Source organism: Anoplopoma fimbria, chromosome 8 (genome assembly GCF_027596085.1).
Source record: "Anoplopoma fimbria isolate UVic2021 breed Golden Eagle Sablefish chromosome 8, Afim_UVic_2022, whole genome shotgun sequence".
Classification (NCBI taxonomy): domain Eukaryota; kingdom Metazoa; phylum Chordata; class Actinopteri; order Perciformes; family Anoplopomatidae; genus Anoplopoma; species Anoplopoma fimbria.
This window is the reverse complement of record NC_072456.1, coordinates 486,815-630,663: the sequence shown is the minus strand read 5'-3', so window position 1 is coordinate 630,663 and position 143,849 is coordinate 486,815. Positions and strand designations below refer to the sequence as shown.

The window sequence follows — 143,849 nt, the reverse complement described above, 5'->3', positions numbered from 1 at the left end:
TGCTTCAAATATGCCCACAGAAAATGAGACTAAAATGACAGAAATGTGAGACCCTCAAGTTATTTTTGTTGGTAAATTGTAACCAAAAAAAAAAAAAAAAAAAAAAAAAAAAAAAAAGCTATGATGTTATATTTTAAAACTGTTTGGACCTTACAAAAAAACATCATTTGAAATGTTCAAGTTCATGTTCCATGTAATGTCAATGTTATATAAGACAAAAAATAGGTATGATGTTGTCATATGATGTTGATATTTTAACAACTGTTTGGACCCGATGTCCATTGAAATGGACAAAAAAAAAAATTAAAGAGTTATGATAAAAAAAAAAAAAAATTTGATTCTCATTTCTGGTTGCATTAAGGATGGGAAAAAGTCATTATTATATTTTTCACAACCTTGGAACATAATTGGGGTCTGAAGGGGTTAATGTGAAATAGAGAGACGTCTCCATGCGGAGCGTCACCCCGACTGGACACCCAGCAACAATTATGTAAGTACAACTCCTGTTAACACCAGAACACTAGAGTTTATGAAACAAAGTCACTGAAAGAGTCTTGTTTTTATCAGCTCATGTCAGATGGAAAGTCTAACGTGTTTGTTTTTGTGTAGGGAAAGAGAAAGAGGGACAGGAGTAATGCCGCCAAAATGGCTGAAGGTAAGACAATATTTCTGAGGATCACAGCTTGTTTTCATGTGAAATGGGATGAAAACTCCAAGACAGGATCATATTGGACTTTGATAGATCATAGATAGTCAAAATACATAGAATAAGAAGCTTTTACCAAGTTCTACCAAGTCTTAGAGGATTGATCAGTGTTTCTGTTTGTTTGTTCTGCAGCTTCTACATCTGAAGAAGTCACCCAGAATGCCAAGAAGCTGTGTGTGACCTCAGTGAACCCAGACATGGTGGAGGATCCTCCCACACACAAATATGTGACAGAGATGTCCACCTCAGAGAACGGTGTGATGGAGACTGTCCAGTTACAGCGTCCACACACAGAGAGTTTAGCCACTGTGGACATCAGCAGCTTAAATCTCCTGCTCGATGACTATGAGTCCTTCTGCTTGGACTCGACAACAACAGCGTCCACAGCGATGGACTCTTCCACTGCACCGGCTATAACAACAGAGTCCCACGAATTGGATGTGGAAAAGTCGATCCTCTGAAAACAAGTGAAATGGAGACTGTAAGAGCTATTTATTAGTTGTTAGTATTTAGTTATTTTATGCAAGTAATATTGTTTAATTATTCTAGATTTTGCTTATTAAGGTTAGATTTTTTATATATTCAGATAGCTTTTTCTATTGAAAGTCATTCGTTTAGTTTAATAATATTTTTGTTGTTGTTTAGTATACTTAGTTTTTTGGTTTTGTAATTTGTTTGTAATTGGGTAACACTGTGGGCACCTGTGGTTATATATAGGAGTAGGCAGGTATAGGACCAGCATGTACCGGGGTGGGCCTATGGTTTATTACCAGCGCAGGAGAGTCAGAGACAGGATTTCCTTTGTTCTTTTGATTGTTTGCTTGTTTTGTTTTACCAAATAAATCATGAGAAACACAGAATTCTGTATGGACAATAAACTCTTTTGCCTGCGTAAACCACAAACCCATGGTGCGTCACTAGCCCTTTGATTTAAGTTTGTTTTTGGATTTTTCGGACAATTGGCCACCACAAAGACCAGTCCAGTTACAGCGTCCATATACAGAGAGTTTAGCCACTGTGGACATCAGCAGCTTTAATCACCTGCTTGATGACTGAGTCTTTCTGCTTGGACTCTACAGCAACAGCGTCTGCACCGGCTCAAACAACAGAGTCATACGGCTTGGCGGAGGTTGGAGAAGTCGATCCACTGACGATGAATGTGACCGACATGATGAACCTGCTGGATGACGATGAGTCCCTATGGCAGGACTCTACAACAGAGTCAACAGCGATGGAGTCCACCGCAGCACCAACGGAGATGGATAACTCGGAATTGGCCAGAGCAGTGGAAGCCCTGATAACGGTGCTGATGAAACTTCCTACCTTTGAGTCCCAGTCTGAGCCCTACTCTACCATGGACCTCTATGATGACGAGGATTATACAGATGAGTTCACATGTTGAGGGTCAGGTAAACACAACGTATCGACCCCGACTTAATCAAAACTAGAAAATTGTGTACATTTGAAAAAATAATAATAACAACGTACTAAATCTACCCCATTACAATTGATCTAAAATCTAAATAAAATTTAAAAAATTACTTTAGTTTACTTTCATTTATTTGCTTTTTTGTACATATAACATCTAATACCCGTCTGTCTGTCCTTGGAGAGGGATCCCTCCTCTGTTGTCTCCCGGAGGTTTCTTCCATTTTTCTCCCCGTTAAAGGGGTTTTGGGAGATTTTCGTCATCCGAATCGTCCAAGAACAGAGAGTGTCATATGATGTACAGACTGTAGACTTTTATTTAAAAAAAAAAAAAAAAAAAAAAAAAAAAAAAAGATTTATGGATTCAAAGAAAATATATGATTTGTGATATTTGGCTATATAGATCAAATTAAATTGAACTTGACCTCGCATTCAAATTGACATGATATGAACATTTGACTCTTTATTAAACAGATATTGCTTAATAAATTAGAAATAATGATAAGATTACTGCTACTAATAAAAATCTTTTGAAATATTCTAAAAACTAATTTTGGTTTGATTTTTCAGTTTACATAATTGGTTTAGCGTGTTAACATGCCAAGATTCCCTTATTAGCACTTAACACAAAGTACAGCTGATGGGGATGTCATTTATTTGGCAGGTATTTGGTCATAAACCAAAGTATTAGAAAAAATCTAATTTTGACTTGACGGTTGCTTTAAAATGAAAAGTTGGGAGATGAAGGTTTAACTCTTCATCCTCTGGGCTCACAGTAGACAGATAAAAATATTTTCAATAAAGAGCTGAAATATTAGGTGTAATGAAGCAGCAGGTTTGATTAAGCTAAAGAGCCTTAAATAATATCCAGAGGTTGCATTTATGTACCAGTGTTTCCAGTAGTTTGCTTCTTAGCTTTGTGAAGAACTCACACCCACTGATGTTAAGCCAGTTCTTGAAAAAACTTTAATTTGGCTTTTCGTTGTGCTCTGTGATGACTCACATAATCAGGCAAGACATTAGAGTGTTCGTTAAAGCATGTTCGTCATAACACTAGCATACCGTTAGCCTTATGCTAGTGTTATGCTAATAAATATAGATTTGTTGACAATGACATTGCTGGTTAGCTAGCTAGTGTTGTTGTTAAACAAACTGTTAAACTACATTTACTGTTTCTCAACCATACCTAATTATTAACTAGCCAAACCCGCTAGCATACCGTTAGCTTTATGCCAGTGTTATACTAATAAAGATTTCGTGAAAATATAGATTTGGGGACAATGACATGGCTTGTTAGCTAGCTAATGTTGTTTAAACTGTCATCATAGTTTCATGGTTTTCAGTCACGTAACCTGCACGGCGTCCTGGAGGGCAAAACAATGAGTCAACATGGCGGCTAGCGCTGGATTCTCCATAGAGACGCAGCACAGACCGGTCAATTTTCCTCCAGTTTCAATCCATGAATGTTTGAAATACCTCTCAACTAAAGAAAAACAAAGATATCAGACCAAAACTGTATGTTTTGGACACTTTCGATCTATAAACAGCACCTGTTGCTGTATTTCAGTCACTAAAATCCTCATATCCAAAGCTCAACTTCAGCGATGTTAACTTCTATCTTGTGGATAATATCTCACCTTGCTGTCCCCAGTATGAAAGCTTACAATAGTGTTTACAATCCTATTCTAGCAACCACATGATACCACTGAACCAACTGAAGGCAAGGCCTGTTACTGTGGGAAGCATGTCCTGCATAATGATGACGGACTGGAGTGTAAATCGGGAATCGGATAAAAAGTTAATTCACAAAGGTTCTTTAAGCTTGACACCACACATTTAAAAATATAAAGCTGGAAATGCAGCGACTGTAGGCGGGAAATAGCTTAACAAAAGAGTGATAAAGGAAAAAAACGGCACACTGTATATGTATGAAGAGGTTTATTCAACACAGGACGCATACTTTCTGACATATACAGTGGGGGAAATAATTATTTGATCCCTTGCTGATTTTGTAAGTTTGCCCACTGACAAATACTTATTTCACTCAATCAAATGCAAATCAATTTATAACTTTTATATAATGTGATTTTCTGGATTCTTTTTTTTATATTCTGTCTCTCACTGTTAAAATAAACCTACCATAACAATTATAGATCGTTCATTTCTTTGTCAGTGGGCAAACTTACAAAATCGGCAAGGGATCAAATAATTATTTCCCCCACTGTATACATGCATATTTTCAGCAGATATGATAGCTGATAATTACCTGCTACTCATGGCGAATACTGATAAGATAAACGATAATTTTACATTCTTGCATTTTTAAAATAAGTGGACATAACCTGTGGCTTATGCACACCTCCGGGTAGGAAACGCTCAGATTTAGTGAACAAAGATGGATGGTTTAATATTCCAAGGCTCAAACTGAATCAAATCTACCTGACAACATTGTCGATTATTTTCTTGATTAATCGATGACTTGTTTGGTCTATAACATGTAAGAAAAGGTGAAAAATGTCGATGTTCTTCTCTCTTTTCCTCTTCCTCAAGGCTGGTGTGTGTGAGGAGACGGATGGAACCCAGTTGGGGGACAACGGGTCATCAGATTGGCACCTGTAATGATAGAAGAAAAACATCAGTTAAATGTGTGATAGAATTTCTGAAAACTTAATGAAGAAAAAAACTCTCTCCATTAATTCAACCGCTGATAACTCTTCAGACTGCAATTTTACCTCTACTATTACCTGTATAATATTACAAACTAAATTCCCAAAAAGTTGAGTTGCTGTGTAAAACTATTTTTACAACGTAACAAAGTTTATCAGTCCGAGCATTAGCTCAACATTGTCTCTGTACTCTAGTCAGTTGAAAATAGGAGCTAAAGAAATTTGCAAATCATTGCTTTGTGAGTTTATTTCCGTCTAACAGAGAACCCCAACTCTCTAGCTAACGTTAACTAACAGTTAGTGTAGCTCAAGGCCACTGGAGTTAGTTGCCTCAGTCCACGACAGCAAACCTTGTCAGAACAATTACGTAAAGACGTGACTTATTGCTAAAAATACAACACTTAACATACTCTGTGTTTACTTGAGCTTACCTATGATAAAGTGTTCGCTGAAAATACGTGTATACTTTGACAGCTGCCATTTTTCGACGGAGAACAGCCAACTATGAATTGACTAGCTAAACTTGCACGTATAACGTTAGCTTTTTGCCGATGTTATGCTAATCAATATTTCGAGACATTTACATTTGGGGACAATGACATGGGTGGTTAGCTAGCTAGTCTTGTTGTTTAATTGAAATGAAATTGAAATTATTTTTTCACCCAAATATTGGGTACCATTGACATGCAGTAAAAAATATTATAATCTTACTAGAATAACCTGAGCTTTATGCCAGTGTTATGCTAAACCACAAATCTAAAACTCATCTATTTAAATCTGCTTTCAACCTGTCATGCTAGTTATGTATGTCTTTTTTCTTGTTGTTGTTTTGTATATTTCTATTATAATGTCATCTCTCTGCCTTGTTTACATTACTTATTTTATTGTTTCCGTCTTTACCATGTAAAGTGCCTTTGAGTACCTTTTAAAGTGCTATAGTAATAATATGTATGCTATTCTTGTTAAACATACTGTCAAATTATATTTACTGTTTCTAGACCATACCCAATTATTGGCTAACTAATCTTGCTAGCAAAACGTTAGCTTTATGCCAGTGTTATGCTAATCAAGATTTTGTGAAAATATAGATTTAGGGACAATGACAAGGCTGGTTAGGTAGCTAGTCTTGTTGTTAAACATACTGTCACATTATATATACGCTCTCAACCGTATGCAATGTTATTGACTCTGATTCTTGCTAGCATTATGTTAGCTTTCTGGCTCGTAGCTGAGCAAAAGGGTTCAATGAGCTGAGCAGAAGGTCTTTCCTATTTACTGGAGCCCTGAACAAAGTTTCCATTGCAAAAGAACCTCATGGGAGGATAATAATGGGTCAAGGTATTAGCGAAACCCTTAGGGTTATCAGGGACTGGAGTGAATGGCTTGTGAAAAACTTTTGGTTGCAAACGCATAAAAAAAATATAATGCAAACTCAGTTTTCATTTTGGCACATGGGTACAGCATGTGTGTATTTTGATTTAGACGTCTGAGGCCCTCCTACTTACTGCAAAAAAATGACTGAGCCTGTACGTAAAAAGCCCTGCGATAGTCTGGCGACCTGTCCAGGGTGTACCCTGCCTTCGCCCAGTGACAGCTGAGATCGGCTCCAGCACCCCTCTACCCTTAACAGGATAAGCGGTTACGGACAATGAAAGAATTAATGAATGTATGTGAAAAACACTTTCAGTCATTAGTGTTAACACAGTGTTTCCTATGGTAAGAAAAGAAGAAGAAATATCTACCAACCAATTCATGTTAAAGTCTTAAGTCATCAGTTAAGTGAGCGTCTGCATGCTCTTGTTCTAAACCTAACTAAGTGTTTTTTTGCCTGAATCTAACTTTCTGCGAAGACGGAACTTTTCTTTTTTAAGATATTTTGCACAAAACAAGTGGAAGCTGACTCGCTATCCCTGACACGTCCAAAACTAACGCTAGAGGGATAACTAGAGCGTCATAGTTTGAAGTTTATGAGCACTTACCAAGCATTGGTATTTGGTAATGTGAGTGTGAGAATGTGAACAAGTTTGTGAGTAAGCTATTTATACATCAGGCACCAAAAATTAAAGATAACAACGACAATGTCCAAAGATTCATTCAAAAACTCACTATAGGACTATGCCTCATTTACTACCCCCTTACCAAGCTTGTAGTTTGTTTGTTTGTTTTTAATTAAAATTTTTATGGCTGAAAACTAAATTCCTGTGTGAAAAGCTTTTATAAAGTTCATGAAATCCCTGCAGCTTCTGAGAAGTGCTGCGCCAGACGCTTTGTTTACCTTTATTAAATCACCTGAAAACGACACCAGGCTGTTACATCTCGATATTCTCCTTTCTTACAAAGTGTTCCGGTAACCAGCTCATCACAACCTCCTTTACAACTTTCTTGACCAAAAAGTTGCATCTTTTATCCTTGAAACACATTTCAATGTGCTGTAGTGTAACAATAATTACAGAACTATGTGACCATGGAGGACATGAAATACAGTGGGTACGGAAAGTATTCAGACCCCTTTAAATTTTTCACCCTTTGTTTCATTGCAGCCATTTGCTAAAATCGAAAAAGTTCTTTTTTTTTCGCATTAATGTACACTCAGCAACCCATCTTGACAGGAAAAAACAGAAATGTAGAAATTTTTGCAAATTTATTAAAAAAGAAAAACTGAAATATCACATGGTCATAAGTATTCTGGTGTCCTGCAGCACGGGGGCCCCACAAGGAACCGTTCTGGCTCCATTCCTCTTCTCCATCTACACATCAGACTTCACATACAACTCTGCTAACTGCCACCTGCAAAAGTTATCTGATGACTCTGCAATCGTCGGCCTCATCTCCGCCGATGACGACAGGGAATACAGAGAACTGAACCAGGACTTCATAGGATGGTGCCAGCAGAACCGCCTCCAGATCAACTCTGGTAAAACCAAAGAGCTGGTGGTGGACTTCCGCCGGGGTAAACACTGTCCTCCGGAACCAGTGAACATCCAGGGAATGGACATTGAGATTGTGAAATCTTACAAGTACCTGGGTGTTCACTTAAACAACAAACTGGACTGGACTGATCGCACTTTATAAAAAGGGTCAGAGCAGACTGTATCTGCTGAGGAGACTGAGGTCCTTTGGAGTGCAGGGAGACCTCCTGAGGACCTTCTTTGACTCTGTGGTGGCATCAGCCATTTTTTATGCAGTGGTCTGCTGGAGCAGCAGCATCTCGACAGCCGACAGGAAGAGAATAAATAAACTTGTCAAGAAAACCAGCAGTGTGCTGGGGTGTCCACTGGATACGGTGGAGGTGGTGGGAGACAGGAGGATGATGGCCAAGCTGTCATCCCTGATGAACAACACCTCCCACCCCATGCAGGACGCCCTGGCAGCTCTGTGCAGCTCCTTCACCACCGGCTGCTTCACCCCCGGTGGTGAAGGAGAGGTACTGCAGGTCCTTCCTTCCTGCTGCTGTCAGGCTGCACAACCAGCTCTGCTCCCAGCAGACCACATGACACTAATACACTAATACACTAATACACTGTGCAATACAATATTTATAATAGTTTCTGTCTGTATATATATTTTTACTGTGGATCTATACTGTTTTTTTTACTGTTTTTATTGCTCATTTGCTTATTTATAATACTTATTTTGATCTTGTGTTTTTTATTTTATTTTTATTTACTATGTCTCTTGTTTTGCACTATCCTCTTTGCTGCTGTAATCCTGTAAATTTCCCCGCTGTGGGACTAATAAAGGATTATCTTATTTTATCTTACTCCTTTTTGCAACCAGAGGAGTTGCCCCCTGCTGGCTGTTAGTAAGAATGAAAGTTACAGGCATTCCGCATTGGCTCCACTTTTCAGACCCTAACGTTGCTGCCTGCTCTAGCAATTTAACAAAATGCCTTACCATTCCCCATATCTGGAAGATCCAAGCCTATCTAACTTGAAATTAAACTGACCCTTGAAGGTTTCAAAAGATATCCTTCATGAGCTTTTGAACAAGTGCTGCTGCAGGAAATTACAACTCATGAGACGCATCTTCAGGCAGTTTTGACTGAGTGACTTATGTATCCGCACATATCCCTTGCTCAGTTAGGAAGACCCTGTTGTCAAACCTGTGATTAGACTGCATGCTTCACAGAGGTGTTCCAGCAAAATACTGTATGAAGTGCATTTCAGTCCCACTCAAGTTCGAACAAGCAGCAAGTAGTTGGCAGCCTTTTGACTTTGGTTGGCAGCGGTTAGGATTGCCTCTGCACTTGTGTATGTGTTTGGTCTTGTGGAGGCACATTGGTATGCCCCATACAGGGACTGTGTGGGTTGTGTTTACCCTGCACAACGGGACAGAATGTGCTGATGCAGCTCTGACAGTAGGAGTGACGGACCCAGCCCTAACCTGAGGCGACTTCCGGGGCTCAGAGGAGAGATTTTTGCCTTAACTCTCTGTCAAGCTGCCACACGGGACTCGGAGTGGTCACAAACTCCAGTCAATCACACCTAACACTTACTAAAACAGCAACAATGTAAGAGAGTGGTGCAGGGATGATGTATTTTTGTCTGGCCTCTAACCCAAATCCCATTCAAAAACCCCCCTTGACCTCGAGAGGAGGCAAACCGGAAAGGCAGGTCATTCCTGCAGCACTCTAATGCCAGATCAATTATGCCAACCGACAAGAAGAGTGTGTATCACAGTACGCGCACTATATTAGGTCCAAATAATTCTGCAGTTTTTGTTCCTGCAGTGCCTGCAATTAGATTACGTTATATTTGGGCAGAACCGGGCTAACTGTTGCTCCTAGTTTCCACTTTTCATGCTTAGCTATCTGGCTGTTGGCTGTATAGCCATATATTCTCCAGGTCGAGCGAGGTAACAATCTACTCAGTTCTCTACTATAAAAGAGAGTTCCTGTATGGCTGAAACATGACTCAAATGTGCTTGATGACAAATCAGATTGAGTTGCCTTAATGTTTAAGTTCAAACCCCAGTAAAAGTAATACATTCTACCCCGAACACTGCTGAGTCAATGGTGACTTGTCATTTCACTTATAGTACCACACGTACATAATAACATCATTTTCCTTTTGTAAATAATGAATAATACTTATACCTATATGTCTACAATAAACGTAAAACATGACATTGTTGTGATGTTGTTGTAATAGCTGCATGCACAGATTGTTAATAGATGCAGCATAAAGGAACTTAATGGAAATATTAAAACGATTGCACTTGAGAGTTTTTCTTTTGCAAGTTGGCTCTCAGATTGTTTTTTCCATCGAACCCTGTTACATGAAGTTACTTAATGTGTTTGGGGCGGGGTTGTTCAGACTGCAGCTGTGTCGGGATGCGACTGAACACGTCTCTCCTCAACGCGGATGTGTCTCCGCACTATAAAACACAGCCAGTCAGCCGGTGCAGAAACCTGGACGTGCAGACGGACAGCAGTGTCAACCCTTTCTCACCCTGTCTTCTGTCCTCACCAGGTAATGCCAATTGTTCATTATCTGCACGTTTTTGCTAAATGCTATTGAATGCAATAAAAAAAACTCTCTGTAGATATTCAGATGGATATTTATGAAGTAATAGACCAAATGCTTTGATCAACTTTTGAGAAATTCGCGTCTATTATTCATAGCAACAAGTGTTACAAGTGTTCTGTCCATCCTGGAGAAGGATCCCTCCTCTGTCGTTCTCCCAGAGGTTTCTTCCTTTTTTCTCCCTGTTAAAGGGGTTTTTAGGGGAGTTTTTCCTGTGAATGTGAGGGAAGGACAGAGGGATGTAAGGACAGAGGGTGTAAGGACAGAGGATGTGAGGGTCTAAGGACAGAGGATGTGAGGGTCTAAGGACAGAGGATGTGAGGGTCTAAGGACAGAGGATGTGAGGGTCTAAGGACAGAGGATGTGAGGGTCTAAGGACAGAGGATGTAACATGTGCACAGATTGTAAAGCCCTCTGAGGCAAATTTGTAATTTGTGATTCTGGGCTATACAAAATAAATAAAAATAAACTGAAACACGTGAACTCTTTCTGCATCAAAGTAAGCAAAACAGTTGATGCCTCACAGAGATACATTTTGACAGTGCTGTAATAAATACTCAAAATGGTGTTTTTCCTCTGGTGCATGATTCATATTCTTTGCCTATATCAATTTTCTCCTAATGTTCCAACACTCGCTGTACAGAAGAGGGTTTATGTTTTAGCCTTTGGCTTTTGGTTGTGGCTTTTCCATGCCTGGAAAAATACCAACATTGCTTTTGCAGTTTGACAATAAGTTCAGAGGAAACTCCCTTCATGGAGCATCAGGTGATTTTGTTTTCCCCACTTTATACCAACCCACTTCTATTAATTGCACAGCACCTGTATTACAGGTTAAGCAGCAAATGATGCACAGTGAATACAGTATGGATCTTTTGTTCGGAGATGAAGAGGATTTTTAATGGAAATTAAGTAACATAATGTACTGTTGATTGACTTTTGGATGCTTTGTGATGTGCACAATTAATTTCCCTGAAAACATTAATGCTTTTTCAGGGGATGATGTAAAAAAAAAAAAAGGTGGGGACAATGCTTGTATGAAAACATGACGAGAACAGCAAACTACAAATCTGTATGAAACTAGGGCTGAAACGATCCATTATTTTAATTTACTGATTAATTGTTTAGTATAATAAAATCTGTCATTGTTGTGGCCTGATGGGCTACTTGTTCATGAAAATGTATTTTACCTCAGTCCCAGAGCACTATGGCGTTACACAAGGAGTTCACCACTGCGGGGAAGAAGCCCGGCCTGCAGGTGTGGCGGATTGAGAAAATGGACTTGGCACCAGTCCCTTCTAACCTCCATGGAGACTTCTACGTTGGAGACTCCTACATAGTGCTAAACACCACCTCTGCTCCGTCTTACAATGTTCACTCCTGGTTTGGTAATGGACTTAGATTCTCTGCCGACACGCCAAAACAATCTCTTGCTTATTAAGTGAATTAACCCCAGCTAATTTTTCTGTCTGTGCTCTTTTTCATTTTTTACTTTCATTCATTGTTTTTTCTGTTATGTTTTATCTGTTAAACCGCAGGCGAAGAGTCTTCCCAGGATGAGAGAGGGTGTGCTGCCATCTTTATGACCCAACTGGACGCCTTCCTCGGTGGAGCACCAATACAATTCACTGAGTTTCAAAACGAAGAGTCCCTCACCTTCCTGAGCTACTTCAAGTCTGGCATGAAATACAAGGTGAAACATGATTTACATAGTTATGTTGTTTTCATGGTAAATCTATTTAAAGACATATTTTCCCGGAAACCCCCCCCCCCAAAAAAAAACTGTGACCTCTTCCTTCAGGAATTTTTTAAGATAAATTCACTTCTTTGTACCAGACTACAAAAACAAATAAAACCAATGGAATGACCTAAGCCTAAAGGGGTTGTTTAAATGTTCCAAGTTTATATTGGAGGTGGAGCTCGTCACAGTGCTATTCTGGGAAATGTTTTGGTTGCTTATCCGCTATAGGTTTCCATGGGGAGTTTGAGCTGGCAAACAAGGCAAGCAGAAACATGTTTTCTGATGCCACAACACAAGAAGCAGAAGTAGGAAAACCAACTATAGCCAGTGCTTTATTTTAGTATTAGGGATGGCGAAAGTATAGGTTTGAATAACAATAAGCCAGATATCTTTAAAGGAATAACTTGATATCTTATATCAATTTTCAAATCGACATACCATGCAGCTGCAGTTTGATGTCATAGTACTGATGCTTTATTCTTCCTGACTTTACTCCTGTCAAAGGCAGGTGGAGTAGCCTCAGGCTTCCGGCACGTGGACATCAACGATTCTAAAGGTATCCAAATCTTGTTGAGAGTTAAAGGGCGTCGGGCAATCAGAGCCACAGAGATGCCTTTCATCTGGGCTAGCTTCAACAAAGGAGACTGCTTCATCATCGACCTGGGAATGGTGATCTAAAAGACATACTAAATAGCCAAATGTTTTAGACTGAAATAGTGCAGGCTTCAAGTGCTAACTTTCTTCTTTACCTCCCAGGTCATCTACCACTGGTCTGGCAGCGAATCCAATTTCTTTGAGCGCCTGAAAACCACTGAGCTGGCCATTGCAATCCGGGACAACGAGCGAAAAGGTCGTGCTGATCTAGAAATGATTGATGAAGGCTCCGAGCCAGAAGATGTCATTAAAGTGAGCTTTTATTTCAATTTTTTCAATTTAAAAAGCTTTATTCAGGAAAGTCTGGCTTTGGCAGCGAGAAAGGATTTGAACACAATGTTGCAATCTGTGTGCGTGTGTTTATTTATAGGTGCTTGGACCCAAGCCCGACCTCCCTCCAGGAAGCTCTGATAGTGATCTACACACCGATAAGCAGAACAAGAACCTGGCATCTCTCTATTTGGTAAATATGCGCAAATGTTACGCTTCGAAGGAATGACTGTGGATAAATGTTGCAGTATATTTAATATTCACATGATAAATGTAGATGTTTTGATCATCTCTCTACTTTCTAGATTTCCGATGCTGCCGGCTCCATGACGAGCACTTTGGTGGCGGATAAAAACCCATTTAAACAAGACATGCTCTCCAACAGTGAATGCTACATCTTGGACAATGGAGGAAACAACAAGATATTTGTCTGGAAAGGTATAACACCACGACATATGTCCATTTCGGCAACCTCTTCTTATTTGGATCCTTCTGTTTTGTGTGTCTATCAATGCTTAGTTCGCTCATAGCAATAAGTTTTTAGTCAGCGCTCAGTGCTGGGAAAACATGACACATCCATATTTTTGACAAAAGCTTGTAGTCTCTAACCACTGTACCAAACCCCAAAATATAGGCAGCGATGCAAATACAGATGAGCGCAATGCAGCACTGGATGCTGCAAACAAGTTCATCAAAGACAAGAATTACTCCCGAAATACCCAGGTAATGTGGTTAGGTAGTGAAAGTCTGCTACCGGAACTTCGTCCTCCCCATCTTGTCGTCCTGTTTATGAATATGCCTGCTCCTCTGTCCGCTTCTGACATGAACAGATCCAGATATTGCCAGGGGGGGGTGAGACCACCCTGTTCAAGCAGTTCTTCTTCAACTGGTTGGACAAGGAGGAGACCACTGGCCCGAGCGAGGCCTACACCATCGGTCGCATCGCCAAGGTGAAGCAGATTCCTTTCGACGCCACCAAACTCCACAGCGACGAAGGCATGGTTGCCCAGCACGGCATGGTGGATGATGGCTCCGGGAAAGTCAAGGTGTGGTAACTTGCCTGACTACATCCGTGCTAGATATTCATTGCTCCAGAAATTATCGTGTAGATGTGACAATGGTCGGTGTCTTTAGATCTGGCGTGTGGAAGGAGGGGATAAAGTACCTGTGGACCCATCCACCTATGGACAGTTCTATGGAGGCGACTGCTACCTGGTGCTGTACTCCTACAACACGGGAGGCAGAGAGAAGCATATCATCTACACCTGGTGAGTGCAAACCTTTGAGCATGGCCGGATCTACCTGTTAGGGGGGACTGGGGCAAAACAAAATAATTGTTGGGACTCTACAAGCCCCCCTTTATTTAGGTATATGGACCATGTGAGCACATTATTAACTAAAACAAGGTTAAAATGCAGGAAGCATCTAAGATGATATTTTATTCTGGTAGTAAGATCTATTTGTGCACCTAACAATTCAGCATAATCTGCTTTTTCAAAAGATAGTGTATGTTGTGCCAGATGTGGATTTTCAGGAATGTGTAAAGAGATTTAAAATCCTTTTTTACAAAGGTGGGCGGCGGTGGTTCGATACCCGGCCTCGGCAGTTGATGTGTTCTTGGGCAAGACACTTAACCCCAAGTTGCTCCCGAAGGCTTGCCATCGGTTGCATGAATGTTAGTTAGAGTCTGATGGTGGCACCTTGATGGTAGCCTGTCATCAGTGTGTGAATGGGTGAATGATATGTAACATACTACTGATTGTAAGTCGCTTTGGATAAAAGCGTCTGCTAAATGACTGTAATGTAATGTAATGTATTACAAATTCCCTTTTTTTGGTGACCAACCTTTATTTGGTGTTTGACAACATTCACACAGAACACCAGAGTCATATATGCATACAATTGACTGGCATATAAATGCAAGAGGATATGTAATAAAGTGAGAATGAAAATAGACTAGGAGAGACTACACCCGTTTATGTATGGACATTTTTCCATACATAAACAGTTAGTCTGTCTTTATAAATCATTCATTTAGATTAAACTAAACTGATTTCCTGGGGCAGTTTGCTGCCTTGCTCTTCAGACTTTTGTCAATATCACCATTGATTTTGCTGGAAGCGTGAATGAGTTATGAATAAATGATGGCTTTGCTCTCTTCAGGCAAGGGACTAAGTGCACAAAGGATGAACTGGCTGCTTCAGCTTTTCTCACCGTCCAATTGGACGACTCCATGGGTGGAGCAGCTACCCAGGTGAGATATTGACTGTGAAAACAATCTGTGGTATAATAACTTAGATTTTTCTTTGAAGGAATAGTTCTTGGGAAATACACTGACTTGCCCAGAGTTGATGAGAATATCAATACCACTCACATAAATGTACCTCAAATAAGTAGTTAAGTGTTAATGAGTGAGATTTAGAAGTACTGGTAGGTGAATTACTCCCAGTTTTTATGCTAAGCTAAGCTAAGCTAATCAGCTGCCTGCTCTAGCTTCATATTGAGCGGATGGACATAAGAATGGTATCGATTTTCTCATCTAACAGCAATTAACAAACTATTCCTTTAATGACTTACTCAAGAAGATAGTGTGAACGAGTCCTATAGGCCTTCATCAAACTTGTTGGCTAAGCGACTGCTGTTTCTCGGCAGATTCGTGTCACTCAGAGCCAAGAACCCCCTCATCTTGTGAGCGTGTTTAAAGCCAACCCTTTGGTGGTCCACCTGGGCGGGACGTCCCGCGAGTCTGGGGAGAGCAAGCCCGGCAGCACACGACTCTTCCATATCCGCCGGAGCTCAACCAAAGCCACACGGGCTGTTGAGGTCAGCTACATTTTAACACATTGACTGCGCCTCAGCTGAAGCTTCATAATGAACGATTCACACAATTCTCTCCCTCTCTTTGTGTCTTGCGGAACGCAGGTGGCGCCCACTGCCTCCTCTCTCAACACCAACGACGTGTTTGTGCTAAAGTCGCCCGATTCCCTGTTCGTGTGGAAGGGGAAGGGAGCGACTCCGGAAGAGGAGGATGCAGCCAAGTATGTCGCCGGCCTGCTTGGAGGAACTGCCACTGAGGTGGAGGAGACCAAGGAGCCAGGTGAGCAAGTGCTGGAGGGAAAAAAAGGAAGGCTTTGATCACTGCAGTGTAAAATATTTATAGAAAACCATTGTTTTCTCTCCGTTGTCAGCTCATTTCTGGAAAGCACTGGGTGGGAAGAAGGACTACCAGACCTCCTTGGCCCTGCAGAAGACAGTCAAGCCTCCAAGACTGTTTGGCTGTTCAAACAAGACTGGTAGGCTGATAGTGAGTATCTTAGGTTTTCATCCATTTAAATTAATTATTGGTTATTTATTTTATTTTGATGCATTTCTAACTGTTTTTAATACAGCCATTTTATAACAAGCCCTTTTCTATATTAAGGCAGAGGAGGTGCCCGGCGAGTTCACACAGATGGATCTGGCACCTGATGATGTCATGATTCTGGACACCTGGAATCATGTACGCTAATTTTCACTTTAAATGAAACGATTCAGTGTCAACCCTCACAGATCAAAAAAAATGTTATTGCTACTGTATCCCTAAACCCCTTTGAATATTTCTCCCGCCAGATCTTCGTTTGGGTTGGAAATGATGCCAATGAGACTGAGAAAACTGGATCGCTCAAGATTGGTAAGACAAAGCTTTTAAAGATGAGGAGAAGTGACATAAGAGAATTGGTTCAACAAATGCATCCTTGTTCTCCTTTCAGCCGAACAATATGTGAATTCAGACCCCTCTGGGCGTCGCGGAGTCCCCATCTGCACCATTAAACAGGGGAACGAGCCACTCACCTTCACCGGCTGGTTCCATGCCTGGGACCCCAAGATGTGGGAGAAAGATCTTTTGCTCTGCCTGCAAGAACGTATCGCAAAGCATTAGTGGAAACAGCAAGAAACCTGCTAAAATCCATTACTTATCGTGTGTCGTTGGACTTCAAACAATAATCAACCCGTAGATATCGTGAGCTTGGCATTTCTAAATTCTATGTGGGCAGCAATGCATTAAAGACTAGATTACAGATTACATTTTGATGTATTCAGCACCAATAAATTTGCAGGGAACGGGTCTGGAATTTTCTTTGCAGCTTTGTTTTCATTCTGTCCTATGCATTGAATTAAAAATTGTTAATAATCCAGTGGAACATGGTGCATTTCCAGCCCAGCGTGGCCTTAAGGACATTTTGCAAATTTAGATCGTCATGGATGAGATTCTGATCATCGTTTGTGTATTTCTGTTTGCAACGAAAGAAATTTTTATGTAAGTCTTTTTACAGCGTAGCTTGCAAAGACAAATATAGATGGGGGAATTCTGAATTTGAATAAACATAACTGATTGTCTTTTCTGAATGGATTTCTTTATTCAAACAAGACCCTGTGATTTTTCTGTCAAATATTTTAAATCAAGTCACTGCAGTTCCCCGCAGCAATAAACTTGTTATCATGAGCCTAAATCCTCACTGGGCACCAGCACCATGTGTAGGCCGTAATCTTCAGACCATCTGCACAAGGCTTCTGCTGAGTTGCAGACCTGTGGATTAAGGAGCGGGCATTAAAAGTGCCTCCTCGTCCCCCGCCACCTCCCTCTCTTTTGTTCCCCTTCGTTCTCCCCTGCTGGAGTTGCTGGAGCTGCTGGACAAACACTAACCGGGCACAATGACCCAGAAGGTGGTTCTCATCACAGGCTGCTCCTCTGGGATCGGCCTCGCCTTGGCTGTACGCATCGCAAAGGACGAGAAGAAGAGGTTCATGGGTAAAATTGACTCATTTATATGATCTGTGATGCCACTTTGGGGTAAATTAGAAAATATGTTTTTAATTTGTGATGGTGCACGGCCCTTGTTGTTAATGTTCAAAGCCAACCTAGGCGCCTGACGTCTCTAATTCTGCATCCATTAGTATATAAATTCACAGCTTTAAACTCATTTTGCTTGTTGCAGTCTATGCCACCATGAGGAACCTGAATAAGGGTGATGCACTGGTCGAGGCGGCAGGTCGCACCCTGGGTAGGACTTTGGAGATCAAACAGTTGGACGTATGTGACGAGGACTCCATCAAAGCCTGTGTGGACAGCCTGCCAGAGCGCAGGGTGGACATTCTAAGTAAGCCAACACCATTTGGTTCAATTTAGTCAGAAAAACTAGAGTGGCAGCTTCTCACGAGATTTAGTTTTGCTACTAGTTTTCCAATTCACACATTGTACTGTATAGGCTTTGATAACATTTCTTGCCATGCCTGACTTCCTCTCACAGTAAGCAATGCTGGGATGGGTCTGATTGGGCCTATCGAGTGTCAGTCCATCGATGAGATGAAGACCGTCATGGACACCAACTTCTTTGGGCTTGTGCGCCTACTGAAGGAAATCTTACCTGACATGAAGAGGAGGAAAAAAGGCCACATCGTGGCCATAAGCAGCGTCATGGGCATTCAGGGTGAGGACGGTCACATATTGTGTTTTTTTTGGTGAAAAATCACCGTCCTAACAGTGTCTCACTCTGTTTTTCAGGGATTTTATTCAACGACGTCTACGCAGCATCCAAGTTTGCAGTGGAAGGCTTTTGTGAAAGCTTAGCAGTGCAAGCCCTGAGATTTAATCTCAAGTAAGATGATTCTTTTAGGCCGCTTCTGCAGAACAAATGGTCCACGCACTGCTTGCTTTGCTCTTTTTATTCTGCACAGCTTTCTCAGTGAGATTCAAATTGTACTCACACTATAAGAAAAACTTAATTCCCCTTCAGAGCCCACATGTAAATGCCTGCGAACTGACACTTATCTGTGTCGAAACATCCGCACACTCATAGTGCAAAACCAGACCCACCATTGTCCTACCATTGAGAGGAACATATGCCAGGCAAAGAATGTTGTGGCAAGAAAAACAATCGCACCACAGCACACCCTGTTCTGGGGCAACTGCTAACACAGCATCATTCAGTTACCACATTTTAAAGGGAATAGCTCTGCAGGATGGTTTCCAATAAATACAGTATATTAAAAGTATCTTAGTAGCATTTGGTTACCTTTTAACTTAGCATGCTGCTCCCGTGCTTCCCATTAGGGGAGATATGATGATGTTTGTACTTCCTTCTGTCCTCAGTATCAGCCTGATAGAGCCAGGTCCAGTGATAACAGAGTTTGAGCGTAAAGTCTTTGAGGAGGGCATGAAGACTGATCTCAGCAATGCTGACAAAGTGACTGCTGATATGTTCACCAACATCTACTTAAAGAACTACAATCAAATCTTTGAAACCCTTGGGCAGACTGCTGAAGATGTAGCAGAGGTATAGTATCTTTCGTCCTCAGAAAATCTTCACCTCATCACTTTAACACAACTGAGATGAGTTACTGTGCATTTTCTATTCCTCTGGTTCATTTTTGTTATCCTCCTATAGCATACTTTCAAGATCATGACCATGGAGAACCCCCCTTTCCGTCATCAGACAAACACGCTTTACACCCCTATGACCACGCTCAAATATGCTGACCCCGAAGGCGACCTCCAAATTGACACGTTTTACAAAATGGTGTTTGAACACGACAAGGTCTTCAACGCCAGTCTGAACTTCCTCAAACTTCTGCGCTGGAGAAGCCGCAAGAGCTTCACTTTGGAAAAGGACAAGAGCAACTAGAGTGTCATGTTGTCTTTAACTAGATACATTCATCCATGTGTGGGTTGACTGTAATTTTCCTTTATTTCCTTCCAAATGTATTTTTAGCTGTGTGAAATACTGAATCAGTGATTATTGTGAACAAATAAAAATACGCTATAAATAATAATAATAAAGAAAAGTTATACATGTGTCTGTGAGCTCCTGCTGCAGGTTTCAAACCATACCCTGGCATATTTAACCGACGAGCATAACTCTCTCAACTCGTTAAGCCTCCAAGCCCTTTATTACGCAACATGTAAGTAGTAAGCAAAACCTTGAAGGGCAGAGACAAAGTCAGTGCACCAGATGAAGCATTTTGTTGGTTACTCTGCCTTGTTGAGAGGTGATGTTTACATTTAAAGACATTCTGAACATTCAGAAGCCATCTTTTTTTCATAGATATGCATCATTTTGTGAATCAGCTGAGTTGGTGACATATTTTGTGACACTGGATTATGTAAAATGTTTACATGTGGCCTAAACTGGGATTCAGCTGTTTGCATCACATGGACTTCTACTGAGAAGCATTTCGTAAAGATATTCAAGAGTTCTTGGTATGTAGGCAGAGAGGAGACGAGAATAGAGTAGAGTAGAAAATGTGTAGCGTTAATTCTCCAAGTGAACAATAGATGGCGGTATACACATTATTATATTCCTTTATTGATCCCCATGGGGGAAATTCAAGTGTTGCAGCAGCTCAACTACACAGACACAGACAATAAATACACATACTATACAACTACACAGACAATAAATACACATACTATACAACTACACAGACATAATACAACTACAGACATACATATACAACTACACAGACAATAAATACACATACTATACAACTACACAGACAATAAATACATACACAGACAATAAATATACAACTACACAGACAATAAATACACATACTATACAACTACACAGACAATAAATACATACTATACAATACTATACAACTACACAGACAATAAATACACATACTATACAACTAAATAAAGATAGATCTGAGTGGATATTATAGTAATAGGGAACATAAGTATAAAGAAAACATTGTCTGCAGTTGCTGTGCATGGAAGTCGAATCTAATGAGAGAATAGCTGATTGTTTGAATGCAGGACATTTATAAAAGTGATGACACAAATACGGAAAATAGTATTTGAGAGTGTAGAGACAGTGCTCACTAGGAATACAGTTTAATACAGTTTAATACAGTTTATAAGGACGTCTGGACTGGAAAACACTCCACAGAGATGGACACTGGGGGAGACTAAACCCCGACGGTGGCAGTAATCAACCGAAGAAGAAGAAGAAGAAGAAGAAGAACACCGCATCCGGCTCTTTGTTCGACGTCATTTCCGGATACATTTAAGCTAATGCTACCCAGAACACAAAATCGCAAATGAACTGCTTACAGCTGTGATATGTTTGACATGTGAGGCTCAGTCAGTCATCGCAGGGAAGAGTGTCTCTCAGTGCTGTGACTTCATTCTGTCGTCTCTACCTGACAGCCTCTCAGTCACACATGCTCATTGTTAGCCTAGCGTTAGCCTAGCTTTAGCTTTAGCCATGCTCTCACTCCGCTCTCACTGGTCTTCTGGTTTGCGGCTTGCTTGTGACAGGGACCGCAGCTACTAGCTAGCTTGGTAGCTAGCTAGCTTGGACACCCCCAGTATTAACGTTTTTGTCTTCTTATTTGTTCGTTTTTTTGGACATTGCGTCTTTACAGGAACCGCACAGCGTTTGTTAGCTCAGTTAGCAAGCTAGCCAACCGGCTTATTGTGAGGAAACGTCTTTTTCTCTCGATGACATTTAAGTCTGTGTGGACGTTGCCTTGAGCCGGGCAGTAACCTCCCTCCACCGACGTGGGCTCGTCATCGTCTGCCAGCCCGTTTACACCACCCGGATCCTTCGTTTCTGTGGTCGTTCCTCTTCCACGATGGCTTCTTCCTCTGGAAACGACGACGACCTCACCATCCCCAGAGCAGCCATCAACAAGATGATTAAAGAAACCCTCCCCAACGTACGAGTGGCCAACGACGCCAGGGAGCTTGTGGTTAACTGTTGCACAGAGTTCATACACCTCATATCCTCTGAAGCCAATGAAATATGCAACAAGTCGGACAAGAAGACCATATCTCCTGAGCATGTCATCAATGGTGAGTCAGGGTCCAGCTAATGCATTGAGGTGTACAGGAGCCATGCATGTGTAATTCTTTCACTTTCGCCTCTTGTTCTCACAACACAGCTCTGGAGAGCCTTGGTTTCGCATCATACATCACGGAGGTGAAGGACGTCCTGCAGGAGTGTAAGACTGTAGCTCTGAAGAGGAGGAAGGCCAGCTCTCGACTGGAGAACCTGGGCATCCCAGAGGAGGAGCTCCTCAGGCAACAACAGGAGTTGTTTGCAAAGGTATGGTCCTGTATAGTTCTAACACATCTACAAGTCTCTGTGTATTGATGCTGTGTGTGAGCACCTCCATTTTACTGTGCATCTGATGTGGGGCTCGGGGCTAGAAATCAGTGCGTGATTGCAATATGATTCCCACAATAACAGTGGGATCGCAATACAGGTATGAGATATTGTACGGTTGCAATCCGTGTATGTGTTTGTGTGTGTGTGAGAGAGTAAAGAGGAAAAACAGAGTGGTTTAAACACTTTTTCTGCATAATTGACCCAGATTCACAATTTGGAAGAAAGCGACTAATATATTAGATTACACATTACAGTCTTGTGTCAAAAAGTCAAAATATAAGTCAAACAACGGTGTAGTTTAAGCAAGTATAAGTATTTAAACTGTCGTCTAAAATGTGAACATGATTTGTGAGATAAGTGGAATATCTGTTTACTGAATTAAGACATGCTTTCATATTTATCGGATTCATGGAGCAGCATGAAAACTTTCAAAGTTAATAAGCCGACTCTATTTTTCTTCATATTTTTGCACACGCTCTGGAGTAGTTCCCCTCTATTTCACTGCACATGTGGAGAAATATCACTGTGACAAAGAAATCCTTGAATCTCGTTTGTGATATAAATGTATCACAACCATAAAGTGGCAGAAGATAATGCTGTTAAAACATCTGCTGTTAGTGAGGATACACCACTGTCTCAGTGTTACTATTGGAACATGTTGAAATATTGTGGTAGCCATGTACAGTGGCTCTGGAGATAGATATGTAGGGGTCATTTAAGGGCGACGTGGGGTCAAAGCAAAGGTGATGAGTTTTGCTTGTTTTTTATCTGCGTTTTAAAAATACACAACTAAATCTACTTTTGCAAGACGCATCCATTTAATTGACTTGCAGCGGTTCTTTGGTTCTAAATGTATCAGTCTAATCTAAGACATCTAATGCATTATAATTCAGCCTCGGTATGGAATGCAAAAGCCTTAATGTGATCATTTTTCTAATTTCTTACTGTATTTGAATCAATATTCTGTCATATTTAAGTTGCTCAGCTGCAATTTTACACTAGATATCACCTTCACGTTACTTTGTAACCGCCTAATAAGCTCTCAATTTGTGTCATGACTCTGTTTTGGTTTGACTGTGTTCCTGCAGGCGCGGCAGCAGCAGGCGGAGCTCGCCCAGCAAGAGTGGCTACAGATGCAGCAGGCTGCCCAACAGGCACAGATGGCGGCAGCATCTGCCAGCGCCGCCCAACAGGCCGGTTCCTCTCAGGATGAAGATGAAGAGGAAGACATGTGATCACATGACGCCACTCCGCTCGTCCGAATCCCCTCCTGGGACAGCGCTGGCACACAAATTCCTCAGTGCTGTCATCGGCAGAGACATGAGGCGTGTTTGACCGCCGGTATAAATCAGTGTAACATGGATAATGCACATTGGAATGGACACTGAAGATAAAGATGACGAGGGATTCCAAGATAGCCTCACGTTCAGACACCAGAACCTGAAAATGATTTGGAATGAGAGGCTGCAAAGTTATTGATCAGCATCATCTTCCCTCCCCCCTTCCCCCCTCAAATGCTTCTGTTTAATTATGTCTTGATATTACGTTGTGAGTAATTTGTAGATTTCTGGATGTGTTGTGGACACTGCGGGCAGACACTGCCTCGAATATGTCAGTGAATTTTGGTGATATTGCAACAAGTGTTCGCACCTTCGGGTACTGCACCAGATAGCTTACTTATGTTATCCGTTGTACTAGATCCCTTCTGGTGGTTTAGGAGAACTGCTTTAGAATAATTTCAGAGCAGTCGATTTCTCCTTTCTTGTGGTTTGATGGTCACTTTTACAGAAAGGGTTTTCTTTATCCCCTCTTGATGTATTTGTTCAACAGAGGATAATTTGAGGGGTTGTGAATATAGGACTTATTTTGTTATGTAGAGAAATAAAAGGACATTTTGGTTAATTTTAGCTCAATCAGCTTTATGTTGCATTTCCTTTCTACCTTGAACCACCCGCAGTATTGCAAATTAGCTACACGTTTCAGAAACTGTATATTTTTGTCTCATAGAACCAAAGACAGAGGACAGACTAACAGCCCAGAGTTAGTGTTTTTTTTAAAGGTGTAGGTGCTGGGGTGATTCTCGTCACTGACTCCGGGTCAGTATAAATAATGTTAAGGATTATTAACCTTCGACTTTGTAAGACGCTTTGATATCCAGGCTGAATTTGTTATTTCCCCTTTCTTCGGGTGCAGTATCAAACATTTGCATTGTGACTGTGGTCGGTCCACAGTGTAAAGACAAGTAACCTAGTTGTGATACACATTCACTCGCCTATGCTACGAAGTTGTATTCTTTAAGCAATAAAGGAATCATATTTTATAGACAACTGTTATGTCTTTCTGTTATGTCTTTAGAAAACCAACTTGGTTTTATTGTTCTCTGTCTAAGCACATGACTGTTACTCCCCCGCCCCCCTCTGCACTCCCTCAGAGATGATTTGTGTCCCCTGGGAGAGACAGATGTGTGTGAGCAGGTAGACGAGCAGCAGTGGAGCACTTAGCCTATTGGGAACTCAGGCTGGCGTGCCACTTTTCCAAATCCTCTTAAAAATGTCAGGTGCAATCATGGAGAACATGAGCACTAAGAAATTGCTGCTCTTGGGTTTTTTTATTCTTGTTTTCCAAGTTATTTCCATCATGGTTGGAGCACTAATCGGTAAGTAGTCAGATTATTTACATGGTTATATAATAGTATTACTAGAAAGTAACCTGCATGTGTTTGCGTTCAGAGTGCACCAAAAAATCTATTTGTTTTAACCGTCTTCCCCCTAAGTGGCTAAACAAAAATAAAGAAGAAAAAGCTTTATTCTGTCTGTACTCCATAGGCGGTTAACTCAAACCACATGTCTCTGACAGAGTATCCCCCTTTTTGCCATAGCTCCCAGTCCCACCAGTGCCATTGGCTACTTTGCTACCAAATGCATTAATCGCCACAGGGCACGCGGCTGGCTGGTGCCGTGGGGATCGAACCGGTGCCAGCAGATCCACAGTTTTGACGAGCCTCTGGCAAAAACGCTGGATGCCAACGACATTGTTTTCGCCGTGCACGTACCTCTTCCCAACACGGAGATGAGTCCCTGGTTTCAGTACATGCTGGCTGTTCTACAGTTTGAAATCGCTTTCAAGATGATCAATCAGATTGGTAAGAGGAGTGTGTTAGTCATACTTTTAAATAATATACCGTCCGAGCTCCTCAGCTCTTGTGGATATTTAATTAACTAAATGTTGTCTGTGCAGAGGATGATGTTCTCATCACTATTGACGCTGGCCTGGCATACAGGGATGATTTGACATCTGAGTGGACCACAAAGTTTCACTCGGTGGAGCAAAGGCCGCTCAGGTGCATATTTGCAGTCCCTAAGGTAAACCTGCATGACTGCGTTTAAAACATTCAAAATAAATTATAATATCTCTGCTTGGTAACCTGTAACAGTCCCTGCTATTGCAGACGTATGAAAACGAAGGTCGCTTTTATCACTGTGACCCCATCCCATTCATGGAACTGGGAAGTGTGGCCCACAAGTATTTTTTGATTAACCTCCGCCTGCCAGTGAATGACACAGTGAACGTTGGTATTGGAGAAATCAAAGACATCCATATAGTGGTGAGCTTAATTCTTATAATTTACCTTCCATTATACGTTTTGATTGAATTCAAGTCTCAAAGCGAGCATGTGTTTTATTCAAACATTTAATGTCCCTCTTCTCTAAGGGCATCCACCAGAATGGAGGCTTCACTAAAGTCTGGATAAGCATGAAGACCGTGTTCAGTCCCTGGATATTTGGGACAACAGTTTGGTACTGGCACAGGATCAGCCTCATGGCAAGACCTCCAGTCCTTTTGGAAAAGTATGAATACATATTACCCCCAAAAAATAATCTAAATGTCATTTAAAAAAAAAAAAAAGATTTCGTTATTTCATGTCACAATTTGTAAAGCTAGTTATTTGCTAGTTAGCTAGTTGGCAGTTAGTTAGCCTGTTTGGTGGATGGGGGCATGTGATTGGCTGAAAGATGGATGGGCGGGAATTAGCAAAAAATTAAGTGAAAATATGAGAAGTAAGATTATGAAATGAAATGGGACATGTAATAAAAATGTCACTGGGAAAAATACCCTTATTAAATGTTTTATGGTAAAAAAAAAAAAATATGCTCCATTAAAACAGGATACAAAATGTCATAAAAAAACTTTTATATTTTATATTTTATTTCATAATGAGTTCAGTTGATTTAAGTTGATATTGAACACTTTGGGGCTCCATACTGACTTCAGATACAGAAAATATCTTTTTTTTTTTTTTTTTTTAAAGGTAGAGTGACATTATACAAACAGCTCTAGAGCTCTTAAGCTGAAACACTGAGTGCAACCCAGGCTCTTTAGTCACTCAGTGCTTACTTAGAAACACATGTTAACCCGTCATACTTTCAAGAGGTGCTTCAGGGTGGTAAATGAAAAGTGCTTGATCTTAAGTGCATGTTTGGCCTGGTAAAACCGGGTCAATACTCTGCCTGCAGCAGAATGCCGGCCCATTTTAGCATGCATCTGTCTTGTCCAGGGTGATTTTTGCTCTGGGCATCTCCATGACGATCCTGAACGTGCCTGTGGAGTGGCTCTCCCTGGGCTTTGAGTGGACGTGGATACTGCTGTTGGAAGATGCTCAACAGGGCGTCTTCTACTCCACACTCTTCTGTTTCTGGATCATCTTCTGTGGCGAACACCTCATGGTTAGCACCTTCTCGTTCATCCTTGCTGTACTTTTCACCACGCTTTCATTCCAGTTGGGCAAAATTTCTTTCAACAACAAATCTTTTAGGACCAAAGTCAGAGGAATCGTCTCTCAGCATACTGGTGGCAGGTTGGGCTGGTGATGTTTGGCTCATCTCTTCTCCTCGTATTTGACCTGAGTGACAGGTAGAGACATGACTGCTTTTGATGAGGTTTTATTGTTATATGGTTACAACTTTATTTAAATATTAATGTGCTTTATTTCTTAATAAAGGGGGGTTCATTTGACCAACCCTTTCTACAGTGTCTGGGCATCAGAGATTGGGATGAAGCTGGCGGTATCCTTCAGATACTAATGCTGCATCAAAAGAACACGCTTTAAATGTGGGTCTCTTTGTGTCACCCAGGCCTTTGTTTTTTCCTTGACGGTCACCACAGTTTACCTTTATTATCGTGGCAGGGGTCTCTGTTTGTCTGTACTTCCTCTCCCTGTGTGGCATGGTGCGTTGTGTTTTCAGTAACATTGGCGGGAAAATACAGCAACTTCCTGCAATGCCAAAGGCTAAGAGAATGCGTTATAAGGTTTGATTTGTTTGATTTGTTACATTTAATATCTGAATCACAATAGATGAAACAATATTCTGGCTGTTTCTTTTTCCACTCTTGTTGGTTTTGGCAGGGTATAATCTTTAGGTTCAAGATTTTAATGCTGGTAACTCTAGTGTGTGCCGCCATGACGGTCATCTTCTTCATCTTAAATCAAGTAAGTGATACCCCTCTAATGATCAACATGGAGGGCTATAATTAAGTTATTATTTACTATTGTGACATGCATTATCTGTTTACAATTATTCCAAATGTCTTTGATGTTTCACCAGTTAAGTGAAAGTCACTGGCACTGGGGAGACTACACCTTCCAAGTCCACAGTGCTTTTCTCACAGGGATCTATGGCATGTGGAACCTGTATGTGTTCACCATCATCTTCCTCTATGCGCCCTCCCACAAGCAGGGCAGAAGAAAGTCAGGAGGTCAGTAACATTTTAACTTCATAGTTAGAATGATACGGAAGCCCCTGCCAAGTGAGGAAATAATTGGTGATCTATTTTAATGTCTTATCGAAATTGTTCTCTGTCCTGTGTTTATGACTCAATAACAGGATACTTTTCTTAGTGTTTATTGTTGTTATACTCATTTTGCTGACACAGAACTGAAGTGCATCACTACCCTGTGCTATTAAAAGGTCCAAAATTGTCTTTATTTTAAGAAAGACATGACAGTAATAATACATTACTTGCACATAGATAATATATGAACTTTGTGTTTATAGTGCATGGAGAAATTTAAAACTCACCTGGAAGAAAACATGAATGATTAAATCCTACTTTAAAACATGGGGCAGTGTTGCACTTCAACCTATTGTGGCCAAAATGAGTATTACAACAACACACACACACATTTATTTATATATATAAAAAAAAGAGAATGAAACAAGAAATGTACTTGGTAAACATATAAAATGTTCAAATGTTTGTCTAAGAATATGTTCACTATTGACAGATGTGCTGGAGAAGCCAGAAAGCCAAGAGACCCAGCTGACATGTGGAGAGCAGGGACCGACAGAGACCTACAGGACCACTGGGAAGGTGGCTGAGGAATAACTGCCAGAAAACCTTTTGTTTTGTTATTTCATTAAACTGATGATGCTTCTGAAAAGTTTATAACTACATTATCAACACTGCAGACTGTCTAGAATATTGTAACTTTCAAGTAGCAGTGAAATATATATGATTCAAAACGTAGTTTATATGGAAAATGTAACTTATAAGAAGATACTATATGTTGAAGTTGTAATACACAAGTCTAGATTAGAGGAGCAATTTCCACAGGGCCCAAGAAGCCCAACATTTACTAGGTAGAAATGTAACTTTGTTCATAGTAACTTTGTTTACAGGGTTCATAGGGCCTCAAACTGCACCTGTGTCCCTGGGCCCCCTAAATCGGACTATGCTAATACAGCTTTCTATATTATAATGCAGTTTTTTTCTCAAGATTAGGGGGAAAAAAGTGCATGAGATATTACTGCAGTTACTACAGTAAAATCAACGATGATGCATCAGCATGAAAACTCTAATAATGTTAGTTACAGGGGAAATATGCACAAGCACTCCTTTTACTGCTGTTACCCAAAGTACACAAAGCTGATACTACTTCTGTATTTGTACTTGTAGGATTTTGAATGCAGGACTTTTACTTGTAACAGAGTATTTCCGTGTTGTTGTATTGCTACTTCTATTGTAAGTAAATGACCTAAATTCTTCATCCACCAATGAATGGAGAAAATAATCAGCAGATTAATGGATGACGAAATCAATAGTCAGTTGCAGCCTTTAGTGTAGGCCTATCATACAGTGTTTGAGTATTTCCTACCACATGACCACATCATACAGACTCCACATTACATGCTGACTATCACATCAATTTAAAATGCATGTCATACACACACGCATGTCAAAACAACTGCTTCAACTACATCTAAACTAAAATGTAAAGTGGCCATATTCATAGAAGGTGATGTAGCCCATATGAGCCCTGTGTGTGGACAATTTAACATTTTACACAAACTGCTTGTTTTTCAACTAGGATTATTAGTTATTAACATCACGTGTTATCCAAATATTCTCACGTGAATTTGTATAAAATGAAGTTAATGTAGGACTATGTACATTACGAGCTGGAGGCCAGGAGTACCAGCAGAGGACGCTGTTGTTCTCCTCCAAACAGGAGAGGAACCAGAGTCCAGCCCATCACTCAGCAGCAGGTGTCTCCTGTCTCCTGTCTCCTGTCTCTGTGATCAACGGGGCTCGATGGTTATTTTCTGCTTCGTGAAACCTGTTACTCGACACATCTAGAGGTCTTTTTGTTTTTCAATGAAAGGAGATCCACTCGAATTATTTCATGGCTCGACTTTGAAAACTAAAAACACGAAAACACCGAGAGGCCAGGTGAGTATCAGCACGGAGATGTATATTATATTATTATATTATTATATTATTATATTATTATATTCCTTTATTAAATACCATACTATACAATGGAAATTCAATGTATGCAGCAGCTCAACTATACAACTACACAGACAATAAATACACATACTATACAACTACACAGACAATAAATACACATACTATAAACTACACAGACAATAAATACACATACTATACAACTACACAGACAATAAATACACATACTATACAACTACACAGACAATAAATACACATACTATACAACTACACAGACAATAAATACACATACTATACAACTACACAGACAATAAATACACATACTATAATAATACAATACACAGACAATAAATACTATACAACTACACAGACAATAAATACACATACTATACAACTACACAGACAATAAATACACATACTATACAACTACACAGACAATAAATACACATACTATACAACTACACAGACATACTATACAACTACACAGACAATAAATACACATACTATACAACTACACAGACAATAAATACACATACTATACAACTACACAGACAATAAATACAACTACACAGACAATAAATACATACTATACAACTACACAGACAATAAATACACAACTATACAACTACACAGACAATAAATACACATACTATACAACTACACAGACAATAAATACACATACTATACAACTACACAGACAATAAATACACATACTATACAACAAAATAAAGATAATAGACAGTAATGCTGTTGTTAAAAAATACCTGTAATCTGTCACCTCCAGTCGATGACCAGAAACAAAAGCGTATGTACACAAGGAGGATGTAATGTATTTTATAAAGATTCATATCTTGTCTGTGTGAGTTGCTATCCAATAGTTACGGTATTTCAGATTTAAATATAGAGCAAGTTGTATTCTGTACATTCATTTATTGGTAAACGTGTTTAATGCAGCATAATTGACAGGTGGGCATATACAAGACGAGGGAAGTTGCTTCATAAAAGTATATTTCCGAAGAATCATTGAATATTAGGGAGATTTACAAATAGCATATCTTACTAGATAAATGATGACATATGTCTCAAAAAATATGGAAAACCTACCCGGTGTTATGTTGCTTTACAGCTTATTAATTATATTATTAATATATCAGAAGGGAATCAGACGTTTAAGGTCATACGTGGAAACACTACCATCCTTTGTCTCATGAGAAAGTAAATTGAGCATTTGGAGGTTTTGATCATATACTTTATAGAGAATGATAGTTCCCCGAAATTGAAGCCAAAACATCTCCATCGCCCCCTTGAGGCTGACTGCAGCACATGTCATAAGCCCCGCCCCCTCCATGTCAATTGATGGACCAAACTAGAAAGTAAAAGTGCATTCAAATACAATTTTCCAAAATATGATTTTTCTCATTTTAGGTAGTTCTTATCGTATGCCAAGTTTATTTTCTGATAAAGGAGGTTTTAGTTATTTATTTCATGTAGTTGACATCGTTATTGACGGTCCTCTGGAGCTTTATGTCTCAGGGGTTAACTTTAACTTTCCATAACCGTCACAAGTCTGTATAGCATGTGTCACTTTGACCATACTTGTATTTATAGATATATTATGGTAAGTTGTGTCTTTCAAGCCAAACAGCTAGAGTGGTTGCTAACGTGGCTAGGTGGCTGTCACGCTTACAAGCTGTGGCCATACTCGGCTGCTGATTGGCTACACCTGATTCTTAGCCTTGGCTGCTAAACTTTGGTCTAAAGTTTCAGGGACATGAGCTTGATTAATGTTTATTTTGACAGCAGTGCTGCGTTTGGCTTAAGAGGTGTCTTTCACATTAAAACTTGCAGTTTCTCAGATAGTTGTTGTTAGCTGGTTTGTCTTGCAACCGTAGGTCGGAACCGAGGTCACCCTATGTTTACTTCCGCTAACAAAAACTAGCATAGCAAGATCCACAACAGGGGAGCAACAAGCAGTAACTGTAGAGTCCCAATCTTTTTCAGCGTGTTAATATAAATACACTTACACACACTTCTGCACCGATGTCTGCATGCACACATTGTTGTGTTAATATCTTGTATCTGTGTATTTTGTTTGTTTAGTTGTTTTTCCCTTAATTTAAAAGCCTAACCAAAACTGGGGGCTGCTAATACTAGACTGTTCTAAACACCCTTATATTCATTACATCTGCTGCATTTACATCTGTTGCTGTTGTTATTATTTGAAGACTGTATTTTTTTGGGCCATTACATTTGGTAAATATACTCTAGATTATTTCTCTGACTGATTTGTCCAGTTTTTAGTAGATTTGTCTTCTCAGTGACACATGGCTTTTAGCAGTTGAGTGTGACTCCACCTGAGGTTTTTTTTTTATGCTGACGTGGGGTTTGGGCTGTGTTGCCTGGTTACACCACAGTCACCGGTGCAGACCTTAGCAGCGGTGTAATCTCATGAAAGTGCCCCCCTCTCTCACACACACTTCTGTCCCTCGACTCAAATTCCACCCGGCCTCCTGGGAGCTGGTCTGTGCGTCACCTCTCTGGTCACAAAGCCGATCACAGAACTCATTTAGTCAACACAGTGGAGCCGCCGCTGTCAAGCCTCCAGCCCTGTTAGTCCAAAGCAATATGTGAAATATGCTGCGCTGCCCTGACACACGTCCGTTCCGCCTCATCCTCTGAACTGGAGTCTGTCACAGTGATGAGGGTAGTGGACATGTACACAAAGAATTAACTGCTTATCAACCGCTTATCAAAAGGCGATGAAGGTTTTCAACATGAACTTTATGACCATTTCCCCACTTCTTTCCAGTTTTCAATTAATAATATGTATCCCATTTATGTCTTTAATCATATTCAGGGTTGACCAATAAGCTTGACTCCTTTTATTTAAAATCTTTGATAGTGCAATAGTGGATCTTTAGACCATTAAGCCAGAGCTTACCCAGTGTAGTCCTCCACCTTAAGTCATAGTTAATATACAGATTTTTGATTCATTATAGAAGTGAGCCCATGTGAGTAAAGTAAGAGTCATAAGAGTTACAACTCTGATCAGAGATTTTACTTTCTCCACTGTTGGAGGACTGTAGTTGACAACTATAGAACTCTGGTCTTGATCATATCTATAAACCAGAACTTTTTCAGATGGACGTTCCTGAAGCAAAAACTTATCAAATCAAACTCGATGGGCATTCATTTAGAGGTCCTTGGCACAAAAAAGTTAGTGTACAATGTCAATTATCAAGGAGAAATGCTGGAAATTCTACAGTATGAGGTATTGTGTTGTGTTCAAAAACCTGAGCCTTGATGACATTTTTAACACAGAGTATCGTAGTTCATCAGACATGTTGTTTAATATACCTTCATCAGTTGCTTTTATTGCTATGATACCTGACGTGGATTAAATTTGTGGGAGAGAATTATTTGGGAATAAAAGCAAAGATCTGCTTGACTTGGGTGGGAAGCCAAGTGCTGCCTCGGCAACCTGACGTTAGCACAAATGATATCGGGCCTCTATAGCTCTCTTCACCTATTTTAGCGGGTTAGCAGGCTGCCACATAATCCTTCCAACACTGACTGCAGGTTGATGCTTTATTCTAGCTGTCAGTCCCTTTAGGCCGACAATAGAGAGGTACAGCGTGTGATCCACAGGTGGTAATGGAGACTTGATTCACAATAGTTGAACTCAGAGTCATTGCTGTCTGAATTTAGAGAGCATTGCAGGGTGTTCTTCGGTTGCTCATAAATTCTGAAGTAAAGAGCTTCTCAATTTTATGAAAATCTTTCATAAACATGACTGGTGCTCCTCCTGTCTAGCTACCAGTCATTGGACCGTGTAGCAGTAGCCAGCTCACTGGCTAGTCCTGTCCTGTGTGTGTGATCTCACTGACTTGTGGTAATTGTCATATTATTTCTGCCGTGGGATATTTATAGACACATGCTTTGTGCAGGTCCCACTTGACATGCCGCTCAATTACACAAAGCAACTCCAGGTCTCCGTGGTGCATCTGTGCGGCACCGGGGGAATGAGTCTAATGATAAAGCCACTGTCATTAAATCAAATTATCCTCTGTTTATGCCCATCCCACAGTCAACTGGTTCCTGTGGGTGAGCTATGCACTTATGTGTAATTGGTTGGTTGGGTTGCATTATGTGCATGCCTCAGTGCGTTTACATTAAGATGGACCTCTGGAGCTCAAGTGACATCTAAAAAGTCAAAATTTTAAATTATTCTGCATGGTCGATGCTTTACTTCCTTTTCATTTCTACCATAAAAATCACAATTCAGTATTAATTTTTAAAGAGAAGCAAGCATGAGCTAAATTTCCTTTCTGTGCCTCACATTTGTGTCTCTGATTAAACTGGGTCAGTGTAGCACAGATTTGTTAATACTCCCTCTCGAAAGCTTTCAAATGATCTCACATTCTTTCTGTCTCTCCACCACGCTGCCCTGAAACTGGTCAGCAAATCATAAACTAGACAAGGAAGTGAGAGGTTGCTTAGCAACTGGAAACAAAGCAGGTAATAAAACAGTGTTGTAACAACAAGAGTGTTGGTTTAACGGATAAACAGTTCCACTTAGTTTATTCTGTTTCTATAATTCTGTGTTATATATACACTTCATTGATTGAAATATTTCAGACGTGGCTTTTGTTTACAGTAAAGATGTAACTGGATCTCTTTGCACTACCTTTTCTTTAAAATATACTGAAATAACTGACCCAGTCAGTTTCTGACCAGCATGGCTTTCACTGTAACATTCATTGATGTTAAAGACCCCATCAGTTTATATTTTTTAACCATTTAATGTTCAGGTATATTCATTCAGACACAACATCTGACTTCCGGGTATTGTTTCTAATGTGTCTCTTTTGTTAGCCGTCATGGCTGGTTAGTAATTTCAACATTCTCTTTTATTTCCAGATTTATGCTGGTCACACCGACTGGGACCCCGGTACATGCTATCTGAGATCTTCTTCCACACAGGTCAGTGTCTCCGTCAGTGGACCGGCTCCCGTTTGAGTTGACGGTTGCCACCAGCGACCCCCTGCCTTTACTGTAATTGAGAGAAGCATCCGGTTACAAACATTGTTACACCACTCTCTTCATTATTAATCAGCCACAGTCCCCACACGTCTTTCATATCTCCAGTCAGACTACATTGACTGCCTGCTAGGTGCTGCCCTCTGGTGATTGAAAACAGAGCTTACAGTGCTGTTGCAAATGGAAGCAAAGCAGGTTTTTAGATTTTTGACATTGTAAGTTTTCTAAGTGACACTGGCAGGTAAATAAACCACCAACAGGTTTCTTCTCTTGTTCTGAAGGAGAAATCTGTTGTGCTGGAAGAGTATGGCTTACAATCTGTACAGCACACAACACCATCTGTCCTTAGAGCCTCAATTTGGGTAAGGAAAAAAAGATTTAACGGGGACAAAATAGAAGAAAAAACCTCCAGAATGAGCAACAAAAGAGAAATATTATCAGAGGACGAACAGACAGGAAATAGTGACAAAAGTGACAAAAGTCATACATAAAATGTGTCTTAACATATCTGAAGATAGTTGATTCGGGAGGATGTCATGTAGCTTCCATATAAAAGCTAATGAAAGAATAAGCAGTTAATTGAAAGTTAAGGTAAAAAGATGAAATTGAGTTTGGATTTAAAGTCCTCGACAGGATCAGTGATGTCCATAGGGAGGTGTTTTATGACGATATTTAAAGGCCATTTATCAGGCAGCAAGGGTCTGGCAAATAAATGCCATTGGTTGCATCATGGGAAATGGATGCTCCTGAATTGTTGAGCATGCAGGACTTTAAAAATCTCTGGGCCTCTGCTGCATTGAATTTGACCGTTCTTGTCCGTCTCACGTTAATAAATACTAAATTGCTGCAGTGTCCTTTTAATATGTACTCATGATAATTACTGTGGCTCACAATGTTTTTGTTTGTGTCTGTGACAGGTGTATTAGCATAGAAGTGGCTTTAGATAACATGGATGCTTTATTCCTGAGCTTTCCCTTTTTAATAAAAATCGTTAAGATGTTATCAAATACTTTTATGTTATTTTTTTTATTTACTTACTTTATTGTCTCCGATTGTGGCCAAAGTTTAAGCCTGGATGTTCCATTAACTCTCCATAATTATCTTTCCAATTAATTTACGATTGAAAAGTAACTCCCTGTGTTCTGCAATAATACATTTCGTCCACATGATGGCAGTATCAGGCAGTCTATTGTCTCTTTTCCAAAGATTTTAAGGTAACCCTTCATCATAGCACAGTCTGCCTGCTTTACTAAATGTTTGACATATTATTTAAAAAACGTCTTTCATTGTCCATATTTGTTCACAGCATTGTAGATCAATGAATAAATGAGTCGTTTAATTCTTGAGCAGAGCCTAACATGTATGCTCCTGTTTTTCAGTTTTGTCTGAATTTCATGTGAAGACCTGTGGCTGCACATGTTGCTTCAAACACAATGGCTTGTCGCTGCATTGTGTCTTAAACAACTGTACATATGTTAATTAATAGTTTTTCATGCAGGTGATATTCTGCTTTTACTGGTATATAAGTACATCACAATAAACTTCTTTCCAAAAGGGGAAATAAGGGGAAGATTGGTTGTGGTAGTAGATCTATGAGAGCAAGAATAATCATATTAATATGCCAAAGTAAGCAGTAGGTCAGTCACTTAACAACATGTTAGGAACAGGAAATATAATCAAATAGATTTCAGGTCAATAAAAAATTAAGCATCTCTCCAGAGAAAGATTTTGGAGAGAACAATGTACGATTGATTGCATGAGCATCCCTTTGATTAAACGTGAGGGTGAAAAAGTGGCCCAGATGATGTGCAGGTGTTAAACAAAGGCTCTTTTTCCCCCGGTGTGCAGGTGTGTTACTAATTGGCTGGTGGACATCGTCCTCTGCCGTACATCTGGCTGAAACAGAAACCCGCTCTGATTTCACCGGTTGGCAGTTTGCATTTGGCGACACAGAGTTAATCAATCTCTAATTGTTTGAGATTGTCCCAATCACCGCTTCGGGTAGGATGTGCACTGAAGATTCAGGTTGAATGAAAGTTTTAGACTTGGTGCGAACTTGAGCTTTTCGGGTGTGTGTTTGTACGAGTAGGAGGAGGTTTACACATTTAATGCATCATTGTCGCACCCGAGGGAGATCCCAGGCCTCTTCAAGGCATGCACTCCATCCTGTTTCATAAGCATCTGCTCATATATGGGCATCTTCCTTCCCTCTGCTCGGTTGCACTTCGTACGCTTCCTGAACAGCCCCCCCACCACCACCACCACCCCCCAATCACACGCATATACACACTCCTACTCATGTTGGTTAACTACGGGCAGAGGCGGGAGTGGCTCTTCCCTGTGCAGGAAGCAATGTGGTTAATACTCATTTGATCAACCGGCTCTGATGACTTGCATCCCTGACCAGCAAGCCAGCTGGTGTTACAGTGTACTGATGGACGGAAACAGCTCATAAGTCTGCACGTGAAACTGATTGTTTCCCTCATGCCACACATGTCCCGCTTCAATTCTTTCAAGGAAGCGGAAGGAGGAAAAAAACAAAACCTCTTTGATCTGCAAGAAACAGAACCGAATACGTTCCACACCTCTTTTTTTTTTTCTCGTGTGAGCTGTCCTAGGCAGCTTTGTTCTGTTCTCAGGAACTGCAGTGCTCTCTCTGTTGCTTGTGAAAATAAATCTCACACTTCCACAGATTTACGTTCTTAATGTTATTTATGTACGCGCACCTCTAAGTTTGGGGAATTCACGCCAGGATCAGTGTGCACTGGGTGGCCTCCAAAGTTCCCTGGATGCATGCAGATACCTCTTGAGATTAGCCGCCCTATCTGCACAGCTGTAATGTAGACACATGTTGGCTTTGAAGTAGGACAAACAGCCTCATCATGTGTTTTGCCACAGGGCACAGAGAGTATCACTCGTGTGCAGCTGGGGATCCATCAGCCACCCAATTCTACTCCTTCTCTCGTTCACCTGGGAAAATATTTACAATGTAAACCATATGCTTTAGATTCATACTTAGAAAAATGCAGTATTATGTAGTTTATTAGCACAGGAACATTTCCCGTGTGAAGAAAACAGAGTGTCCACCCCTGGCCAACATTGAGCCTAGACAAAACCGTTAGCGTGAATGAATTATTGCTGCAGTTTCAGATGTGTAATTACCATGTCCCCCCCTCCTTGTGACATATTATCAGCCCACTCAAGAACTAGGTCACTGTAGATCCCGTTTCCATGGATAGGATTCTCACACAACTGCCTGCCCAAAACATTTTCACACCAATGCATCTCTAAAAACGTAGCTTTGTCAGTGCATACCCCAGTGGCTGCAGTTTTGCAGGTGTCACGTATTTGTCTTAAACATCCGTACTTAAGTAATGCAACCTCCATGGATATTATAACCTAAACGTTTACTTTTTGTTACGTACTTTCGTTCTTTAATAATGACATTTCGATAGTTATTCAACCCATACCACAATCTTTTCCCAAAGATTCTCTTAACATTCGTAGGAAACACAAACCATTGTACAAGGATATATTGACATTGCCATTATACCTGCTAAACATCAGAAAGTTTGCATAAAGTGCTGCAGGAATGAACCTTGAAAATGAGTCAGTATTCTTTCACTTCCTTGATTGCAAAGTCAGGTGTTTTTTTTGTTGCTTTGAACTGACTTGAAATAAGGTATGTGGTTAACACAAGCTTAAGATATATTTGTTTTGTTCTAATTTACGAAATACCTCTGTAAATACATCTTTTGTGAATTTTTAAGCATGTATGCGTCTTAAAAAGGGCAATTGCTAGTGGTGTGTCTATGAAACTGTGGTTTATTCATAGCTTAACATTTAGATTTTTTACAAATGCCAATTGCATTCACGCTTCAAAAATAATAAAAAAGAACATTGTCTTTCCCACAGAATTTATTTTCTGCTATAATCCCAAATCCAATGGAAGAATCCCATTGGCTTTTTGTTGAGGGAACTAGTTTGATGCTAAGATCCGGGTTTGGCCTTACAATATACGTCATCCTCACAGCAGTCTCTTGTGAGTATGTTAGCATGCTGACATTAGCAATTACCCCAAAGCACACCCTCAAAGCGCCTCAATCATGGCTGCAGACTTTAAATCTTGTTTCAGTACTTATTTGTCATTCTACATGCTGACGCATTGAAGGTCTTTGGAAGGAAGTGCTTCTGCATTGCGACGGCATGTCTGCTGCTGTCTGCGCCATGGCAGTAAGGGTCTAGACAATAAACACTGCTTGCTTTATCTGCTGGTGTGTCCACTTTGAGACTCTCCTGTGCCACGGCCCACGTGTCTGCCAGACAAGAATTCCAGCCACCCTGATCTTTCCTGCGGGAGCCGTCCAGGGAATGTCGGCTTCCAGTTAACAAACACAAGGGTCTGGCAGCTAAGAGAGGAAGACCGCGCAGCAGACCGGGATGTCACCCTGCCCAGAAAATCTGCCCAGCCACTGGTTGCATGCCTGGGATTCTTTGCCACAAGCCGCTCTTTCCTGCTTTGAATTTTTCTTTTTTTTCTTCTCACAGACATTTTCCTCCACCAGACAGTGGCAAAGGAAATATTTTCCAGTCCAGAAATAAGCTTTTAATTGCAATGCCTTTGAAAGTATACACTTGCAGGTCTGTGCCGCTGTAAGAATGCGCCTTTGACTGATGTTCATTAGGGGCGAAGCAGGGTGGCGCGCTGCTCGGCATTGCAGCCCGCGTTCCATTGGAGTTACACTGTTCTGAAAACAAACCACTGCAACCGGCACTCGCATACTTTCCCTGTGAGATCCTGGCCGTTGCTTTGAATGAATACAGCATTATAATGCTCCGAAACCCACGGCTGAAAAAAGGCTCTGTCATCATTTGAGCTCTCTGCACCAGACTAGGTTTGAATTCGATATAATGTAGGTCATTGTTAAATGAGGTAATGCAACTTTGGTTTTGGAAGATGAGGTTCTTATTTTGACTAATAAGCAGGTTAACATTCCATTAAACTACACATGTCCGCCCTTTTTTTAAGGAGCCGACTAGTCTAGGTCTTTGTGACCTCATGACTGCATAAATGATTTACTACAACGTCATTGTGCACATTCAAAAGTGTTCTGTTAACTTTTCAATGTCAAACCCTGTTCTGGGAGCTTTGTCATGAGAGTGACACAGCAGGAAAGAAAACATTGAGAAACAGTTTTCTGCAAGAAATCCTTTGACTGGATTTCATGGATTGTGGTAGCCGTTCTGCACACAGGTCTTTTATAAGAAACGCATATACATAACTTGCAGCATTCCCTCTTTGCAAATGTATACTTGCAGCCCTTTTTTCATGCCATAACAACTGTCAATATCACGTGTTGGCACTCATGTGATACTGAGCATACTGCATACGTGAGCTAAACATGTGCCTGTGTGCATGAGTGTCTGCACTAGAACGGACACACTTAGCTTTTTGTACCACAATGCCACACCCTGTTGATGGTGGTCTTTGCACGGTGGTCTGAACACACACACAAACAAGTCCTGAAAGAAAGTCCGATTTTCCATCTGGTCCTTTATTTTGCAGAGCTTCACAATGATGCAGGAACTTAGGAACTGTGTTGTCATGTAGTTTGAGGGGCTCTCCTCCTTTGCCATATAATGAAATATATTTTATGTTTAATTTCCTAAAAAATATGCATTAAATCTGCCTTGCTTTCCAAAAGCAGCTATAATCAATTTTTTTTAATAATACCGTATCAAATTACAGTGTGAAAACAATGTGATGTGATAAACCTACAGAGATTTATCATCCAAATCTGCAGCTACCCTCGGCTTTACAGAGCTTTGCAGCGAGATTCAGCTCATTGTGTAGCTCGCCGGCAGCAACTTCACCGTTTTGGTTCACTATCACCACCCTCTGTTTTGGCCGCAGCAGGCAGCTGTTTTCAGCAGCGGTGCAGCAAAATAGGTTAGTGACTAGCTGTTGAACATAGTGGAGCCTTTAGCAGCTAAATATACGCATATTTACCTCAGGTGTTGGTAGTGACCCAAAACAGAATGTAAGAAAACTATTTCTTACATTCAGTTTCAGTTCTTTTTTTGATGCATACATTTCTAGTGAGCTAGGATTACAGCTGTTAAATGGATCAGTTTAATGTGCATTTCCAGCAAAATGCATTACAACTAAATCACAGTTATGATGCCCCTTAAAAAAAAGTTCATACCAGCAATTGTGAAATGCATGCATTTTCCAAATACCATCCTGAAACAAATGATTTAATTCAGCAGGAGAACACATGAAACTCTCCCACGTGCTCACTGTAAAAATGTGAACTCTGCCTGCAGTGAACCTTGTGCAGACCTGGGCGAGGTGGATGCTTGGGATTCCTTCTCGGTTAATAATACCTGTTTCATTTCCCTGTATATCACTGTGTATGCAAACTCTCTGGTAATTACGTGTAGGTACAAAGGGCAGTTTACTAATGCGTCAGGACTGCACGCTCACAAACAGGTGGCCTCCCAATAGGGAGATTGTGAGAGACAAAAGCTGCAGCCACTTGTGGAGCCTCCCTAAAAGGACATTCTGGGCCCGGTGTCCACCCCAGCGGCTCTTACGTCCAGAGCCCTCTGCTCTCCCTCCCCTACGGCTGCTCTTTATGTGCAGTATATTGCTCACTCAGCTCTGGGGTGCTCCAAAGTTCACAGGAAGGAGAAGCCGGGGGGGGGGGGGGGGGGTTCTTTTTCCCAGCCCTCCCCTTATTCTGTTTCTCTCTCTGTCTTTTGTTTGTCATGATAAGCAGTCAGGTGGCAGCGAAGAAGCCTCCCTATCACCTACCACCACCTTCACTCAGTGCAGGGCATTTGCAAGAGCATTTTCCTTTCCCATCTATTCCGTGTCTTATTGTGGTGATTAAGTATTTGGGGCTTCAGTTGATCTGTCATGCAAGCTTAAACAGCTGTAGATGCTTTTTAATGTATCTACTTTATGTTTCTCTACATAAGAGTCTTGCATGCATCTATCTAATCTAAATATAGAAACTGGAACGCAGCGCCCCATGTGGTACGTCTGATTTTTACCAGGTGCCAAAAATGTTAATTCACTCTTTTAAGCCAAATGTTGGATGGTTTATGGTTTTTTTTTTCATTTTTATCAAGCAAAAAAGGTAGAGAAGCGAGTAACAACTCAGGTCTAGGCAAAGATCCTGTAAACTTACTTTAATCTTTATTGTGAATCTGTAGCATTTAATCTCTTAAAAATAAAAACATTTTTGACATATTTTTGGGCATGACATATTTGACAGTGTAGCTGTCATCACATCTGTTACGGCCACGCATTAAGAATAATCTGTTACTCCATTAAAATGAATTCTTTGAAACAGTGTTGTAGGACTGGTGCAGGAAAAATGACAAGACTTTTTGGGAAAACTTTACACCCAGTAGTCTGTACCATGCTGAATAAACCGTCCTTCGAGACAGAATAACTAAAAGAATGAACACAAAGGAAACTTAGCATGCTTGTAAAATGATGCCTGTGTGTGTGTGTTTGTTAGTTAGTTGTTAGTGTGTGGGGAAGTGGGGAAAAGGTGAAAAGGGCGCGGTGATAGTAACCTAGCTCCATGTGTAACTGTAAGGCAGGAGAGGCAGAGCTGCTGGTGTTTATACCTATGCAATGGGCTGTGACAAAAGAAAAGTATTTGGTTGACTTGCCATTCAGTTCTCCATGCCCTTCACACTGCCTGGTTAGCATCCCACATTTCAAGTTTTGAAACTTGACATGAATCAAGCAGAACGTGATCAGCTTGTGTTGCAGTTAAAGCCTGTTTCTGCACCCTTTTGTTTTCATTCACACAGAAGTAAAAAAAAAAGGCTGATTCTCTTGCACAGAGCACATTTTGTTTAGCAAAATGCACCAATTTCTGTTATTTTCATGAATGGCAGGGTGGTGCATTTATTTAAATGCTGGATTATTGTCACAATGAGAGCTGTGATTTGGTTGTTTGGTGCCATGTGAGAGCGTCGGGCTAAAGGTGGTGTGAGAATGAGGAGCTGTGGGTTTTACTGAATTCCTATCCGGTGAGTGGAGCATTGGATTCTGTCTAGACAAAGCTCAGTTGTCGGGGAGACCCGTGCAGATCCAGGACTGCCTCCGGGCTCCAGGAAGTATTGGTGGGAGAGTGTGGGCCCTTTTTTTCTCTTCCTGCTCACTTTTCCCTCCTTGGGGGATTACAGTGAATGCAGAAAGCGGGGCTGAGAGCGGGGTTTTTTGTTGTTGTTGGTGGGAGTTTTTCTCCCATGATAGGGTGGAGACTGCTCGGTGCATTTGTGCAGATATCAACGGCATAAAAATGTCTCTTCCACTCAACAGGAAATAGCAGCCTGGCCCACGTGCAGACAAAGATATCAGGGTTGCACACACTGCAACACACAACCCCTCACAAAGTTGAGGGTACAATGTAGGAGCCATCAAATTTGCGACTTTTTACCAAACCACAAAAGCATTTTGGGAGCTCTCTGTTCACGCAGCCGCTGTCTGTGACTCTATTGTCTCTGAGTGACTGTGTACAGCAAGATAAGGCAAAGACAGGCGGCTCACACAGCGTCGGATCAGTGAGCAGACAGGGCTGCCTAAGGGTTCATTAACTGTTGCACTCAGCTGTGTCCTGAGGGCTCTGTCTTGGAGCCGACTGCGCCGTTCCACTGGAGCCGAGACAATTTTCTGTTCTCAGAGGATTTATAGCGGTGACAGCAGAGATATTAGGTGTTTCCAATATCTAAGTGAAGACAATAGAGTCAGGAAAAAAGACAGAAATAACACCACGGACCAAAGTTCTGCACAGTAGGTGCCGTATTTTATACAGGGGTCTAGAAAGAACAAAATTGTTTACCCATATAGGATGCCAATATCCATTTGAAATAAGCCAAAGATTAGTTTGGAACCACTTTTAGACTCATGCCTAATTTCAGCTGCTGGCTAAGACACGGCTTGACGCTTGCAATCGTTCTTTTTTGGTTTACCATTGGAAAAAGTTGTCGATAGTACCTGGTACGCGGTACTTTTTTGGTACCACCTCGCTCGAGGTTTCAAGGAACTAGAAACGTCACTTGTGCGACACGGGACATCGTGCACAAACCCCCGAAAATTGAATAGCCAAGCTACGATCAATATTGGCTACTATTTACTTTTTTTATTCACTCCAACCAAATTTTGAAATAATAGCAACCACAAAAAAAACATGCAATGGTCAGTTCACGAAGTAGAGAAGTCCCTCTGTGTGGTTGCCGATGAAAGGAGAACACACTGTGTTTGTGTTGCGTTGAAGATGATGTCACAGCTGTTTAATGCAACGTGGCTTTGAGGATCAGCTTAGTACCCCACATACACTGAGGGGGTACTGTCTGCAATGGACAACCAAATTGAGAAAGCTACTTGGTACCAAAATATGAGCCGAGCCAGGCCTTATCATGCAGTGGAATTTCAGCATTGTTTTTAGTGAGTGGAGTAGAAAGGGTGTTCTCACTTTGATATTATTAGATATTGTTGGACAGGATGGTATGCTTGCATTCCAAAACCTTAAATATGATCTTAATCCACCTAATTCTGCGTCAAGCACTCCTTGAACTTTAATCCCCTTACTAAAGTCCTGATCAATGTGCTATAGAAATGGTTTCAAAAGTATTTTAGAACATAAACAATTAGCCAATCCTTTTGCATCAAATATGGTTGCAAAACATATCACCCTTTTAAAATATATATTTCAATTAGCATAGCATTCACTCATCAGTTATGATGTACTATGTACTAATATCGCTAGAATGCTGATGTACCGTTGGGACCATATTAGTTTAGCATTTTAACATTCGCTTTTTAGCTCAAAACAAAAAGTTCAGACGAGGCTGGGAATGGCATTATTCTGAGCAGGTATTTGGTCATGAACTAAAGTATTGGACAGATATAAAGTTAATCTGATGATGGTGCCATATGAAAAGTCATGGGGGGGGACATGAATCTGTGTAACACATTTCATGGCCTTCCTTCCAATATTTGTTATGCCATTTCAAAGTGAGTGTTCTGCACGCAACAGTTTTGCATGTTCACCCCCACCCACGTTCATCTGTATGACAGCGCCTCCTCGTTAATAAAAGCAGCTGCATGGTGGCACATTGCGGCGCATCTATCCTTCCAGATTTAGCTCCAGACATTGTGGGGCATTTTCTTTATGTGTCAGCTTTTCATTTGTCCTCTCTACAGGTTTTTATGTTTATTTTATTGGAAAACAATCAAAGCAGAGCAGGGAAGAAATTCATGAGCACAAGATAGTGTGTAGGAGAACAGAGAAGCACCTGGATCAGGGCTTTTTAGCTGCTTGTCTCCCATTGACTTCCACACACATTAAATAAACTTCAAAGAGAGCCCTAATCCATGGATGTTATTCACTGTACCTCTCTGCAGGGTGTGTGTGTGTGTGTGTGTGTGTGTGTGTGTGTGTGTGTGTGTGTGTGTGTGTGTGTGTGTGTGTGTGTGTGTGTGTGTGTGTGTGTGTGTGTGTGTGTGGATAGATGAAGTTATTTCTCAGGGAATCAAAGACAAATTTCTCAAACCTTTGAACTATTTAAAACGGCTGCGACCGTCTGCAGGTTGTGCGACCAGAGGTGCACACACACACACACACACACACACACACACACACACACACACACACACACACACACACACACACACACACACACACACACACACACACACACACACACTAACACGCACTCAAAGGAACCTGTTTTTCTGCAAATGGGGCCCAGGTGGGAAGAAAGGACAAGGTCGACGGAAACCAGAGTGAGAATCTGTTGTCCCACAGATGACCTCACCCTCAGGAAAGGTGTTGCATGCCACAGCAATGCTCAGGGGAAAGGTGTTCGGCGTAGCCCAGAGAGAAACTCACAGCCTGTGACTCAAAGGTTTGGAACCCTCATCTCCTGTTTGTCTGCAGCGCAAACACCAACGCCTCCTGGATGGCTTTTCAGGTCGGCTGTCTTCACACAGAAGGCATTCAAAGCCTTTTTGGACAGCACCCATGACGCCTTGATAATCAATGATGTTTACTGCAGATTGGAATGTTATAGCCTTACTCATACACTTTGTCTCCACCAAACTCAGAAAACGACACTGCGTGTTTGTTCCTCTTTTGGGAGGCCTCTGTCTCTTTCCTCTGCACGCCTGACTGGGGCAGTTTGGCTCCCAGATAGCATCAGGCTGTCTGAGATTAGCGCTCATGAGGGTGCAGTTAAACTAGTGAAAGCTCTGGACTCCTGTCCTGGAGCCTGCGTTCCACACAATGCCAAAATGGCCATCGTGAGTGTGGCACATCACTGATAGCCTGTCTGCATTGTCACCGTGCCTCTCAAATGTGCTTAAGCCTCAGAGCTTATTGCAGAGGCGGCCACAGATCCCAGCCCATGCAGGAGCAAGCTGTGGAGCCTGCCAGTGTGGTTGCCAGGCAGTTTAGCAGTGTAGCGGACAGATAATGGAGCTGCTCAGTGTCCCATGGACAAACATTTTCGGAACTGGACAGCTGATACCTAATCATTTAGGCTGCAGCACTCTCCTTGCCTTCTGTTTATCAGACACTGAATAACACCTCTGTAATCTGTGAGCTAAGCACACCTAGGTTTGTTTGTTTTCTCTTTTTATACTCAAAAAAAGTAGTAAGTGCAAGGAATTATTGAAGTGTGTGTTTTCATTGATGAAGTTCGTTAGATAATAATACTGGAACACCATTCATAGCATTTAAAAAAAAAAAAATTCAAGTCTGGCGTAAAACATAACTTAAATGCTAACAAAACATTGAAATAGTTTTTGTTTGCTCTATTTGTTCCTGGTCGGTCCTGGTTCTGCAGAATGCATTCTATTGTTGAGCCAAAGCTAATATGAAGCTTCTGCAGTCTGTGTGGACCAATTCAACAATCTTTGGCTAAAGTTTAGTATGCATTTTTGTTCCCAAAGTCAGCAATCTGAAAAGATAAGCCTATGCCTTAAACTTGCATTCTTTCTAATGTCCATCATGGGGCGACTCCTCTGGTATCACTTCTTAAATGCAGTCTATGGAATGGACAGGAGAAATGATTACAGCAACTAAAAAGTGCATCAATGTACATATGGGCATGTATCTATTGATTTAAAACTGACATGAAGAAATATCAACCTACCCGTTAATCTTTTTTAATTAAATCTTTATTATTCAAAAAGTGAAAAAAAGAGATCTTCAAGATTGTAGTTTTCTGTATACCCACTCATCTTTTGCAATATTTGAAATGTGACATTATATACATTTGTCATGTTGTGATATATATTGCTATCAGAAAATTCTTGGCAATATCACCTAGAGACATATATAATACTCCTCCACTTTGCATGCGTTTGAGTATACTCCCACTCTTCAGAACACAAATGCACATTTAGTCCTGTTCTGCTGTTGGTTTTAATCTGGTGTTAGTAAGTCATTAGTATACTTGTTGGGGCAGAAGTTGCAACACATTTTCACTCCAGGGCCAAAAGTTGCTGTCATAAACTCTGCAGAACTTTCTGTTGGCACGGCGGGAGCCCACCTGTGTAAAGCCCCACAGCCACATCAAAGAGATTACTCTGCTGTGAGACTTCAAATATATTTCTATCAATGCTTTGAGTGTGCCACATGCTTACATTTACCACACATAAGCACATACGCTGGATGCAGATGGGCACACCACAGCTGAAAGCATTGCAGACATTCTTTTGGCTGGAGGGGTTTTAAAGGCTCAGCATACAAAGACTTACACACCCTACAGTGGCAAATTACCCGGATTCAGGACTCCTTTCACTCATGCATTGTTTTGATTGAGGTTTTGATTCCAGAATGAAATGAAATGGCAAAGAGATAATAATTTAAAATATGTTCATATTTCTCTTAGGCAGCTTCAGATTTTGCATGTAGATGTTCTGCTACAAGCTAGGAGTGTTCACTGTAGAAATAATTGGTCCCATATATGGTAGTATCAGCATATATTTAAATCTGGGACATGTGCTAATTTGCTCGCTTGCTAAGAGTTAGATGAGAAGATTGATACCACCATGACTGCAAACGTGAGAAAACAGCTAGCCTGTCAAGCTAGTTTTTTTTGTGGGTATTAACAAATGAGAAATAATGTGTTAATTAGTGAGCTTAAGAGCAGCTGGAAGACAGATTTCTTTCTTTCAACTTTGAGCAGAGCCAGGATAACTGATTCCCCTTGGATAAACTTTTTTTACTTCATCCCTCTCACTCATTTATTTTCTTACATCAATTCTTGTGAAAGTTGCAACATCCACATATGCATAAGTACGTGCGTATTTACAACAGCATGATGTCACTGCTGTCCTGCAAGTACAGGCGGTTCCACCAAAACGTTTACCATCAAGCGACTTTGCTCATATTTTATTGTGATGACACTTTTCTTGGGCTAAATCCGATGCAGCTATAGTGAATAAGCAAACAGTGTGACAAGTTGCAGAAGAAGAGTTCAAAAGAAAGACATATAGATCAAACACTGTGATTGACTTTAATGCAATTTGAAACTTTGAATTTCAAATTGGGGGGGGTGAGGACCAGCCCCCCTGTGAGGCAGCTCTCCCTTTCCCTGTGTCCACTCCCGCCTTGCCGGTGCAGCTGACGGCTTGAATACTACAGCTGTGTTGACAAGAGAGCCATGACGTGGAGTGTTAAGTTCCCTGGAACAATGAGTGCACAGGTCAAGAAAGCAAAAACAATGAAAGCAGCTTGTAGAGACTAAAAGTACAATTGAGGTTTCAATGTCATGTGTTCTTTAGTAAAGATTTAATAGACCCTCAATAGCAATGCTTTCTGTTACCTTGGTTACTCGCCCATGTGTAGTTTCTATTATTAAAGCCACCTCCCTGTATTTAATCATTTATACTTTAGAGGGTATCTGGCGATACTGCTTCCTGTGCAGGAAGCGGAAGGGAGTGGGTGGCTGGAGGGGGTTTGAGGGATGCATGGTCTATAGTCCATGTTTCATCTGCCTTCCATTTCAGCGTGTCCCCCTCCTCTGTAAAATTCTGCAGCAAAGCACAGAGCAAACATTAACCACACCGCATTTCAAATATTATGTTTGTCCGTTCCACAGAGTCACTTTCTGCTGTGCTTCCTTTTTTTGTTTTGTTCCGAGAACAAGTTATCCTTGCTGAGCACACAGAGAACCTTTAATTTATTGCCTAACAGCATTATGTACTGTGTTCTACTTCTTCTTCTTGGATTAGAATAAGTTACTCTTCATATATTTTTCTTTTAATATGTGTAGAAATTGTGCAGAAAACAGAAAAGAAATAACAGGTTTTGGCTGCTTTCCTTTTGGGCTCTGCAGCCAGTGCAAAAGGTAGGAAATTGCAACTGTGCAGCTTCTACTTCAAGTAGTTCAGGGAGTGATGTAATGAGCCAGTAAAAGCAAACCATTGTGTCCTGGAAGTGGGAATTGTGAAACAGGAGTACGTTAGGTTGGGCCACACAGCTTTTACGCACATTGAGTCAGTTACAGATAAAGTAAACTGTCTGAAGCTTCTGGGAAGTTGCACAGCTATAGACATTTGTGCAGGAACATATTCGTAACTTCTCTACCAATCATTTCTGCAACATTGTGCAAAGCTGGTCAGTCATAAAACTGAGTGCTGCAACCTAAGAAGCAGCTGTGATAATTTTTTATTGCAATGTCGGTCTGTCAGTCATTCCACCATTTTGATCAAGACTAAAATGTCTAACAAATATTAGATAGATTGTGGATTGCCATGAAACTCAAGGTTCCAAGGCGATGAATTCTATTGACAAAAATGATTCCCTTACTTTTCCTCCAGCATCGTCAGCTGGTCAAAGTTTTCACTTACATTGTGAAATTACTTGAAAGACACCAAATGTCCCTCACAGGATGATTCATTATCTAGCACCATCAGCCCATCAGCCGTACTGTCAGCTGTACTTTGTCTTCAGTGATAATTAGCAAATATTACATTAATTTATTAATACAAAGTGGTGACAATGGTAAACATTATCTGCTTAACATCAGCATGATATTATTGTCACAGTGAGCATGTTAGCATGCTGATGTTAGCATTTAGCTCAAAGCACGACTGTGCCAAAATGCCTCACAGAGCTGCTAACATGGCTGTATAGACTCTTAGTCTTGTTATAGTTTTAAGTTTGAAATATACCTTAATAAATCATATTGAAAAGTGCCATTGTTCTACCATTACATAAGGACTTTGATGTCAGTGATCCCAACAGCTACCTTCAAATATTTAAGCTTTCATTCTTGGCAAAAAAAAATGTCAAGAGTCTTTGGTTAACTCATAACGATGTGCTCCTATCTACTCACTGAATATATTACTGTGGTAACAATTAGTTTTTTGCCTTCAGTTGAAGTAAATACATTGTCAGCGGCTATCTCATCACTGGACAAGAATGATTCTGCTTCTGTCCTTATTGATCTCTACAAAGCATGTGATAAAGTCAATCATAAGATACTTCTTACCAAACTGCAGTCTAGGTTTAATAAGATGTCTCACTCAGTTGGTTACACGCTACTTTAACAGGGAGATTGTAGTGGCTGAAAGGCCAAATCAAGCACCTTTGCTATCAGTTATGGGGTGCCACAGGGGTGTATCCTTGGGCCCATAACTATTTACATTACACATCAGTATTCTTCCAAATCAGTACTTTAACATCCGCTTTCATGCTGATGACACATTTTTGTATTCCCTTGGTTCTACGTCAACCTAGGCTCTATTTCAAGCTGATCACCAGGCATTAAACTATACAACACATTTCATTCACAAAGTTAGATGGATTTCCTTGATGACAGGAAGAAATAATCTCATCATCATCTCATCTCTTAGAAATGTTTTGTGACTGCCATACATTCCAATAATAACATAACCTTAGATGCCCTATCTGTACCCCTAACCTTGGCAGAACTGGTACGATGCCCCTTACAAATGGGATGAATTACAAGCCGCTTTCAAGCTAGGTAAAAACAGATCTTGATATCTAAATAGAGTTATTATTAACCAAAAGACATCAATAAAAACATCAGTTGTAAGTAAATTAACTTAGTTGCTGATAAGATTAGTTCACTTTGTGTAAAGACAGTGATGGCCTCATCAGCCTGACCTTTGTTCTTCTTTAATCCCACAGGAACATCTTGTTGCCAGGAATCATTTGAATAGATTTATTACACTGTGGCTTTGTTGGTTTCTTTTGTGCAAAGACAAACTGCATCTCCACACACTAATTAATGTAAGTAGAGCAAGTGTATTTTTTTCTTTCTGAACCAGGTTCGAGCACAGCTGTCCAAAGGCTGCAATGTCATCAAAAATGCACAGTGCCAGTCGCACAGCTCAGGCCAGACGGATGGTGCAGCAGCTGAGGATCGAGGCCAGCATCGAGAGGATAAAGGTGCCTTTATATTCACAGTCACTCACACTGCTCTGAGTGTCATGCTTCTTCTTCTGTATGTCAAGGTAGATGAGCGTGTGGACTTAATTTATTATTTTTTTCCGCAGGTGTCCAAGGCTTCATCAGACCTGATGCGCTACTGTGGAGAACATGCAAAGAATGACCCGCTGCTCATGGGCATCGCCGCTTCAGAAAACCCTTTCAAGGACAAGAAGCCTTGCAACGTTTTGTAGGGGAACTCCTGAACTCTTGCTACTTTCCTTTTTTGATACTTATGTGGAAAAACATATTTAAGTTATACTGGTCACAACTTATCTTAAGGCCCCCCCTTACCTTTTCAAATGCAGTTTGAGGAATGTATTTCCTCTCTGACTTGCAGTTACCAACCCAGTTAGCAGAAAAATGTTGGGATGGCACGCTTCTGCAAACCACAGGATACAGATATGAATGTAGATGTTTCTGAACCAAAAATACGTTTCATAAATACTTTTCATATCAGCCTTGAATCACGCTTGCAGAAACACAGAATGCCCCATGGTAAACATTGTGAAAATATTGGTAAGCATGAGGAAACAACATTTTTTGGTAAGGTGGGGAAAAAAGATCATGGTTTGTGTTAAAATATTAACAAAACTACGTCAAGTAACAACAGTGACAAAAAAAGTACCGTGATTAAATATTAACCATTCTTAGCTGACTTCTACAAATGAAACAACGTCCAACCAAAATGTTTTCCCGTTCAAGATATACTGCAGTTTACAGAAACTTACAATATCAACATTGTTTCCTGGCTACGGGATTGCAGTTACACCAAAGAACAGACAGAAGTCTAAAGCTGAGGCCTGAGGGGAGCTATTCATGACTCTAATTATCACACAGCACCTAAACAAGCCCCCTCAATCATTGGTCCAATCAGATTTAGGCTTTAAGCTTTCACCTCTTACTTTTATCTGGCTTGCTCCCGGAAACAGTTGTTGTAGGTTGTGTGCTCCAGAGATAATGATATCCTGTCGGCAGACGAGCAAACTGAGCTGTCCGTCACATGAAGACAAAGAAAAAGAAGCGGAAGTCCACTGATGTACAGCTCCTGCCTTTAAAAATTGGCCATTAAATTGTGTTCTTTTTCAATTTTAGCACAGACGGAGCAATCAAATTGTCCTGACATATGTAATTCAACCTTTCCAGAGACAAACCATTCACTTTAAATGGTGATTGGATTTTTATTTTTAAGATATTGAGATTTGCTTTTGCCAGTGTTAGGATAGAGACTTCACCTACAATGTAGATCAAGAATCTTGGGATTCTATAATACAACAAACTTTCAAGCCCATTATCAATTAGATCCAACGCAAAGCTAATAAAAACGATTAATGCAACATCTGAATAGTAAAATGTTTTTACAAGAGGGATGAATTATTTTGACTAAACAGTCCAATTGTCTCTTTTTTACTCATTTTTTTGCATTTGCCTTATAAATGATTGTTAAAGTCAGTCCAACTATCTATAAAAATTAGTTATTTACTGATAAATGTACCGTTATAATCTTTTCAGATCGTTGCACGTCGTACATGACCCTTTTGCACAAGGTATTCCTTAATTGAAATATTTTATTCTGATTCCATCATTGCTGAAAATAAGGATTCAAGACCACTCTGTGCCATCTTATCAGATCTAGCTATTTAATGTCACTGTGTTCTGTCTGCAGAGCCGACGCTTACTACTGCACTATTCAGGCACTAAGAAGCTGTCAATACCAGATGACTGTTATACTCTTTGAGTTTGAAACATTCCATCTTTACAACTGCTCTAAAACTTACTTTCTACTTTTGGCTTTTATTATAAGAACCTATGACCGACGATATGTAGCTGTGACGTTATGTCTTTTGTGTGTTGGTGCTCATGCAAAACAAAAACTAATATAACCAGCCAGGGCCTTAATGATGAAGTGATCCTGCTTCAACCTTTAAACTACCTTTTAGTCACTTAAGTGCTGTTTTCTTAAACTGTGAATAAGGAAAGGCCCATAGGCTAAGGGATTATATCTTACTGTAGGTCATTATTGTATGATATCATATTTCAAAATGACTCTATTGGCAGAAAAAATGAAATATATACTATTAATAAGTATGTTTTCTTTAGTGTATAATCACCTTAAAATAAGAATTGCTTTGATTTTGTTACCTTAGAATGAGCCGTTTGTATCTACATAGGGAGTGGGTCCTCTTCACAGAGTCTGCCATGTTCCTACGGTAGCCAAGAATGGACAAATCAAACACTTGCTCTAGATATGGTCATTTGCGTTTTCACGCTGGCCACCCTAGTTCTTCTACTTGCTTTTCACAAAAGAGAAGTTTCAGTTGGTTGCAGTCTACAAACTCAGTGCTAGATGCTGCCAAATCCTACACACTGCCCTTTAAGATATATGTCATCCGTCCATAAATATTGTTGCGCAATATGTCTATGAACCACAGTATGTACTTGCTTTTAGCTTTTAGATTCTAGTGATTCAGTCAAACCTCAGCCTTGACTTTTGGCGACGTGAATTCAAATTTTCTAAATTTAAACAGAATGTGTTGTTTTGGCTAATTATGTCTTTGGTTGATTTTTACTCGTTAAAATGATCTAGTGTTTTAGGTATAAAAACAATTAAAGCGTTTGTGTTTTTTCACACCTGATGTGTGTGTAGGTAACAGCTTACTGTATGTGATGTTCTGCCTTAACCTGTTTGTTGTAAATACAAATAAACACATGGAAACAACTCTTTTATATACGGTTTTTTTTCCAACTAATGTAAGATGAAACAAAAAACTTGCATAGAAAGGTATTTCACCAGATATCTTAGGAGGAGACCAAAACAGAGCTAAAATTGGACTGAAAAATGTGACTTTCATTCATCTGGTGGACAGAAACACATCCGCCAATCCTTTGCTAACATGTAAGTCATATCAACCTATTAACTTAAAAATATGTCATTGTTTTTGTCTTGTTCTGCTTTAAAGTGAAACTCATAGGCACTTTGTTCTGTTCAGAGGTTAGCACAGTTTAGTCTTCTTGTTTTTGGCTACATTAAACTTCTCTGATGTGTTCAGAGTCCCTGTGGCTTCACTTCCTGTGAGAGTTCACACGGAAAAAACTTGATACTCAACCTGAGTATCTAGCAATCACACACTGCATGCTCTCTGCTGGTGTTCATGACTAACAGTGTGTATTTAGCGGGTAGTAAAACTTCCCTGCCCAGAGTGAGAAGGACATACCTATTCAACTTAAACTGAACACTCATTGACGCTATTAGTTGTTAACTAGTCCCGCTGTTAACCAATTCTAATTCCTTTGTTGGATTCACAGGTCGCCATGTTCAAACAAGAGGATGAGTGTCCCCAGTATCAGATCAGGAGCACATAAACATTCTTGTTTGCTCTAATTTCTCTGCAAAGGTTCTTTTTGTGCCTCTGAGCCCTGTCCAGTCTGTTATGCAATAACAGCTCCCAGCAGCCCTTTCTTTCCTTTCCTGGTCTCCTCAGGTGTGATGTTACACCCACAATCAGGTCAGGCCATATTTGTTGGCCCACATTGATGTTGCCCTCACTGGAGTCAGATGATGGATAGCGCTGGCTTTGTAGCAGCGATTGTATTACCTGTCAGTGCAGTGGAGGGGCTCCTGGATAAGCTGTTGAACTCAGTATCTCCAGTATCTCACCTACTTTTTAGTGGCCCCTCCCTGTGTGACGGGAAGGATGCGGTCAAGGGAGGGGGAAAAAAGCGATTGTCTTTTAATGATCAAATTGGCTCAACACTCACCCTGCTCTGGTATGTCTGGTATTATTGTTCCACCTTCCAAGGAACAAATCAAATGTGACACTTTACTATTTTCCAGTTCTGCTAATTGCCAACTTCCTTAAGAAAGACAGCAGCAAAACCTCAGTGTCATTGGAAAAAAACAAGTGTCCTACAATAGACTGTGGCGCTGGGACTCTAACATCAATTCAGTGGAGTGCACATCTGCATGTTTCTACTCTGTGTACATTTGATCATATTTGCAAACTGTAGACTTTAAATCAATTTAACACAAAGCCCCCGGCCACTCTGTATCGCCCCACTCTCTTCTCTTCCCGTCAGTCCTGCATTTTGACCCACTTTTTTTCGCTCCCCATCTGCTGTCCACCACCTGATAGGACGGCCAGAGACGATTGTTGTGCTCTTTATATCCCCGGCGGACATCTCCGCGGCAGGTCAGCCTCTCTGCGTACGCTGCCTGTTAATTACAAGTGCCACTATTGTCATTGTGTCGGTGGTCAGGGGGAAGGCCTCTATTCACGGGGGCTATTTTTGCCATTGAGCTAAAGCACTGTACGGCTCTAGCAATAGAGACCTGAATAGCCCTGACTCATGCATGCATTGTCTTGTGACCCCACTGTGTAGAAGGCTTTGTCTCTCCCCACTCTGCGCACAAGCACCAAGAATTTCTGGTTTTCTCTTTTTGCACAGTGTGAAACAGGTCTTTAATATGTTTTTTTTCTCTTCCTGCTCTGCTATTTTTAGCCCACTCAGCAGTAAATTTGGCTCACATTGCGTCGGTGCAGAGGGCTGTGAAGAATGAGCTGTCACGATGAGCCCAATCCCACTCAGATTCCTACTACTATGGGAATTCTCCTCCCCTCAATGTAACTAAATCCTCAATATATGCAAAAGGTCAGATTTAACCAGAGTTTCAATGCGAGAGCAACGCTGATTTCAAGGAATCTCATGTTTGCAGCCAGTCGTGGAAACTAACGGAGTACATTAACTCAAGAACAATAATGAGGTTCTTCTACTTAACTAGAATACTTCCATTTTCTGATATACCTCTCCTCCACTACATCTCAGAGGCAAATACTGCACTTTTTACTCCACTTATTTGATAACCTTAGTAACTTTGCAGATTCAGATTAGCAAATAGAATATGATGTACTAATCAGTGTATAAATAATTATAATCCACTCACATAATATATATTGTTCTAAAATTGGCCTCTCTGCATGTGTGCTTTTACCTTTGGTACTTTAAAGTATTTTTTACAGTGTCGTATTCTAGTAGTAAACAAAAGTAAAAAGATCTTTTTACTTCTTCCATCATTGACTTTTAGACCAGATCAGCCGTTTAGTTGTAAATAACAACATTTTTGACTCCGTACTCACATGAAAAGGTGGTATTTATTATGACAGACTACCAAAAACAACCAAAACATTATCTTGCTTTTGGTCCAAAAGATGCAAGCTGCAGACAAGGTTAGAAATGTGTGGAGTTAATACTTTAACCTGCCCAGTGGGCGACATTGCAGAGCAAAACCCACACCCAGCATGGGGGAGCACATTGAGCTTTATATGTGCTGGCTGTGTACTCAAGAGGCACACGCTGTCCTCAGGACACCCTGTGACTTCCGACAAGCACTCTAAACCTGTAGTACGTGGGAATCATGGAGGCAGAACCACCCTGTGAACTGTTGGTTGTCTGTTTATTTCATTCAACGTAACAAGGCAGAATTCCATGAACAATAAATATAATTCATTAAATTAATAAGGCACAAATATCAGTTAGTGGACAAATCTAAACATTGCATTGCCCTTAAAATAATAATAATAATAATAATAATAATAATAATAATAATAATAATAATAATAATAATAATGAACTGTGAAAACTTTCCCTTTTGAGTTATCAAAGTGTCTTAAATACAATTAAATAAATGTGCTGTAAAAGAAATGCTTGGATTTGGTCAAATTTTCATGAGGAATTCTTCAAGCTGAGAGCTCCGACCCGTCCACTCCAGCATGGTCCAGTTCTGTGGAGTCTTGTCCACTGAGACTCTGTCTGCTTTTCCTCAGTCCTGCGCTTGTGCTCAACACCACGTGTGCTTGTCCTTTCACAAGGTTGAGTTTCCTGTAAGGGCTTCTTTCTCGGCAAAGAAAGGCGCAGTCATACTTTGGAAATCCTGGAACCCAGACTGCTGAGTCACACTCTTCCTTGGCACACAAGTTCACCCTGACTCGGTAAATTCATTGGAACGTTTCGCTCCCTTGTGTTCTTTTCCCTGCCCCTCCCGTCTCTCTCTCTCTCTCGCTCTCTTTCTCGCCGGGGCATTTCCAAAGGAGTCCAACACAGACATTAACACAGGCCTTGTGCAGTTACTTTTCCCCCAATGCACACAATACATTATTAATCCAAGCAGTTTCATCGGTCGGGCAGGTTGATGACTGGCACCCACTGATCCAGACAGCGGCTTTCTCTGCAGAATCTGGTCACTTTGCTCAGTGCCGGGTCCTTCAACAGGGACGACTGGGGATTCTGCAGAAGAAGGGACAAAGCATGTTAACATCTGCTGATTCGTATAATGTGCCATAACAGACTGAAATTACTCTGATTGCAAAACCAATGCAAGCAACAGATCCTTGCAAGCATTGACAATGCCCTTGGTACTAAAACAAACCAAGTGAGGGCAAAACAACTCTGTTCCCAGTCTTAAGGAAGTGAGAAACATACAGCAGCACTGTACTGAGCAGATATTGAGTAATGACACTTACGGTAACTAGGACACAGTGCAGGTCCGTGGGCTCCCCTCCAGGTTTCCCTCCTCCCAGTATTTCTGCCAGACGCTGCATGTTGCTCACCCGCAGGATGTTGATGTCATTCTCGCAGCAGAATGCCTGGATCAGGGTGAAATGGATCTGGAGAGCCACGTCCTCCTCGTCGTCTGTGGCCAGCAGACACAACACCACGTTGTCTGGGTCTCTAAAAGCAAAGACGAGAAAAGAGATGTAAAGAAAAGGAAACAAGGAAGATGACATACTGACTTTGAGCTCAAGCTCCAGCAGCTATCTTGTTGTTAACTTACGCATTTAGTGACTTTGCTGCCTCGTAGACACCAACTGTGGTGCAACCCTGAGGCAGCGCGGAGCTCAGGACCTCCTCCAGCGCTGTGGCCACTGAGTCCATCCTGAGGACACATGGATACATGGATTAACACATCAGCCAGAAGAAACACAGCTGTCATTGTACTAAATGTGTCCAAGTTATCCTATGATGACATTCACAAACTGAAATATGAACATGTATGCATCTTACATTAAGTGTCTGACACTAAACTAATGAGCACCACTAAGGTTAGTTTAGCATCACTAGTTAAGGTAGTTTAACGTGAGCACAGTTAATAGTTAATTACTGTTAACGTTACAGTTACTAAATGCTAAACCACTTCCACGGCTGGCAGCTCACCTGTCCTGGCAAAAGGTATTTGCAACAGTTTTTAAAAAAAAACAAACAATAGTGCCAGTCGTGACGAGATAGAAACAAGGCAAACGCAAAGGTTATGCAGACAAAAAGTGCAAAAAAAAGAGGCAAATACTGCACTTTTTACTCCACTTATTTGATAACCTTAGTAACTTTGCAGATTCAGATTAGCAATACAAAATATAATCAGCAAATAGAATATGATGTACTAATCAGTGTATAAATAATTATAATCCACTCACATAATATATATTGTTCTAAAATTGGCCTCTCTGCATGTGTGCTTTTACTTTTGGTACTTTAAAGTATTTGTTACAGTGTCGTCAGGTTTTGCAACAGAGATAGAGATAGAAACAAGGCAAACGCAAAGGGAATGCAGAAAAAAGTGCAAACAGCTTAAAGAGATTAGACAAACCTTTCTGACGAATTATCTCCACTGGTTTCTTCAAAAGTCATATTGCACATCCGAGCTGGTGTGTGTGTATAGTATATCCTCCTGTGAGCTGAGTCCTGTCGCTGTGCTCCGTGTCTGAGTCCAGCGGTTCTAGTAGTGAAGTCCAGTCCACACGTCTCATCTGCATAAACCGGTCCGTCGGTCACATGGTTCATTCTCATCTGGGGTTTTTGTGTGAATACAGCGACACCCTGTGGCTGTTCTGGGTACTTTAATTTAAGATAAAATAAGATAATCCTTTATTATTATTATTGCAGACTTACAACAGCGTAGAGTAAAGTGCACACAAGAGACATAGTAGAAGAAGACAAGATAAAAATAAAAAATGAAAAATGAAAAAAAAAATAAAAATAAAACAAGTATTATAAATAAGCAATAATAAAAACAACAACAGTAGAAAAAACAACAATAACTGAAATATTATATTTACAGACAGAGAAAAAAACAACAACTATTTTAACTATTTTTAACTTTTTAACTATTATTGCACAGTGTAATGTGTAATGTGTAATGTATTGCACTTTCTACCTGGGAAATCTACTTCTCACAGTTAATCCCAAAATAAATAAATAGCGTTGATTTTTTTTAAATCAACATGAGATTCCTGGACGAAATGGAAATAGCCACATTGTTAAGGACAATAAGAACATACAGGTGAATGTGAAGTATAATTCAGTATAATGAGAGTAAGATGATAGTGTACAGTTCCTATAAATCGAATTTGGACAAAAAAAAGGAACATTAAAATGTATGTCTGTACAAGAGAAACAGTAGTATAAAAAAGGTCATACACATTTTATTCATTTGTTCAGAGGTCGATACAAATATAACTAACATTAATAAATGAAAAGCCATCAAGGCAGTGAAGGACTTCAGTGTCAGCTTCAGTGGGTCTTCATGTCTCAGTATACGGTTAGAGCGCCTCTAGTGGGAATGTAACATAAAGATTCAGCTGACTGGGAATCAGTTTCATTGTGCCCAAGTTCACGGAAAAATCTCTAAATCTGACCGGAGATCAGCTCAACCCCAACTGCAAATGGACTGACTTTTACCGGCAACGTGGCAACACTCAACTTCAAAGTTCTACTGTTTCATTTTCCCACTCATGTAAACTATAACCCGAGGACACGGTTAGTCATGTGGACATTACACAGAAAAAGGACTGACAGAATGTTCTCTTGTTGGATTTAGCCTGAAGATGGACGTGATTTCCTCTTTTCCAGCTCTGGGACTGCAGCTGTCAAAGCTCCACTGTTTACTCCCAGGATCAGACTCAGACTGGGACACACACACAGGACGGAGATGAGGGATTATTCATACCCTGAATGGTATGATTTTGATTTTAAAGTATCCGTTGGTAAGTTGTTTTTCTCTCTCTCATTGGATCATCTTTTTCAGCACTGCTTCCTGTGCAGCAAAGACACAATGATATATGGGTGAACTTTATCCCCTTGTTATCATGCTGACCTGGTTATCAGCTCCTGTTGTGTGTTTCCTGTGATATGATGTGGCACTGGTGGATGCACTTTGACTGCATCTGGTCTGAGCGAGCAGTAAGAACCTAAACACAACATTTCACTGTGTTGATTTTACTTTATATACCTCAGGTGTTGAGGGAGGCTGATTGTGTGTGAAGGGGTCACCATGGATCACAGAGGTCACCCCCGGCCCGACCCTGGCCGCCCCTCCCACAGAACTAAAGACAGAGAGGACTACTACGGATATTCTCAGCAGGACAGGGACCAGAGCTACCAACCGCCAAAACCCAGAGAGAGGGACAGGCACTGGGCTCAGACGGATGCCCACTACAGGGCTCACTTCACCGGTCCTCCTGCCAGACCGGAGCAGTATCCTCACAACGCTCAGCAGTATCCTTATGGTTACGGCCAGCCTGAACTCCAAAGACCTCAGTCCAGGTGAGTACAGTAATGCAGCTGTGCATACAGATCTCTTAAATTGTTTAAATTAAAGAGCTTAGTATAAATAGTCATTGTGCTATCTCACACTGATTTCTGTTAATATATGGATTGGACTATAGTGACTGAAACTACATATTAGGAAGAAATGCATGACAGTTTTAGTTTTGCGAGTGTGTTGGTGCAAAAGCCCAGGTTTAAGTGTGTAACCCATAGGGTTGAGTGCATGTTTTCCTTCCTGCTGTTAAGTGCATGCTGGGAGAAAGTCGGAGTGAAGCTCTGTAGATCAGTGTGTTATGCTCTCTTTAGAGAGAAAATGAATGAATGTACTGATTAAACCAGAGGGCCTTCATTTCCAGGCATGGGTATGACTATCCCCCCCAAAGCCACTGGGACTACAGAGACAGCTATGGTTACTATGACCATGACTACTACAGAGGACAGCGTGGACAACAAGGTACAGTGATACAAGAGAGCTCTGTGTGACGACAGAAGCTTTAATTAGCAGCGCTACACTCTATGTCTTGGATAAAACAAATGAGATGGTCCTTGTTCTCATTAAGATGCTGGCCTGTGGGGTCCCCAGGACTCCTCGAGAGCAACCCCTTATTATGACAAAGCATATACGCATGAGCACTCAGGGAGCTCCTACGCCGAGGAGCACAGGTGAGCTGAATGATTCCATTTCTTTGAAGGTAATCCTTTTATTGATTAGTAACTGACAGAAGAAAGTTGATGAAAAATATATTTCTTTCTATTTTTGAAATATTGTTTGTGATGTGCAACCATTGCTGTGGTGTTTTTTGACATCACAAGGAAGGTTTTTTTTAATCAAAAAGTGTCATTTGTATGTTGGTTTTTCATAATGTTATGTATAAAAATAATAATAATACCTTTATTTGTATAATACTCTTCTTAACAAAGTTACAAAGGTTTAACAGGCAAAACAGTATACAGAAAAACCACAAGGAAGCAATAGAAGAACAAAAAATTGAATCTGAAAACACAAGGAGGATAAATACTTTAAAAGTAGAACAAAGGTGGCAGGGTTGCAATGATAAGAAAGAAGTTTTTACAAAACTTCACCTAAGGGCCAGCGTGTAGCTTTTAGGGGGATCTTTTAGCAGAAATTAAATATTATTTTAGTGGAAATTCACCTGAAAATAAGCATTGTTGTGTTTTCATTACCTTTGAATGAGCTTTTAACATCTACATACGAAGTGGGTCCTCTTTACGGAGCAGGCCGCCATATTTCTACAGTAGCCCAGAGGGGACAGACCAAACACTAGATAGGATTATTTCGCATTCTCACATTGGCCACCGTAGTTCGTCTATAAGCCAAGCACTCAGGAGACATTTCAGTTGGTTGTGATCTGCAACCTCACCTTTAGATGCCTCCGAATCCTACACAGTGGACCTTTAAGATAAATCAAAAATTAGGAGTGTCCAAAAACCTGCAGAGGGGGAGCCATGCGCTAAAAACGTCAACAAATCAGCAATATATTTCGGCCAAATTAATGCCTTAAAATCCATGGTTGGAATTTGAAAATCAATGCGAAATCCAACAGGAAGCCAGTATAAGTTGGTTAGCATTAGGGTAATATGTTTGTTTTTTCGTGCCAGTTATGATTCAAACAGCACTGGTCTGCATTATTTTTGAGCAGCTGGACATTGCTCTGACAGAACAGTTGTCCTAGATTGCTTTTACTCTGGAGAGACAAAGCTGCTACTCAGTGTTGATAACATAACTGTAAGGGTGATAGAAAGTAGCAAACTGAATATATATTTATGTGTAATCACAATTAATTGTTGCCATCATTCTTTCAGGTATGACCAAGGCAGAGGCACCTCCCAGCCTCCTTACCTCAACCACTACGAGGAGAATCCCTCCAGAGACAATGAAGAGGTGACCTCTTATTACCAGGGGACATTAGAGGGTTCCAAAACCTCAGGGCTGTCCTCCAGCAGCTATGAGCTGAGTCAGTACATCAACGGAGCTGAACACAGCGAGCCTGTCCCGCTGTCTGTCCACACATCTGACACAGGTGAGCGTGCAGTTAATTCTCTCTATCTCCACTCAGTGTTAATCATGATGCATGTTCATCTGTGCTTCACATCTCCTCAGAGCACGGGCCGATGCATCAGGCGTCAGCTCCTCTGAAGTACTCCATCCCTCATGTGGTTGTGAGCTTTGGGCCAGCAGGCCAGCTGATACGGGTCACTCCAGGCTTGTCCACGCAGGAGAACGTCAGCCAGCTGGAAATCCACAGTCTGGAAGTAGGTGCAACACTAGCCTCTGTAGACAACATTAGATTGTCTTATTCTAAACCACTGGTACTGTATTCCTGAATAAAAGTTTATATATATATTTTTTTATGCCTGAACAGGTAATTCTGGGTGATACAAAGGAACAGCAGGATATGAGAAACTTCCCAGGGCCTTTAAAGAGGTAGTGCCATCAGAATACATTCTGCTGAATGTCAAATCTAAAATTATTATTTCTCTCATCAGACTTAGAGAGATTATGTTTAAAATAAATGTTTGACTGGTGTAAGTACTCTGCCTTTCATGTTTTTGAAGGGAAGACCTGCACAAAGTAGATGCTATAGAGTTTGCTCACCAGAGGGCAGGCGCCTGCATGAGCGATGACCAGCTGCATGATAAGAGCTCTGCTGCCCTCCTGTGGAATCTACTGATCCTGCTCTGCCGACAGAATGGAGTATGTGGATCATAACCCTAACCCTATTTGGCTTAGCATCAAACATCAAATCTCAGCAATCATTGTGTTTTTTCTCCCTGATACAATTTTCTCGAAACTTCCATTGTTTCAGCAAATAGTCGGCTCAGATATCGCAGAGCTGCTGATGCAGGGCTCACATTCAGATGGACGCTGGGAGCCAGACACTCCAACGCTCATTGACTTCAGCGACGGCACAACTGCTGAGGCACCACCTCGCACAGGAGACGACCTGCTCACAGGAGACTGGAGCAGCTTCAGCTCTGAGACCTCTGAGAAGGACCTGCAGAGCTACACTCAACTGCTGCTGGCCGGGAGAAAGAAGGTTTTCCGCCTTTTTAACTCTCGATCTATTCATCATCTGTTTTTTATTTATTTAGTTCCTTTACTGAAGTAAAAGTAACAATACCACAATTTAAAAAATATTACATTCCAATAAAAGTCCTGTATTAAAAATCCTACATGGGGAAAAAGTAAAGAATCAAAGCATTGCTAAATGTACCTTAAGCATCAAAAGTAAAAGTTATAATTCTGCAGAAAAGAATTATTTAGATTGCAGCTTTGTAAACTTTCAACAATGGTGGAACTGTTAACAATATAGCAGTTCTACCAAAGTTGACATCTAAAACAAGACAAGGAAGCCCCATCAGACACTGCTTTTGTTTAAGGGGTCACAAGTTTAAAAGGCTAGGAACCACAGGTTTAATCTTTAACAATGCACTGTATTTTAAGATTATCACAAGGTTATCTTAATCCTAAAAGTACTGCTGTCAAATAAATGAAGCGGTAAAACCTGCAATGTTTCCGCCTCTGAAATGTAGGGATTTGTAAAGTAGCATAAATAGTAAATACTCAAGTTAAATACAGATACTGCATAATGTCCTTACAGTATAATATACTATAAATATCATGCTATGAATAATGAATAGAGAACCTTTAGAAAGTCCATCAGGCACCTGCTAGGAAACACTTGTTTCCTGAGTGGTCCAAAAGCTTTGTGTTACATCTTCATACTCGTTGCCATGGCGTCATACTGTCTTAGGATCTGAGTGTTTGTCCCCTCACACTTTACGATGTGGTTTCCAGGAGGCCTTGGAGTCGGCTATGAGCAGCGGCCTGTGGGGGCATGCACTGTTTCTGGCCAGCAAAATGGACAACAGGTCCTACACCACTGTGCTGAACAGGTGAGAAAAGCAAAGTCAGTTGCAAGAAATCTGTTTACATCTCTACACACAAGCGTTACTTGGTGAAGAAATGCCCCCTCTGACAAGAAACTTCTGATCTGCTTTAAACTTGTGTTGCAGCTACAAAGAAATGTGAACACTATTTCTGTCGCTTGTATCATCAATGTATCCTCAGTTTTCTGTGTAGCCAAGCCTACAGGAACGCAGCTGGGCTGTGAGTTATTTTGGCATAGTTGTCGCAGAGAGTATTGTAACTTCTTTGTTTGTCACATGATGCACACTTGGCCCATATACAATGGAAAAATACAGCTGTATAAACAGTCAATACATTTTTCAATATAACAATTTTCTCTATCAGAATTTCATCAATTTGGTCCAATAACATTCAAAAAGTAGTAGAAAAATACGTAGGCTTTTTTTTGGCATATGTGTCATTCATGGTCCTCATAGCATAACTACTTTGATGATTTTGGTGATCCCCTGACTTTTCCCGTTGCGCCATGATGAAGCTGACATTTGAAGTTTTGAGTCAAATGTTCCAACATCTCTTGGATGGATTGCCATGAAATTTGATGCAGGTATTCATGTTGTTCAAGTAAATAGAGTTCAAGTTGAACTCTATTTACTTTGATGATCCTTTGACATTTCTTGTCATCATCAGATCAGACACTTGGGTTTATGACTATAGACCTGCAAAATGGATATCCCCTTCATCCTCAGTTGCATCCAAGTTTGCATGCTAACATTCCAAACTCAAATAGTGAGCATGGCAAACATTATACCGGCTTAATATCAGCATGTAAGCGTTGTCATTGTGAGCATGTTAGCATGCTGATGTTAACAATTACCCTGAAGCTCGACTGTGCCTAAATATAGCTTAACAGAGCTGCTAGAATGGCTGTTAATTTGTGGAATTTAACATTATTATGCTATTTTTTTGTACAGAAATATGTATGACGTTTTATGAGTGTAAATGCACCTCCAATTAATAATTTGCTGTACTGAACAGATGTTAAGACAATTCAGTACTGAAAAAATCAACGGATGGCACTGCTGCAGCATATGCCTGCAGTCAGAAATAAGAGAGTAAGACAAATGTAATACTTGTGACTTTTGTACTAGATGGCAAGGAAGACAGGACATCAATTAGACCACTGGAACACTTAAACGTGGCTTCCTGTTCGTAAAGATAAAAAAATTAATTAAAAAAGAATAATTTGATATTTTGATATGAGTCAATAGATATGATCTAGTTTGTTTATCGGTGCTATTTCTAACATGCATTTGTCAATCATGCAAAAGGTGGAAAGTCTATTAATCAACCAGTAATGATTAATTATTTCTGTGAGTGGAATTTGCTGAGTGACATTAAGGAGAAATCATTGCACCCTGTCACTAAACTACAATTTCTTTGAACTATTTGGCATGTAACCCAATACAGTTTACAGACTATTTTGGCATCCACAGTATGTCTCATAGCAGCACATGCCCCGAGAGGAATGCCTGGGGGAGGGGGAGACTGCCAGGCTGATATTTCTTTTATTTGTGATTGACATCAGCAAAGTGGGTCACTTCTGTGTCTAGAATTATAGCTACCACGCTCTTTAACTGATAAGATTTAAAGATGTGCTTTGAGACAAACAGCTCTTTTGGCAGGTTTACAGGCCAGCTAACGGCCAGTGATCCCCTCCAGACCCTCTTCCACCTGCTGACTGGGAGAATCCCTGTTGTATCCATGGTAAAACATCCAGAACATAACCTCTGCTCACATCCCAATTGCCTCAATTGCAGTTATTGTATTGTTAAGACATCAGTCCGTAATTTATTAGCTAATAAGAGCCATGTGCTTTATGCTCTTTGCCCAGTGCTGTGGAAATGAAAAATGGGGAGACTGGAGGCCCCATCTTGCTGTTATGCTCTCCAATGAGACAGGAGATCCTGCCGTCCAACAGAAGGCCATCGTCACCATGGGGGACACTCTCGGTACGGACTCAACCGACTGACAGGTTGAACTGTTGTCTCTGCACAGATATACGAGCTGATTTTTCTGTGTTGCTCTTCCCCACGCAGCCTCCAAAGGCCTTATACATGCCGCCCATGTGTGCTACCTGACAGCCAGCGTGCCCTTCGGGGGATTCTCGCAGAAGGCAGAGAGACTGGTACTTCTGGGATCCAGCCACAGGTGAGATGTGCTCGCTCTTGACGCCATTTATCTGACATTTTTAATCAGAGAAATGACCCCATGGAAGACAGGTAAATTACTTTCAATGCTTCTTGTTTTACCTACTGTGTTTGTTGATATGCTCTTGCTTATGTTTGGTTTGCTGTATCATCTCCTCTCCTCTCCTTCAGGCAATCCTTTGAATACTTTGCAACAAACCTTGCCATCCGGTGCACTGAATTGTATGAGTACTGCCAGACACTTGGAGGCAAATGCCTTTCAATACCAACCTTTCAGGTAGCTCCTATTCACATAATGTTATTCTCATTTACAGTCATATTTCTTTAAATCTGATGTTGAACATTGCTGCTTTGTGATCAGGTGTACAAGTTCCTGTATGCCAGTCGACTGCTGGACTGCGGTCTTGCATCTCAGGCCTTTCATTACTGCGAAGTGGTGGGACGGGCGATCCTCAGACAGAGGGAGCCTTTCTTTGTGCTGACTGGAGAGGTTATTAAGGTATTCACACACCTTCCTACAGACACATTATGTCTTACACATTTGAGTACTGTAATCAAAGTGATCCAGTGTGTATTACATTTTACATGGACGTAATGCATGTATGTGTCCTCTCTCCTGCAGCTGTCAGACAGGCTGAGACACTCCGAGGGTCAGTTCAGTGAAGCAGGCGTGAGCGGAGATGAGCAGGAACCTGACTGGCTGAGAGAGCTGCGTGCTAGACACCACAGTTTACAGGTGAGCTTCTTCATGGCTTTAATTTCAGAAAAATGTCTAATTTTAAAGTAAAATATGAAAAAACAAATTTGGCTGATCAGAAATTGAGTTTCAACAGGAATCTTAACCAGTTGGATTAAGCAAAGCTGCTTTATTCCCAAGCAACAGTGCTGTAATTGCATTTTTGGACATTTTTTCTTTCATGTTGAACTATATAAGAGCATGTTAGAATCTGTAGAATGACCAACCATTAAAGAGACAGGGGCCCTCAAAGTTGACCCATATTGGACACCCACCCCACCTTTAGACATAGTTCCCTGATTTTTGGAACGCAAACCAGGAAGATTATCAACAATTTCAAAAGCCTACTTTTGATCCCAAAAAAAAGAGAAGGTGTTTGCACACGATCCTGGGTGTGTATGCTCTGCCAGCTCCAGCCTCAGAGTACTTGCCCGATTATTATTCCAATTAAAGCACTGCTCCACATTCAAAATAAGCGATAGTGAAGTTTGAATTGTCATTCAGTGTCTGAAAAATATATTTAGCTTTCAAAAGGCTTTCTTCCATGTTTCTATTGTTTTATCCACACTTGCTGAGTGGCAGTAGAGTATCTCAACTGGAATTTTGTACAGTCATTCATGGTTTCCAAACGATGTCTCCTAATGAATTTGGCGATGTACTGGCGATCGTCTAGCGCCACTATGAGGTTGACATTTGTGGATTTAAGAGACGTCTCAACAACTATTGGACAAATTGTCAATGAATTTGGTGCCCATTCATGTCACCTTCAGGATGAATTGTAATCATTTTGGTGTTTCATCTAGCGCCAGCAGCCAAATGTAGTGGTTTATGACCTAATACCAGCAAAGCTAACTACATTTCCATCAGCCTCAGCTGTACTGTGTATAAAGTGTTAATTAGCAAATGTTACCAACATGCTAAACTAAGACAGTGAACATGGCGAACATTATAACTGCTAAACATCAGCATGTAAGCCTCGTCATTGTGAGCATGTTAGTATGCTAGCGTTAGCATTTTGCTTAAAGTATTGTTGTGGCTAACTCTTGTTTGTCTTCTTAACGGTAAGACTATATAAGTGTCTACATTTCTTATTTTACTCAGACGGGTAGTTACGACCGTACTGAAACATTACAGTCACCTCCTGAGGGAAGTGCTTTGGTCCATGAGGATAGCAAAGTGTCCTTAGGTAATTATGAATCCTCATTACTTCAAATGATGCAGCTGTGTGGCCTGTTTCTCACTAGAGGGCAGTGGCTATTGCACCTGCTTTCTTGTTTATCTGCTAATGAATACTAAAAGGATATATCAAAATGTTGATTTTAATTTTTCTACAGAATCGCACTTGGATGACCTTAACCGTGACATCCAGAGTCCAGAGCCAGAACTCCTTTATTACACAGGCACTGGGAATCAAGAAAACCTTGAGCATCAAGTTGAAGGAATCACTGAGGAAATGAATGTGTTATCGTGGGACGATCATACCAGAGCTAAGGACTGGTATGAAATGTGCAGCGACATGCCTAATCCACGTCTGTCATCGACATACAGGAAAACCGTTACTGCTCATGTGATATCCATCGCTAATAGACCATTATGTCACTGTCCTCTGCCTGTTACTTGTCTAGGCCACACGCCAATTCTCCGATGCCAGTACCGCTGGTTTATGCTCCCACAGCGACCACAGTGACTGCGAGCCAAGCCTTCAGTTATCATAATACAGATAGTGCTGAAGTCAGAGCTGCCTCGCCACATTGTCCTCCGAGTAATCTGCCATCAGCAGCAGAGGGTGAGAATCTAATGTGAGATCATTCCTTTCTCCATTCAGATATGTTCTATGGGCCACGGGGAGTCTTCCTGTGTGTGATGTTTTGATTTTGTTGCTTCTGCAGGGGTTTGGTCGTCATCTGGACCAGACACAGTGAGTCATTTTTGTAATATTCTTACAGATAACAAAAGCAAGTAACGCAAAGATGGCACCCTCCTGGTTTGATGTTACATGTGTGATCTTTTACTGGATTTATGCCAATGATTTGGTAATGTGTTTCAAGATTTTTACCCTTTAAAATGTAGTATTTTTAAATGTTTCCAAAAGTTACCTGGGTGTGTGTCTTCATTTCCTCTGAAGATGGGGGTTCAGATGCTTGAGGTCAACAACAGTCAGCAGGGGCAGTGCCAGCAGATCGTCCAGCAAGGTTTTGAAGGCTCCAAGCAGACCAACGAACCTCCTAAACAGGTGGGTCAGACCTGTTGGACCACAGGTGTCGGTTTACCGTTTGTAGGACATGGGTCTCATTCTCTCTGTGTTTAATGCAGAGCACCAAAGCCGGATGGTTTAGTGGTTGGTTCAAGTCGACACCCAAAGATGTTCACGAGGAGAGTTCAGAGCAGAGAAGCCCAGCTCCGATGGTAAGAGTGGAATAAATAAACATTATACTGTCAGTTTCAATTGGGGATCTAAGATGTATATTTCTGAATGTTTTCTCAGGAGCTACCTCCGACTACTGGCTTCTGTCCTCCTCCCCCGCCTGCCATGTTTCCATCTCAGCCTCCGTCTGCTGGGATCAACCCCTTTTCAAGGAAAGCAGGTGAATTATGAAATTACTTTAACAATATTTTTTCTTTGTTGGGGTTGAATTATTTTCTTCCTGTATTTTTTTTAGAAGTTCTAAATATGTTGCCAAGTTCCCCTTTCTTCAAATGTTATGTGGGATTTCTGAGGTCACTGAATTGAGGAGCTGTGTTCCTGCTGTGTCGCTGCCATTAACACAGTTACTGACCAGCGTGTCCAATTTCATATTTGTGCTAAAATGCAGTCATGATATGTGTGACATTTTACCTACATACAGTAAACCTATGCAAATGTGATAGTTTTCTATAAATATCCATGTCTCCATCCTAGGCCAGCAGCTGGGGTAGAAGCCCTCTCCAGACCACTAGCCTGTATCACAGGTAAATAAAGTTACTTAAAAACAAATAGATCTTCAACGTATTAAAGGACTCACATAGTTACTAGACTTTTTGTGTTTGTAGGATGTAAGGGATATCAGACCACCTGTCATTCACAGTGCCTTTGTGTCTAATGAGAGCTTCAACTGGCCCTCTGCTCGACCCACACACACACATTTCTTTTTAAAGGATGTCATTTAGAACCCCCACAGCCTTGCTCACCATCATGTTCCACATTTGATACAGAAATACTCTGGATGGACTGGCATAGTAACTCATGTTGCAGCGAGCGAAACAGCTGAGATGTGCTCTCTAAAAGCTGACAGCGAGGACATTACAAGTGGATGCAGTACATATTTGGGGGAAGGGATACCTTAATTGACCCAAATAACCATTTATGTACAAGAGAGTTGACCAGGACCGTCGATGCCAACAACACTGAGCGACTGTGACCACCTAGCTAACTGCTAGCTACATGCTGCTAGGGAATTAGCTATATTTAAGTAATATTTTGGAGGAAAAATCTATCCATCCATCATCTTTTTATGATCAGATGTCTATCCATGCCACTTAGACACAATTGTTCGACAATTAAAAATACATTCAAACATAAATGAGGTGCAAACTAATATGTAATGTGATGCTGTGGTTGTTTATTAGCCTCACAGAAGCCAAGCAGAGTAAGCCTGACTCTGCAAGGCTGGTAAATTATGGCACAGTGTGAACATTATGTTTACCTTCTGTAAAATGAATGATACTGTATATTAGACATTGAGTTGTGATGCTGCCAAGATGGATGATACCATGTGGTGCAATGGGTGGGGGTGGGGGGGGGGGGGGGATTGGGAAAGACCTCTGCCAGGCAAACAGCCAACATGCCCTACCCAGCCAGCCAGTATTCACTTATTGGATTAAACTGTTAAAGCTTTATTAATCGCACTATCTTATCAATTCCTGTGTTTTGACAAAGCTAATGTAGGCTCCTTAAATGTATATAAAACACACAGTAATATACTTTTATTACGTCACCTTTTTTTCTTCTTTTTTTTTACTTCTGTCACATGGCTTCGTGCTTTATGTATTACAGTATTTGTCAATGTTATTTTTACCTGTGCAATTAATTACCAGTTTATCAGAGCAATTTTGCCTGCCATATTAAATAAAAAATATCTTGCCAAGAAATATCTGGAATTCCAAACGAGGCCTCTCACTTAATGTAGAGCAATTGACAACACGGCAGGTGCGGTCTCCTTTTACGATTAGTCAGCAGTAGCCAAGTGTAGATGGACAGACTGGCGAGTCTACGGGTCCCTGCCTGCCAAATAATGTGTCAGAGCATTAACGCGTTTAGAATGGATAGCTTTGTGAAAGACAGTTTCAAGTGGCATCCAAAAAATCTCTCCGTATAGTGAACTTCTGACTACAGTTACAGCCTCATTCCATTTTTGGTAGATTGGAATTTTTCGTCAAGTCATTCACCAGAGTCTGTTTTAACTTTCTTGTTGCATAAATGTGATGTGTTGTTGTTTTAAATGATCCTTCAGAGAGCAAACATAATTTTAAGTACAAACAATAAAAGCTGATGACATTATTTGAAATGACCATTTGGTTAATAAACCGTTTATTAAGATTCATCGTCAGACATAATTTAATCAGGTATGATATGTTGTTTCCCTTTTATCCTCTAGAGGTAGAGCTCCTACATGCTTACATTTGAAAGAACCTCGTACAAACCAAACATGTGGTACATGGCGATATGATCAAAAAGAGCCATAGCTTTTTACCTGGCATTACATGCACAGTGAAATTTAGACATATGACATTTAAAGGTCCCCTGCATGGAGCCAGCTGTACTGCCAAACACGATAATGAATACAAAGGACCACGGCGTTAATTCAAAGCAAGCAATGACTAACAACTTACAATAACAACTTCCATGAACCATTAAAACGTATTAATATAATCACAGTAATGTGTCTCAGGAGGTACTACGTTGATGTTGGGGCACGTCTTATGCAGCTATTGCTGCTTGTGCGTCCAAAAACCCCCTTCACACCAGACAATAAAAACAGCCTGCACCTGAGAATAAATTAATATTGTTGATGCAGATTTTTTTTTATGTGTATGACAGGCACTGATGGGTTGAGATCATTAAGCTGCCCTTCTATTTTTTAGGACAATATAATGTACCATATTCCCGTGGACAATACTGATTATCAAAGCTGTCGTCTTCCATAAAATCTGCACGAGGAAGTGATGTGCCTTCTGAAATACAATGCTCAGTGCCATCCCTACTTGAATTGAGTCAGCATGTCCCACTTATCCACCAGATTGAGAGTGACCCAGACATGCTCCCACAGAGTAGGTAGCCATTTATCATGATAAAATGGGAATCTGCATGTAAGACATGCAGATTCCCATTTTATATTCCCAGTGTTGTAAGATTAGTATTAACTAAATATAAATAAGGGGTCAAGTGCCCTTGTAACCGTTTCACGTCACACCATTAAGCTGCAAGCTCCAGTGTCGATGCTGGTGGCAATTTTTAGCCCACAACGTTCCCATGGGAACCCAGCACAACAGGGACAAAGCGTGTGTGAGTGACCTGTTATAAAACTAAAAAGGCACGATTATCATACATACCATAACGTAAATAAACTGGTTCCCCTATGACAATGTGGATGAGTACAGTACCTGTGTTTTAAACTGATTCAGACATTCGTGTCCCTGTGATTCAGCACATGCTGTGCAAGCTTTGCGGCACACTGGAAAGACTTGTCGCACTCCACGCAGACAAAGATCCTCCCAGCGCACGTCTGCTCCTGGTGACTCTTCAATGTGGCTAGGTGGCTAAAGTTCTTGCTGCAGCCCGTGCAGCTGTGGGGTTTCTCTTTACTGTGGACGTACTGGTGACGCACGAGGCGAGAGGCCATGGCGAACGCCACACCGCACTCTGTGCACTTGTGGGGCTGCTCTCCGCTGTGAATGGCCTTGTGCTCGGTCAAGTTGGACGACTTGGTGAAACACTTGGAGCACACCGGGCAGACGTATGGGCGAACCCCCACGTGGATCTTCTGGTGCTCTGCCATGCGACTGGCCAGAGCAAAGGCTTTGCCACAGTCGGGGCAGGAGAAAGGCCTTTCTCCCAGGTGCTTCCGCTCATGGCGCTTCAGGGAGAGGGGTTTGTTGAAGGTCTTGCCACAGTGCGTGCATGGGAACGGCTTGTCGTTGGTATGCATGTTCCGCTCATGCTTCCGCAGGTCAGAGGAGCGAATAAAATCCTTCCCACAAGAGTCACACACGTAGGGCTTTTCACCAGTGTGTGTGCGGATATGCTTGCGGTAATCTGAGGACCAGATGTAGGTCTTGACACAGAAGGGGCAGTGATATGGTCTCTCACCCGTGTGGAGACGCTTGTGCTGCTGCAGCGTGCCCTGATGGGAGTAAGCCTTGCCACATATTTCGCACACATGCGGCTTGAGGCCAGTGTGCGTTTGTAGGTGACTCTGCAGGTTGCAGAGCTTCTTGAAAGCCCAGTTGCAGCGTGTGCACTTGAAGGGACGGTGCTCTTTGTCGACTCCATTACGTTTTTTCATCGCTACCAGAAGTCGAGGGATCTTGTCATCTTCGCACTTTTTAAGTAATTTCTTTACGGAAGGACTATGTACATCCTTCTTTTTGGTCTTATTCCCGACTCCGCCTGGAGAATATTCCTCAACATTCAGCTCTTTGAGCTTAGATGCCCTCTGTTTTGCTGAGGCGTCACTTTGTATCGTTTGGCTCTTGAGGTGTTGAGAGCAGTTACTTTCTTTCTTTTGCACAGCATCCAAGAGCACTTCATTAGATCTGCATACTTTATTGTTCTCAATTTGTTTAGTGCATTGTAACAATCCTCGAGAGCTATTGTCTATCTCATCTTTAAATCCTGTCAATTCTCCCGGGGAAAGTTCAGCAAACTTCTCCACGAGAGACCAGTTCGGTGTCTGAGGGTTCAGATAAAGGATTCCAGCCTCACAGCCCTCCGAAAGTGAGTTGATACCACAAATACCGACAAATGAAGAGTCAGTCTTCACATGCTGAGGGTTCATTAAGAGCTGTCCATCTGAGAGAGAAGCAGTGACAGAATGCCTTTCTTGTTGCTTCCTATTACTTCTCTTTTGAACAACTGGATTGTCAGACGACCGTGGGGAGATTTCATCAGCCATGGTCACTAAAATTCATGGCATGAAAACCTCTGCATGTGTTGGGAGTTCCAGACAATAAGCCTCCTTAAAATGACCTGAAAAATAAAAAAACACAGAGCATGTTATTACCATCATCATCAAAGCCTAGTGGGTCTTTATCATAACTTCAATTTCTTAAATAAATGATCATATCAAAGCTTTAACATGGATTTAATTTCTTCATGGTATAACTATTACAGGCCTGCTTACTGACTACTTACTCTGCGGCTGCATCCACCATGACCTTGGGTATATCCTTCGCAGAGCCTTGCATCTTGCTGTCACACTGCACATGAATATCCAAACTTCCTCCGTAGCTTTTCCTTACATCCCCATCAAAATAAAACCATAAAGTCGGACTTGTAAATTTTAACTTTCCAAATAAAAACAATAAACATTTCACTAAGCCACTTACTGTGCGGTCACCTTCCGTGCAGGTCCGGTTCGGGAGATGCCGCAGAGATATATCCTCGCCCCGGGTCATATGGAATCTGGGCAGTCGTTGGTGTTAACAGGCGGAGTTCTGGCAGCAGCCGTCTCTGGGTCTTGGTCAGCATCTATCCTGCTAGTCAGCAGCAGCATTGGTATCTCCACAGGCTGGCTCAGCTTACCTTTCACTGACTCATCTCACTGCCTCTTTGCATACAGCCTGTTGAGACAGTTTTTAAAGAGACGGAGAACTTCATATTCCCGTGTCAAAAGTGGGGAAAGTGCAACCTTTTGTTAGATTAAAGCTACTATTGTTTTAAAACATGTATACTTACTTACAGGTTACTTCAATTTGCCGTTTAATTTCTTGCATTCCTGACAAATCTTCAACGTTTAAAAGACAGGCGTATTTTTATAAAACCGAGGTTTAATGTAACATAAACACGTCAACTTTTATCCTTCCGCCGTATTGGTGCAGCAGGTGTGCAGCAGGTGTGCAGCGCATTGATATTTTAATCAACTATTCATTTACAAGGTCACCCGCGTGTTAATGAACTCAGCCAATTAAAGCAAATGTCAGAAATAGCATCATATAACGTGCTATAGTGTTTCATTTACATTGACATTTTCCATGATGGAATTTGAGATTCGGTATCACAACATGATGCTGTTTCAGACCGCAGCCCCCGTCTAAGCTTTCATTCCTATTTTAAGTCCACATGCAGTTCCGTATAATGGCCTCAAGGTGTCGCTGCTCACTTTCAGTTTTTTATGAACACATTAGCCACAGACGGGAAAATCACCGGCTCCATTCAACAACAACAGAAAATCCGTGGAAATCTAATTCTGAGGATAGCCTTTATATCATTGTGGCCATGTTTATTGTTTACGCAGAACAGAAGGGTCTCTATTTAATATTTTGAAAAGGAGAGTCAAGTATTATATTAAAAAAAAGATGTGTACCAGGAACTGTTTCTCTCTTTTCATGGAAACAGCAGGTCTTTGTTTTTAGCTACCCTATTTTTGAAGATGGCTAGTATGCGTTCAGTTTATGATTTTGAAAAAAATAAGGTGGAATGGCTTTAATTTAACATGATGATAAATAAGTTGCAATTGCAGTGTTTTTGTCAGCAGGTGACCTCGTATCCCTTCCCTACTGATTGTTGTATTCAGTGGGGAGGATGAACTTACCCGGCATGCACTTTTTTATTATTAAGAACAGGTCATGTATAATAAGTTTTAAGAAATCTTTGTTTTCCTTTGTTTCCCCGAAATGATCCTTTTCTGAATTTCTCAGTTCATCAGTTATTCTATCAAATCCTTATGTTGTTTTCTCTTCTGATTAGACAGTGCCTTCTCTCTTTCACTGTAGAGACCAACAGTGCTTGAGCAGCTTCCATGTGTTAAGTAATTGAGTAGTTCTTTTTAGACTTGTGTCATGATTAAATGGACAGTGCTGGCATTCAGTGTATTTTCCCAGGAGAGCAGACTGAAATTTGACACTTACCAAATAACCTTCACAAAGCTGTGATGCACCTTCTTCGTCGACACATATCAAGTTTTAATCTTTGTGGACTTCCTCCTGCGTAGTTTCCCACACAATGACGCCCCACACATACTGCTAAATTCACCAAGCTTTCAGATATATTCAACAATGTCACCTGTGTTAGTTTATGGCTGTGTTCAGGAATTTATCCTGCAAATATACAATGAATATTATCAACAAAACACAGGTGTGGGTTTGTGAAATTGAAAAAATATTGTTGGCCAACATTATGACTGTCAATTCCTGCATTGTACTGCACGTGCTATTGTTCATGTGTGTGTACTATACAGTGTGCAAGGAGTTTTGACCCCATTTGAAATCATCAATCATCAAAAACAATGTTGTTTCCAAAGGAGTACATCAAGTTCCAGTTTGTAGCCTGCCTTTGTGTTCGTCAACTGGAAGCTGTCACAACAAAGCTGTGGTGAACGTTACGCAAGTGTTTTTTGTAGTGACGCAGTAAACGAACCCGGATGCTGAAGCTGTACTAACAAGCGGTATAAGGAGCGTCACCCTGTTGGGATTAAAAAGATTGTGGTTTGTTGGTTTTCTGGGTGTTTGTGTTTCTTCACTTGCACTCACAGCTTTTCATTTATCAATGTGATTTTTATATTGTGTTTATTGTTTGTTTGATGGTTATGTGGTTACTTGCTGATAATAAAGACATTCTTGATCTTGATCCAATCAAAGAGTTCTAAATAGTTAAAATGCATTTTGCAATAAAGTTGGACGTGGGTGAATATTTCTTTGACATATACAAAACTCACTAGCACACTGCACAGAAAGAGTGCTGAGTCATTCTGGAGGAGGGGGTTCTTGGATTTCACGGTGGAGTAGAGTAGACCGCGTTGATTGAGAACATACTGTATTTTGGAATTTTCCACAGAACACAAGTTCTCCGGCTGTGGAAATGGTTTGATTAGCTTAGCTAAGTATTTAGTTGCATAAGTTTACACAACCCACATCGAACCTCTTCATGCAGACTTGATGTAGTTATACTATCTAGTACACTATCTCACTGTAGATTTGGCTTTTTGGGTTATTATTTCTTGTGGCTTTGTAGCAGAGTTCTAATAGAACATATTTTATTTGTTTTGTATTATTGCACAATTTAAATTTCTTGTGGAATTATTTCCTTTGTGTCTTTATAGCTACACATTTTGTGGCCAATAATGACTTGTTCAGTATATCACATTATATCTAGGAGAGAGCTAACAAGCTTGGCACTGCCATTGGAATGCAGAACGGACAAATCTAATGCCGCGTCTAAAAATAGTATAAGGAACTGTTGTACCAAAGCAATGCAGAAGAACATGCCATTAAAGAAAGGTGTTGAATCAGTGATGTTTTATATCCCTCTGATCTCAAAGGACAAGTGAGTGTCAGGAGGGAGGTTTTCAGTGTTTCTATAATAGGGTCCTAAACTGCGGGGTCCTAGTTGATGGGAAGTAGCCCTGATTAAAGTGCCACCTTGCTGCTTTTTCTTGTCTTTCCCTATTTTTCATAAATTATCCTAAATGTGCAAAGGAGTTACAGGAATAATGGTATGAATCTGAATCTATAAGGATCGTCAAGATAGAAGTTGACAATTTGTTGCAGTAGGAGTCTTAAAAACAAACACACCGCCTTGATTTGCAATTTGTCTTTTAAAAAACCTGTTGGACTGGTTGTACCTATGACACCTGGAGGATTATATGCTTTTGTGACTGTGCCAACCTTTAAAAAAAAAAAAAATAAAAAAAAAAAAGTGCCTATTACACTAAGGGCAAGACTGAACATGGTTGAGTCTAATTCCACTTTGTTTATTACTTCAATCTGCCATTGGAAATTGCATTGGACAAGTACTTGATGATCACAGAGTTAAAGCATCAGATATAGTATCATTAAAGGCTTACAGTTAATTGCCAGAGCCCTTATAACAGGTTATATGGTGCAATAATACCCTACAGCTAAAAATAGTGTAACTTTAAAGGAACACTTTGGGAACTACATCTTATTTGCTTTCTTGGTGAGTCAGATGAGAAAATAAGAACAGATAAGAGAGCTATTGAGCTAGAGGCGCTGAAAGGTGTATTTTGATGCATATGGACAGAGCCAAGGAAACTGTTTCCCCCTCTCCCAGCCTCTAAGCTAAGCTGTTCTAACTCTCTCCCGGTTGTACAATTTATATTTTTAAAGGTGTGCTTGAAATTTTATGAAATATGCCAATTCTCTTTCTTGCCAGGGTTAGATGAGGAGGAGATACCTCTCTTGTGTTTATCCCTTTAATAGGATGCTACAGGTAGAAGACGGTTAGCTTAGCCTAGCAGGGGGAAACAGCCTTCATTGCTCTCTCCAAAGGGGGAAATGTCTACGTACCAGTGGCATTAAAGCTCACTAACTGTCACATTATATATCGTTTGTTTATTCAGAACAAAAGCAAAAGTGTAAAAAGGTTTTTTAGATTTTTGTATGGAGCAAGGTAAGCTGTTTCCCCTTGCTTTCAGTCTTTATGCTAAGCTAACAGTCCTCTGGCTGTAGCTTCAAGTGGTCACTTTAGATGCATGATGCGTTCTAATGCCAAGTGTGAACCGATGTACTTAGCACTGTCCACTTGTGATTGGATCACCCAAAACACATTTTAATGCCAGGTGTAAACATTCATTACTTTTTTGTTCAATTTTCACCAGTTGTCTTTTATTCTAGTAGTTCTCCTATGTTTTGGAAAGTGCAAAACAAATGGGCGTTCACTAGGATTACAAATAAACAACACTTTTACCAGGACTACATCAAAACTTGCAAAAGTCTGCAAAACCTAAGGAAGCCTTAAGTCATCATGTCTTCAGCGGATTTCAGGGTTTAAAGCAAACAGGAATCTTCTTTGTCCATTTGTCCAATGCTAGTTTTCTCTTGGGATAGCAGTGTTTAATGAGGCTCAATGCGTAGAGCAAGACACAAACGTGAACATAGTTAAGACTTTGATTGGACACTGAATGCTAAAAACACATGGCATTTTGGATCAACAAAATCTATCACATATTATAGAATATGTTTGTTTTTTTTTTTTTTTTTATTCCTACAAAGAAATTCAAAAGTACAGCTGTGTCAGTTCCTTATCCCAAAATTTCAGATTGAGGTGCTTTTATCTAATCCTGCTCACGTCAGGCCCATGGCTGTGTGTAGTTTCTGCTCACCCTTTGCTTACTTGTGTGACCTTTGTGAGATTCCATTATCTTTGTGGCTGGAGGATGGGGGTGGTGTTGTAATATGGAAGCGGGGGAGGAAAACATAAAACGAGAGGACTGGTGAAATAAACAGTCCAGAAAGAAAGTCCAAATAGATCAATTATGAAAACAACACGCTTGGGGTAACTTTTGCTTAAAACTTATAAATTGTACACAATAGCATTGATTGGTTGATGTTGTGTCTTCAAGTTAAGATAAGTTTACTGCTGATTATGTGGTCCTGCAGAACAAAGACTTGTTTGTTATGATGAAGTCAATACAAAAGGCTCCTTAAAACCAGGCAGAAAAAGAACCAAATGCCCTCGAGTAGCAGACACATGTACACATGAAAAAAAAGAGAGAACTCTCTGTCCCAGCCGTGTTCTAGCAACCCGACACCACATAGTTCAGAAAAACAGGATGAGAGGGAAAGGGACTTTCAGGATTCTCAGAAGTGTCTGGTCTTGTCAGCCAAACATTGGAGAATAAAAGGCGAAGCTTTGACCTTTGTTTACAACTTCTGTTGTTTGCAATGATATTTAGTGCAGTTAGCAGCTTACTGTATATTATATTCTAGCAAACACATATGATCACACTGATATACATACAACACAAACCCCCTCAGCAAGTTGGGGGGGAAAAATTGTAAATTTTATTTGTTAGCAAAATCTGACTGGCAGTAAAACACGTCTCTCTATTAACTCTAAAAGCATTCCTGTCAACTCAGAACCCCTCTCATGAGGTGCTCCTCTATGTGGCTGTAAAAGGGTGAAATGTTTACATCAGGGTGTTTTCGCAGAGTGAATAGGAGATGTTGACATAGAAAAAGTTTCAGAACTGAGGTTTTTTTGTAGAGACTATGCATTCTTCATACACTTTGTACAAAACGACCCACAGATGTGTAGAGATTGTAATAACTGAAGCAAGGAGGAAAACCCTGCTCTGTCCAGAGGTAACAAAATCCTATGGACACCTCTTAGGATCACGAGATAATATTAGTAAATTTACACCATATAGTTTACATTACATTACATTACAGTCATTTAGCAGACGCTTTTATCCAAAGCGACTTACAGTCAGTAGTATATTACATATCATTCACCCATTCACACACTGATGACAGGCTACCATCAAGGTGCCACCATCAGACTCTAACTAACATTCATCATCCAGTCCACACCACTACGCCACAGCCGCCCACATATAGTTATGTTACCCCTCATTAAACGCCAAATTGAGATTTTTACACATTTAGTTTTTTGTACAGGTTAAACAAACGAGATGTAACATGTTAATTCGACCTGCTGGTAGGTAGATTTTGTTACCTTTGGACGGAGCCAGGCAGCTTTCGCCCCCTGTCTCTAGTCTTTATGCTAAGCTAATTCGCTGTTGGATGTAGCTTTATACTGTACAAACAGATATGAGAATCTTTCTCAGAATGAGCATATTTTCTTCAAATGTATAAAGTATTCCTTTAAATTCCTCAAAGCTTCAACCAAGAGACAGTTAGCTTAGCATAACGTCTGTAAGCATCAGGCAACAGTTAGCTTGGTTCTTTTCAAAGGTTAAAATAAATAGCACCTGCTTCCAGTTTTCTTGCTAATCTAACTGTCTGTATCTTCATATTTATCCTACATACATGACAGTGGCATCGATCTAACCCAAAATGACAAAGATTCTTTTAAGACTGATTTTTTCTGTCCCCAGGCCTGAAGTAAATTAAAAGCATAGCTCTTCTTTTTTTAATCACATGAATCCTGTGAATTCAGATGTATGTTAACATGCACTGGGCTTACTAATAGGCCTTTCACACACTCTCATGTTTCTTATCACCGGGTCAGCTGTGGTGCACGCGCAGTACTGCCATAATAGGACACGCACACAAGCACACAAGGAAGCTCCTTGTCCAAACATTACTGAAGTTTTCTGTAATGAATTCGGATGTAACCCGAACTGAACTTTGTTATGTTCCATTAACCATACAAAGAGAGACTAACCATATTCAACGTTATAGTCATAGATACGATCTGAGGTTTGAGGTCAGATTTAATAATGAGGACAGATCTAATCACACAAACACCATGTGCTTGTTTGACATGTTGATGACGTTTGATGGTGGTCTGCTCTCTGTCCACGTACCTCCATCCAGGGTTCTCTAACCTCTGGATCTCACTGTGCCGCTCTGCTTTCACAGCTGCTCAAGTTTCCGATCACCAGGCCAGCAAGGCTGCGACAGTTTTCACTGCATGTCATGAAACCCACCGCCGCAGAGGATACGGCTCAGTGGGGGGGTTGAGGCTGAGGATGGGGGGGATGGGTGGGACAGAAAACACAGCAAATCTGTTGTGAACAGTGGTAGCAGTATATAGGGCCTCTAAAGCAGAGGAGACTACATACATGTGATGAGATTATAGCTAATGCAGCCACGGATTTGCTGTTTGGACTCAAGATACTTAATTCAGTCTAGAGCCTCTGATCGAATTGCAGTTCAGATGCCTCTTTATTTACTATGAATGAATTCTGTTTCGTGTGACAAAAAGGTTCAAGTGAGATTATGTAGCGTGTCTTTAATTGTGATACTGGCTTTTTAGGGTAGGTTTTAAAAAGAGCCATCGTTTCAGTTTGTGTTCTTTTGTTCTGTGCGCTATACATATTCTTGAGCTGCCTGTTGTTATGTAATAGCCTGGAATGGAGCCCCACCCCCGCCTCTCTTCCCCACACCAGTTGAGACTCCGGCTGCCATGGAAACGAGGCTCTAGGCATAATGGTTTTCTTCATGAGACCTCCTCTTTGTCCAAATCAGCCCCGGTTATCTTATCTGAAATATCAACGTTTATCCCCATATTGTTGCCAAAGTGGTACATTCACACACTTTTACACCCCTCGATACACAGACAGTATACAATGGAGTCGGATAACACAGGAGAAACTGAGGAGGGGCTCCACATGTTATGCAATGGGAACATGACAATAGGTTATGCAACAGTAAATATACAGTACAAAACATGAACACATAAGAAAAGGCATTCCAATAGCATGTCAACCTCCTCAGGTATCACTACAGTATGTGCTGATAGGCTCAATAAATAGTTGGTTAGTAGTTAAAACTACTCCCCTTCTTACTTTGTACTAAAAAAGGCCATTAACTGAATGTTCAATATGTCTCTTTCACAGTGGCATTCGTGTGCAGTAACATTTTCTGAGCTGAGCTTGTGGACAGGATTCAAGGAGGTCAATGCAATCTGATTGTATGTTGCCAGTACATTCCGAGCCAAATTGAATTTGGTGTGTTCTCAGGCAAATGGCTACAAATGCAGAGTGACTCAAGTTTACTTAAGGTGATCAAGGCTAAGTCAAGAGGAAGAAAACATTGAGCTATTACTAGAACTATAATATAGTACCTTTATGGAAATCATTTAATGCAATTTACCCTTGTAATTAATACATTGCATTTACATTCAGTATTGCTCTATCTACTATACTCTAACAATAATCTCATCCCAGTCAAGACGGATTTAAGATTTTTGTGAAACCAAACTGGGGACACATCAATTTTGTCCCTATACAGCAACCGTCTGTCCACCCAGTGGTCTACATGCTACATGTGACAAACACACGTACATGAAGTGATTAGGTAACTACAGTACTTGTTATGCCCCAGGTGTTTACCTAGTGGACCTCAGAGTTTTTACACCAGATTTATCATGGTATAGTTTTGTACAGATCAATGAGTAAGACAAACACTGAAACCACCTAAGCTTACAATGTTTTCCCCTTACAGCATTAAATACTTTTTGAATATAAGAATGTCCAGTTCTTTTGTTGCCTTTATGTTTGCTACTTATTAGATCTTGTTTGTCTCTTCACATAGATCTCCATGGACACGATACGGCTTATATGTTCCCTGATGAACAAGAGACCACAACTCTTTCCTTCACCAGCTTAAAAGTATGTGTCGGTAAAGGTTCAATGTCTCCCTCAAAGAGATAGAGAGGAAGACATAACTTTTACTGGAGAGCCTCTCCACGCCACACAGTCATCTTAATGACACAAGTGATCCCAGTTCATGGTCGTCAGACATTAAACTCTCAAACACACACAGTCATTAATGTTTAAGATGCTCGATAAGGAGTTCAGAGCATATTTTTTGCCTCCACACGGCTCTCAGAATGGCGACGCCTGAGTCGGGGGATCATGGCTAACAGTGCTAACAGCGTTAACAGCGCAAACGATGAGAGTGCTTACAGAGCTAACAGTGTTTACCTGAGTGGGAACTTGAGGGTGGCCGATACACTTCAGCGATGACGTCTTCAGCCCTTACCGCCATATCAGCGCAGTGCAGAGCGGCAGCTGTAAACCAACCAGTGGGTTGAGGTCACATGCACTAAAAGGCATGCACAGCCCTCCTGCTAAAGTAAAAAGTACAGAGAAACTCTGATTACAACACACTAAGAAAAGTGACTTCATTATCTACCACGCTCCAGTATATCTTTACATTACAAATAGTTGTTTGCTGCTACATTAGTGCTCTGAATGCACCTTTAATTTTTAGGCAAAATGCCTGTATTTTAAGGATACATCACTCAAAGACAAATAATTCATTATAGTTATTTAAACAACATCCAGCTTTCCTTTCTGTTAAATACATAATTTCTTAATTTTGGTGCATTGAGGACTTCTTTCTTATAACTACTATTACAACAACAATACAGCCTTATAAATATTTAAAGCAGACATGATGTTCTCTGTAGTCAATTACCAAACTCATACAAGATTCAAATCTTTGAAAATTGATTTTCATGGGGCGGAACCGAAAGAAAACCAATGGCTGCCTGGAGAGGATGAAAACTACATTTAAATATCGAAAACACCTGAGCATGGTTTGTGAAAGAAGCAGAAATGCTTTTGATTTTGCAGATAATAATTTATAACATGCAGAACAAAAAGTAGTGGGCGTACCTTAAAGTTGAGAAACTTTCTGTCGGCTATCAAATGAAAAGAAATATTGTCATCCAAAAAAATTTTTTTTAATCAGACACTGTAAGTTACAAATAAACAACATGGTGAAGAGTTTTAAAGGAGCATACAGTACATCATGCATATGCCTTTGATGTGATGATGACGGTTAATAGGCAACCTTGCATGAAGTTTTAATAATCAGTTTTTCTTATTTAACTGTAAGACCGTGTACTCTAATTACCATATTATATGAGTTACCTAAATATGTTTAAGTAGCTAATGTGATACGGTTTGTAATGCAGGAAAGTGGGCAACTGCTCAAAACGTTTACGATGGATTTTCAGGTATTTTTGGAAGGAACTCCCCTTCCTGTCTTTACTTTCCTGGACTACTTGAAGAACTAGTGCATAGGTTATGGAGGCTCGTATCAAAACACCAGAAAGACAGCTCACTTATGTCTTTTGCATGTTTGCATTGACCTGCGACATAGAAGAGTCAGAAAAGTCACTGGGCTCACGTGCACGCTGTCAACACCTTCAGTCAATGATAATCCTGTGAAAACTCTTTTAAAGGTTTGACGTCATGTTGACTTTCTATTGAAGGCACCAACTTGGTCTGTTACGCTGTTAAGCGTAATTGGAAGGATGTGAATGTTCCCGTGCCTTAACTAAATACCATTTGTTTAACAGTACAGCACATTTTCCCTTAACGCCGGTCACATTTCAGAGATTCAAATCAGCTGACAGTCTGCATGTGACAAACAGACATGTCCGAATTTAACTTGAGGCAAACAGGATACATGCAGGAATAAACTTGAGTTAAAAGTCAGATCTAAAAATGTTAGCGGTTTATTCTTTTGACAGTGGCACATGAAAAAACACACATGGATTGTTAAAAATAAACATACAAAAGTAGATTGACTTACATTTGACTTTATCTGTACACAACATGATAAAACCACCATTGTGACAGATGCCAAGACTGCTAAAAACATTCAAATGCCTTTAGGATCCTTTGGGTCAGAGTTTTTTCTGCAAGATCTGCAGAAAAACCCTGCTGCTGTTATAGATTTCATTAGTACAAGTTAATATCTATACAAGATATCAGCCATGGCATAACGTGTTGTCAGCGGTGAAGACTTGCTGCATACAACTGAATGCACAAAGAATGCAGGTATACCTTGATTATTATTTCACCTGTCAAGTGAAAAAATGGAGAATGGTATGACATGGCTAAATACAGCACTGGTAATGACACTTGGTCTGTTCATTTGCTGTGATCTGTGGGCTCCTCTCCCTCTTCTTTGAGTAAACACGTGCGCACCATGGCCTCTGTGACGATGTAAGGGTCGCAGTTGGCGGACGGACGGCGGTCCTCGAAGTAGCCCTTCTTGTCGTGGCCTACCGAGCGAGGGATGCGGATGCTGGCGCCGCGATTGGCCACGCCAGCCGAGAACTCGTCGATGCTGGAGGTTTCGTGGCGGCCGGTGAGTCGCCTGGCGTTGTCGAGCCCGCCTTTGGGGTCGTAGGCCCGGATGTGATACATGTGTCTCTTCGCCAGCCTCTCGATCGACTCCTCAATGATTCTGTGAAGGAAAGGGAATTAGGAACACACTCAAAACCCAACTTCAAAAACCATACCAAAGTAATTTACGGCCCTGAAACAAACTGAAACTCATTCTTACTTCAGTCCGCCGTCCTCTCGCATCTCCTTGGTGCTGAAGTTGGTGTGGCAGCCGGCGCCGTTCCAGTTCCCCGTGATCGGTTTTGGGTCAAAGGAGACCACCACGCCGAAATCCTCACACACTCTGTGAAGTATGAAGCGAGCAACCCACAGATGGTCGCCCATGTTGATACCTTCACAAGGCCCAACCTGGAACTCCCACTGAAACACAACAGAGACTGCGTTATTAACTGGTCATTAATTGGTATTACACAATATGACAACAAAGACTGTGTTTTTCAATGAAGTGAGACAACGGAAAAACAAAAAGACCAAGGGAAATACCTGAGCTGGCATGACTTCAGCATTGGTGCCACAGATGTCAACCCCAGCGTACAGACAGGCTTTGTAATGCGCCTCCACAATATCTCGTCCATACGCCTTATCTGCTCCCACTGCACAGTAATAAGGCCCTATTTAGGCGGAAGGAAATAAAATATTAGAAATCAGCTGGCCTTTAAGATTGTGTATTTCAATAAACAATGAGACAAGCTAGTGACGGGATTCTCACCTTGTGGACCCGGGAAGCCGTTGGAAGGCCAGCCGAAGGGATGTCCATCCGTGCCCAGGAGAGTGTACTCCTGCTCCATACCGAACCACGGGTGGTTATTCTCCACCATGCTCATGATCCGTTTACAGGTGTGGCGCAGATTGGTCTCTGTTGGATCGACAATAGGGATTAGCTGAAATACAAGACGGCTTTATCTGAAAACTGCTTTCAGGCTTGTTTGTAGCTGCTTTACCTGCTGGCTTGCGGTTGTACTTGAGCACCTCACAGAGCACCAGCTTGTTGGGGTCTTTTCTGAACGGGTCCCTGAACATGGCGGCTGGGATCAGGTACATATCGCTGTTGGAGCCCTCCGACTGGTACGTGCTGGAGCCATCAAAGTTCCACTCAGGAAGTTCTGCCACAGAAAAAAACCACTGAAATCAATCATCTATTCCAAAGTCTTAAAAAACATCATGTTGTACTGCATGCTGTGGATGTGGACGTGTGGATCATATTGGAGGCCAGATCTTACCCTCGATCGTCTTGGGCTCCAAATCCAAAGTTCTGGTCTTGCAGCGCAGTCCCTCTCCAGAACCGTCGATCCAGACGTACATGGCTTGGACCTTGTCCCCCTGAGGAAGGTCCATGTACTGCTGCTTAACAGCTTTGTTCAGCTTAGAGCTTGTTGAGGTGGCCATTTTCTTGGCCAATACCTACAGAGTGAAGTGGACAGACCATGAGCCTCTCACGGTGCAGACACTACATCCTCATGCATGTGTACAATGTGTACAACCGGAGAGGATGTCATGATAAAGCACATGAGGCTGACAAAGAAAAAGGTTCAACTTAAGGTTACTAACAAGAGAAGCTACACTAATTATACAACAGCAGCAGCACCATCAGTGAACCAGCCTACAGCCTGTCTGATAATCTGATGCTTTACAAAATCTCCACTAGTTTCAAACAAAAGAAGTATAATTGAACAATGACAAAAAAATATTATACATAGGATTAAAGTCAACAAAGGTAAAGTTTCAATAGCATGCAATTAAAGGACAATGTCTCCTTTTAGGAAAAAAATCCATCAGCTTACCTGTATCAGGAATACAGGTAAACGTCCCACAGCCCTTACCTTATGTGTTAAGTGTAGGAAAATATCAAAAGGTGATAAGAGCCTCTAGCAGCGTGGTCGTCGTGTAGGTTTCTATTGTCTTTCATTCCTGCTGCTCCTCTGCTCCACGGTGGATTTATAGCGCTGCTGCTCTCCTCTGCTGCCTCTGATTGGCCGAACACAGCACGTGATCGTGATGCTGAAATGTGGGAGTCTGTCAATCACAGAGCACATCAAAGGGGATTCGACCTGTGACACACAAAGAGACGCATCTTAGCTGGAGGTGATCAAACAGACTGACAGAGAGGTGCTCCCTCTGGTGACGTGAGCTAAACAATGGATCCACAGATGTTACAGATGTGTCAGCAGACAGTTAAACACAGAGCATAGAGTAGAGGGAAACTACTCTAAATTATTCAATGTAATATTTTAGATTTTAATCTAGGTCTTATGTAACAATATAAATGGTGATATATGACTTCAAATCTGAAAAAAATCCACATAACACAAGTTATGTAGTAATAGTTAAAAAAGTTAAAAATAGTTAAAATAGTTGTTTTTTTTCTCTGTCTGTAAATATAATATTTCAGTTATTGTTGTTTTTTCTACTGTTTCTTTTTATTGCTTATTTATAATACTTGTTTTATTTTATTTTTATTTCTTATTTTTTATTTTTAGCTTGTCTTCTTCTACTATGTCTCTTGTGTGCACTTTACTCTACGCTGTTGTAAGTCTGCAAATTTCCCCGCTGCGGGACTAATAAAGGATTATCTTATCTTATCTTATCTTAAGCAAGGTATGAGCTAATAAATTGCATATAAACACACATAAACATTGCCACTGTAAAATGTCCCTACAAATATTAAAACCAAACCTACAGCCTTATTTTTCTATGCTTTTACATTTTATTATACTGTATATATTGTGAAGTGGTGGATGATGATGAAGTACTAAGAGGTCATTTGCTTGAGTAAATGTAGCAATAACACAGTTAAAGAACACACCATTACAAGTATAAGCCAGTATAGTACATCGTACTCAGCAAAAAGTACCAAATATATTGTTTTATTGGATGATTATTAAGGAATTAATTAATGTAGGCAACATTTCAATCCTGCAGCTGTTCGGGCTGTTTATTTGAACTACTTAATTTACTGTTGGGTAGTTTAATCTACAGCCCTTTGTCAGGTTTTGTAAGCCGATCATACATTTTGCATGTAACATCAGGATCTGTTAGGTGACTATAACCTTCAATAAATGTAGTGGAGTAAGAGTTCAATATTTGCCTCTGAGACAAAGAGGAAGAGAAGGAAAAAGTAGCAGAAAATGGAAATACTCAAATGAGGTACAAGTAGTTCAAAACTGGACTTAAAAACAATGCATGAGTAACTTTCCACCACTGAGCAAATTTCTATTATTGTCAGCAAAATGTACTTAAAGAATCAAAAGTATAAATTCTCATGGTGCATCAGTGATGTATGATTGTTATATGTAGGCCTGGTATATGATTGGATACTTATTACTGATGCATTAACATGTGAGCAGCATTTGAATGCTGTAGTTGTTTGAGGTTGAGGTCATTTGAACTTTTTTTAATAAACTATTTAATGCATTATAATGCTCCATGCTTTATAAGCTGATCAAGTATGTTGTATCATATATTTCTGTAATATAATCAAAGTAACTATGACTGTCAAATAAATGCAGAGAAGAAAAAAAACTACAAAACACCCCCTTGAATTGCGGTAGATTAGAAGTATGAAGTATCATGAAATGAAAATACTCAAGCAAATAACATGTACTTCAAGAAGTAGAGTAAATGTAAAGTTTATTTCCACTTTTGTATTATAGAATACTATACTATATGTAAAGTACACAGTATACTACAATAGGGGATGTGTTCTATTGTACACACCACATACTGTACGTTATCATCAAAAGTATGATGTTTGCCATCAGATATTTGACAGACTTGAACATGTCATTATAACATGTACTCAGGAAAACTTGGCTGAAATCTGGATCTGCCTACTGCCAGTCAGCCGATGACTCGCTCCTCTAAAACAAGTTTGTCCATTTAGAGCTGGTAGAACAACAGGAAGGTGAGAGGATTCATTGCCATGGCAGCAGTTAGATTATGAAAAGATGGAACATGATCAGGAATGCTTTTGCCTGTCACCTTGCACAACAACACAACTATTAATCAGTTGCCCAACAGGGCAGGTGGGTTATACTGTGTTGAAACACATTTTCTGTCTGAGAACGATACAAGCTAAGGGAACAAGGCATTATAATTCCAATTGTTTAAGCAACTGAGTCCTGATTGTAAAATGTTACCACTACAAAATACTTTATGTTGAAATGTAAACCCCACTGAATTCATAGCATATTTTACTTTGAAAATCATTGATCTCAATGAATTTCCAAAAGGTTTATTTTTGATTAAAACTTTCAAAGAGGGGAGTATAAAACATATACATTTAGATGTTTTCAGATGAAAATAATTCAGTACAACAGTGGTGCTAAAAACAACAAAAATATACATTTCAAAATTGGGTTCTCGGTTACGCATTTACGCAACCCTTTCCAGTGGAAGAAAACATCCACAAACTCAAACACATGCAGAAACATGTGCATAAAATCAAGACACGGTGATGCCCAACAACTGTTCCCTCAAACTGAAAGCACTCTGGACTGCTGCTGTGAGACCAAAGATCAACCTTTTCTTATGAGCATGTATAAAGCTGAAGAGTAGTCAAAGAAAAAGTGTTTTTCCACTTTGGCTGTGGAAAGTTCTGCAGCGTTTTATACCTGTAAGTTTGTCAATGAGAATAGCTAGACTCATTATATATATTTTAGGTTTAAATGCACGTGCAGCATAAGAGCAGTAGGGCTTGCACGTGAATATTTTCAATTAAAAACATGTGCACCAAATCTGTGCAAGGCCTCTTTATGGTTGGCTTTGAGGAGTGTAGCTTTCCTGAATTGGATTAGCTCACATGGAGAGAGACAGTTTCATGCTAAGTCCCTTGTTAACCCTGGAGCTCCAAAGACACAAAGACACTGACTCTATGTGGAAAATGGTCCACAACAATGCAAGCAAGTGTACACGCTTCATTCTGTCTAAGTAAAACAGGAATTAAGTGACCTCCAGAACAAGTGATTTCAGGGGGCTGAGGTTCCACACATCTGGATTAAACTCCCTCTCCTTGTCTGTTCCTTTCTGTCGACCCAACCATTTTTCACAGCAAGAACACTTATGGTGACATGCATGACTGACGGCTTGTTGTGTTGTGTCCTTTGCTTTTTGTTGATCTGAGGCCTCACTGCAGCTGCTGGCCCTGTGGCAGGAGCTCCTGGAGCGTTTAGCAGTCTATCTCAAAGGGGTCCATGTCTGTGTGTTTCATTTAAAACAAGCTGTGTGGGATGAAGACCTACAGCGTTCTCCTGAAGTCACGGAAAGGAAAGTCTTCCTGCAGGCTGGGATCAGCACTGCGCTCTGCCAGCGTTATTTCATAACAAGGGCTTTGTGTCACATGCTGTTCACAAAATGCTTCAAATCAAAGGTGCATGCCCAGTCACATAAGTATCTTAAACTATAAACATCTATTTACAACAGATGATCGCCTTAAAACAATAGATCTGTGGTCAGACAGTGACATCTAGTGGCTACATTGCAGAAGAGCAGGAATGTGCTCCTTTGCTTTGTGTGCTGTTGTGAACTCTTATTGTTCTGGTTCGTCATCCACCTGTCTGTGTTGAGCATGTTGTTGGAGACAACATGAAAACAAACATGGGGTATTTAAAGTTATTGGGTCTCCATGTGTGAGAGACATGTAGGACAAAAAATGCAAGGTCCATTAAGACAAAAAAAATCTTCATTGGTGGGACGTTTGAAATCTCATTATGTCAGATCTGATGTAGACAATGAGTCATGCAGTCATACAGCAGAAAGAAAACTGCAAAAATAGTTTCTTGTTGGTGTTCTGAAGTCAGAACATTGCAAGATGTTTATTTTGAAGACTTCAGAACATGGGTTTGGATAAAGAATTGTGCCTCAAATGTTTTATATATAATATATTTGTATAGGCTACTACATACAGTGCCGTTTGAAAGAGTCACTTGTTACATTGAGGTTTTTCTTCTTTCCTTCAATAAAGAGTGTTATTCAAAAAAAGAATCAAATGATTAAACCTTACGTTTAGTCAATAAGATAAGATAATCCTTTATTAGTCCTGCAGCGGGGAAATTTGCAGGATTACAGCAGCATAGAGTAAAGTGCTAACAAGAGACATAGTAAAATAAAGACAAGATCAAAACAAGTATTATAAATAGGTAAATAAGTAATAACATAGCAAATAATATTAAATAAGTAAAAAATCCACAATAACTAAAATATTATACAAAAAATCATTTTGGTATCGTACAGTGGATTGCACATATTTTTATATTGCACAGATTTATATAGTCGTTTACATGATAATGGATAATTGAATTTGTCTTCAAGATCAGAAAAGCACAAGTGACCCGCTCTCATTGAACCACAATGGTGGCATTGGCTCTAAATATGTAGTTTGACGTTTTTCTCTTGGCCGTGTGCTGTCAACTCAGTGGTTACACTGAAGAGGTTTACACTGTGATTTGTCAGTCCATGTGTCCACATGTTCAGCTGATATTTTTGATCCAATTCCAGTAGTGCTAACTCTACACTACTCTTCTATTTCTATTGGTTTGAGTTTTAAGAATAGCTTTGATTAAGCAATAAGGCTGTTGATATATGAGATTGTTATAGGCTGCATTAATGTGCACTTGACACTGAAACTGAAACTTATTCCTATTTAAATTTGACACATTTTGATGCTAAGCTTCCAGTTTCTTTAACCAAAGACTGCTGAGTTCTACTATTCTTATTCAAATGTTACTCTTTGTGTCTTTCTGCCCTTTCAGGTGTCAGTCTGTTTGAACCATTGTACAGCGTTTTGTTCTCCATGAACAAAACAAACCCGTCATACAAAATAACATCTATTTGTTAAGAGGACTTTTTACATGTGACGGACTTTATCCTTCACGTTACATAAAGCCCTGGAAGATAGATACCTAGAAGACACTGATGAAGATGTAGAATATATAACATATTTGTTGTTGCTGTTACAACCAGAGCAATACAATGCGGTGTACAGTCTGATCATTGGAAAGAATAATTCCACATTTTCAATAGTGAATCTAAAACATATAGTTACATAGGCTTTAAAAGTGTCAATTAATTGATGATTTTAGCAGTTTTCGGTACAAATCCAGTCTTGGCATGAGGCTGAAGAATGTTTCCTCCTTTAGATGTTGTATCAATTTCCACCACAGGAAGGAGCAATCCCTCCACCATAGTTCATTCAATGACATGAGTGATGATAAACTACAACGAATAAGATCTGGAATTTATTTCCTTTACAACATACAGAGACAAAAAATGCTGCCCTCGGAAAAAAAATCTTTTGAGAAGTTGTCTTTTACAGTAATTCACATTTGAGGACAGATATATTGGCTCGGTAATTTGCCCTTTGATTCTCTCTTCTGGCTTGGAATACTAAATATTTTGGAGGGAGGGTGGGTTTAAAAACCATTAAGTGGGCCACATAAAAGAGAGCCAAGCACAGTGATGGTCATTTCACCCTTCAAACAGAAATGGTAATTGGCTAATTTCTGTTTTAACATGTGCCATAAAAGCCCCGCCAACCCTTTTAATTACGCCTCCATGAAAAGACTTGCTTTGCACAATAAAAAATGGTGTCAATTAGTATGCAGAACAATGTTTAACATATCAGAAAATTAATCTACACAGCACTTTGAATTAAAAGTTTCTTTCTGGAATAACTAGGGCAAGCCAGCAGAGAATGCTATTGTATGTGGTCTAAATTACTCCTTTGTTAACGCTGTTGAAAAGCAATTAAAACAGGGATTCAAGTGTGGTCGTGTTCTCCACCAGCCTGTCACTGGTATATACTGGAAATATAAAAAAGCTCTATGTCTACTATCTGTTCAACGCGGGCTCATTTATGTCGAGTCTTGAAGTGAATTGGATTCTGAAAGGATAAAGTATGGAGAAATTGGAATCACAGAAAGCCGGAGATGATTCTTGGCAAAAGAAGTCCTGTTTACTCATGTTATTGTTACGGAAGAGCTGAGTTTATCTGATACCTCGCTCCTATTAGTGATGAGGGACTGAGGCTTGAATTTAAATCTGCCTCAGGCCATGTTTTTATGCAGCTGGACTATTTCTCCTCCACACGTCCTCCAGTTGCTTCATGATGATTTTACAGCACCATGTTTTCATGTTGAACATGTGTTATTATTGCAAAAAAGCTTCAACCAGTTCTCATTCCCAGGGCGTCAAATATTGGTGCTTTGTCACACCCCTCAGTGTCTGATACCAGGCACTACAAGGTACCCTTCATCATCTTTGGAGCTTCTTGGGGGTGTCCGGGTATCGTTGAATATTCATTTGAAATTTAAAGACAAAAAACGCAATGTTTTTTCCATTTTTTATAATTTCAAGAAAAAAAATTATAAAAAGAGCCGTCATCCCTTTTTTGTTGCTGTCAGAATATAAAAAAAGGGGAAAATTAAACTCAAAATTAGTCATAAAAACAGGTCACACATGAAGTAAAAGTAAATATATAAAAGCCAAGAGGATAGAATGGCTATAAAGTTCAATTTGGGAACCCACAATGATAAAAAATAAAAAATAAAAATGATGTTGATGATATTAAATTATGAAAATGTGTTGTTTGTTTTCCTTGTTATTGGTCTCCAAACCAATCATGGCTCTGTTCAGCAGCTTCATATAGCTCAACTCAAGATGAAACGTACCCAAACAGGGCCAGTTTGACCTATCATTAATTGATTCTCACTCGTTATTTCATTTTGTTTCTTAGTTTAGTTTTATCCTATCGATTGTTTTTAATGTTTCATCTATTGTACTGTTTTGCTGCCTTGTCTGTCGAAGCACTTTGTAAACCCTGTTTCTAAAGGTGCTATATAAATAAAGTTATTACTATTATTATTATCGCTGAGCTGACTGTAATTATAACCAGATCAATTTATAAAAACAGGACTGCCAAGTTTTCAATATAGTTTGGAGTGAGACTCAGTAGCCTATTGGTGAAGTTGGTTTATTTTATGAGTAGGCCTTCTGTGACATTACTCATAACATCACACTGCGCTAACCTAAAAAGTGTGGAAACGTTTACCATCCTGCTAAATGTGCATGTGAAGAAAATAGAAAATTAGCAAAGTTGCTTTTTTCAGTGAAATGTGTCTGTATGACAACTCATTGAATTTTGCATTACATGTGTGACCAAAAAACATTGTATAATAGCAAAAACCAAACTAACTTTCACATAGTTTACTATATAAAATACTTTTTCAATCATGCAGAACAGATCACAATTAACATTAATGCGTTCCTTTACCTAATCTATCTCTTCCCAGATATGGTCTAACCCAATGACATCACTGATGAAGTCCTCCCATGTACATCTAGAGGAAATGGTTGGAAGATGGAGATTGTTTTTAGTGGGTTTTATTATTTGAGAATTATTATATTTTGACGGAGCGCTTCCATTGTAACCTGTGCAGCTTTTCCAGAAAAGAAAAGTATGAGAATCAGAGAAGTTATTTCACATGGCATGCTCCAAAAAGAGAAATGTGGAGCCTTTGACCAAGAAAAGACATAGTCCTGTACATTCATCCTTCCCACATGGGCAGTTCAAAACCAGTATAAAGTGGCAATGTGAAGCGCCACTACAAGAAAAATAATAACTCTTTTGAGCAAAGGTACCCACTCAAATCCGAAATGAATACACATTATGAAGGCTTCTTCAATATGTATGGGACTAAATCATGTTATTATTGTGATGTTCTGGACTTTTGCATGAGGAAATTCTCTCTAACTGGACCTCGTTGAATTTGAATTGAATACCCCTGTTCTATACAATTAAGTATGGGATGATATAGAATTGTCTGGTGGACAGAGATAATAAAAAAAAAAACCCACTTACATTAAGTTGATCGAGGTAAAACATTTTTATATATATAACATAGTGTTTTGCTCTACTTCGGGTTGACCTATCTGGAAAAGTAAAGCCCCTTTGACAATTTGTGCCTGTACTAATAACTGTCCCCTTTCCCCACCTTAAGATCAAAATTCCACCCCTGATAAGATTATCAAATCAAAAAACAACAAATGAGGTGAACATGGCTAAAAACAACACAGTTGGTTTTTTCTACCGGGTCTCAGGGCTAAACAATCTCAGCCTGCTTCTCCTTTAACATACCACCAGCCCATTTCCTGGTGGGAACTTCCTCAGAGCGGGTCGACAGCAGCTAATTTCCCTAAAAACAAACTTTTTTAAATTAAACAAAAAAGCATGATAAAGTAGAGAAAAAGGAAAGGAGAGGCTCCTGCTATTCCTGTATGAGGAGAAGTTCATTAATGTTAAGAGACCCTGTGGGCTTCCAGATATTTTCTGTGGCTCTGGTCGGCCTTTGACATTTATAAGCTGACAATATACAGGCAGCATGCTGCTACTGCAGTGCTTAAATAGCTGTTACCTGTAATCTCTGGTTAGAGGTAGAATTACTGTTCACATAGGAAAGATACTCCAGACTGCACTTGGTACAACTAGTAGTTACTGTTGTGAAGAGTTTGGGGAAATACGCTTATTTGCTATTATGTGAGAATTAACACCACTCTCATATATGTTAATTCATTTTGAAAATCTGCTTGGGGTTTATTTAGCATTCGATTAGCAGGGAGTTTGGAGAAAGAGGAAGAAAAAAATTGCTCAACACAAAACCCTCCTTTAAAATCATGACGTAGTTTTTTTTAAGTTTGGACAGAGCCAGGCTAGATGCTAATGTTGGTGCTAAGCTAAGCTAACTGTATTCTTGCTCAAGCTTCATATACAAAAAAACAAATATGAGAGTTTTCATTTGTCCATCTTATAATCTTTATAAAGTTTAATTAACAGTTAAAAAGGTTTTTAGCTCTTTAGCTTTTCTCTGAAGCCTGAGTCTTGCAACTGAATGGGGTCAAATGCAAGTCATTAAGATTTTGAAATGTTTAAGAGATGCATATTTCTCCCAGGAGGAGCCCAAATGAGAGCTAAAAGAGAGTGAAGATTTGGCAAAAATGTGTTCAGGTTGACAAAAGCATGATTTCAAATGAATGTTGTGTCTGTTTGATAACAAGCATGTTAATCATGTCAGACGGTCATTGTTGGGTTCACAGGTTGCACAATTTAGGGTACAAAATGAGCAGTTTTGAGATAGGCTTGCAGTTACAGTATGTATAGCATTTGGTTGCTTTTGGAAGCTATTTTGGGAGATTCAGTTCAACATAAGACAGGTCATAGAGTTTAGCAAAATAAAACACATTTTTCGTGTTCCCCTTGAGTGTTTTAAGTACATAATAGTGCAAGATTCAAGGGGATGTTTCTCAAAATAACACTGTCATTTCAGTTTCTGGAGAATACATTTGATACCCGTTTTATTCCTCCTTTGGGGCTCAACGCAACTTTTGAAAAACGCTGCTGTACACCTGACTTTGATATCAAAGAAAAGTCTTGGTTGTATTGGGGGGAGGCATTCCATAGTGAAGGCTTGTTGTTGCCTTTGTAGTCATGTTGCTGCTTGTCTCTTAATTGACAGAGAAAGTAGACCAAAATGTTATGGATTGTGGGTGTTATCTACGGTCTAGCATCCCCTCAGCGCCCCGCACAACTCATTTCTCACTTTGGTTGCAGGGGCTCGGAGCGTGTCTCTTTCTTACAGACCCTCAGAAGTCAGGTGGCCCTCAGCCATTCCAGCTGTCTGTCGGGTGTCACTGGGAATCAGCGTCACGCAAGGGGTGTAAAAGACAATCACACGGCTTTACATGCTACATTTGCCTTTAATCGAGGGGAAATGGTGCGCAGAGCCGAGCCCCAAATAGAAATCTCCAGCAACACTTCTGTGCACGTGTAATTAGCACAGTAAATCTCCTAATTAGCTTGTTGCATTGTCAGTGGTTATAGCAGCATCCGGATGGGGTTTTGGGATGGAGGGTATGGGGCGAGGTGGTGATGGTGGGGGGGGGATCCAGCAGATGGCTGCGTGCTGTCTTGCAGGCACACAGTCATGGAGCGGAGAGGCTGAGGCTGTGTCAGACGATCCTCCGTCAGGCCACTGCCCCCCCCCCCATGCTCTCCTCCACCCCCAGCAGCCACAGAGGCAGAAGTTAAGAATAGAGGAAGTCTTGTCACATTACATGTAAAGGCATCCTGTGTTCTGAGGGGTGATACGCACTGGAAACAAACAACCGCCGCTCGGCTGTGCGGCCCTGATGTTTGTTTTTTCCCTAGTTATTAGTGCCTTTTGGTCAGATACTGTCACAGATCTGCACTGCTTACAGTTGAGTTTAGGTCTCAAGTTGACATAATCCAATGTGGACCCTACTGTTGGGTCTTTTTATTGAGAGCCTGAATGTGCCTCTGGATTACAGCACCTATGTTGATATGATTAAGAATTCTATGCTGTCAAAATGTCTCTTTTTTGTTTTTATACTACTGTATTTGTCAGTGTGGACGAAAATGTTTTAATGAGATGACAAAGATGCTTTGTGTTGGTTTGTGTGACTTATTCCAGGACGTAATACAACAAAAGGCTTGGAATACGACGTGGATGTAAAAATGCTGATTCTGTAAATAGAGAGAGAATCTGTAAAAGTCCTGCTTAGTTGGTCACTGCCACTGAAATGCACGCTATTTAGGACGAATCATTGCAGCTGCCCTTGGTCGTGCCTCAGCCCGTCTGAAATCCGTTCTGACGCAGAGAACAAAAGCAGTTTCGGGGACTTCTGCCTCCTCCAGATGTTGAACTTGATTCGAAAAGAAAAGGTGATTTTGAGGGGGTTGGGAAAAAGGCGAGGAGGAGGGGGGTGCAGCTGCTGCAAGAAAGAGCAGAAAGGGATGGAGCATTGCAATGCGAACCCAAAAAGGTGAGACAAAAACATTTCAGGGCAACAGCAGCATTGAGAAACGTGTGCACTTTGTCAAATGTTGTGATTGATGGATTTCTCACTGGACCTTGTTGTCCTTCTCTCTTAAAACCAAATTTCATCTTCACATATAGAGAAGCCCACACAAATATGATAATGTGGAAAGATCGCTGCTTATTGTGTTGTATTGAAAAACAAACACCGGCTTGTGATTATACAGACAGAGGATTTTAGAAAATAAAACAATTTCTATTCAATTCATTCTATTTATGAATAACAATAGTATAAATGGAGACTTCTTATCTTGTTTTTCTTCCTTTCATGACCCCAAAACAGCACTGAGCTAAGCCAAGACAAATAATTTACTGCTTGTCCACACCTGCCCCCCTCACCTGCGGTGTCCCTCAAGGATCATTGTTAGGTCCTCTTTTATTTTCCATTCATATGCTGCCACCGGGCCATGCATTTTATAAACATAATCAAATCTCAACATAACCCACACAATATGGCTGTTATATTTGACTCCAACTTATCGTTTCCCAACCAAGTATCCAGTGTGGTATGATCATTCTTCTTACAGCCAAGGACAATAGCTAAAATCAAATACTTTTTAACAGGTTTCAGTACTTGAAGAGCAGTGCATGCCTTTTGGATTACCGTAATCCTCTTAAAACATCACTTCTTGTATTCTTGCACTGGCTCCCTGTGATTTTTAGATTTTGCTCATAACTTTTGAGGCATTTTGCATGGTCGGGCTCCTAATGACTTTTTAGATCCGTTGATCCGTTATGAGCCACAACACAATTTGCGATTGTGGCAGGGCAGGGGCCTCTCTCACCTTATTACTTAAAACAAACTTATTACACTGTAGCATCTTTTAAATCACTTCTTAAAACTAAATTATATTGGAAAGCCTTTCTTTGAACTATGTTGTTAACCGTTTTTTTTTTCTTTTACTTTTTGGATGCTCCTCTGTGTTTTACTAGTGCTCTACTTTTAAATGTATCTGACAGTGTCATTATCTTATATTTTTTATGGTTTAGTCTGTTTGCTATCATTAAAATAATTATTTCTATTATAACTTATTATTATTATTGTTGCCTAAGATCTTCTTTGTCTTTCTGTTAGCTTCAGATTCATAAGGGATAGGGTTTCACGTATTTATATCTCCAAGCAAAACTCTGAGCAAATTTAAAGTCTACATTTTTGACAAACCTACAATACTATCAGTGTCTAAATATATTAAAATGTAACTAGAGATTTACTGTAACATCCCTATTTTACCCAATTAATAATTTAATGACAAGTTTGATGTGAATATTATTTTGTCAGTTGTCAGTTTGCCAGAGGCACAAATATTCTAAAAGTGTGAAGTGTCAAAATAGGAATACAATTTGAGAAGCAGAGTGTCCTATATCTATCTCATATAGTTTAATTAAATGGCATCCAATGATTGAAAAAGATATAGTTTCAATTAAAGAGCTTTAATTGAAAAAGGTCATTTCAAAAACTAAATGTTCTATTAGAAATTCAATTACCTCCCAGAGAAAAGGAATATAATATAATTCTTCATAATGGACTCTGGAATGTAATAAGTCGGCCAATTAACTATTTTTATTTGATTTAGGTAGATTTTATGATCTTTGTTCACAATATCAATTACATGGAGAGCTTTGTGTAGGCAATGTTCATAATGGCTGCAAATGGCAGAGGAGGAAAGAACCCTTGACTAATTAATGCATCCCTAACCAGCTTTCAATTATAACACAAATCATGCACTAACACACATCTAGGTCAGGATTCTCTGCCTTTGTTCAACACGGAGTTTTAATATGAGAAACTTCAAACCTTTTTCAAACTAAAGATGATATTTATGTCGAAATAACAAAATATATAATTAAAAGTTGTAACAGTGCATGTGTACTGGTGTTGTGTTCAGTTAGTTTTTAGAGGTTGGAGTGGTGCTTTAAACATTGTCAGGTGAATCTTTGCTCCGTCTGGCTGCTTTTACACTTTTGACAGATATCAATCAATCCAACAGATGAGGTCAGCTGTTTTAATTTGCTCACGCTGCGTCCTGGGAAATGAATATTCAGCACTTTGATGATAAAGCTTTGCTGTTTATGCACTCTGAAGACATTCATTTGCTGGCACCATTGCGTTTTTACCCCCGGCACATGTACTGAAACATACTGTACAGGCCTTAACAAGCAAAGTTGAGCTGGGAAAATTTCAAAAAAGGAGAAAATATGAATGTTTATTGGTGCCTTGCATTTCATATTCCCTATCTACCCGGGATGGTCTGGGCTTTTTCACCAATGCCCGGTTTCATAATCTGGTGCAAAAAGAGAAGCTAGACCAAGGTAAAAAAGATTCCTAACAGTTAAACTGTTGCTGAAAATATTTGCATCAAATATTAATTCATCATTCTATCAGAATGTAACTAACTAGATTTACTCAAGTAAGTGCAATTTTACATTTCTACTCCCCTACGTTTTACATATGAGGCAAAGATATTGTACTTTATAATAAATTAAATTCACTTAACAGCTAAAGCTACTTTTCAGATTAAATAAACATTTTTTCTTCATGTGTCATGCATGCAATTATCCCGAGCCAGCATGCACTTACAACATGAATTCAAAGTAACAAGTCAAAATTGGCTCATAAGTCGACCTTAACCAACAATACATAAGTGATAATAATCTTGAAAAATACAATATAGATAATAATTGAGGTCATCACCAGTAATCAAGTATTCAAATGTATTGGGATTTATTGTAATTTTTTAATTAAGTTAATACTATTTCCTAACATCAAGGTCAAAATGCGGTTTCAAAGTATGTAATATAATTCTGGTGGAGAAGTACTGGTTTTGTTTTTTATTATTCATTTATTGAACTAAATGTATTTACTCTTAAAATACTGGAATCAGCCTGTGAAATACACATCAAGATTACAATAGTAAAATGTAAACCCAAAAGCAAACACTTAGAAATTTCGATTAAATATACATAATTTCCTCAGTGTTTCATGGCACTTTTTTTCAGCATCAGTGCTTTTACTTTTGATACTTAAAGTACATTTTTCTTAAGATACCTACATACTTTGACTTTTTACAGTGTTGGATTAGTTTTTATCAATACAATGATCATCTGCCACCACTTTTCACTATGATAAAACAAGTCTTGTTAAAGACGTCCTTTGCGACTAAATGTGACAACAGCGTATCAACAATAACACTAGTGTCCTTAAATAATTAATTACAAAGATGCCAGAGTAAAAAAAAAGATTCTGAAATACAACAATTTGATTCAAAGCTGGCTCTCATTTATCTTTGTGTCTTCTCATTCCAGTCTTCATCCAAACCAGACAGTTATTTAAAGCTGACAAGTTAATAAACAATTATGTTCTCTGTTTTATATGATTATAAATTGAGTCTTTGAAATGTTGACGAACACTTTACACAATTTTTGGATTTATTTTTTACTAAATCAGTCGGTTGATGGAGAAAGCACTTAGCGGATTAACTTGCTTGAGATGAAACTACAGTATTGTTAGCGCCAAAAGATGGCAACATGAGTTGTTTTCCAGCAGGGGGCAATATTAACCAGGGAGGGAGGAGAATGAAGGCATTAAAGAGAAGATTTGTTACTACAAACCAAAACAGACCCAACCGAAACCAAATGATGTGCTCGATATGAATTAAACTACTCCAGCAAAAGAAAGAGATAAACTGGAATGTGGTGAGTTGACAAACAGCATACAAGGATCACTTTCCTCAATTACAACATGCAGAAATTATACACAGAATGCAATAAACTGTCCAACAATGTTGAGGATCCACCTCAAACGTACAACTGCTGCTGCAGAATGTAGAGCGTAAATGATCAAATCTTCTTTGAGAAATGCACAAAGTAAACAAACTCCTGATTCACAGGCAACTTTGATATGAGATAAAAAACACAAACCAGCTTTATTACATGTTTAGTCTCAAATCCCCAGTGAGAAAATGTGTGTTGTTTGGAAAACGTGTTCAACAAACACACTCACACACACAAAACACACACACACACACACACACACACACACACACACACACACACACACACACACACACACACACACACACACACACACACACACACACACACAGTGTAAGACTACAAGCTGAATAATTTCATTTTGCTTCCTGAGGCGAACAGGAGTGAGACTACCACATGAGCTGTGGATTATTATCACTGCATAATGTTTTTTCACCTTCGTAGGTGAAGTGTAAGTGTCATGCAATTATTCTGAATTGTTACCAAAAAAACAGAGCAAAAGCAAAACATTAGCTGTGACGGAGATGAACGAGATGATACAGGCTGGTTAGTCAATCAGTCTTTTGTATATTTATTATTGGTATGGTCTTCTAATTTAAAGTAAATCTCTTTAGACAGTTTTGGAAACAACACATTTACCCAAGTGCTGTGCTCAAGTGCAATTCGGGGCTACTTTATACTACTGAACTACATTTCAGAGGGAAATGTAGTACTTTTCATGCCATTAAATCTATTCAGAGCAATAATTAAATAAAGGATAAAGGTTTTCGCACAAAATATACCATCGTCTATAAAATGCGATGCATTTTTATGGAGGAAACTTAGCAGCAGCTTGACTCAAATTTTTTTTACATACATGTTCATGCATAATTATAATAACTGAATAATAATAACATGAATTCAAGTAATTTTAAACGCAGGACATCATTACTGTAAGTAGTATTTCTATTTACCTCAGTAAAGGATCTGATATGTGACTATTCAAAGACGATGCTAGACTGTTGCAGTTTAAGCATACAATGAACCTCCAGCTTTCACTTTGTGCATTAAACGTAAAATCTCAGAAGGAACCTGCACTCACTGCGTCTGGTCCTGTCCTAAAAGCGTATTGGATGGATGTTTTGCATATGAACCCTCTTTCTTTGCTCCTGGATCTCCATTTTCTCCAATTCCACAGCATTGCAAGTGTTATCATTAATAATGGAGCCCCCCTTCTGTACCTTTCTGATAACACTGTACCTGTAATGCCCCTTCGTCATCTCACCGAAAATCATTATATCTTGGCTTTATTTTTATTTCCAATTCCTAACTGTCATTATTATTATTTCTGCTGATTGTGTTGACCAATGTTGTGCTGAGCTCTTTGTTATTACTGTGCGCAAAATCACAAAAAAAGATCAAAACTCAATTAAGAGAATAAATACTAATTGGATAACACAAAATATTAAATTATCAATGAAATTAAGAAATCATATAACAACCGTCATCAATTTCATATTCTTTACTGCGAGTGTGTATTTTATTGTTTCTTCCTTTTCTTTGTTCGGCCGCTGAAGCATCTATGTCTCAGCCGGGCCACGGGGTGTCTATCAGAGTTAAGTTGTGGAGGGAGATTAAGCCTTTATGTGTGTGTGTGTGTGTGTGTGTGTGTGTGTGTGTGCGCCATGTGTTTACGTACTCCTATGGTACGTGTGTGTGTGTGGTTCGTGCGTGTGTGAGTGAAGGGCCAGGGCGGCAGCTGGCTGAGGCTTTTTTCCAGTGCACCCGCCTTGGGGAGCCCCCACTCCAGCTGTGATTGATGCGCTCCTGTTGCTGACCGTGCAGAGGCCAGAGCGCAGGGACCCGCTGAGGCTGATGTTTATTTGTGGTCAGAAACCGCCTTGGTCAGGGGGCCCCGGTCGTCAAACATCTTAATCCTCACAAACACAGCTCTGGGTCGGATTTTCTCCTCAGAAAGGACACGTCAACTTCTCTTTTGGCTGTTGACTGAGGCCCACTGAGCTAAATCTGTAGTGATTGTAGTCTTAGTTGTTATATTTCACCATTATGTGAAATATCTATAAGAAAGGCTTTCCATTAGCACTATATTCTTGGTTTATTTTGTATTTTAGGGGAAGGAAATATTTTGCTCACAAAAAAAAAAGATCTGTTTTTAGAAACCTTGTTTTCTTTTCCTCTAACGCAGCCAAATATAGTAGCAGACAGCGGAGTCTAAACACTCAGTACTTGTGTTTCTGTGGGAGAGTGCCAAATACACTCATGTCTCTTTGATCACAGTGGACGTTGGGCTCTCAGCACTGAATGAAGAATGCTTTTTGTATGTGACATTCTGGAGCACTTAAAGGAAATGATCGGTCAAAGTGCAATCAACAGGCGAAGCCAGAGCTTCATACCCGACTCCCAGCGGGGCTATTGAGGTAAACCCACTGAGGTCTGAACTCACTGACTGAGCGGAGACGAGCCGCCCGTTTGTTTTTGTTTCAGTCAACTTGTGTTCAGGTGGAGGAGGGAGCCTTTTACAATTACTATAGTGTTCTGTGTACAAAGCTGGAGATGAATCAGTTGGTTTCATGTGGCTCACAATGCAAAGTGATTTAATTGTTATCTCAGACAATGACAGCACAGACTTTACAGTCACAGCACAGCTCGCTGGTCTTTATGTTTTAAAAACAATTGTAAATCGCACATAGTAAAAACAATCTCCCACTTTACAGATATAGGATGGTGCATGAGGGGCTACTTTGTCTTTCTGTGTCAGTGGTGCTAGGCCATAGGTTTGGGTTTGACATCGGGGGGGACATAATATTAATTTCCTGCATTAATTTATGGTGTAAATGTTTTTATCTATGTAAAGGAAAAAATGATATTCAGGCGCCAAGTGACAATTCAAAAATATACAGATTCAATGGAATATTTTGCAGTATCAGGCATTCTGTACAAATATGTATTCTCCTGCAGATCAATTTTTCATCTGAGTCAACACACATGTAGGCACGCTTCACTCTTCCCTCCTCTTTTGTTTGGGAAAGTAACCTCTTTAGCTGTTCATGTGGCACCTCGTCACATCATTCATTTTAAGATATTTATAAACCCCTGGACTTGGATGGTTTTTTAATGGTTTTAAAAAGGTTTCTGCATATTCAAAACTTATCCCACATATATGTGCTCTCTGAGAATTCGTAATGAGAATAAAGGCATAATATTTAAAGAAAAAACCCACCTGCCGTATAGTCTACTATGCAGAGTCGAGGATGCGGCTTCTGTTCGGGTATGGCTACACCACTGGGACAAACCACAAGCAGAACTGCAGTACAAAGTAATAGAACTGATAGTAATAAATGGCAATTTGTTACGTTTATTTATGATTATGATTACATTTGCTATTGATTACTCTCAATAGCTGTGCATGGTTGTCTGTAGTAGCAAAGTGATTTTTTAAGTGTATACCCCCAAAATATATTATCTATATATATATAAAATATATATATATATATATATATATATTAGAATTATGCAGTGGTGGTAAACTATTAGGTAAATTTACTCAAATGCACTTAATGACAATGACTTACTTACACTTTACTTTAGTATTTTTTTTTTATTTGTTGTACAATTGCACATTATAATATACACACTTTATAATCAACTCTATTACCTTTTAGAGAGAAATATTGTGCTTTTTACTCAATGATTTATTTTATTACTGGATTAATGTTACTGATGCATTCATGTGAAAAGAATGTTTTAGTGTTGGATGTGGTCGAGGCGGAGCTTGTTTTAAAAGTTCAATTTAGGCTACTGTTGTGTAGTTTGATCTATAATAGTGCATCATACATACCACAACTATGTTATTTTATATGTAAAGAAACTAACTAATAAAGCTGTCAAATAAATGTATTTCTACTGTAAGTTGAGTAGAAGAATAAAGCATTGGAAATACTCATGTAAAGTACAAGTACCTTAAATATATACTTAAGTGCAGTTCATTTGATTCATTCAATTATACAAAATCTGAAGAGCAGTTATTAGAGAATAAACTACACAACAGTACATAAAGTAGTCCAAATTAGCTCCAGTCTTAACAGCTACATTAAAATGCTCTGTATTTTTAAAGGCACTATAATAAAATAATAATGTATGCATAATAAGTAGATGTACTTAAGGACTTTTAAATTAATTGAGTTTATTTTTTATTATAGGATCCGAGCACATCTGCCACCACTACTGTGTAGTACGCACAGCGGCTCTGTCTCCTGGTGGCACGTCTGTCTGCATGTGTTTGTTTTTATAGAGACCTGCCTTACCTCTCTCATTCCACATTACAGCGCAGGTTAATGGTCGACTTTAAAATTAACGACCCCGAAAGATATACAAGCTCCAGAGGTTAAAGGCGGGATGTATAATTTCATGTCATCATTACTGTTGGCCACAATCTCCAATCTAATCTCAAAACCAAAGACAAATATTATATATATATATATTTTTGTTTTTGTTTTTGCAAGGTTTGGGTTATAAAGCAACATGGGAAATGCAAATATTATGCATAGTTTGTGGTTAAAAGTGAATCAGCTTGGCTTTGATTACCACGTTGTGATCTAAATTGACTGAATTCTTAAGGAATAAGAGGCCGGTGCCATGGTGAAGTGATTTCAGCAGTGTTTTATTGATTAAGATCACACTGAACCTCGGTGCTGCGCGGTGACAGCAGATGCTATACATCCTTCCAGGTTCAAATTAAGCCCCCTCCTCTCGGCATGCCAGAGTGTGACAGTGATGCTCTCGCTCCAGTGTCCAAAACATTCAGTGGATTACCAGGAATAATAAAACCACCACCCAGCACTTTAAACTGGATGTGCCTATCTGATGCAAGGGAGGGGGAGGAGATTGATCTCCCATAATGCTTTGTCTTGATGAGACAATGAAAAATGGCCCTAGCCGGCGACATGTCAATATCAGGGCTGGAGATGCACCGGCGGTCCTAGGTTCTTATTTAATCCGGTTTTTCTTTAAGATGATAGCTCTTGTTACATTTTCACTGCCTGTCTGTCAGCTTGACATCGCAATATTCCCCCTCTCCTCACTTTCCTGCTCGGTTTCATTTATTTTAAAACGCCATTTCACACACGGCTGACTTTAACAAGGCATTATACAGCACTGAGGGAAGGTCTGGGAGATAGAATTGTGACAGATACAACATTTTTTATGGCGAAAAACCCCCCGGAATATTGTAAACAGCAGAGTGTATAAACGTGGGAGAGTTCGGAGAGGAAAGCTGCTCGTGGATGTATAGATGTCATTCACTCCTCCCTGTGGAAATGATGTCCACTGTCAATACTCCATTCTTTTAGGGATTAGAAACACTGGCAGCAGTGATGGTTCAGGCCTCATTTATTAAAATGCAAACATTATAATTCAGATGCATTGATAACTGAGTATTGATTGTGTCATTTGATAACAAGGTGTTATTGGAAAAAGATAAACCATGTAACACAGGCAAATATAGGCAATTTCACCAGCAAATACTCTGACTTGTCGTATTGTTTTCCTTCCATAATGCCGCTCATCCACCCCGACCATAAAGATATTGAGAATAGGCTTGCATGTATTTCGTACACAATTCAGGGTATTTTTATATTTTCTATGCCATTAAAATGGTTGACCCGGCTAATACACAGTTGCAAAAAATATTTTGCCAATGATGTGGTAGGTCATGACAGAATCCCCATGAGAATCCCCGGGAAAAAGCTCCACCCTGATATTCACGGTTTAGTATTTTCCCCCTGTCTGGTCTGGTTGTAACCACCATGGCGTTTCACTGTGAGAGCGCAGTGACAGTAGGGGTGCAGTTGCTCGCTGCACCCTCCACGATGCAGCTGCGGGTGAAACATGCCGTGGCTGACATATCAGTGATGTTTATTAAGAGACGAGTCTATCAGGTCTCATAAGCCAGTTCTCGCAGGCGGCAGATCTTTTGTTTCTTCCGGAGGGTGTCATCAATCTTGCGTGGCTGCGCTCTCCTGAGCGCCTGATGGGAGATCACGGATTCCTCCCTCCCATTGCAATGGGTTCAGTGGTGGAGGCAGGTAGATAGCACGCGCACACACCATACACAGACACACACAGACACACAGACACACTACACATGCACACACACACACACACACACACACACACACACACACACACACACACACACACACACACACACACACACACACACACACACACACACACACTGCCTACATGCTCTGCAGAGCACCTCCATTCTGGGATGGAAAACACAGAGGAGGGAGGCTTCATTGTCGACATGACACTGGAATTCTCTCCGTGCTGCTAAAAAGGATAGCCTTGCCAATAACAAACAGTACAAAAAAAACAGTATTTCATTTTTTTTGGACACACCTTGAGGCCTTTCAGTAACTGCTCTTTTTAAAATAGTCAAAAGGTATTCTGTGCTTCAACCTTTGCTTGAGATTTTAAACTAAATATACAAAAAATGTAGTTGGCCGCTGTCTATTCAGCCCCCGACGCCAGGAAATAATGTTGCCTTTGTATTCTTCTGTAAACAATGGGACACTTATTTATAAAACATGTTCTTGGTTCATGGCATTGAAATTCAACGTATCCCTCGGTTTTCAGAAACGTGTGATGCCAACATTTTTTCTGGCGACTGGGTTGCTCTATGTATAGGATTTTCCCTCAACTACCTCATTAGACTCCTTGAAATTTTTCATGGCTGCCAGTTTGGGTAACCATCTTTAACTGATCTCTATCCCTCTAGACCTCAAATGAACATACAAGCACATATCATTGGAGTGTCCTTATTAAGAAACTAAAAGAGGATACTATTGAGCTCTAAAATTCATCACCTTCAAAACTTCACACAATAAATCCAATGTCCAATGAATCCCTGTTCTGGAGCTTTTGATCATATACAATGATTTTCATCAGCAGATGATTGACCATCTTTAACATAAAAATAGACCATTAACATTTAAGTTTTTAGAAAGCTCCTACACCAATAGGAACAGATATATATAAACAAAACCTATATTATATAATAACACGTTATTATGTGAATATTACACCAATGATTGCAGTACAAGTAAAATAGAAGTTGATCCAACAAAGCTAAGTAGCTGTTGAAATGTGTGGCCTTGCAGCGAGTGTCTCTTGCCTGTAATATGAAATTGATATACTTGGCATGTAGAGACTTGGATAAAAAAGTGCCCTCTGCACCAGCTAAAACCAAATGAAATTAGATAACGGCATCGACTCGGAGCCTTCTGCGGTGTCATAACTTGTATGTAAATCTCTGTGTCCGGGATCGTAGACCTTCATTAAGTGCGCTTTAGTAGATTTATGAAGTGATCTGTGCAGAAGTCGTTTGTAGACGCTGTTCGCTTTAGACCTGGACATGATGAATATACTCCACTTGGCTCTGGCTGGACTGCTGAATCTGAAATTGGTGCTGTCCAGAAAATGCTGCTAGCTTCCAGAGCTGGATGGAGCGCTCCTGTTTATTCTCTGACTACACCGTGTTGACCTTTAACAAAATATGCCACCACTCTTGCAAAGGGCATACGTTGCTCCAAGTATTTCTTGCCATTATGATTCTTTCACAGTCGCTATTGCTACAACATGGTTACCTTTGTCAAGAATATTAACTGTGTAACATTAAGCAGCACTAAGTGCTTCAGCTCTTATTACAAATGGTATTCAGACCAAAGAAAGGTTAGTGTTCGGCCCTGATTCCTCATCTCTCTCCCAGTACTAATGAATTGAAGGGATCATTTCATACTAATTGCTTTTTCAGGATGATAATCCGAGCAATAAACTGCAAAGAGGCGTTGCATGTCTACAGGGAAATACCCAGATGAAATAAACACCCGTTCACTTTTGATTTGAATCTGTTCAGCAGAACAGAAAACACGGCGGTGCCTGGACAGAAAGAGGGAGCGAGGAAGGAAGTTTGAATCAATATTTCCTATTAGAGACGCTGATGCTTAAACCAACAATGACCCGCACTGAAAGAGGTCCAAAGCATTGTGTGTTCAGGTGTGCAGAGTAATTGCATTCTTTCATTGAAAAGGCTCCTCTGATTAAACTGAAGAATAAAAGGAAAATGCAATCAAAGAGACGGTTGCTTGGGACAAAGAGTTACCTTCGAAGTTTGTCATCAAAGTTATTTTGCTTAATGTGTGACTCACTTCCTCAAATGGAGCTAGGAGAGGAACCTACTGGAACATTTTTTTTTTTTTTTTTGTGGCTTTTTCTATATTCAACTAGTCTTATTTTTTTGCAAATACATTTTGCACAACATACATGCATGTGCTATGTTCTTATACATGTGTGTTTATAGCTGCCAGGTGGTGTATTGTGTTAATAGACGGATAAAAATCAGCGAGGAAATGGCCCTCCCAGCGCTGACCCCTCCACCACCCCGGCTCTATCTGTCAAGTTGTCCTCCCTCTGACTTTTCACCCTCTGATCCCCATCTCCTGCTTTGGAGTAAGAGAAAACAGACCAGCACTCCCCGAGCACATTGCAAGCCAGTTTAAGAATGCTGAAGAAATGCCTTGAAACGCAGGCTCAACCAAGGGGGAACGCAGAGAAATATTTTCCTTAACAAGCGGATAAAAGTAAACGGGTTAAAAGGTACTGCTAACCCCAAAATCCCAAAATACATTTTGTCCCCTTACCTGTAGTGCTATTTTTTAATCTAGATTGTTTTAGTATGAGTTGCCTAGTTGTGTGAGGATCTTGGCCATAGAGTCTGCCTTCGCTAGAATTTAATGGAAGTAGATGACACTCAAAGTGCCAAAAAAAAAAGAATGTCTCTCTCCAGATGTCATGACCTGGTTACTCAAGGTAATCCGCAGAGCTTGATGTGAGCAATTCCATGCAGAACCGATTTAAACAATCAAAAGCACATTAAAAGCACAAGAAGTAAGAAAAATATAAAGCCTGTTTTAGATTTTGGGCTTTAAGTAAGCTTATCGGAGCATCATTGGATTTGTCTGTCTTTTAAAGAAACAAAGTATTCTCTCTCTATGTGAAGGGAAATTAACACTCTATTAATACTGCAGCTACCATGCATATTTTTTCATCTATCAAAATGAGTCAAACTACATTTAACTGAGATTTAATCGTTGGAGTGATTGACATTTGAGAACTGGCATTGCTAAAGGACGACCTTGGTGTGCCACTGAGTGGAAAACGTCATAGCCATGTACAGCTCACAAAAGCTAATTGCCCTCACATTTTAAACTTTTTCAAGGTTGTCTTTGTAGATTGAGGTCGACTGTCTTATTACAGCATTAGACATTGGTGAACGAACACCTGCAGAGGCATCGGCAGCTCCTGCACGCTTGTAATTGTGGGTTTAGCTAGCATTAGCTGTCTCTCTTTCACTGGTCAAGTTGTGGTAATGGCAACTGACCAGACCAGAAATCAGGTAGTCCTATAGATCACTTTCCCAGTTATAAACCCAACATTCCAAATGTGTCCCAGTTTATTTCCTGTTGCAGTGAATGTCTTAAACTTACAGGAAGTAGACATGGACCCAAGACGTTGCCTAGCAATGCAAGTCTGTTGAAAAGGTCTATAATCCCAGCACACATACATTACCCGATAACAAGTATCAGGACACGGAGTAACACACGGATTGGTAAAATCATAGAACACTATAGGGGAGCTTTACAGCAGAAAAATATATAAAACCAATTTCAGTTTGACTTTGAATGAGCTGCAGTGTTGGAATTGGACTCTGGGGAGAAAACCGCATCTAGCATACAGTTGTTATTCATACGCTGGATTAATGCAGGTAGAAACTGATTTGATGCCGGGTCTATATTTTTGGTAATCTCTTCCCATGTCCTCAGCTCCTCGGATATCTCCGTATCAGTTGCAGATAAAATTTGCTGTGATAAAACGCTGCTGCAGGAGAAAAGTAAGAATTGGTGCTGTGCTGATTGCTTTCCCCTGCCTGTGTGTCAGATAGTGGTCAGCAAGAAACTCTTTAGTGTGTTTCATCCCGTCTCCACCTGCCCGCTGCTGTCCGTCTATCTGTCTGCGGCTTCTCATTCTGTTGGCCTGGTGGAGCAGAGAGGAGAGGAGCGGACTGAATAGATGCCTTGAAGGCTGAGGGAGACCTCTCTTTTTTAAACTCCATCTGATAGGACGGGCACAAAGGGGACAATCACGGTTCTGCTGAAGTTGGTATATTGGAGACACAGACATTACAGGGTTGCCGGCGAAAGAAAGTAAAGGTGAGAAACAGAGGAATTAGACAGGCTGCTTGGTAACCCTTTCTGGTGATTTCACTCCTGCAGTTTCTGTAAACTCAAACCAATAGGCAGTTAAAATTACATTATTTTCTTCCTCGCAGCCTCTGCTCTTGATGAGGCAGTGACGGCGAAAAACAACCTGGAGTCTCTTCACCCTGACGAAAAAGTACTGACATCTTCATTAACAGTCTCTCAGTTTCTTTTCGCAACACTGTAAGTTAATGTCCCACCTTGTCTGTTCCATGGAACAAGAAACATATTTTTTTTCGCAGATTACGTCAAACAAGCACCCAGGAGACCAGTGTTTGTGTAACGCTTCAAACTGTGGGTCCGTAACGCACTTAAGTTACGTACCAAACATACTTATTTTAAACCAAACCATGATCTTTTTCTAAACCTAACCAATTAGCTTTGTTTTTAATTCACAACATTAAACACTGTGACCTTTATCCGGCAAAACGTAATTGAGAATGCAGTTCTGTTGTTTGGGAACACTCTTTTGAGGGGACAGGGTTGTGTTAAGGGCACTATTATTTGTACTCTCCTGTAACTCTCCTGTGAAATTTCTGCTTTTCTGAGTCCTTGATTAAGAGGGCTGGTGTTATTCTTACATCACCCCATCAAAATCAGACTCAAAATTAATTTGTTCCTGAATATGAAAATCTTGTTAAAAATTGTCAGCTTTATTTTCACAAATGTAAATGAAAAATGTGCGTGTTCAATTGTTGTGCAAGCAAAAAGTCCAAAAGTACAAGATGTAAAGTCGAGGACCACTTCACCAAAGGGACTTTCTGGTTCCTACAAATAGAGAAGGTAATGAAGCTGAAAACAACGCTTAAAAGACAACACACTGTTGACCAAACCGATGAAGAACGCCAGTCGAGCAATAAAGGTTTTGTTCAGTGGCGCACATGCTCACCAAACACAAAAACCAAAGAGATTATGTCTTCTATTGGCCATGTACGACTTGGTGCTATGTGTAGCTCCTTCCACTCATGTTTTGTCAAATGACCTCTCAGAGGAAGAAAGGTTGAAGTACTAGGAGTGTGATATTTAGATATCCAATTGTTATTATTATTGCTATAATGGCACAACTATGTCGGTGTTGCTGTCATTTTTTGATACTGCTCACACAAAAAATTAAATAAACATTTAAAATACATCAGAGTTTCTAGCACACTGTCGTGACTGAATACTTCAACAGACAGTCGGCGGGCGCTCACTCTCAGCCGCATCCGTGATGCCTCTGAGAGGAAATATTAGGCCGAAACATCTCAGGCGTGATGTGCCTATTAGATTATTCCAGAGACCAAACAACAGAGCTGGGAGAGGAGGCAGCGGAGAGGGTGGCAGACTGGGAGCAAAGCCTCTCTGAGCGCCGGCAATCAGGTGGTATTAGACTCTACCAGTTAGAAGCATCAGTGAGGCAGACACAGCTCGGTGTTAGTCGTACATGTGTACATACTCTCAGCCATCATCCCAGACACAATAATGGAAAACCAGATACCTTATCAAGCTCAACTGTCAGGCTTGAGGCCGAGCCGTGGAGATTAAGTGCGGGATATGTGTGACGGTGCGATGCATGTGGTCGGGAACTGGGGTCGGGAGGAAGTGTATTGTGAATGTGAGTAAGAAGATAGAGGGGTTATTTGCAACTTCCTGAGGTTTGTTTGCAGAAGAGTCCCAACTGTATTATGTCTGCTTTGTTACGGAGACAGTGCAGCACGGGTTTCTTTTTTTCTCTTTATCCTACTGGGAGATCCTTAGAGTGTTTCTTGATTGACGCTGGAGATCCACCCACTCCGGGGTTGCTAATGAGAAAAGCCCCGAGGACACAGAAAATTCAGCAGACATTACTCCCTGACCTTTGTGAGGTTTGCTGGGGACGCCGTGGCAAGGCGTTCATGCAGCCGCGGCGGCGTACGTGTGTCAGGCTCCTCGGGCGGCGCTCGGGGACGAGGAGTAACACTGGGGAGCCTCGTTATGTGCGCAACATCAAAACGAATCAAGCTCCGGCCGCCACCCCTCATCTCAGGCCCCCACACTGCGGGCTGCAGGGTGAGTGTGTGAAGGTAATGAGACCATGGTGCTCCTCGGCCCCCACCACCACCACCTCCACTGCGAGACACTAACGACTACTGGTGCCCCGGGGATGTCCGTGAGATAGGCAGTGAGAAAAAAGAAAGAGTGAAATGGGGGAAAAAAAACGAGTGTGAGAAAGAAAGAGAGAGACCAGGCAGTCCACCTAACCAGCTGAAGTGGAAGTTATCCTTATGAAGTGTGTGTGCGTGTGTGTGACTCATGCACTGCCAGGGGTTTTCAGAGTTCTTGAAGGAGCTGTGCCAAGTTGTGTGGAAGTTTCTCTGGTTGCCAACAGGCATTGACTAGTCAAGCCTCTTCCCTACAGTCACACAGAAAGCATTTATAAATCTTAATAATTAATTTATGTGCATGTAATTAAAGATGATTCTTGTTTTGCACGATGGTAAATATTGCACACAATGATGTTTCATCTCTCCTGATAAAACTGGTTGAGAGCACTGAAAATCTGAAAAAGACCGATGTAACAAAATGTATGCAATGGATCCTTCACTAAGGCATGTCCTCGAACAAATTAGCCAATCATAGCGTAGCATTGAGCATCGTCTGACAACTATCTAGCTCGGCCCCATAGACGCTCATGAAATTGTTTTCTATTTTTTTCCAATTTTAGGGGGGTTTTGTGGATTTGGAGCTAGTCACGATTAAACGTTTGCGTAATAGTGATATCATGGAAGTAGATAAACGTTTTTAAAATGTTACGATTCTACATAAAAACCTGTGGAGCTAAAATTAGCAAAGTACGTTAGCACATCATCAACTAGCGTTAGCACGTCTATGCTGTGCTAGTTACTGAGGGTATATTGCTTTTAAATGATTTTTACTGTGAATAAATACCTACCCAGCTTTAAAGGTACAGTGTTGTTCCTTAATTTCAATGTCTTCTGTCTAGATCTCCAGGTGATGTGGGAGTTTACTTTTACACTTCAAAAATTAGATAACATATATTCAGGGAGTGCAGTTTGTGACAGTGTGTGCTCCATGGTAGCTCTAACAGCTAGATAGAGTAGCAGTAGGGGGGCCGGGCTTAGCAAAGAAAAGAGGTTTTGATTATTGGAGTATACGGACTCAGCACACACATCTCAGAAAACATTGAGCGCCAAGCCTGCTCGAGCATGTTTGTGCCAGTAGCAGGCTTGATTACTTGAGGGCTCTCTGGTCTACTAAGAAATGCCTCGGATAACCTGCAGCTCAGCCAGAATTCAGCAGCTTGTTTGCCAACCAAGATCAGAGAAGAAACACACACTGCATTACTACATTACATTACATTACATTACATTACAGTCATTCAGCAGACGCTTTTCTCCAAAGCGACTTACAGGAAGTGTATTCAACATAGGTATTCAAGAGAACTACTAGTCACCAGAAGTCATAAGTGCATCTCCTTTCTTAAACAAGCATCTTAAAGCATAAACCAGAGCAAAAGTATAGTGCAGAGGCAAATTACTACGAAAACAATAATTGCAACAGACTAATACGAATATAATAAGTGCTACAAACTACTACGAATAGGATAAGTGCAGTAAACTAATACGAATTCAATAAGTGCAGCGAACTGATACGAATACAGTAAGTGCAACAACTAATACGAATGCAATAAGTGCTACGAGGAAGGCTCAGGGTAGTACTTCTTGAAGAGGTGAGTTTTCAGCCTGCGCCTAAAGATGGGCAGCGACTCTGCTGTCCTGACGTCAGTGGGGAGTTCATTCCACCACTGAGGGGCCAGGACAGAAAAAAGCTGTGACCGGGTGGATCGGCCGCAGGGACCTCTGAGCGACGGGGCAACCAATCGCCCCGAGGCAGCAGAGCGAAGTGGTCGGGCGGGGGTGTAGGGCTTGACCAAGGCCTGGAGATAGGAAGGAGCTGTTCCTTTCACTGCCCTGTAGGCTAGCACCAGAGTCTTAAACTGGATGCGAGCTCTTACAGGGAGCCAGAGTAGAGAACGGAGAAGGGAAGTTGTGTGGGAGAACTTGGGGCGATTGAACACCAGACGTGCTGCAGCTTTCTGGACAAGCTCCAGAGGTCTGATGGCCGACGCCGGGGCTCCAGTAGTGAGTTGCAGTAGTCCAGGCGGGAGATGACCAGAGCCTGGATGAGCACCTGCGCCGTCTCCTCAGTGAGGAAGGGGAGAATCCTCCTGATGTTGTAGAGGAGGAATCTGCAGTTACTACTGTTGGAAATTATCGTCATTGGTTTCTTTTAAGTTTTAAAATAAATATGACTATTTCGTTTTTAGGGTTATTTGTTGGACTTGTTCCAATGCATGTTTTAAATACATTGTGACTTTTTGTTTATTTATGCAGGATGGAGATTTATGAAGAAACAGGGTTTAAGTTCTCTGTGCTGTGCCTATTTATATGGACGTCACCATCAGTACAATTTTACAGTGTGTTCATAATATTATTAACATCTGAGTAGAAAGTACACCTAGGAATGCAGTGCAGAGCTGGCATTCACATAATTAAAAGGTTTGTTCGCCCAAGTTACCAAAATTCTCACTGCACCATGCAGATTGTTATATATACTGGGAATTTTTCTTAGTTTTGCGATATCCTACTCTGAATGTTCTGCCTAAACCACAATACAACTGAGGGGAACGGAATTTTGTTTTTGGTGCTCTAAGCACTGAATTTAAATTCAACATGCTTTTTTGCCGGAAGCAGTGTCTCAGTTACTCTGGATAATTCAATGACCTCTATGTCAGAGTTGCTTCCTTCCTAATCAGGCCATTAATGAAGTTAACTTCTGTTGGTCATAAAGTTTGAGTCAATATATTGTTCTTCTTGCTTATTGTTACTTATTGTGAGCAACATACAATGACGCCTTGGTGACTAAGTCTTGGTATATGCTGTACAACTGGTGCTTTTGTTTTATCATAATCAGTCGGGGAGTGTCTGAGAGGCAAAGAAAAGTCATCATTTGAAAAATCTTTCCCCACATGGTATGTGATTTGGGGCAGTCAAATTATTCCCTGCATGCACCAGGGTGGATCAGACATCATGCTAGGTAATGGCTATCATGAAATCACAAAGCAAATTATATTTCATGTCATATCCATAATAATATGAGCAGATTAAATATTAGATACAGATTGCAGCTGATATAGATGCACCTCTAACCTGCATGTCAGCTTGGTGCTATCTATATGATAGCTTTTAATCAGTCATATAGGCAAATAGATTCTTGACTTCTTCAGTGCAGTATTAGACCTTTCCAGAATATATTATCTTTTAATTAATTTTAATAGCATGTAATTGTCGTCATGGATCATTTGGTGCGAGGTATGCAATAAAGACTGAACAAAGCTGTACCCTTAACCAAACCAGGAAGAGGACTGCCTCGCTCCACTTGTTTGTAGCACTACAATACAATGATAATGATGATGACAACTTGTGTCCTGATACACAGCCACATAGGTAAATTAGCTGTCTTTCTGTTTGAGTTAGCTCTCTCTTTCATAGTAGTCTCTTGATAAAAAAAGTAATCTAAAAATGTTATAGTTGTTTTCAAAGGCTTCACCTTGTTGTCAGATACATTTTTTTCTGTTTGGTATGGATTATGGTGAATCTTAGTGGACTGTGCTTGAGACGAACATGAAATTAGAGCTCAAACGTATTCGGAAGCAGCTGAACACGTATAATAGACCATTTTCCAGGCATAGATTTCAAATTGTCTCACCAAGTACAGCATATGTGTTGGTGACAACATTTACAATGGCTCAGTTAGTTGTCCCAGAAAACACTATTGCAAAGCCATGCACCAACGCAGGGCCCTGTATTGGTAAAACCAAAATGGAATACAACCATTAACAATGGTATTAGTAACGTTTTTTCTTCACATTTTCAGATGTCCATGGAAAGTGCAGAATCACAACATATTGGAATTAATCCAAAATTGATCCAAATTGGACTTTTACTTCTAAAACGTGCCTTTCTGACTGTATTGATTAATATGTAATATATACAAGTTTCATATGTTTATTAATGTTAAGTATTAAGTCTGAAATTTAAGCCTAATGACATTTGCCTTGTGCTAACAGAACACATATAACAGAGCACTTATTCTGGTCATTTTTAGAAGTGCTAGCTCGACCACCGAGTTGCTAATATCAATGTGTAGTCTGTCAATAAAGTCCAAATTCACTACTATTGTTGACACCAGTGGGTCTCAGTGCTCAAGTAGAATAAAACCGCTATGTTACCTTGAAAACAAAGTTTGATACACTAATCAGATTGAAAATGGGTTTTACCAGAACAATTCAACCTTCGCACAAAATATGTTAAAATCTTTTTTTCATCCACAGTTAAAGTAACTTGTGGAAATGGCACAGATGTCTGTCATATAACAGCTCATTTGGTCATGGTTACAATTTCACTAAGATGTATCTCAAAACCAAACCACGGATACAATGAATGACATTTCTGAACCCATCATACATTTCATATAAACATTTCTACATAAGTGTACGTAAACATTATAGTGTTTTAACTGCTTTAGGGGCTTTCAGAGGCAACAGAACTGCTTGGTTAGTGGTTACTTGGTTAGTAAACGATCAAGTTTTGAGTTAAAAGAAGTACTTGACTTTTGGCGTCATGCGGTACACAAACACCATTCTCCTGGGTGAACATCCTGTGTTTGACTCAACCACCTGCCAAAACCTCCTCCCTATATAAATGTAACGTAACATACGTTGAATGGGAACATCATTTTAAGGAGACCAGGCTGCAAAAAACACAACTGAATTCAACTAAACGTTGTTGCTTCTCGGCAGCTAATTCCAAACTACTGTAATGCTTTTTTTCTATCAGATTCTAGTGTCTACATCAGGCATGCATAAATAATGTCAAATGCCTTTTTCTGAACCTGGTTGGGTTAACTTGTGTTGTTTTGGGGTCCAGTCACTCATTCTGAACCTGGTAGAGTTTGGCTGTGCTCTAATTTCAGCACAAATTAAACTTGTGAACAGGAGGATGTGTCTCCGGCAGCATGTGGCACAGCAGCTCAAGCTGTTAGCAGCTGAACAGGCGCAGCTGAGGAGCAGTCTCCCTGGGTCTCAGGGGGCTCGTGCAGCAGTCTGTCTGTCCTTACCTATTTCACTTCTTCTCCACTCTCTTTGGGGACTTCTCCTGTTAGTCTAGTGTTTGCTGTAAGAGACGCGTCTGCCTTTCCATCTGTGCCCAGTTTGGGAGTGAGCTAAACTGCAGTCAATGTCACACAAGAAGTTGCTGAATTATTAAGAGTTCCAGATTTGCTGTGCACTGCACATCTTTCATCCATCTGTTGGAGGAGCATTCATATATGGCAAAGTGTACCTGCTGCATTTGCCGGCAATCTGTCGCGGATCAAAATTTGATGCTTCATACATTTGTTGTCACCATTAGGAAGTTTGGCTCATGGTGTTTGACTACCAGCTAGCTTCGCTCCCATTTTTTTTGTGTTCCATGATGGCATTATAGGTACAAACCTTTTTAACCCTGAATATTTTAAAGTAAGTGAACTGATAGACCATCATGCCATGTATGCCAACGCTTATTAAAATGTTGTTTTCTGAAACAAGGAGAAAGAGATAATAAGACAGAGAGAGAGAGACTGAAGTGTAAAAATAGCAGCCCACTAACACCTTTTCAATCATCTGGCCCATTTCCTCAAGGTGATATGGGTATAAAGGTTGGTGCTGTATATCCTCACAGAGAGCAGGGGGACATTGTATCACCTCAGGTTTAATCACTGCAGCTTTATTCAACAGGTTTTTTATTAAGTGAGCAGCCTTCGTAGGAAAATAGCTGTAGGGTACATCTAAGTTGTCTTAATGTCATCTATTATAAAGATATAGGTACAGTATGGTAGGCCTTTTTAGAGTACAGTACTTCGAACTAGCTGCCTGTTTTCAGATGGCTGAAAATGTTATCATGAATTATTTTTTAAATGATGACACATTTGTCATGTGTAAGCAAGTTATGCTATTTCTGTTAAATGCTTTTTTCCAGATAATACAGAGGGAAACCATCCAATTGAAATTAAATAATCAAGACAAAGTCTAAGTTAATAAAACTGTGATGCAAAAAATAACCCTCGGTCTTGTATAAGTCATGTGCTGTAAATTACATTGAAAAGAAGAACTTTCATGTTTTCTGTCTTAGACCAGAAAAAGTTTCTGATAGAACTGCCAAAAATGGACTTGAGGAATGTCTGTAAAGTAAAAAAAAGTTAAAGAGAACAGCATGATTTACAGTAAGAATTTTTTTTTGCACCTTTCAATGGATTTCTTTTTTTGGATCACTATTTGTCCTCAAAAAACATTTCCTAAAAACCCTGAAGTCCTTTCGAATGAGTGGACTTCTAGTTGACTCGCATATGTTTACAGAGCTATGTGGAAAACACGTCCTGTCTCCTGCTTCAACAGTATTAACATTCCGCGTCTTTTAAAATTTTTTTTATCTGTATTTAATTTATAAGTAGTAGTTGAGCCGAACCGATCCCTAGGTCAAGTAAGGGATACTCAAAACTTCTTCTTTTTTTTTCGAGGGTCGTTTCCGGTCCATTGCCTTGAGTAGCAAAAACTTTTGCGGCCGATTTCGAACAGACCGTAGCATTCATACTAGGAATAACAAAGTTAATTAATTAAGTAATTGATTAATGTTATACAGCTCTATTTATACTTTTTTCTAAATGAAATGTCTGATGGTATATTTAGCAATTTTTGTGAAATATTTTGTTGAAAGACGTATAAACCACACTCATGCACTTCGTGTTGCACAGCTAGCATGCTACCAATGTTAGCTAAATATGGCGTTCAACTTTGAACAAGGAAATTTATTGAAACATGACTCATCTGACATTAGAATGGATGGCGATAAAACAAAATGACCTATAAGGACAAAAAAATAAAATAATCTGTGTATCCACACATGGAGCTCAGGACTAGAACTTCCGTCTTATTCTAAGGTGCATACCACATAATTACAAATATCCCTGACTTAAATCTAGCCAGTGACCATTGTTGCATTCCAAAACACTCTTATGTTTTACAATTTCCCTGCCCTCTGCTCTTTAGTGAGTCATTCTATCACTGGGATCATTTGATTGGCTGATTGGGGTTGCAGTTGACACAATTGCAATTCTGCTTCACCAACAAAAACATCAAACTGATTATATTTGTCACAAATAGAGAAAAAAAAGAAGAACTATGTATTGCTGTAGCTCTATGAATTGCTAGTACTGTCCTGGTATTGTATTCAGTGTGTTGTGGTTGGTGCCTCCCAGTATGCAGGCTCTTCACTGTGTTCTGTGGCAGACTTTGTACTTGACATTTCCATGATTCATGCCTGGTGTGATGGCTGGCCTGGAGGCTCACAGAACCTTTACTGAGACAGAACCAGGCTGCATTTGTCTGCATGGCCAGAGAGCTTCATCAAACCACAGCATGCTGTGTGCATGTGACCCCAACTGTGCATAATATTTTGGCTTTTGATGGTTATTAATGTTTAAAAAAAATTTTTTTAGGATGTGTTTTGATCCATTGCGTAAACCATATTATTAACTTTAATTTAAAGCTGTATTTTGGCATGGTGACACTGTCGCAGTTGCTCTTACAGTTCATAGTGAACTTTTATTTCTTTTTCTTACCAGAACTTGTGTTCAGAGCGGTACGCGCTACTTTTGAGAAACCCACACGGCGTATGCTCTCTTTTCATGTTTTAGAGAAATCATGAAGTCAGCTCTGCATGCATATGTTTCAGTGCTTTGGGGAAATGATAGTGGCTATGAATAACAAATAGATGCGAGTCAGTGCGGTTGAAAAGCCTTGGCTTTGTTGCCGTTATTAAAGCAGTGGTAGCTGGAGAAATGGATCCAAAGTATGCTGTTGATCTTTCTGCGAACAGATATCAAAGCCTGGACAGCAAACGAGTGGTAAGTACTGGGGGACAGGGGGGATCCCTGGAGCAAACCGAGGCTGAAGATGAAGGGATGTGGAGGAGATGAAAGAGGGAGAAGAGAGAGGGAGGCGGCGAGAGAAACAGAGGAGGAGAGCGAGGGAGAGCCTGTGTGCCTTTGTGTGTGTCTGTACACCAGTGTCTGCTGGAGGAAGGACTTCAAAGACCCAGCAGAGCAAAGGCTGCTTCGCCTTTTCACTTTTTTTTCTCCATTTTTCTTTTCACCAAAGCTCCTCTCGTGTTGGATTTCCCCCGACCCCCTTCCCTCCCTCCCTCCCTCTCTGGTTATTCATCTGTCTCTCCTCAAAGGCAGCCAGGCCTATTGGATTCTGTAGGGCACCACTGACATGAATATTTCTGCTGCACCAGAGACATTCGCTGCCGTTGCCTCACAGTGCTTCAACGGTAATTGAGCGCATGATCCCACAAAGTTTATTGACTGCAATATTGGCTGCATTATAGACTGCAATGCTGATGTCTGGTGTAGCTAGGTAAAGTGGAGCCTCTGAGCTAATAATGCTTTTTGTTTTGTTTTTCATTGGAAGTATTGTATTTTTGTCAGTTTTGCAGTAAAAAATCCTAGGGAAGGTTGTATTGGCAAAAATAAATGCAATAAATATAGACTTATAAATGAATAAAAAACGGATTATTAGAAACAAAAATGAAGCAATTAGGCTACTATGATGAATACATTATGTGATTACCGGGGTACAGTTGAAGTTAACTGAACAAAACAAAACAAATACAAAGCAAAACTACTTAGAGATACAGGATTGCAATTTTCTTTAAAGATTTCAATTTACGATTTATTTTTTATTCTGAACTGCTGATTCTGATTTTTGCCGATTCCCAGTTTCTCTCTAAGAACTAAATCCAGAATAACTTTTTTTTCACCACCTCCTAATTTGATGTTTTTACTTTCTTAGAGTCAACTCTAGTGGTTACTTGCATAAAAAAAACACCATTCAAATGATTAGGACATAAATAAGTGTATTTTAATTTGAAAACATTGAACTGAATAATTCTTTATTGTTTATCCTTTGTTCTTCTTGGATCCCTCCTTGTTTTTTGTTTATTTATTTCTGTGTACTAGTGAGTGGAAGAAACCAGAGTCAAATTCATTGTTTGCATACGCATACATCGCCAATAAAAGCTGATTCTGAATACTTAGCATTACTAAAAACACATTATTATAAGCTGCTTGGAGCAACTGTTAGGAAGTGTAACAGATCCTAATTCCCTCTCTAATATCTTTTTTATAGTGATATGAAAACTAAACATTATGATAGCGTTATTATTTACCTTTTTCACATCAATTCTTTGATTATTTTGTAGCAGCTTCAGAAGTATTGTTCCTGCCCCCCTTTGGAAGGAGCAGTGACCCCCTAGCCAAGTACTAATGGGTGCATTTGACCCCCTCTCAGACAATCCTGGCTCACACAATGGACATAACCTAAGTTTAAACTAACAGATGCTCATTTGAAGTGTTGATAGTATCGCATCTTTATGTTCATACAGTAGGATACGGCCAAAGAAGTCTAGAACACGTGACATCCCAGTCTTAATACCAGGACAGACTGCGTTTAAACTTTCTAGGGGCTTACAGCCTTGCTGTAGGTGTTGACGTGCCTCTTTCAGACTGTGTCAGTCTTCAGCAATGTGACTGATTTGCTTTCCTCAGTCATGGAGGGAGTCTTTCAGATGCCATAATGCTGATCATGTTGCGCTTTGAAGAAGAAGAAGCTTCCCCGGAGGTACAGATGGCTACGTGCCTCCTTAGATTGTGTTAGGGGAGATGAGGGGCGACGGGGTGGAGTGTGTTGTCGTCGTTGTGGTATGCATAGAAAGAGAAGGGGGGCAATTTTGGGGGGGAATTTGAGGAAATCAAAGCTTTGTTTGTGCTTAGAGGCATAGGTGAGTGGGTACAACTAGTGCCTGCTGCTGTCATATAAGGATATGCTGTCAGGGCTCTGATGGAGCTCATGGTTGTCTAATTTTGACTGGTTCTCCTTCGCGACACACTCAAGAAGTATTTGAGTCTCCCCGTCTCAAAGCATGGTGGAATTCTTTATGTCTCCTACTCTACTCGAGAGTCAAACAGGTCTGCAAACCAGGAAAGTCACGACGTAAGTGAGACTTGAAAGGGTGTCACAACCAATTAACTTTCCAAAATGTTGAATTCATATGTATGGGTGTTCAAAGTATCTTTTGGGGGGAATTCCAAAGAGCAGCGTGGTTTGATTTTATGGAATTAGCAGTTATTTTCAAGTAATTTCATGGCTGGAGAATTGACTGAACAATGTTCTTTTGGATATTTTACGGTTGCATCAAAAGTCAGGATGTGCAGCAATAGTCACGCTTCCCACTACTTCTTCTTTCAGCAAATTGTCAGCCTTCCCAAGATGCAAAGTTGCTGAAGAGCAGCGCAGACGATAGATCAGAGCGCCTCTTGGGTGTCTCAATACTGCCCTTGTTCAAAGAGTTTGACAGATAGATCCTCAACCATATATTTTTAGAGCACCCAAAGGACTTTGATTGGCTTGCGAGGGCAGTATATTGGCCCTATGAATTTACTTTGAGCCACTGGTTGTCAAGGTGAAACACACTCGCACCTCATTACATCGTACGGGCCAAGATTGTTATAATACTGCAAATCCATGACGATGGGGCTCATCACCGTGCTGGATCAACAAAGAGGACGGCCCGTATAGCACGAGTGCACAGTTGTTAACATTTAGAGGGGGTGAAATAGTTACGAGCATATAAAATTTGATTGCCCCCTTTAGAGAACTTAGCAGCAAGTGTAAAGTTTGCACTCTGTGGGATCAATGGCTCCCTTTTTCTATTGTACACTATATCTCAATATCCGTCTGCTACCTCTCTCTGGTGGGCTGTAGATCTGAGTTCACGTTGAAGTAATAGCTCCCTCTCTCAGAAATACTGTCTTTTGATGCTTCATGCTTTAGATCCACAGTGTATTTATTATGGTGAGGATGCTGGAAAACATATACTGTGGGAGTAGGGGAGACCTCTTCCTTGTTTCTAATATCAGCCCTACTCAAAACCTTTAATATCAGTGTGTGAAATAATTCCCTGTCATTGTCTTTAAAGTGATATCTATCGTATTTTTATGGCATGTACATGTCACAGTCATGTAGTACATCACTGCAGGATTGATAAATGAAGCCCTGGGGTTTTGTCAAACACACTAGCACATATTCAAACTGGGTTTGCCCGGTTCCACACTGTGTGTACATGTCCCCCCCATGTGGGTCTTGTAAAGTTTTTATTTGGGAAGGTATGGGTGTAATTAGGAGTGAACACAAAGGCAGTTTGAGAAGAGGGGGGGGGACGTGTTAATGGGTTGACGTGTGGAGAGCGCTAATCGCTGCTCGGCCGTTAACCACACGCCGGCACCACTGGGCTCGTTCCAGGGGTTAACTAAACTGAGCCGTGACACATGGCTGGGCTTTATGGGGTCCAGGCAGAGGGAGGAGGCCCACGGATGACGCTAAAGAGCCCATAATAATGACAGCAATTACCACAATCCGCTTAAACAAATGGGAGCGCGCAGAAACCTCATCATACTCTGATCAGATTGGCCCTAATGAGATAAAGATGCCAATTAATCCTGTGTTAATTGCCGTGGCGCGTTCTCATGAAAACACTGAAATATGCACATGCAAATGCAAGAAGGGGCCTGCTGTGCCGTCCAGGATTCCAAACTGCAAAACGTTGGGAGCATATTTACATAATGATTATGATGATGATGGTCGTGTGGATAATGATGATGATGATGATGATGATGATGATGATGATGCAGATGAGCGTTCATATCTGGGCTGTATTTACGGTAGATTTTGAATGATGACCTTCCCCAAAACTGATCACTGGCTGTTCTTCTTCTTCTTATCTGAGCGTCTCAGAGCACAGAGCTTTAGCAAGACAGAGAGACATGCCCAAAGTCAGACTGACATTCGCATTAAGGTAATGTTTGGTGACTGATGCCGTCTTCTAATGATTCAGAATGGCGGGTCGGGTGACCTCTTTCAATACTGTGTCCGAACCCCAAAGTGCTGAGATGACACTGTACAGTTGGTGACCTCATTATCGCTATTACTGCAGTCGGGAAATTTATAACATACATGTCTGTGATGACAAAGTCTATAAATCACTGCATTAACTCCTGCTCAGAAGTCCTCTGCTGTAACATTCTCCTCGGCGCCAGTGCCACCGTGATCCATTTTCTTTCATGTTCTCTAATTGCCCCCCTCATAGTTTTGCTCTTTTTCTTGCCCGTGTTGACGTGCCGTAATAGTCAGTCCATCTAAAGTGGCTGCGTTGTCGCTTCTGCCATTATACGGGCCATTTTCATTTCATCTGCAGAGGTCCTGGCTCCTCACCACAGTGACAGCATCCTCCTAAATCATCCTCATGTGTAATTGCTCCCTACTTACCCAAATGGCTCTGGCCTTCTCTATCTGCCTAAGAGCATTTACTCAGGCTTCTCAGGGATTCATGCCCCTGGTTCAATGCTCTTTGACTAGTCCTTTATGCCGAACTCCGTGTCTGTTGCTTCATTACTATCATTCATTGTAATGTCAACCTAAATGTGTTGTTTTGCGTTATGTGACTGTTGGGGGGGAAAACCTTGAAATGTTCATGTTTTACTTTGAAGGATTACAAGGTCCTCTATGTTTTAAGATATTTCTACACTACTAGGTTTATGAAATCTTTCAAAACCCATCAACAGTATAATCCTTAAAGGAAAACTATTATTATTTCAAGGTTTTGGCTTTATTTTTGTAGCTGCGGCCATCAGTTCTATCAGCTTAAACAATACTGAACTGGAACCCAGCGATGTCACCAAAAATAGGTTTAGCGTGGCAACAAGAATTGGCCATAATATCATTAATAACGCCTTATTGTTCAACATAACCATACGCACACACACAGCAAACGTTATTTTTTATCTGGCAACATCAACGTGCTTTCCTACAACGACCAGAGCATGGACAAGAGACTCTGGTGTGGATGATGTTGTTAAATTTCCCTCATTTAGCGGCTGGCTAGGAAGCTAGCTAGCTTACTAATTCCACCATGCTTTCATGCTACACTGGTTACAGAAAATGAGCCAAACAAAGTTGTCAATCATCTGGCGATAGCAATGTGCTTTCCTGCACTGAGACAACTCATTAAGCTGCTGGCTAGGTAGCTAGCTAGCTTGCTAAATTGACTTTCATGCTATACTGATACAGAAATTGAGCGCACATTGGAGAAGTTTGCCTCAGCCAAAAATCTCCTTAGGGTTAAGGCAACACACGTACTTGATTAGGTTTAGGAAAACATCATCAACTTAAATGAACAGTCGAGGCTAAGGAACAGGCCAACTGACCAGTCACAGCACAGTTGGGCAGGACAAGGTGGAACACTAGTCAAAGCTGAATCAGGAAGTTGGGCTGCACACTGTAGTTGAGGTTTGATATAGCGAGTTTTGTTTGTAATCTTGCTATTCTCAATTGTTTATTCTTCCCAATACATTTTTCAAACCTGGAGATTTTCATTCTAAGATTTCAGCAAATATTTTGGTGAGTGTGAAGTTACAATAACCAATAGAATAGATGGTAAGACCTACACAATTAAATCCAAGCCGTACTGTTGTTTTTGTTGAAGATTTCAGTCCTGGTAGATGCGACACCTGTGGTTACTGGCGTTAAAAGGAAGTGTGTTTTAATATCACAAGTCAAAGAGTTTCATTTTAAATGAAGTGTATCACCACTGGGGGCAGCAAATACGACTTGAGTGGTTACACTCAATTGCATACCCAAACAAGGTATGGTATGAAAAGATTAATTTAGTTACGACGACCGAAGAAGACAATCAACATCCAGCATTATGATATAATCCCATAATCAAATATTTTTTCCAGCATTGTGTACAATGCATGTATGCACCAGCTTTAGTCTTTCCCATCAGGTCCTTTAGGTGCATGCAGAGTTTCCTTTGGATTCCTTGTATGTTGGTATCCGATTTGAATCCCTCATGGGAAAGGCGGATTTCTCAACCTCCTGATACTCACATGAGTGTGTTCAGATTCGACAGCTGTAATATTGTCAACGTCGCTTGTAGGTGCCTTCAAAACTTTTACGAATCACTTTTACAAAATTAATCACATTAGAGTATTCTGAGTTTTTTGAAACTCTGCCTGTTGGCGTTTTATTTTTTTTTGGCAGTATAGTCGCAGGGGTAACTACAAATATATTAAAAGGCTATTGCTGAAAAAAAAGTGTCCAGACATAAATAGCATCAAAAATTGGATCTGATGTAATGAAAATCTTAAGGATTATTACTCCTGTCAAGTTGACATATTGGAGATTCTGGCCTGACAGCATTGCTATTTATCTTGTATTTGTATTTATTCATTAGATAAAAGGTGACACCAGGGAAGAGACAAAGATGACCCTGACACACACTCACATACGCACACACAACATGCACTCGTACGCACAGCAGCTGGCAGATTGTGGCTACCCCATTACAATGATAATGGCCATGTCCATTGTGGTGTCCCACTTTTTAATTTTGATTTTCGGGAGGTGAATGAAGTCATTATGTTGCAGCCCTCGCTTGGTTTTATGAACAATCCAATGCCCTAGAGACTCTCCTCTACACACACACACACACACACACACACACACACACACACACACACACACACACACACACACACACACACACACACACACACACACACACACACGTGGATAATAGATAAGCACACACACATTCATGCGCACTTACACACTTACACATACACACAAACTCACACATCACAGCGAGTCAGTCCTCTCCCCCCCCAGTGATTTGCCCTGCCATTAGGCCCGCAAGTTCCAGAGGGCGGCTGAGCGAATGGGGTGTCCCGGACCCACTCAGCGTCAGAAACACATCACTTAACCCTGACGCTCTCGCTCGACTTTGCTCAGCAAGAAAAGCCAAAAGCCCTCTCCAGTTAGGCCCTGCCTGTCTTGCCTCTATCGATTTTGTGACAATGGGGAAAGTCCAGCGTCAAATCAAGTAGCAAATCATTGAGAGAAAGTTTCAATTGGGGTTTTTTTTCTCTCTTTTTTTTTTTCTTTCTTCCTTCTCCTGAAATTAAAGGCTACAGCGGATTCTGCTCTGTCCTCCCCTGCTCTGTCCTGTCATGGGTAGTAGGCTGATGGGCAGAGGCTACACAGGAAGGAGAAGATGTAACAAGCCCAAAGCCTTTTGAAAAGCCTTCCAGAATAGCCCTGGCGTTCAAAAATGTTCACAGCAATCATGGTGTTCATCAGTGAAGCATGTAGCCAACAGTAATGTGCACATAATCATACAATTAGAGACCAGCTCTGTGCAATCTGTCACAAACAAAACGGCCCTAAAAATAAAAAGCAATAGGAACTCGTGGCGTTGTTTATGAAAAGTAAAAAATAACCAGTTATGATATGCACTGGCTCCGATTCCAAACCTATTTGTGCACATTTGATTATTAGTCACCCTCACACGCAACGACACGTAAAGAGGAATGTGGGCTCGGCAGTGATTGGATTAGTTGAGGTTCCACGTCTTTTGACTTCTACATACTTCTAATGGAGATGGAACTGGCTTTAAAGTGATTACTGTCTTATTTAATCATTCCAGGAAAAAATGTGCTCTAATCAATTCTGCGAGTGTGCAGCCAGATGTTTGGAGTTTCTGTAATTGAGTTATTTCAGTCAGACAAACAGAGACGTGTTTGGTCTAATTAGACTCCGTTGTCAGGGAAATCAAAAATTCTTCAAGCGGGAGCTGAATGCTTTTAATATGCTATTGAGTGATGTATCATTTTTAGAATTAATTTCTGATGCAATAAAAACTTGTCTGATCTTTGGATGTTCCTGTTCATCAAGAGCTGTCAGTTATTTATGTCATGATTCTCTCAGAACAAACTGTTTGGAACGTGCATTGTTTGTCTCCGTTTGATCATCCCGGAGCAATCAGGCGGTCACAGATATTTATAGCGCTCTTCCTCAATCTTGGATGGAATTAATATTCGTGCAAATGAACGGGCTCTCTACTTCTGTCAGCGTATATGGGGACGCAGATGATTTGTGTTGTTGTGATGTATCTGAGCATCTTATAGCGCTCTCTCAATTTATCCATCTATACATATACACGGCTTTGAAGGGAGGCCGTCTTTATTCGAATTGGAATAACTAGCTGACTTTCTTCCTGGCAGCTCTTAGCCTGTGTGACTTCATTACCCCCGTCAGGTCCGCCAAGCACATTGGCTAATTACTCAGTCAGTCCAGCATTGGCAGGTAGTTGCACACATATTGATCAAAGTGCTTAAGGCTGGACTCTCAAGCAGAAATTAATCAGGCATTATTTTTTTCGCCAAGGAAAAATATGAAATCTCAAACTGCTCCATGTTTGGTGCGATGTGGATGACGTGGTGTTTACGAAGCAATATTTTCTTATTGGACTAGTGCCCCGAACATAAGATGACACCGGGGAATATGAATCACTGTGCAATGACGCAGAGACACGCAGGGTAAAGGAGGCGCTCTAACCGCAGTCCAGTCAGTGAGGCAAAAACTCACAGATTTATGGATATCTCATATAACTGGGTCCAAAATATCCAATCACTGGCATAGAAACAACTTTTAGTAAAATGACCATGGAGCTGGTGCATATTTTAGCCACAGGCTCTGATTGTTGGACAAAGTAGTTGAAAACAGATCAAATTATATCTTGAGGTAATATTCCAAATATTTTAAGGAACCTTAGAACATTGTATGCAGTGGGTCTTCCTTCATCCCGCCAGTCTGGGTAACAAAACAGAAAAAAAAGGCCACCAGGTTGGCAGAGAGGTCATATTGTGACAACTGTTCAAACCTGATTTAATCTCCTCAGACCCCAAATAAGGCTTGATGCTTTTGTTCTGGAAGGACGCAATGTAACTTAACTGCACATTATCAGCTTCACAGACATGGGAGTTATGCAGGGCTGTAGCTAGACAACAAAAGTGTTATATATTGGGTTTAGCTAAGTGTACCTGATAAACTGGCAACTGGTTTTATAGTATACTGACATGTTATTTCTCTTCACACTGTGTCGTATTCAGAGAACAAACAACACGCACACATATCTAATCATGACAATTTTTTTCTTTTTTGGTTATCCTATATCACAAAGCGGAATGTAATGTGCAAGCAAATTAACTGTCCAATGACATCATATTGCTTAACTAATAACCATGTGCTTCTGTTTGTTGCAGGAAAGTGTGTATTTTCAGGGCTAATGGGCCTTCAGAACAATGGGTGTTTTTTTTCTTCCAGCTAACTGCCTGTAGGAATCGAATGGGACATTTTTCGTCATGCTTTCGTTTTGGCATGATGGTCCGTGAGAACAATGGCATGGTACCCTGGGATATATAGTGCAATGACCTGCTTTTTATTTGAGTGTCCAAACTGTAAGTGTGAAATTTGCACTTTACTAGTGTCCCACAATGCAATGCCTTGAGTTCTGTGGATGTAAAAATGACAGTCATGCAACAGAAATACAGCAATATGACAATTTGTTTAAAGGTAGGGTCCATCATTTTCTTTTTCAAGGTTTTATTTCAGTCTGTAGCTTCCGAGTATTCGTCCTTATATTCAAATGAAATTGGTCGAAATGTTATGTTCCCAAGCCCTTTTAAAACTCTTTTCCCAAATTACCTGATGTAGGTAAGTTCGGAACAGATAACCAGCATTCAACCATAGCATGCTTGAACATTATTGGTAAATACTACTCGGACTACAAACAGAAACCAGAGCGCTTCCGATGCCAAAATCTTGTCCATTGCCTACAGGTTGTTCATATGAATGCAGAATCTGTTAATAGCGATTAGAAATACACTGAATATGGATAAATACCTCAAACAACCCTACATCAAAATAACCATTTGAAATATTAAAAAACTTCCAAACTTAAAAGCTAAAGTTGACACTGCTTGAAATTGATTGAGTTGACTTTTTAACAGCTGAGAAACATCTAAATGTCTCTTCAGGGGCCGGTTAAATAAAATGTTCTCACATCTCACATGTTAAGTTTATGGTCAGTGTCAGAATTTGTGGGCTGTGTGCATCTGCCCTGATAAACACAATGATGAATTGTAGTGTGCAAGTTTTGGTAAGTATCTGGAGTTGAGAGGAAAGTATGTGTTCGGTGGGGCCCCGTGGATTTATCTGATGTCATCTATGTAGCTTGGTGGGCTGCCAAGAAGCCTGGATTGAAACGTACGTCAGCAGCGTGATTAACGGATAATGACAGACCCAGGTGTCGATATGTTCTGTGCTCAGATTTGTAGTGTGGGCATTATCACCGGCTCAGGCCCAGTATATCATCCAAAGGGAGTCGGGAGGGAAGTGTGGGTGGAGAGCGGTACGGAGGCCACAAGTGTGGGAAGAACAGAAAAAAAATGAAGAGAGAAGATTTGAGGCTCCCCCGGTGCCACATGGATCTTATTTATCATTTTCGTGCACAGACAGTAAATACCTTGCTTTTCTGCCTGTGCTCTGCTCCTGACCTGAACCTGTGACCTGCTCTTGGTCTCTGATGATACTCCCATGGTCCCCTGCTCAAGGCTGCCGAGCAGGCGGCACGGCCGGACCCAGGCCCTGTAATTCACAGGCTTCTAGATCGCCTGCCATAGAGTATTGATTTTTGTTTCCCCAATCTCCAGGAGAGAAGCAAAGAAAAGATTAAAAACACTGTCAGTTTGAAGTTGAATAAGAATCCTGCACAGGGGAGATACCTTGGAGAGCAAGGGGTCACAGCTGAGGTACGTATATCTCTTCATAGGTTTAACCCTGAAATCCAATTATCAGTACACAGAAACAGCTTAGGGCCAAGAATTTGACCACAATCATTATTATGTACATTTTATCATCACTAATGAATAAAGAAGCCATGTATGTACTGTAGAACTAAAGCAGGCTTTGAGTCACATTGCAAATATAATCTAAATATAATCTAATATACTAAGGGTTATATTCATTTTGTGAAAGCAGTGTTAGTTACTAAAGTTCTTATGACATCAGTAATAATGTTGTTCTTGTTAATTATAGGAGCATGGAGGAAGATCAAAACCCTAACCCTGAAATTATGTGTTTGATATACTTTGTGTTGAAATGGGCCAAACTAAGTATCAAAACATAGAATTCTGTAACTTTTCAGCATTTGGATTCATAGCGATTTCCAAAACTTACTAACACTTAATGGACTTTATGTCTACACACAGTACTGGTGTCAAATGATTTTCAGTCTTATTTTCTATGCAACACAGTGCTGTTGCATCATCGTCAATCTTTTTTATGTTTGCAGTTGTGATATAAAGTTACATTTTACACGGGCAACAATCAGTATATTTCACTATTTTTTTAAGTATGAAAAATAAATCATTTTTCACAGCTCAAATAATTATGTGAAAGGGCTCAGTTATAGTGACAAACCATAGACTGTATATAATAAGTCATAATCACCGTGGCATCACCCATTGGTTGGTGGACGGTCATTTTGAAGCCTCAAATTCAGCATTTTGGTTGTCATCATCTTTGTTTTTTTGCAACCACAACAAGAGGGTGGAGCTCAGTTGAAACGAACACTGATTTAAGACATTTTAGGGCGGTAATATGCTACAATAACGTTTCATGAACTGAAAACACACTGTGAAAGGGTTACACTTTTAAGACGGAAACACGGACAACTCCCAGGATGGACAATGCCATGGTAGCAACCTGTCAATCACAACGTAGCCATAACTTGCTGGCTATTAAAAATAATGCAAGTAAAGGGCACTTCTGCATTGGTTTCACTTTTCAGACTCGGAGGTTGCCGACTGTGACAAACCCACAGAGAATTACCACAAGACTGCAGTTCCCCTGGGCCCTGGCTTCCTTATACATCATTCAGCTTATTGTTTTGGTTATACACTTCAAAATTTGTACAGAGGATAATAAAGTAGCACAAAAAAAGCCAGATATTTCTCTCAGGAGGTCGAGACCAAAACTGAGCTAAAGGAGAGTGAATCTTAATATATATAAGGCAACAATAGGCTTTAATAAAAGATGATATTGCTCAAACAATCCTATAAAACAGCATTATTACATTTATCAGAGGCAGAGTGCCAACAGACAGGTAGTCATGTCAGTTAATTTCCAGCATTACGATACACACACTGACCTGATAACATCCTCTCAGTCAGCATGTGTGTGTTTAACATTCTCAGGAAAGTGTGTGTGTGTGTGTGTGTGTGTGTGTGTGTGTGTGTGTGTGTGTGTGTGTGTGTGTGTGTGTGTGTGTGTGTGTGTGTACCACGTGTAGCTGGCATTTTGATCACGGCAGTCGGGGCCCTTTTCATCTCTGTGGTGTTGAAAAGGCTCCTTATTGGCCGTGACCCGACATGAAATATTGCCTTATCAGCTGGGCGTGAGTTGCCATAAGACATTAGAGCTGGCACATTTCTCCGGCACCCCTCCCTTACAATCCCCATCCACTGGAAAGAGATCACAAATACAGTGCTGTCACTCCCTGTCCGCTCTGTTTACTTGATTTCTATCTATCTACGGTCAGAGCATGGATGTCAAATCAAGTCAGCCTCTAGAGATGTCTTTTAAATATTATCATAGTTTTGACTTTATTGAACATTTTGTTAGTAGGGCTGCTTCCTTTCCAGTGTTTACATATACAATTTAAATGCCAAAAGCACCTGGATTAAATGTATATACACCCCGAGTTTTACAGTAACACAGGCTGTAGTCGGGACATTACAAATACCTGTGATAACTCTAATAAAAGATGACAGAAGACATAAGAAAACAAATTACCGGGTGACAATTTCCTCAGATGCTGTCACCCAAGGTTCAAATGGCAGGCACTGTGTTCTATTATTTATTGAGTTAGTTGATGAAATGTCATCTTTGATGATGCGATGTTCACAGGGAAGGCTGACGTCTAAGAAGTTTAACTGACACGCATCACCATGGCCTTGCAAAAAGAAACGTACTCTCCTTTAAATATTGAAGGCCTACATAAGGAGGAACATGGAGTCCTTTGTGCTGCCTGTCATTATTATACACATGTCGGCTGGTGTAAATTAATGGGATGGATGGCTCTCTTTTTTGTTTGCTGATTAAAGGAAACGGGTTACCTTTCCTGAGTAGCTTTTGAATTAAGGTTTCCCAGAAACACACCAATATTAAACAGATCTCTATCGTCCTTATGGGCAGTGTATTATATTGCTCTGGTTTTATGCAGTGTAAATTATTTGCATCACAACGAAGCATAGGAATCTTCTAATGTGCATCAGTTGAAAGGATTTGGGTTATTTTACTGCTTGTCATCAATGTTATTGGCTAAATTATAAGCATTTGTTATTTCATACCACCAAATATTCACTGCTGGTATAACATTACACCATCACTTTAAGGAGTTTGTAGTAAATGTTACAAAAATAGGCAGCAGAAGAGAGCAAAAAGCAATTGACAGGATACACAGCATAATGCAAATTCCACAATTTAGAGAGCATGATACTGTATTTGTATGTTATTCATAGGAATTCGCCCTCAGGCAACTTCACGAGCTTTAAGTCTTCCACAATATGCGGGGCCTCCTCAAAGGGCATATTAGTGCTTGCTGTTGCATATTAATTTAGCATCCAGAATGACTGACTGGATACAACCCACCATGCTCCTTTATGCCTGCTTCTCTCGCCCTGGAGGGGTAATATCGCAGGATTATGAGCCCTGTGTGTTATATTTATACATCCCCCTCTTTCTACTCCTTTTTATCTCAAGCAATTATGTCTTTCACCCCATCAATCTGTCACTCAACATCCACTTATACCCACCACATTGTTTTGCCGAGAGACTCGCCTGTTATTCACTGCTAAGGACTTGACTTTTTGATCCATCTTCATTTGATTTCCTGCAAACGATCAGCTCTGGGTTGAGGAATAAAGAGGGATTTTTTAAAGCCACTTGAAACCCAGATCTACAACAGCATTCCAACTATGTAATTTGGGGGCTTATGTACATGAAAGTAAGCATCTAAAAAGAGATTAGAAAAAGAGAATTAGAATTAGAATTATATTGTAAATTTTCCTGATATTGAGTTTTAATTGGGCAAGGTAATGCTTAAACAACTTATTGCCAAAAATATGCAGTTAATTCCGCAAAGTAATTATCAAAAAATGCCACATCAGTTGTCACCATCTCATCTCTATGTAGCCTTTTGCAGTTAGCCAACTAACGATATATTGGCTATAATTGATCTATCCATCCACCCATCCCTCTCTTTCCACAGTATGCTTGTTTGTGATGTCCCTGTGTGCACATCCACAGACACTCCTTTGCTACACTTGTGCAACACTTATTTCCCCAAAGACCAGTTCAATAATTTCGCCCAGAAAGCTACGGGTTCTTTCAAAAACTGCTACATCTGACAGCTGGAGATTAAACCCTAGAGACCACATGTCCCAAATTTGGAGATTGAAAATGTTAGTTGCTAACCATAGATGAAGATAAGCTAAAAGGTATACTGACTTATTAGCGTATTTTAAGACTATAACTATACTTTAAGGTTATCCAACTTTTGGATTTGCTAACATTACTGTCGGTGTAATGCAATCGTGATTAGGCTCACTTATCTCGAGCAAAACGTTTTATTCATTGGATTTCAATCAAAACGAGGGAGATGCCAATCAAGACGTGATGCCCAGCCTGATCTCACAAAACTATGTGAAACGTCCAAAACCTCTTAACAGCCATAACGTGACAAAACAATGCCAATCGATCGAGTCAATTAGGATCCTTTAATCGTGGTCGACACAGTAATTCCCTGGTTCAACAGATGGGGAGGAGGTAAGGGTGGGTGGACTTTCACCAGGGAGACAGGTGTTCGTGTCCTGTGTGAAACCAATATTCACCATTGAGTTATTTGAAATTAGATTATTTTAAACCAAACCATGAACTTTTCTTTCCACAGACTAACAAAGTAGTTTAGTTGCCTAAACCTAAATTGTTGCTGTAGTGGCGACGCATAATAAGACATTATGTGCCGGCGACCTCGAAATGCACAGTGACAGGTTGTGATCATTGCTTGCATTTCTGTGAGATCAAGTTGGATTTGCCACACCTACACAACATAAGTTTGTTTTTATGATTTTTGGATACCTTCTGAGCAACTTAAATATGTTTTTTTTTCCATTACAAGAGGTCATTTCCAGTAGCTTTAAGTGTAAAATCCAATCACCTGTGGTACACATTTGAACTGACACTGCTGAAAGAGAAAAGCATCACATTTCCTTTGTTGCTATTAGCCAAAAGCTACATTGAGCATTTACATCGTTCTCAACAGTCTCATTGAAGAGTTATTTTTTGCCATGTTGACGTGTCTCCATATGGCTGTACAGGTGTGAGGGGAGAATATGTGAAGAATCTATCACTACTGTACCGCAGCGGCGCCAGTTATTTTTGTTTGTCCCATCCTCTTTGGTGGAACATGAGGGGCTCAGGGAGAACGCTGAGAGGAAAATGTGCGAGAGGAGGATCAATGGAAAAGCGGCATAAAATGTGCGCGTGCATAAAAGGGAGACAAACCGCAAACAACAACAACAAAAAACCCCGCACACACCTACACATCACAGGCACACGCACGCATGCAAACATTATAAATACACAGCATAAGCCCAGGTGGATTTGGTGCAAGCTGTTTTCACTGGCAGCCACCCCCCCCCGCATCCCCATCCCAGCCCTGTTCAGCAAAGCTGTCACAGCGGCAGCACTCATAATGAAGGGTAAAATATTTTATTCAGATTTATTAATTTGAAAATGAAGCATGCCTGTCGACAGAGGGACAGTTCTTCTCAATCTGTCAACGCGGAGCCACTCGGCGCTGACACCAGGATTCATTTGTCTTGTCGGCTCTGACAGTCGGATTCTCCCAGTGCTCTACGGAGAGGGATCGCCCAGGGATTTTTTGAGCTGGATAAAACACATTCCGACAAGGAACAGCCTCTTTATTAATGCAAATTAGGCCAGAAAAATTCCAGCAACAGCTACTTGGCTCCAGAGCCCTGGCTCCATTCTCTGTTATTTTTGGAGGGGGTGGGGGTGGGGGGTGAGGGGGGGTTGTGTTAATAAAAGCAGCCTCGGAGTGTTTGTGAGAATAGGGCCTTCAGGAGGACCTGTCACACCGCAGCTGTGACACTATCCACACACATGGGACCAAGACCCACATTTTTTGGAGCCTTTCCTGCACTTTTTGGTCTCCTCTCCAGGTATCATATCCCATGTCACAAAAATGAGTTTTTCTTACATTCAAACTCTTGCCTTTGAAAGAAAATACCAGAGCCAGCTGATTAAAATCCTCGTATATGGTTTAGTTTTATATTCTCTCACAGCATGCACTTAAACCTTAATTAACAACTGAATAGCTTATGTTAACCGCGTCCATATGAGTCAGACCAACTGTCCTCTTATTTTCGACTCTTCTTTGCATTTCGATTTATGGATCTTCTTTTTTTCCCCCCTGTTGCGTCTCTGTGTGTGTCTATTTAGACCAGAGGCCAGGAGACTAACGAACTGTGGCTGACTTGCGTTTGCCTGAATGAGTGCAGGCGAGTTGTTGTTTTATTTCGCCGAGAGTCCTTTGACATTTATCTCTCTTCACCTGCTCCGTGATGGTGATTCCAAGTGACAGGGTCTCTTCTCTCTCTTCCTTCTCCGTCTTTCTGTCCGTCCTTCCTCCCCCCTCGCTCCATTCTCTCCCTCTCTTTATCCATCCCCTTCTAAGCTCGTCTTTCTTTTTTTCTCCTCGCTGAATCTTCGGATGTGTGCGTCCGTAACCCTGGCCACTGTTGGCACTGCACATAGCTAACTGAAGCAGGCGTGCTGTGGGAGCCTTAAAAAGGAAATGCTGTCAGTGGGAGGCATTTGACGGGACACCACACGAGATGGGACGATGAGGGTGAAGACATGCATGATGAGAGTGCTCCCCTATAATGTTTAAAAATGGGATGGCCTATTAATTAAATGGACAAGGCAGAGAAGGAGCGCTAGCTGCCACTGTACCTCTACTGTAACGTTCAGCTTAGTTAATTGCTTATCCTCTGGAACAAGCTAGAGGTTGTATTTCACTCAGGCCGACAGGAGGCATCACTTATTCAGAGTCCTCCCACTGTCAATACACTGTATCAGATAAAGGGCTTTTCTCCGGCCTCCTGCAGAGTGGGTTTACTCTTGCTGGAAGATATATGTAGCCCATATGTAAACACCACAGACTGAAGCTATTTCTGAGAGGCATCATAATAGCGCGTGCCACTGCAAAAAGGTGGCCGTTCCAATTTGGTTTTATCCAGCGCGTTGGCCAGCTCTTATGGGACCTTAAAGTCACCTTAATTGCAATTGGCTTCAATACTTGACCTCACCATCAGTTCATTAACCCGGCAATAAAAGAAGCCCTCATTCTGCCAGAACTGCACCCGGTCTGCCCATTTGAAAACCATCTCACTTCCGCTGACCCGTTTTCTCCCCCCCCCAGAGTAAATGCCTGTGCGAGCCACCCACTTTATCAATTGCCTTCATAATTTTAAAAGCCTTTTTTATGTTGTTGTTTTTCTCTCATATAGTAAATGGAGCCATAATTTAATATTTTAATGCATGTTAATGTGTTGTTTAACCTTCTAGCAACAATCAGGCGTCTCTAAAAGGTTAACCTTGAACGTGAGCCAGTGCAGACAGCAGCACAATAACGCGTCAATCTTTGAAAAACATCTCTGTCTAATGGATTAGTGGTTGATTGCACAGCCCCATCTCGAGGTAGATGCCGTATATATTGGATAGGCATTAAAACAAGCATTTCTCAATTTTCTCGCTGCCGGCCCTCAGGGTCAATGGATCGCTGGGGCAACAAAACGCTGAGTCAACGCTTGCCTCTTAATTTATCTTGGGGTTTGATTATAGCTCCATTTAAGTCCCGGCAGCCCACCAGCACAAACATTAAACAGGTTGGATTTAAAAGGCAGAGGACGGGCCTCTTCAAAGTTCAGTTAAGAGATCTTTTCCCTTTTATAATAGCTCACCGGTTAGAGTATAAGATATGGTGAAAACATGCCAGCCCTGCGCTGACATGAGGGGTAAACAATATTGTAGGAAATATGACAGGTGGCTGGGAAAAAAAAGAAGGTGAGTGAGAGAAAGGGCATGCAGCCAGTGGAGTGTGAAGGGTAACTAGACCGTCAGTAACCTTTATGTGATGGGTTGACACGGGATCTATCACATTAAGGATTGGTCAGGTGGAAAAGCACTGATCAGGCAAATGCGTGAGTCAATGAACTGTATTTCTAATTATGCCGTTTGAGGCAGTTTAAGGCCATAGTATGCTTCAAAGGAAGTGCTCTTCAGATTGTTTATGGGATTGTGAAACCCCTTTTCCTCAACTTCGGTAACTTTACAAAACGAAGAGTCCAACAATCTGGCTCACTGATTGCAGTGACGGGCCAGATGTGTGGAGGTGTGGTTTGGACTTTTCTCCAAAAGCTCTGTTATCATTCTTCGCACAACTACTTCTTAAGGGCATCACCACATATTTTAAAAAATGTGCCCCATTGTGTTGACACTACACAGGTAGGTATAAATGCATACATCATACAAAGAAGTTCATTTGAAGCATACTGAGGCCTTTAGTCTTACTCTGGTGTAGATGCACAGAACTGGGTCAGAACAGTTAGCTTTAATATGAAGTAAAGCTAATTCAAACAAAATATTCTTGATTCCCTTATTTAGCTTTTTTTTGTTGCAAATTATTTAATCAAAGTTTTGGGGAAATATAATCAATTACTGATTATGATAACATTATTAGTCAAGTCACTGTCCATTAAGCTGAATAACCGTACTGGGTAGAAATAGTAAACTAGATATTGGGAATAGTTTGACATTTGGGGAAATGCACTGATGTTGCTGAGAGTTAGATGAGAAGATCAATGCCACGCCTGTGTCTGTTAGCTTAGCTTAGCACAAAGACTTGTTGCAACTAGTTACAAAATCTGATTACCAGCACCTCTAAAGCTTAATTAACATGTATCTAATGTGTATAATGCATATATAATGTGTTAAAATGACATTATCTTAGTGTCTCCACTGATTGCCTGGCAACGTCACAGGTATATTTCCCGAAATGTTTTGAAATGTTGAACCGTTACTAGGAATAGTAAGTGTAATATAATCACTAAATTTTAAATTATATTCCCTTATACTACTCATCAGTACATAAAACTAATCATATATAAGAAAGAGTAGCTCTGTTTGTATCAGGGTGGCTTTATCTGTCTATCTGCTGGTTGAGTCCCAAGTTTCCTCAGTTTATCCTCCCGTCCTCACATCTGTCTTTATCCTCGTTCGGTGAGATGCATGTGAGATGCCTGGGATACACTGCTGTGACAGTGGTTGAGCAATGGGCCTGTCTTGTTCTGGGGCCCCTGCTGAAGCACAGTTCCTCTTTGTTCTGTGATGTATTGATCCATTCAGACCTCCTCCCGAATGTACTCCGCTGGTGCTCGCTCTGCTCAAACCAGCTTGTGCCATGGATCTTCGTGTAACGCTCGCTTCACGCACAGCAGCAAGACACAGCGATAAAAATAAATTTTTTTTAAAAAAAGACTCTATTTTCTACTCAGCTTTGATGACTTAATGATCAATTCAAATCCTGTACATTTTAGTTTTTAAGCTGTCCGAAAAAAGCCCTCAAACTTTTTGCTGTAGGTCCTTAAGGGATTATTTGGCGAGGTCAAAGTCTTCAGGTCACACTCTTTATTCTGACATAAAAAAGAAATTCCCCTCCTGCCTATTCATAACAGAAAGCTTCTGCTGTCACTGCTGTACATATATCCTGTGTTGTATATGTTCAAAAAACAGAGTGGACGTGGAGCTCCAGTGCATTTGTTACTCGGTCCAAACGCATTAGAATCAAAGAGAGGGTTATGTGTGTGAATCCGTTCCATTAGCGCTGCCTCCACACAGGCCAGAAGCCGTGCAGGATGAAAGGGAGGATTTATCTGCCCAAGCTCATCACATGGTGTGACCCGGGGCCTGGAGTAGAAAGGTCTCTCTCTCTCTCTCTCTCTCTCTCT

General features: G+C 40.4%; 8 protein-coding genes across 16 annotated transcripts; 6 read left to right on the top strand and 2 right to left on the bottom strand.

Annotated features, from left to right (window-relative positions):
* The first annotated feature begins 10,140 nt into the window (after window positions 1-10,140).
* scinla (scinderin like a) lies at window positions 10,141-17,340 on the top strand. The gene is made up of 17 exons (XM_054602285.1): window positions 10,141-10,271; window positions 11,518-11,710; window positions 11,861-12,015; window positions 12,568-12,732; window positions 12,820-12,969; window positions 13,088-13,180; window positions 13,293-13,425; window positions 13,622-13,710; window positions 13,818-14,033; window positions 14,122-14,255; window positions 15,151-15,241; window positions 15,640-15,810; window positions 15,910-16,084; window positions 16,176-16,291; window positions 16,409-16,486; window positions 16,597-16,657; window positions 16,737-17,340. The coding sequence occupies exons 1-17, from the start codon at window positions 10,164-10,166 to the stop codon at window positions 16,904-16,906; spliced, it is 2,298 nt and encodes a 765-aa protein (XP_054458260.1). The 5' UTR covers window positions 10,141-10,163; the 3' UTR covers window positions 16,907-17,340.
* A 339-nt stretch (window positions 17,341-17,679) lies between these two features.
* Window positions 17,680-19,649, top strand: zgc:109982 (uncharacterized protein LOC553564 homolog). The gene is made up of 6 exons (XM_054603236.1): window positions 17,680-17,776; window positions 17,964-18,125; window positions 18,276-18,455; window positions 18,530-18,623; window positions 19,118-19,301; window positions 19,413-19,649. Exons 1-6 carry the CDS (start codon window positions 17,680-17,682, stop codon window positions 19,647-19,649), a joined length of 954 nt encoding a protein of 317 aa, XP_054459211.1.
* A 1,262-nt stretch (window positions 19,650-20,911) lies between these two features.
* On the top strand, window positions 20,912-24,461 carry dr1 (down-regulator of transcription 1). Its single transcript, XM_054602989.1, has 3 exons — window positions 20,912-21,826; window positions 21,916-22,079; window positions 23,231-24,461. The coding sequence occupies exons 1-3, from the start codon at window positions 21,607-21,609 to the stop codon at window positions 23,375-23,377; spliced, it is 531 nt and encodes a 176-aa protein (XP_054458964.1). The 5' UTR covers window positions 20,912-21,606; the 3' UTR covers window positions 23,378-24,461.
* Window positions 24,462-24,692: 231 nt separating this feature from the next.
* Window positions 24,693-28,526, top strand: LOC129094608 (protein wntless homolog). Its single transcript, XM_054602851.1, has 12 exons — window positions 24,693-24,798; window positions 25,021-25,284; window positions 25,380-25,504; window positions 25,591-25,746; window positions 25,854-25,990; window positions 26,698-26,866; window positions 26,956-27,053; window positions 27,142-27,205; window positions 27,306-27,449; window positions 27,547-27,630; window positions 27,746-27,896; window positions 28,426-28,526. The coding sequence occupies exons 1-12, from the start codon at window positions 24,693-24,695 to the stop codon at window positions 28,524-28,526; spliced, it is 1,599 nt and encodes a 532-aa protein (XP_054458826.1).
* Window positions 28,527-51,262: 22,736 nt separating this feature from the next.
* On the top strand, window positions 51,263-51,615 carry gng12b (guanine nucleotide binding protein (G protein), gamma 12b). The gene is made up of 2 exons (XM_054603217.1): window positions 51,263-51,382; window positions 51,490-51,615. The coding sequence occupies exons 1-2, from the start codon at window positions 51,290-51,292 to the stop codon at window positions 51,613-51,615; spliced, it is 219 nt and encodes a 72-aa protein (XP_054459192.1). The 5' UTR covers window positions 51,263-51,289.
* Window positions 51,616-56,572: 4,957 nt separating this feature from the next.
* On the bottom strand, window positions 56,573-59,171 carry gadd45ab (growth arrest and DNA-damage-inducible, alpha, b). Its single transcript, XM_054602627.1, has 4 exons — window positions 59,061-59,171; window positions 58,251-58,352; window positions 57,940-58,147; window positions 56,573-57,703 (listed from the first exon to the last, which is right to left on the bottom strand). Exons 1-4 carry the CDS (start codon window positions 59,108-59,110, stop codon window positions 57,590-57,592), a joined length of 474 nt encoding a protein of 157 aa, XP_054458602.1. The 5' UTR covers window positions 59,111-59,171; the 3' UTR covers window positions 56,573-57,589.
* A 969-nt stretch (window positions 59,172-60,140) lies between these two features.
* sec16b (SEC16 homolog B, endoplasmic reticulum export factor) lies at window positions 60,141-133,037 on the top strand. Of its 8 annotated transcripts, none has more exons than XM_054603510.1 (26): window positions 60,141-60,229; window positions 60,323-60,456; window positions 60,707-61,015; window positions 61,375-61,472; window positions 61,579-61,681; window positions 62,843-63,060; window positions 63,141-63,292; window positions 63,403-63,464; window positions 63,596-63,734; window positions 63,847-64,077; window positions 64,839-64,936; window positions 66,593-66,674; window positions 66,802-66,919; window positions 67,007-67,118; window positions 67,289-67,394; window positions 67,479-67,616; window positions 67,740-67,853; window positions 68,955-69,039; window positions 69,188-69,350; window positions 69,479-69,639; window positions 69,743-69,771; window positions 69,946-70,086; window positions 70,167-70,259; window positions 70,339-70,438; window positions 70,753-70,802; window positions 133,018-133,037. In XM_054603510.1, the coding sequence occupies exons 3-25, from the start codon at window positions 60,744-60,746 to the stop codon at window positions 70,767-70,769; spliced, it is 2,832 nt and encodes a 943-aa protein (XP_054459485.1). In that variant the 5' UTR covers window positions 60,141-60,229; window positions 60,323-60,456; window positions 60,707-60,743; the 3' UTR covers window positions 70,770-70,802; window positions 133,018-133,037. The 8 variants fall into 8 exon arrangements, with proteins under 8 accessions (XP_054459485.1, XP_054459484.1, XP_054459486.1 ...); XM_054603509.1 differs by lacking the exon at window positions 133,018-133,037 and adding an exon at window positions 83,375-83,880; XM_054603511.1 differs by lacking the exon at window positions 133,018-133,037 and adding an exon at window positions 75,460-75,478.
* Window positions 85,121-88,854, bottom strand: glulb (glutamate-ammonia ligase (glutamine synthase) b). Of its 2 annotated transcripts, none has more exons than XM_054603514.1 (7): window positions 88,465-88,854; window positions 87,904-88,084; window positions 87,625-87,786; window positions 87,393-87,539; window positions 87,167-87,294; window positions 86,844-87,043; window positions 85,121-86,744 (listed from the first exon to the last, which is right to left on the bottom strand). In XM_054603514.1, exons 2-7 carry the CDS (start codon window positions 88,067-88,069, stop codon window positions 86,426-86,428), a joined length of 1,122 nt encoding a protein of 373 aa, XP_054459489.1. In that variant the 5' UTR covers window positions 88,070-88,084; window positions 88,465-88,854; the 3' UTR covers window positions 85,121-86,425. The 2 variants fall into 2 exon arrangements, with proteins under 2 accessions (XP_054459489.1, XP_054459488.1); XM_054603513.1 differs by having other exon boundaries at window positions 85,122-86,744; window positions 88,504-88,854.
* Window positions 133,038-143,849: the final 10,812 nt, after the last annotated feature.

Excerpts from the sequence above, each read along its gene's own strand:
- zgc:109982 (XM_054603236.1), top strand. The coding sequence starts at position 17,680 with ATGACCCAGAAGGTGGTTCTCATCACAGGCTGCTCCTCTGGGATCGGC. Across the intron at positions 17,777-17,963 it reads CGAGAAGAAGAGGTTCATGG|TCTATGCCACCATGAGGAAC; the intron begins GTAAAATTGACT and ends TGCTTGTTGCAG. Across the intron at positions 19,302-19,412 it reads CTGCTGAAGATGTAGCAGAG|CATACTTTCAAGATCATGAC; the intron begins GTATAGTATCTT and ends ATCCTCCTATAG.
- scinla (XM_054602285.1), top strand. The coding sequence starts at position 10,164 with ATGTGTCTCCGCACTATAAAACACAGCCAGTCAGCCGGTGCAGAAACC. Across the intron at positions 10,272-11,517 it reads CTGTCTTCTGTCCTCACCAG|TCCCAGAGCACTATGGCGTT; the intron begins GTAATGCCAATT and ends ATTTTACCTCAG. Across the intron at positions 16,658-16,736 it reads AACTGGATCGCTCAAGATTG|CCGAACAATATGTGAATTCA; the intron begins GTAAGACAAAGC and ends TTCTCCTTTCAG.
- gadd45ab (XM_054602627.1), bottom strand. The coding sequence starts at position 59,110 with ATGTGCAATATGACTTTTGAAGAAACCAGTGGAGATAATTCGTCAGAA. Across the intron at positions 58,353-59,060 it reads GGAGATAATTCGTCAGAAAG|GATGGACTCAGTGGCCACAG; the intron begins GTTTGTCTAATC and ends ATGTGTCCTCAG. Across the intron at positions 57,704-57,939 it reads TGCACTGTGTCCTAGTTACC|AATCCCCAGTCGTCCCTGTT; the intron begins GTAAGTGTCATT and ends CTTCTTCTGCAG.
- LOC129094608 (XM_054602851.1), top strand. The coding sequence starts at position 24,693 with ATGTCAGGTGCAATCATGGAGAACATGAGCACTAAGAAATTGCTGCTC. Across the intron at positions 25,285-25,379 it reads CAAGATGATCAATCAGATTG|AGGATGATGTTCTCATCACT; the intron begins GTAAGAGGAGTG and ends TTGTCTGTGCAG. Across the intron at positions 25,747-25,853 it reads TCAAAGACATCCATATAGTG|GGCATCCACCAGAATGGAGG; the intron begins GTGAGCTTAATT and ends CTCTTCTCTAAG.
- dr1 (XM_054602989.1), top strand. The coding sequence starts at position 21,607 with ATGGCTTCTTCCTCTGGAAACGACGACGACCTCACCATCCCCAGAGCA. Across the intron at positions 21,827-21,915 it reads TCCTGAGCATGTCATCAATG|CTCTGGAGAGCCTTGGTTTC; the intron begins GTGAGTCAGGGT and ends CTCACAACACAG. Across the intron at positions 22,080-23,230 it reads AACAGGAGTTGTTTGCAAAG|GCGCGGCAGCAGCAGGCGGA; the intron begins GTATGGTCCTGT and ends GTGTTCCTGCAG.
- glulb (XM_054603514.1), bottom strand. The coding sequence starts at position 88,069 with ATGGCCACCTCAACAAGCTCTAAGCTGAACAAAGCTGTTAAGCAGCAG. Across the intron at positions 87,295-87,392 it reads CGGCTTCCCGGGTCCACAAG|GGCCTTATTACTGTGCAGTG; the intron begins GTGAGAATCCCG and ends CCGCCTAAATAG. Across the intron at positions 86,745-86,843 it reads CGAGAGGACGGCGGACTGAA|AATCATTGAGGAGTCGATCG; the intron begins GTAAGAATGAGT and ends TTTCCTTCACAG.
- gng12b (XM_054603217.1), top strand. The coding sequence starts at position 51,290 with ATGTCATCAAAAATGCACAGTGCCAGTCGCACAGCTCAGGCCAGACGG. Across the intron at positions 51,383-51,489 it reads CCAGCATCGAGAGGATAAAG|GTGTCCAAGGCTTCATCAGA; the intron begins GTGCCTTTATAT and ends TTTTTTCCGCAG.
- sec16b (XM_054603510.1), top strand. The coding sequence starts at position 60,744 with ATGGATCACAGAGGTCACCCCCGGCCCGACCCTGGCCGCCCCTCCCAC. Across the intron at positions 61,473-61,578 it reads AGGACAGCGTGGACAACAAG|ATGCTGGCCTGTGGGGTCCC; the intron begins GTACAGTGATAC and ends GTTCTCATTAAG. Across the intron at positions 69,772-69,945 it reads CGTCATCTGGACCAGACACA|TTACCTGGGTGTGTGTCTTC; the intron begins GTGAGTCATTTT and ends TGTTTCCAAAAG.